Genomic DNA, 143,442 nt, shown 5'->3' on the forward strand with positions numbered 1-143,442 from the left:
GGCTCCTCCGTCCATGGGATTTTCCAGGCAAGAATACCAGAGTGGGTTGCCGTTCCCTTCTCTGGAGAATCTTCCCAACCCCAGGATCGAACCCGCATCTCCTGCGTCCCCTGCATTGCCAGGTGGATTCTTTACCACTGAGTCACCCATATCAAAAAGGCTTCTTACTCTACGGTCCGCCTTTGCACCTGTGTGGAGGCAAAAAAACCCCACCTACACATTTGGGCCCCCAGAGGGCTCTGCAGGGTCACTTCCCAGGTCCAAGCATGTGTTCATCTGCAAAGGGAAAAAGAATGGGGGGTGGGGGGATGGGCACAAAGGTCCATTTTAGAAAATCTTTTATTGCAAATTCCATTCTGTGTATTGACCTGAGAGAAAACATCCTGAGCAGAATACAAATGACAGCAAAATACACATTTAGTTGCTAGTAAAGAGAACGGAATTATTGAAAATAACATGATAATTAAAAATTAGCATTCTAAAAGCCGCTGTCACTCAAGCAAAGTAAAGACATTTAGATGAAGGGTGTGATCCCACAGAAGAGGAGTAAGAAAGTTTCTTCAGGGAAACAGCAGATTGGGCTTGATCAAAGGCCGATGATGTCATGTGTGATTTCTGAGCACCACTGGGGCTCACCAGCAGGCCTCCCTTCACGAAGCAACTTGCGAGGCAGGGGCCTAGCCCCCTACCCTGGGGCACACCCGTGGCTCTACTTGGGGCCAGAGAAGGGAGCAAAGGCCTTGTCCTGGCCCGCCATGCACGCTTCTACCTCCTCCACCGTGCGGGGCACGCAGGTCAGCAGCTCCATGCCAGTGTCAGTCACCACAACGTCCTCCTCGATCCGGACCTGGGCAGATGGACGAACACTCGTTATCTCTGAGCTGCCCTTGCGTGCGTAGTTTGAGCATCAGGCCCCACAGCTCCAGGCTGAGTGGGAAGAGCCCTTTCTGCGGAGTGGGCTGCATGGCCTGGGATGGGGAGCTGGCCTCCAGGCCACTGTGGGCAGCCTCCCCCAGGACATCTGCTGCTCCACCCCGCTACCCCGGCTTGCCCCCTGCCAGGTGGCCCCTGCCAGGCAGTCCCTGGAGCGGGCAGGAGTTTTGTAGGAATCTGTGTCACTTGTGTTGAGGGCCGGTGACAGACCATGAGAAAGGGTGGGCCAGGTGTCTCTCGAGTGAGAAGAGTCGATTGTGCCTCCTGTCCTGGAGGACAAAGACGTGACAGGTGTAGAGGGAAGGGAAGGGGGTGTTCTGGGAGCAATCAGCACTTACCCCACCAAAACCACGGAAGCGCTGCAGGACCTCACGGTTAAAGAAGCAGGCGCGGGCAGGGTCAGCCAGGGCCTCATCCAGGAGGTGGTCGATGAAGTAGATGCCCGGCTCCACGGTGAGCACCATGCGTGGTTCCAGGTGCCGGGCAGTGCGCAGGCGCCGCAGGCCGGGCTCGTCAATCCGGTCCACACCCTGGGGGGATGGTGCAGGGAGAGGGCAGTGAGGGGGTACCCAGGAGGGCGCAGCCCCAGGCCAGGGCCACCACCTCAATGGTAGGCAGACAGAAACAGGCGAGCGTGCAGGGCACCCGCCTGTCTGTGCAGGCATCTATCTACATGCGGGGCTTGGCTCCAGCCCCTTGGGTCCCCCTGGAGTCGCAGGAGGCTCTGTGACCTCGGGGGTCTCCAGCTCACATTCGGACTTACTGGCAGTCCACGGTCCTTCAGATAAAGCCCTCTGTTCTCTGCACGCTCCCCTAGATTTCTCATGTCCCTGCCCCTTGTCACCCCTAGAACTGTGCCCCATGGACACTCGTGCACACACCCAAGGCACGCTGCCCCTGCTGACCCAGGGGGCTGGCTGGGGGTCTGGTTGCCTCACCCAGGCCCTCTCCCCGCCAGGGGAGCAGTTGAAGCCAAACCTGTGAAGCCAAAAAAGCTCTTAGGAGGCTGCAGGGCCTCCCAGGCTGCATCTTTCTTCCAGGCAGCTGGTTTCCAGGCACAGTGGAAACCAGCTCTGAAGCGCTGGGCCTGGCTCCCTACAAGCTGAGAGGCCCAGGTCTTCCATGTGGCTTTCCAGGGGAGGGACAGGTGCTGTCAGCGGGACACCAGCCCTGGCTCGTGTGCACAGATGCACCCACCCCGTGTGCATGGCCTGGGATTGCGGCCTGCGAGGAGCACACGGGGCAGCTCCGCACCACGCCCGTGTGCTGGGCCTCCGCTGGGCCACGGGGGACTGGCTCTCAGCTGTCCCCCAGCACTCACATGGGCGTGGCCGACGGGGCAGGTGGCACCTAGGACACTTGCAGAAATCTCCCTGCTTCCCCAAGTCCTGGAGGCATCCGTTCGGCCCTTGGCCAAGACCTGGGAGCAAGCGGGCAGCAGGCATGCTTTCTGGTCGGCCTCTGGGCTTGCTCTGCCCTGCTCGTGGCTCTATACTGGAAGCCCAGCTGCTGGAGATGGAACTGTCATTTCTGACTGTTTGGGGGCCAAGAACATCAGACTTCAATTAGTGGTTCATGTAAGGTAACCAGAAACGGGCTGGCTCAGCCTCCATCCATGGCTGGGCACAGCAGGGAAGGCTGTGACCGTGATTCCACGAGGCCGGGTACAGCGGGGCCCTGTGTGCACGGCCACCCTGGCCAGGTGTGAGCTAGGCTGGGATGGAGGTGACGAGGGGACACCAAGGTCCTGTGACCCCTGGGCACAGACGCCCGTCTGGTGTGGTACCTGACCCACAGTACTATGCGCCTGGAGCGTCTGGGCAGGAGGGCAGGGGGCGCAGGAGGGCACAGTCTGGGATGACGGTCCCTGTGCTCAGGTGAGAGGTGCGGGGAGTTGGGTAGTAGGGGCCTATCTCCTGCTATCTGAAGCCTGCATCTGCCCCCTGGGCAGCCCCTCCCCTCCCTTCCCTTCATGCTGCCCCCAAAAGCCAACCCTTTCTTTCCAAGGCTGTCAAAGTCAGGGGTCTGGCGGAGGCAGAGAGCTGATGAGGTCTTGCCTCCCTGATCTCCTTGGTGGCTGTGGGGCTGCGCCAAGGGTGGGGGGTTTGCTCAAACTTGTATAGACGGCCTTCTCTCCAGAAGATTTCAGGACCACCGCTCAGACTGGGGGTGAGGGATGAATGGAATGGATCCTGGGGGGCACAGGAGGATGTGCCTGCCCTCACCCACTGACTATGACCCCTGCGGAGCACTCGCTCCCAGGAGTCTGCCCTATAGGCCTCACCAAGGACGGCCAGATCAGGGCTGGGAGAAGGATGGAGGCAGGGCTGAGTAGGGAGAAGACCCCATGAAGGGGAGAGGCCGAGCCCCTCAGGCCTGGGGCCTTCAGCCTTGTTGGGGGTGGGGGGACCATGCCCACGCCGGGTCCGCGCCGGCTTCCGCTTGGGCTCAGGGCTTGACGGGGCCTCCGCTGCACTGGGCTCCAGGCAGAGGAGACCCAGATGTGTCTGTAAGCCTGAAATAAAACAAATGACTTTTATAGGAAAAGCCATATTTTTTCCACAATGTTTATCTGTCAGAAGAATAGACTCCGTGAGCACAAAGGGCCGCTTACTGGAAAAGATGAAAACAGTTTGCTGCCAATTTTCTCTGGTGGAAAAAAAAGCGCTTTGGCGACTAATGAATAACGAACCTCAGTTAACAATGTCTGGAAGGCTCTGCTCTTGGCTCCCTGCGTGCAGTGTGATGGATAGAAATTAGGAAATTAAAACTGATTTTGTTTCTCCAAATTTAACTGTTTACACTTGAGGAAAAAAATAATTGAATAATAATGCTTCTCTTGAGCAATTTCCCCCCCCCAAAAATCGTTCTTAGAGCTTTCAAAATACCCTGCAGCTAAGGGGCCAAGCCATCTTGGCTAACTGGCTGGTGGGCCCCAGGGCGTGCACCGATTGCATAATCCACCCCCCTGTGCTTCGGGCACCCGGCCAGAAGGCAGGGCAGGCTCACCCCCACCCAGTGGCTGGTGGAGGCTGCAGCCACCTGCCCAGCAGAGCCTCCTGAAGCCTCAAGCTTTGTCTGGGTGGTCCTTTCAAGGGTCGGTCAGTAGGAGGGGGAGGGGAAGGCCTGGCCTGGAGATGCCCACACAAGCCTCTCTGTCCCGCTGAGCATGCCTCCTGGCAACGAGGAGGCCATGGGGGCCCTGTTGGCCCAGGCATCTGGGGGGACAGAAGCTGTACCAGGAGAGGGTGGTGTTAGGACTTGCAAGGGGCGCTGGGCTCAGCTTGTCCCAGGATGGACCGGCCACCAGCCTGAGGAGCCTCGTCACACCTGATGAATGAAGCCAGAGGCAGGACATCACTGAGACCCAGCTTTGGGGCTCCCACGGCCCTCTGGGGACCCCGTGCACTGCACACTTTCAGGGCAGGTACTGCCCCCAGCATGTAGCCCTGGGCCCTGTGCAGAGCACACCCACTGCCCGCCAAGTTCTGTGGAGGCGGCCACCAGGGGAGACGCCTTCATGTAAGGACCAGGGCCCTTGGGCATGGGGGGCGGGGGCCAGGGCAATAACCTGGGTCGGGATCAATCCCTGGATGAAGGGGGAGGAGAGGTAGCAGGCCTTGCCAAAACCCCAGTCCTTCTCATCCTGCCTGTCCCCTATGCTGTGGCCATGTCCCAGAGCCCCACCCCACCCCCAGGGAGGGCTAGGCTCAGCTCCAGCTCACAGGCAGGCCGCTTGGGCCGACGCGCCCACACTGACCTCGGGGTAGCCTCCCACGTCGTGCACGTCGAGGCCCAGAAAGTGGCCAAGCCCGTGAGGCATGAACACGGCTCCCAGGTGGACCTGGACCATGGCGTCCACGCTGCCGGTCAGGAGGCCAATGCGGGTCAGCTCCTCCAGGTGGATGCGGTCGGCCAGGCGGTGCATGTCGGGCCACCAGACACCTGGGGCTCAGGAGGAGGCTGCAGTGAGCTGCGGCCTCTGGCAGCCTGGCCAGAGCTTCCCAGGGCAAGGTTGCGGAGGACACAGGAAGCCCTTGCACTGGCTGAGGCCAGGGAGCCTGGAGGCAAGGGGCAAGAGCCATGTGGCCCAGGCGGCCCCCTGGCAGGGCTCTGTTAGTGCAGCTCTGGACTTGAGACCCCTCCTCTCTCTCCACTGTGCCCTCGGGGCCAGCCTCCTCTCACCCACGGTCACCCGCAGGGGCCCAGCTCCTGTTGTGTCTGCTCCTAGGGCCAGGGGAGCCCAGTAAAATCTTTGGCATCAGGAAGAGAAAAGCATGTGTCCCCAAGAGCCGATGTGGGGCCACCTCGGTGAGCCTCAAACGGAGGCTCAGGTGGGGGTGGGGGAGGGGCGTCCTTGCACACCCCCACATGGGGGGCTGAATCCTCCTTGGAGCTGCGGTGGGGAGCGAAGGTCTCTGGGGTGAAGGTGCAGCCGGCACAGCCTCACCGGCAAACCGGCAGGGGTCTGTGGCCCTGTGGCTACCAGCACCAGGTGACCATCTCTGTGGTAGCCCAGATGTCCAAACCCTGGGCTCTAATCCAGCTCATCGAGGCCCCATGTTTCTGGGGCAAAAGTCACCATGGAGAGCGTCCCCAGGCACTGAGTTCTGAGGACTGCAGGCTCTTCGGAGCTGCCTGGCCCTCAGGGAGGCCCTGAGGGGCTGGAGCCTCAGGCCCTCAGGAAGCGGCCTCCAGGAGCCTCGCTGTCACTGGGGCGCGGCCGCCTTGCCCACTGGGCCTCCACGGAGCGAGGGCACCACGTGCTCAGACTGAGCACAAGAACCGAGGCTGGCAATGCTCCCTGCCCTGCCTTATGAGGGCAGAGTTGGGGACAGGCCATGTGCCAGCCAAGGCCAGCGGCCATGGGACAAACAGGGCCAGGAGGACAGAGTGGGACCTGCACCCAGAGAGGGTGGCCAGGGCTAGGCCCTGTGGCCCCTCCATGTGGGGGGTTACCCTGGCTCTCAAGGGGCTGCTCAGCCATGCCCTGATGATCTTGGCTGCAAGAGGGGAGCACTGGGATTCCATACCCCAAGGGGCCTTGCTGGACCCTGCACTGGTGAGGGGTGGGCCACCAGGATCTGAGCCTCTGGGGCTGACAAGGAGCAGATGATGGGCCCAAGGGGTAGAGGGAGATGAGACACAAGCCCTCCTCTTTCAGACACTTGCTGGGCACCAGTCCCCCAGGTGTCCCCCTACCCTGCCAGAGATAGTGGGGTCATGTTTGGGATCTTGAGCTGGCTAGAGGCCCGGGGCTGATCCAACCTCCTGAACCCCCAGGACCCAGGGTCTGAGCTGGTGGTGCTGTACCCTGATCACCAGGCAGTGGCTAGTCCCCAGCACAAGATACAGGGAGGCCAAGGGTGGAGGAAGCCCAGTCTTGTCCAGATACACAGCCCCCTTGGAGTCCAGCCCTGTTCTATCTGCCCCAGCCCATGAAGTGGGTGTGGCATCCTGGGGTCTGGAGTCTGGTTACGACAACCACGTGGCTGGGTCTGCACTCCTGGGGGTGGAGCCAGCGTGGGGAGCTTTTCTCTGATGGTTTGGCATCCTGAAATAGAGACCTGGTTAACCAGGTCCCAGCTAGGCTGCTCACATGCTGTGTGGCCTAGGCAGGCCTTCACCTCCGGGAGCCTCAGACACTTCCTTTGTCAAAGAACGACACTGGCTGCAGAAGCTGGCTGTAGAGGCTCTGGCATCTACTGGGGACTGGCTCACTAAGCTCCCCCAAACTGCCACTGTTCATCCATCACTTGTGGCCAGTCAGACCGTAGGTTCGACACTTTATGATCAGTGCGTCCCTGGGGCAGAAGCCAAGCCTGCCCAGCCTCGGCCACCGCTCTTTTCCTAAGATTGACTCACCCACCTTGCCCTCCTCGGGCCAGGGACCGCTGCTTCAGAAGCACACCAAGGTCCCTGCACAGAGCCGGCTGGCCTGTGACCCTCCTGCTCGAGGTCTCAGTGTACACATCAGCCCCTCCCGGAATGACCTCCCCCATCACAACTGCTCTGCTGTCCCGGCCACTACTGTCTGCACCTTGTTCCGGGCACAAGTACGCTCACTTGCTTCTCGGGTCTCTCCACCAGGAGGGCGGCTGCCTCTCCAGGGCACACCACGGCCTGGCAGAGAGGGTGCTGGTCCAGGGGTGGGCATGCAGCGCGCTCTTTCCTAAGGCCCGCCCCTGCCCACGGTCTCTTGGGGGCCTAAGAGTAAGCCCCCAAGTAATCCTGCAAACTCTCCGATCACTCGGCTTGGCCCCCGGGACCTGGGAAGGGCCGATGCCCCAGGGCAGCTCCATCTCTCGTGGGCAGGGCCTTTTCAGGTCGCCAAGCGAGAGGCCCGGGAAGCAGGCTGACTTCAAACCTGGCTACCTTCCACGGCGAGGGGCTGTGGTCTCGGCCGGGCCCAGGCAGCGGGTGGGAATCAGGTATAAATCAAGCTCCGCGCTGGCAGCTCGGCTCCCCTCTTGTCCTCGCAGCCCCTTATGGGGGCCGGACGTGCAGGCCCCGGCGGTCCCCGCGGCGCCTCTAGTCTTCCTCGCCTGTGCGCCCTTGGGGAAGGCCGTGCACACGGCTCTCTTGGCCGGGAGTGGGAGTTTCTGCCTGTGTGTGGTTAGGGTTGTGACAGTGATTAAACCTCCAGCAACTTGGCCCCAGTGTCTGGCCCGGATGGTGGTTACGACACCCACGGCCAGGGCAGGGGCCCCTGAGATGAGTGGAGGTTACTGTCCTCGGGCTAGGCTGCAGGGGTGGGCATAGGCCAGAGGGTCTCCCTGCCTGCCTAAGGCCCCAACGCCCCAGCTCCTCGACCTCTGCAGCCCGTGGGCACCTCTAAGCCTACGGGTCTGGCCAGGAGCATCGGGGTTCCCCCAAGCCTACTCACACTGGGGATAATGCACAGAGATCGCGCTGCAGAGACCGGGTCATCGGCCCTGCCTGCCCTCCCACCACCAGCAAGCACCAAATCTCATCCTCTCTTCCCAAAACCTCTTCTGACCCCGATGCCTCCATGGGCCCCCACCTCTCCCGGACCCCTGCCTGGCTCCTCCCCACTCCTCACCCCCACTGCCTCCTGTACATGGCCGGGACACTGGGCCATCTCTTTGGAGCACGGGTCAGACCAGGCCAGTTCCGGCCCCAAGGACTGAGCCCCAAGCTCCTTGGCCTGGCTTCCCTCTCCAGGTTCATCCCCACCCACTCCTGAGGTGCCCCTGTGCCTCCCACCTGCCATTCTCTCAGCTGGGACACCTCATCTTCCCAGTCTCACTCCCCTGCCTCCTGTGGGCCTCTGTGTTGAGGCTTTCTCCAGGAAGCCCTCCCTGATTGCCTCTTCCTTTGCTGCCCGAGCTAGGCAGGGGACGGTTTCTGAAACCTGAGAAGGCGGGGCCCACGCCCTGCTCCGAGTCTGACAACCACGTGGCCTGACCGGGAGCCCAGCCTCCCTGTGGCTCTCTTGCAGCCAGTGCGGTGACTTGATGGGCCCAGGATTCGCCTGTGCCCCCAACCCCACTCCTCTGTGCTCTCAGGCCCAGGGCAGCATGGCGGCATCTGCATTTTGCACCGTACCACCTGCCTTTTGGGTCAGAGGGACCTGAGTCCTGGTGCCCAGGTCCCACTATGTACCCCGAGCAGCCTCAAGTCACCGACTGGTCTTTGTGCCCACCTGGCCCCATCGGACCACACCTTCCCCTGATGGGCTGGGAGCCTGCTGGGCCTGCTGCCTGGGCTGGCTTCTGGGAGCCTCAGCAGCATCCATCATGGTCTTGAGGCCTCCTGCCCAGAGCGTGATAGCCCTGGGGGCTCCGAGGCCCGGAGCCGAGCTGGGAAGGCAGCGGAGGGCCCCTTGAGCTACATCCTCACAGCCCATCCAGACAAAGAGCTCACTTCATCTGAAGACAATGGCCCTCGGGGGATGACCACGCGCCAGGCCCTGGGGGTGCAGGAGGGAAGGCTCAGGGCTGGGGTCCCAGGGCAGGCCCCGCGGGCTGCAGGGAAGTGTCTGGCAGGCCACGCTGGCGCGGGGAGGAGGGCTTCCAGCCCACCCCGCCACACAGCCCTGCCTGCTGCCAAGACCTCGGGGGACGGACTCACCCTGCAGGAGGGCAGGGGCAGCACGCGCCTGGGCAGCAGGCGCCACGATGCTGAGTTAAGTATGACCGCCCCATGCGGTCCCTGTGTGGTCCCCCACCCCAAACCCTGGCAGAGAGGCCGGGGGGGCGGGAACTCACCCACTGCCCTTTAGCCAGCAGAGGGGCCTCTCTCAGGCCAGAGGGGGGACACAGGGCCTTTACCAAGCACAGTCCTGGCTGTGCTGGTTTCTGCCCTAGGGCACTCCTGGTCTGCATGGCATGCTGTCCCACCGGCTCTGCCTGCTGGGCCTCTGTGTCCCGCACCATCTCTAAGGCGAGGCCTCAGGGGAGCCCAGACACTGCAGCCCCTGCCCCCACCAGGGAGGGAGGCAAAGCTGGCAAAGGGACCCTGACCAGAGTCTGCAGAACGACCAGCCTTGCCCTGTCCGGCGGCCAGCTCGGGCACTGGCTCTGGTCCCCACCCTGCCCACAGCACCTCCTCCTCTCATGGGGGCCGGGTGTCCCATCAGCAAGCCCACGGGAGCCCATGGAGACAAGTGGCCGGCCCAGGATGGGCGCCTGCCCTGACGAGGAAGCCTTGGAGAGATTTGCTTGCATGGGCCAGAAGCCCGCACGTGGCCTCTGCATCTACCCCCCGACCTCGCCAAGGGGCCAGTGAGGCTGGTGTTTCCCCCAGGTGCCGCCACTGCCTGGCCGGCCCTGCTGCTCTCTCATGCAGCCTCTGGGCGAGCTCAGCCCTCCTTCCCAGGCTGCGTCTGAGTGGGGGCGGGGACACTCCCCTGCCCCTGCCGCCGACCCCAGGCCTGCCTCCCTCAGTCCCGGAGCTGTACCCCGGGACCCCTGTGTGCCCTAAGCACTGGCCCCTGCCTCTCCTCTGGGCATCTCACTGTGACCCTGGCTGTCTCTATTCACTAGTCCCTGGAAGGTGCAGGAAGCAGTCACACAGTCTCTGAGGGTGTTTGTCTTGGCCCAGGAGCCAAGCCCACAAACCAGGGGCATTTCCGCTAGGACTGGGCACGGGGCTGACCTGGCCATGGCCTTTGTGCTACTATGGGGACCTACCCCCGTCTGAGGGCAACTCTGTGAGCACAGGACCCCTGGCCTGCCAGGCCTGCCTGGCACGCGACCCCCAGGGAACAGTGTGTCGCAGTCTTGAAGTATGGGGTAGGGGGCTCGCTGGGGGCTCCGCTTCATCCCTACCGCCCCCCACCCACGGGAACCTCGAGGCCCCAGTGCAGGCCAGGCCTGTGCCCCGCTGAGTGCTGGGGGAGGCCTGCCTCACAGTCCTCAGGGACCATCTTGGCTGAGTCTGGCCTGGCAGGGCCTGAAGGCTTGTAACCGCCCCCAAAGTCACATGGCTAGCCAATCCCATAGGACCCTGGTGCTGGGACCATGCACCAGGCCCTTTTCAGTGCAACATGTGGCCCCGGGGACTTGTCTGTGGACCTGGCCACTTTCTGAGCAGAAGTGGGGTTGCTTTGTTGGTCGACTGAGCCGGCCAGGACACCAGCCGGCCAGGACACATAGATCCTGCCCAGGACCCAGCAGGTTTGCCTGTGGGTGGGTGGGGTCTCCCTGGCCCCATCCCAGCACAGGTATGGGTCTAAGCTGGGCCAGGAGTGTGAAGCCTGGAGCTCTCAGGTAAGCAAAGACTCCCAGGGGAGACACTGTCCTTCCAAATCCCTACCTGCTCAACATCCCGCCAACCTTTCCCTGCAACCACCGCCATGCCTCAGCCTCACTGCCTGCCCCAGTCTCCAGTGTGGAGTTTGGCAGCAGCTTTCCACCCTCTGTACCACAGCCTGGAGCCGGGCTCAGGTCCACACAGGTCCCTCTATGCTCCTGGAGGGATCTGCCATGGGCTGTGGGCGCACCAGGGTCTTGGGGCCGCGCACCTCCATGCGTTCAGCCTTTTGCTGCACGAGAAGCACTTATCACTTAAACAACCGATGTTCAAAGCTGAACAGAACCTTCTACTCCTTCTCTCCCTGGGGTAACACAAGGATATAAGGGGAGGAGAAGATGGTGCCCCTTACTTGGGGTGACAGCTCCACACAGGCAGAGTTTTACAGGTAACAGGTGCCATGTACCAGGGTTTAAAGGTCAGAAAGTATAAAAGGCTCCTGGGGAGCACCCTCCCTCCTCGCCGCGCCCCACCCGTCTGTCTGGCTCCCTTCCTGCCCCTCCCCCCGTGGATTTACAAGCACTTGTGAATCCATGTTCTCACTGCCCTCGCCCTCTTTATCACCTTTTGTGAATTCACCCCCTCCTGCACTGCTCTGTCTTTATGCAACAGTCCGCCCTGGAAATGTCCACATTAACCCCTACCTAGAGAGAACTGCTGCCTTTTAAACAGCGCAAGATGCTGTTTTCTTGTGCAGCTGCTATACCGGGCCAGTCCTGTGGATGCTGTCGCCTGTAAGGAGCTGAGCTTTCAGGCTTCCTTCCTCGGCTCCTTTCTCGGGTGTGTCTGAGTTCCTCATCTTTGGACTCATCTGATCACCAGGCTTTGTTCCCGCCGGACCAGTGAGAGTGCAGGCCCATCACCCCTCCCTGGCTCCCTGGCCTCTGGTGGCCCCAGCACTGGATGGGGGCATCTGGAAAGCCCTGCTCACAGTTTGCCTCCTCTGAAGGCGGCAGCTGCTGATGAACCCTCACAAGCAGCACCTGGCCAGCAGCAACTGGACACGGGGTGGCAGGGGCTCCAGGCTGAGCCGTCAGATTCTGGGCCCTCAAGGGGCCACACTTGGGCCTTTATAGTTTAGGGGCTCAGGATCTTTCCTACTTTTTCCCTTTGTAAATACAGTAAATTTCCTACATACAAATGAGTTCAGTTCTGACGTGTTCGTGAAGTCCAACCAAGTTAGCCCAGGTACCTGACTTTTATAGACCATGCCAGACATGTGAACTAATTTGTGTGACTGGACATGTGCACACACACTGGCATCTTTGAGAGCTTGCAACTTGAAGGTTCATGTGTTGGGGACTGCCTGTAAAAGTTCCATGGAGAAATACAAGTCTGACCGCCACAGTCCCCCTGATTCTGGTATGAACTCGGAGTCCAGCCTTCAAGGCCTGTCAGGCCAGGTCCTCAGATGGCCCCACAGCCTCTGCTCATCACTCCCCACACACCAGAGAGACACTCAGCTCCTGCCCACCCAAGCGCAGCCACAAGTGAGGGTGCTCCACGCGCAACCAGAGGCGAGTGTCCACACTGCCAAGACCTCGCTGGAGCAGCCACTGCTGTGCGACAGGGAAGAGGACATGCTGACACCCCAGCGGCCAGTGTGGGCAGGGAGACGTGCAGGGGGAGGAGGTCGGAGGGGACAGGGGGTGGCCTCGGGCTGAGCTCCCTGAACCCCTCAGCCGTCTCTGCTTGGTGGCCAGCCCCCTTTTCCAGGAGTGATGCTGGGGACCTGCTAGCATCTGGAGCCTTACTGAGCGTGAGCGGTGGGGACAGAGCCGGGCTGCTGCAGAGCGCCGGCCCCGCTTCTCAGAAGTGCCCCGCCCCTGGCCACCGGCATCCCCGTGCCAGGTGGTCCTCCCCCCAGGCCCCGCCCCTGCCCTCACCTGGCTTCATGGCACTCATGACAGCCCGGCAGCTCCGCAGCACCGCCTCATAGATGGCCTTCTGGTCTGGGGTGAACTTGCCGTTGGCGGGGAAGGAGCACGTGATGTCAGAAGCGAAGCAGTAATATTCACCGCCCATGTCGAACACGCTGCCAGGAGAGTGGGGCATAAGGCCGGTGGGACATCGGGGGACACCTGCGCCCCCTCAGCCACGCTTCCCTCCTGCCTGGCACTTAAGGCCGCTGAACCAGACTTCTTGCAACACGGCCTGTGCAGAGAGCAGTGTGGGGCCCTCCTACCCGCTGTCTCCTCACGGTGCGCAAGGAGTAAAGGACCCAGGGGCACCTCGGGAGGCTCCCGCTCCAGAGCAGGAAGGTTGGGGGGAACGTGGTTGCCCACACACCACACCCTCATGGCCCCTGCTGACCAGGCCCCTGGATGCCTGGCTGTGGGACTCCTTGAGGGAGGCGTGGAGGTATCCCCAGGCCCCCACCTGCCACCTGGCCTCCACACAGGCACCCTGACAGCACCACCTCCCCCAGGGGCCATCCTGCACCCAGCATGGGCACAGCTGCAGCCCACAGGGCAATGCTCAGGGGAGCCGGATGGGACCTCAGGACAGATGCCCCTGCCTGACAGAAGGCGTGGGCTGAGCCGCGGCGCCCGGCTCTCACCACCCCAAGGACCCCAGCGAAAACCCAGCCAACGGCTCTGCTCTAGTTCTGAGGTCCCCTTGGTCCAAGGAGCGTGGTCCTCTCCTTGCTGGGTGGTGGTCGGGGGCAGTGTGCTCTGCCAGGGCGTGGCCAGCCAAGTGCCCGACTTGGGGGCTGCCTGGCCTCCAGCTTCCCTGGGTCACAGAGCAGAGACCTGGAGGCACAGAGGCAGGCATGGAGAGTGTGGGAGGAAGGGAGAAGTGGGAGCTGGGAGCCCCTGACAGCAGAGGCAGGGCGGCGCTGGGACAGACAGCAGGCTGCTGAGTCAGGAGGCTGGGCCGCTGGGCTGCCCTCTGGACACCCCGTGACAGGGCCCCGAGTCGCGGGGCTGGGCCGGAGTGCGGGGAGCCAGCTCCCACACCCTCACCGCCTGGCCCTACTGTCAAGGGCAGGTGAGAATCCTGCTTCCCGCACCCTCCACACGGAGATAACATAAAATGAGGGAGGGGTTGCTGGTTCCAAGCTTGGCTCTCACCAGGGCACCCACAGAGAGGAGTGGGGTGCCCAGAACGAGCAGCCTCCCTGTCCTGTCCCCTCACCAGCAGGACAGACAGCGGGCCCAGAGCTGGACCATCATGAGGTCAGGGTCAAGTCATAATGCTGATGGTGACAAGACAGACTGGGGGACAACAGTTCAGCCTCAGGCCCAGGCCCCTGCCGTACCTTCGGAACTAGGGACCAGGAGACGGGAGGGGTGGAGGGGTTGGCGCTGCCGTCTCTGTGCCTGGCTCCGCCCCGTGGGGAGCAGTCTGCAGCCACTGTTGGAAAATTGGAGCCCCAGGGCAGAGCCACACCTGCCGTGCAAAGAGCCTCTCAAACCCCAATTCTGAGCTTCCCTGATAGCTCAGTGGTGAAGAGTCTGCCTGCCAACGCAGGAGACACGGGTACGATCCCTGGTCTGGGAAGATCCCACATGCCTCGGAGCAGCTAAGCCTGTGCGCCGCGACTACCGAGTCTGTGCTCTAGAATCCAGGAGTCGCAACTGCCTAAGTCGGTGTGCCCTAGAGCCCGTGCTCTGAAACAAGAGAAGCCACCGCAATGAGAAGTCCTCGCATAGCAACTAGAGAGTAGACCCCGCTTGTCACAACTCGAGAAAAGCCCACAAAGCAATGAAGACCCAGCGCAGCCAAAAATAAAGAAACAAAATTATTTGTTTGAAACCCTCAAATTTCAGTGGTGAACATGACAGCTCCACCTGCATTCCAGGAGCTGCCTGCGTGCCTGTCTCAGGGGACCTCCACCCCGAGCAACTGGCCCTACAGGTGGAGCCAGGGGCCAGCCATGCGGCCTGACGGCAGCAATAGGGAATCCATAGAAACAGGATTGTTTCTAAAGGAAGATCATGAATGCTCGGGATCTCAAGACGCTCTGCTGAAAGTCGAAGTCCCCAGTCGGGCACTTTTTAATCTCCTGTCTTTTTCCAACAGTGGCAAAAGACCATAAACAGCGTCAACAGTGCAAGAAGCACCGGGTAACAACTCAGGTGATTCTCAGGTGGTGGTGGGGAGAGCCCACCAGAGCGGCAGAGGGACCTCGGATCGGGTCAAGGTCAGAGACTCTGGGGGACCCACCTTGGGGTGGGCCAGTGTGTGTGGGGGGGGGACTTGGGGCTCACTAGAGGGGACCCGCCCAGCCCGGGTGTGGGAGCCAAGGATCCCAGGGCGAGAGGCCCCAGCAGACACACCCAGCATCTGCTCCCCAGGACGCTCTGATGCACCAGGGGGTTGGGGTGACAGCTGTCTGCAGGTTTACTTGTGTCCCGGGGCACATTCCCCCTCCCACCAGCTGGCCAGGAGGGCGGAGCACATCAGAACCCTAAACTGCAGGAAACCGAGGCTCTGAACACTGGCCTGGCAAAGTCTCAAGTCGGGGCCAGCAGCTCAGAGCCCAGAGACGGGCTCTCCTGTCCTCGCTCCTGCACTCAGCCTCAAGCGCCTCAGGGTTGTCCCACTTGTACCATGTGGCTGCCGCCACTGCTGTGGGTTTGCGTCTTCTGCGGCCAGCGTGCAGGCAGGCCTGGGAGTGGAACCGCATGGGGCCGTGGCCCAGCTTCACCCGGGGAGCAGAGCATTCTTACTTGGGGTCCTTGGAGGCAACAAAGAAAAATGGTCTGTGGTTTGTTGATTCAGAAGGACCAGGAATGGCCTGAGCAGATGGGACAGAGCCAGGGGCGAGGGGACCGTTCCTGGGGGCCACCACATCAGAAAGAGACCTGCAGCAGCAACCCCCAGGCAGAAAGTTCTATGGGGCTGTGCAGGACTCAAAGGAAAACAGAAATTAAACTATTTAAAAAGCCAGGAAGCCCGCAAGAGCACACCAAACGCTGGAGTCATCCGGAGCAGTGAAAACAGGCCCCTTCCCCGGGGCAGGCAAGACTCCTGACCAAGTTCTCAAAAACAAAAACGTGGGAGGCGGGGTGAGCTCCTCGGCCAGTCTGGCTTTATTGTTCAGCTTCTAGAAACCTTCGGCTGTATTTTTTTGTTTTAAAATCATCCACTTTCTGGAGAAGGAAGTGTACACCCAGCCGGCCAGCTCCATCCTGCCCAGCGATGATCAGGCAAGGGGTTGACGTCTATTTTTGTGCTCTCAGTTCCCTATCTTTCTCTGCCTCTTTTTTCTTTTTTTTTTTTAAATCTCCCTCAGAGAGTTCCTACATGTATTAGTTATTCAGATTTCAAGTCGTTTTGGAATCCAGGGATGAAAGCCATCGCTTTTATAAATCATCTCCCCCAGCTCCTCTGTGTCCACTCCGTCCGTCCTCTGAACACAGGCTGATGACGGAGAATTCGCTCATACTTTGGCTCAACAGAGAACACGAGGAGCCCTCCTCCCAGCTGCCTGGGGACACCCACCAGGGACCCTACCATCTCTGGCCGAGTGAACGCGTGTGATAATCTAAGCCATCTGGGGAGGTATTACACATCTCCAAGCAATATGCTGGTGGCTCATTCCTCACATGTGTTCATCTGGTTCTATTTCTGGCTTGGAGGAGAGGTTCTGTCTTCCGTTGGCTCCTCCCGGGCAACTTTAGGCCCGGGCTACCTGCCACCATCAGCCCACCCAGGCCCTCCTCAGGTCCCCTCCGTCCCCTCCACCCAACGTCCCACCGCAGGCAGAAGGCCTACGAGATGGTTCAGCCTCTGATATGAGGCCTGGGAAGAGTTTTTGCGGGGAACTCTGTGGTCTTTATGGCAAGGTCACTGTGTACACAGGCTGCAGCTCTGGTTTACTCCCCAGGGCTGCGGCCTCGCTCTCAGCTACCTCTCACCCCAGACAGGCGCGGTACACATGTGCCCACACGTGTGCACTCACTCACAGATCTATTCACCGCAGCGCACCATTTCAGACCCCGACTTGCACCCGCCCGTCGGCGTTCTGGACCAGGCTGGGGGATTTCTGAGCTGCAGGAATCTCCTGCTTCCCCTCCAGACCTCAGCCTGAGACAGAGAGGAAGGTGAACTGGTGACTTTCCCGCTGGTGGTGGCCACACAAGGCCCACAGGCCACCCACCAGCTCCCAGCCAGACCTGCTGTGCAGTGCTGAGCCCTGGGATGAAGGCTTCCACTTGGAGCCCTGGGGCTGACTCCCCAAGCTGACCTCTTCCCACTGCCTTCCGGGCGTCCCTGCTCCTCATCCCAGCCAGGGGACAGCTGCTCCTGTGGGGCCCAGGGAAGTCATCCAGGCAGCCAGCCCCAGGAGCCCCGAGCTGAGTCGGCACGTGCTGCGGGCCTCCCATGTGGATGGAACTGCTGTCACCTTGCTGCAGAGGACGTGGGAAGATGCAGAGCCCCAGTGTGGGCCACGACCCCAGGAAGGACGTGGTCCCCAACCCCAGGAAGGACGCGGCCCCCGGCCCCATGTGTGGGTGCGACCCCGGGGCTTGCTGCAGCCACAGGCAGCAGCCTCCCCACGGCCGGGGCGGCAGTGAGTCGGTGTCATGCGCGCAGCACATGCTTCGTTCCACTTTTCGGTAAGCAGTGTCCCATGGTGTCTGCGAGCACCCCGGCTGACCGGACTGGTGCTTCCACGCTGTGGGTTGTGACGTCAACCATGTGGGATGCGGGGGCAGCGGCGTAAGCAGACAGCATGGGGCGGACCCCATGGCGAGAGTGCTTGCTTACTGCCCAGGCGTATCTGCTTGCGTGGTACTGGGTTACAATGCAAAGGCTGCTTCAACCCAGACGGCAGGTTGAAGGCCACAGCCACTGGTCTGGACAGAGAGCTGACCAGGGCCTGTGCCCTTCTGAGAGTGTTCTCTTGTTCCCAGGACTGGGGCATGTCCCAAAGACCATCAACTCCTCAGGATGGGGCTGGCTGGTGACTGTATAGCCCACCAGGCTCCTCTGTCCATGGGATTCTCCAGGCAAGAATACTGGAGTGGGTTGCCATTTCCTTCTCCAGAGGTGTCCTCTAAGGAGACAGCAAAGTCGGCGGAGTGGTTCCCTGGGCTGGGCTTGGAAGAAACACTTTTTCTCTAAAGCTGACCAAGGCTTCAGGCACCAAGACAAGGGAGGACTTGGGGACCCCTCACTGCGGCCCCTCACTAGCTGGGGAGGAGACCCAGGCATGACTTGTCTGCCCCCAGGAAGCAGCACACAGATGCCAGACAGACATCAGACCGAGGGGTCCCCAGGAACAGGCAAAACTGTTCCCACTCCTGCCAGAAGAGCCCCAGAAGTGCCAAGGGGACTGTTCGGGCCCCAAGTGAGCAGCAGGCACCCCAAAGCCTGTTGTGGGGGGGGGGCGCGGCGGATGTCTGTGATGGAGATGTAGGCTGTAGCCCCAGGCGCGGTGTGATGGAGGGGCAGGTGGTGGGGGGAGTTCCCCAAGCAGTTTAAACTAATGTCTGCTAAGTCGCTTCAGTCGTGTCAGACTCTGTGCAACCCCACAGATAGCAGCCCGCCAGGCTCCCCCGTCCCTGGGATTCTCCAGGCAAGAACACTGGAGTGGGTTTCTCCAATGCAGGAAAGTGAAAAGTGAAAGTGAAGTTGCTCAGTCGTGTCCGACTCTTCGCGACCCCATGGACTGCAGCCCACCAGGCTCCTCCATCCATGGGATTTTCCAGGCAAGGGTACTGGAGTGGGTCGCCAGTGCCTTCTCCAAAACTAATGTCTAGTCCACATCAAACCTGTGGAATGATCAGGGGACTAACTGGAGAGCAGGGCAGACAACCCACTCCAGTGTTCTTGCCTGGAGAATCCCACAGACGGAGGAGCCTGGTGGGCTATACAGTCCATGGGGTCGCAAAGAGTCAGACACGTTTGAAGCGGCTTAGCACGCTGCGTGGCTGCTGAGTGGGGCTGGGACAGGCCTCTCCCCAACTAACCGGGACGGCCACCAGCTCCCAGGCCCCCAAACACAGAACACAGCCAGCAGGGATAAGCCTGGCCGGCTGGCATGTCCTGAAACAACGCTGCCCTCTTCTGGCCAGTGCTGGGAGTCCAGCTTGCCACTCACCAGCCACATCCTGCCTGCAGCTGGGCAACCCAGGCCCGAGCATGCTTGACTGGGGCATCTAGAAGGTTCTGAGGGTGGCCAGCGGGCTCCCTACCCCAGGAACCAACCCCCTTCCATCTGATAAAATGGTGGGAGAGGGAGGCAGTGGCAGGTGAGGACGGGGTGTCCCAGCTGTTTTTCAAATCAGAGCCCAGTGGAGGCAGACCCTGGACCCTCCCCACCTCTGCCACCTGGGGTGTGCCTACTGCGCCCAGGGGGGGGCGGGGAGTCTAGCACAAGATGGGGTCCAAGTGTGGGTACATGGCTTCCTTGGGGACAGTGGCGCTCCCTGGCCCATGGGCAGGGCACTAGCCCTGGGTGCCTCCACCCACCTACCCACCATGGAGACTCTGGGAGGGAAAGCCCAGGCGGGTTCCGGGAGGACGGGGCAGTGCTTGAGGACTCAAGATGACGACGACCTCGGCCACAGACAAGGATGGTGAGCATGGTGAGGACTATGGCCTCACCGCCACAGGCTCGGGGCTGATCTGGCGGGGAGGGGTCCTCCCAAGCTTCCACCTAGGAAGGCTTCTGATGGCTTCAGACATGGCCCCCTGTGTGAGCTTGGGAAGGGTATTCATCAGAAGTGCACCACACTTCTGGGACCATGTTTTAGAAGGTCTGCTTGCTTTTGCCTTAAAACAAAAACAGAAAGCAACTAAAGGCTTAGCAGGGCAGTGACTTGGTGATGGGGTTCATGGTGAGCCCTGAGGGCCACAGCAGGAAAATGGCTCTCAGAGGCGACAGCAAAGCCCCGGGCGGCCCCACAGGAGGCTGTGCGCCTCTGAACCAGCGAAGAGGGAGGCCCGTGGGGACCCGAGGCCACATCAAAGTCCAGTCATTGTCCCCCTAACACCCTCAGATCCACGCAGAGCAAATCTGGCAGCAACCAGCTGAAATAAACGGGGGTGGGCGGGGCTGGTGTGGTGTCAGGAGTGGTCCTCAAAATCCCCTTTTCAGCTCTTGGGTGATGCGTCTGACATGGAGTAAGAACCAGCGCATCTAACATACAGGCCCCAATTTCCCAGCCCAGCTCCCAGGCAGCACCTGGTATTGGAAGGGCAGAGGAGTGGAATGCAGCCCTGGCCAGCTACACGCCCCACACGGCACACGCCTCGAGGACAGTTTAGGGGCTGAAAACACAGAGCAGGCAACCACGTGACCTGAGGGTTGTGTGAATAAACCGGGCCTGTCTTGTGCTCTGCTGGGGCCTCTTGCCTCCAGTCTCTGTCCGGAAGCGCTGCTGGGAGGCGGGCCTTGGGGCACAGGTGCGCTGCTGGCTCTGGGAATTCTGGTGATTAGCAGCAATCCCACCAGGGGCCCCCTGTGCAGGCTCCTTGCTCACCCTTATGATCAGTGAGTCCTCCCGGAGCTGGGTGCTCTCACCCACAAAGACGGATGGAGAAACAGGCTCAGAGGGGTGATCACTCAGCTGAGGAGGAGCAGGGATTTGAACCAGGGACCTTCTGTGCTCATCACCACAAGTCTGGGGCTGGAGGGAGAGGAATGCCCTTCGGCATCCACTCCCCACCTTCTCCAGCAGAGTCTGACTGCCCTGGATCAGCTGCTGGCCCCCAAACAGCCCCATTCCTAAATGTTAAATATTTCTGGGGCATTTTCGCCTGACATCAAGGAACTGAGACCCAGAGCGTACCACATTGATGGGCACCTGGAGAACAGTCACGGCTGAGAGAGACACTCGGGTTCAGGAAAAAGTCTACACCAGGCTCATATTTTGGTTTTGTACCTTGTGATGAAGTGCTGTGACTTTTATGTTGGGATAACAGAGTGATTTATTATTTACCGAACACAGTAGGCGCTCGGCAGATCAATTTCAATAAAACAATGGATTATAAATGCCGCCAGCAATCTGGCAGTAGCAGTAATCAACAAAACATGTTGTTCTAAATGCTGCATAATAAATTGACTATAATAAACTCATAATTATTCTACTGGCTACATTTTAAAGTTAGCACTAGAAAAATAAAATCGCCCATTTGGGCTTGGCATTAACATCCGTGGGATTCTCTGGATCACTCAGGACTCTTGAGCGGCAGGTGACTCGGGTGCCACACGCTGCCCAGGAGGGTCGGGGACACAGCGTCTGGACGCATGGAGGCCTGATGCATGGTGCCCCTAGTCAGCCAGGCCCCAGTGCGCCAGGCACCCCCAGAACACAGCTGGAACAAGCCTCTCATGGGTGAGGACTCTCTCGGGACAGATAGAGAGAGAGGAGAAGCAACCACTTCCTCTGGGCTGTGTGCACTTACAGAGAAGACAGACTCGGAGCCACATGGCCCTGGCGCAGGACCCTCCGCAGGGACAGCTGTGGCTGCTCGTGTGACTGGGGCTCTGCCTGCCTGGGGCCTGGGTTCCCACGTCCTGGCTCGGCCATAACAGGCCGCAGAGTCAAAAGCATTAGGACATGTTCCAGGAGGCGTGAGTCCCTGAAGACATACCAGTTGGTCTCCCTTTGGGGCCACCAGTGACCCAGAGGGCAGGCCCCCTGCCCCTCTGTTTCCTTAGTCTCCAGCTGAGTCAAGGTGGAGGCAGCTGACCCCCTCCCCAAATCCTTCCGGCTTTGCACCTGGACGCTCCTTGTGTCTCAGTGGCTCAGCTACACGTGGTGGGGGGGGGGAGAGGGAGACACCCACTTCATGACAGCAGAGTGAGCGAATCTACATCACGAGCAGCACCTTGCGTCAGGCAGGGTCAGAACCCCGTCCAGGTTGCTGCATGCCCTTGACCCCCACGCCAGGAAGGGCTTTAGACTCTCCGGGGGTGGCGTGAGCAGTGAGCAGGGTTGCAGTGACCTTTGTGACCACGCTGGTGTCCCCCTCTGCCTGCTCCTGTCCCTGTCTGTGGGCTCAGGCCCCTGGGAGCGTGTGTGCACCAGCACTTGTGGTCCTGACGCGTCCCCGCCACTACCCTGAGCAGGGCCAAGCGCTGCATGCTGTCTCCACCGACAGTAAACTGAGAGAGGGAACCCGGGGGCTTTGCTTCCTCGCAGAAGCCTGAGGGGGGCTCCTGCCAACAGGGTCCCGAGCCAGAACATCCCATCCAGCTACTGACCCCGGGCGAGTGGACACCGCAGCCAGTGGCGCTGGGGCACCCTGGGGCAGGGGGCACCCTGGGCTTGGGTGGGTTTCTGAGAACACTGGGCAGTGACATCTCGGAATGGGGTGTTTCTCGGCTCACGTCTCCTGATGGCTGTGGGCAAGGGCCCCCATGAGCAGGTTCCCCAACTCCCCGCCTGAGGGCGGGTCCTGGCCAGCGTGCAGGCATGACTAGAATACCAGTGTGGGGCCAAAGCCTTGCAGGGCGGCACTTGCAAACCGAGGCGGATAAGGTGTTGGTGGGAAGCGGTGGGGAGGGGCTCAGCTGCCTTAGCAGTAAGAGGGAAAGGACCAAAGGACCAGATAGGGCAAAGTGCCACCTGATGCAAAGAACTGCCTCATTGGAAAAGACCCTGAGGCTGGGAAAGATTGAAGGCAGGAAGAGAAGGGGATGATAAGAGGATGAGATGGTTGGATGGCATCACCGACTCAATGGACTTGAGTTTGGGTGAACTCCGGGACTTGGTGATGGACAGGGAGGCCTGGCACGTGGCAGTCCGTGGGGTCGCAGGGAGACACGATTGAGCTACTGAACTGAACTGAGGTCAATGTGCACCAGCTCTCCGGCCTGCACCTGCGGGTTGGTGGCCATAGCGAGATGTCTCAAGGACAAGACAGGAGGTCCCATGGAACTTGTGGCCTCTGGGCGGCTCTCAGCCTCTGGCAGCCTGGACTGGTCCTGCCCGATGTCTGGGTGGTGGAGAGTACAGGCGGGGAATACAAGTGCCCATGAACTGAGGACAGGGACGCTCCAGGTCAGTAGGGTGCCCACAGCCCCTGCCAAGGCCAGAGGGGCCGCCCAGAGTGGAGGGGTGTATGCCCAGGCGGAGCCCTACACACTGGGGGTCTGGAAGCAGAACCACTGGAGGGTTGGAGGCTGTGGGTCCTGCCCACATCTGCTCAGTCAGGAATCCACAAGGAGCGGTGAGCACATGGGTAAGCAGTCCTGAGGGCCAAGCACCCCCTCTAACCCCCTGAGCAAGTGGCCGCTCATGCCAAGGAGTCGTGAGGCAGGTTCAGAGGGCGGGGACTCCCTAGGGGTCTCCCTTGCTCCAAACTGACGTGCCCACCCCCACCAGCACCAAGCCGGAGATGCGAGCATGGCGGGTGCGAGCGTGGCAGGTGCTGGGTCACAGGGCAGGTCCTCCTCTGAGGTGGGGCCTTACCCTCACAGCACTTGGCCCCCACTCCCCTCTCAGGGCCTCCTTGGTCCTGGAGAGGAGACGATATGGAGGACAAAGCTTTGGCAGAGACGTCTAGACCCAGAGCAGGCCCAGGGACCGTGCTGTGGCCAGCCTTCCCCGGCTGGGACCAAGGGGCCCCCATCAGCCACGCCTGGGGTTGGGTCCGTGGGCCCCGCCATTCACACGCCAGCCAGGGAGGGCATCTTGGGGCCGGCCCCACTCACCACATGTCTCCGTCCTGGATGGTCTTGTCGTTGGGGGCCCCGGCGTGTCCGTAGTGCAGCACGGCTGAGTTCTCACCACTGCGGAGCGTCAGGGGCAGGTCAAGAGCCTATTCTCACCCAGCAGGCCCCGGGGGCTGGTGGCCCAACCTCCTGCCCCATGAGCAGTACCATCCACCCTGCAGCAGAGGTCTAGGGCCAGGTTGACCCGGCCCATAGCATGAGATGGGGTGAGGGGCACAGTAGCCCTGGCGTCCTGCAGCCACAAAGCTGGTGGCCGGCCTCTGGGCTCAGGACGGGGCCACCTCAGCTGAGTGCTGCTCAGGTAGGTGCCCTTGGGGCTGAGGATGTGGGCCTGATGTGGGAGCAAGGGCCTGCAGGCCAGGGGAAGGGACCCCAGGGAAGCCGGGTGTCTTGGTGGCTGAAGGGGGAGGGGAGGCCCAGTGGGAAGGGCCGGGACTGTGTCAGGGCTGCTTGGAGATTGGCCGGGCCGGGCCAGGGCCACAGCCAGCGAGCCAGCGGCTCCCCACTCGGCAGCTTCAGAGCGCTTCCCTAATGAGCGATACCTTTAAGAAAAAAGGACTTTTAAGTCTGTCCAAAGAAAAAAAAAACCCCAACCACCTGGGTATAATATTTAAGGCCCCGTTCAGGAGTCTCAGGAATCATAAAAGTAGAAATAATGATTTTTCTCTCTATCCACCAGAGAAGAACATTTCCAAGGACTCAGATGTTCACATGTATTATTCATGTGCCAAGGATGTGCACGCCAGCAGAGCTGCCGGCTCCATCCTGGCTGGGCAGAGGCCTGACCCTCTGACCCAAGGGGAGAACACATGGAGATGAGATGGGGTGAGCCTGGGGGACTGGGGGCCCCACAATCAGGACGTGTCCCTCAAAGACACACAGGCCTGCATGCTCACAGCTATGACCTGCCCCATACACATGATCACTTCTACGTTGGGCCTGCAAACACACCAGTCAAGTGCAGGTCACACACACACACACACACACACACACACACACACACACAGAACCCCCTACCCCCAGCCACATGTCACACATAAACACACCTACAGTAACAGCCCCCATGGCAGAGCCCCAGACCCAACCACAGCTGTGCTGTTCCCACACAGCCACACACAACACACACACACACACACACCCCCACCCACAGAACACCCTACCCTCAGCCACATGTCACACATAAACGCACCTACAGTAACAGCCCCCATGGCAGAGCCCCAGACCCAACCACGGCTGTGCTGTTCCCACACAGCCACACACACAACACACACACACACACACACACACACACACACACACACACACACACCACAGAACACCCTACCCTCAGCCACATGTCACACATAAACGCACCTACAGTAACAGCCCCCATGGCAGAGCCCCAGACCCAACCACGGCTGTGCTGTTCCCACAGAGCCACACACACAACACACACACACACACACACACACACACACACATACACCACAGAACACCCTACCCTCAGCCACATGTCACACATAAACGCACCTACAGTAACAGCCCCCATGGCAGAGCCCCAGACCCAACCACGGCTGTGCTGTTCCCACACAGCCACACACACAACACACACACACACACACACACACACACACACACACACCACAGAACACCCTACCCTCAGCCACATGTCACACATAAACGCACCTACAGTAACAGCCCCCATGGCAGAGCCCCAGACCCAACCACGGCTGTGCTGGTCCCACACAGCCACACACTCACGCACAACCACACACACACGCATGCACACACAGCCACACACACACACAACCACAGCCTCCTGCCCTGATTATAGCTCCCTCCACACACCCTGCACACGGAAGCCATCACAGTCTGAGGTCATGGCCTGGTCCCCACATGCTGAGAGCTGCCAGTGTGGAGGGGGCAAGGAAGGCCGGCCCCAGGAGGAGCTGCCAGCAGGAGATGGGATGGGAGGGCAAGGCAGTGGTGGGCTGGCTTCCCTCTGCACCCCGAACTGCCCAGGGCAGGCAGGAAGCAACCTCCGCTTCCAGAGCCTTAGGAGCGGGGAGTGACTCCCAGGCTTATGAGGTGCCGTGGGCAGGGGAGCAAACAGGTGCATCTAAGCTGGAAGATGGTGGGGTCCCCTCCCCCTCCCCCAACCCCCTCCCTCCATCATCCCCACATGGCCCAGATGGCCGCTTACCTGCCGCAGATGCAGGTGTAGGAGCTATGGCGCATGCCGCCCCGGGAGTAGCAGTAGTGCTCGAAGAGGCTGCAGGTGAAGGAAGATAGGTCAGAGTGGGGTCATCGGAGTACGTGCGCCCCCCCCACCCCCATGCAAATCCTCAGCCCAGGCCTTGCTTGGCCACGCCCACAGGAAGGCCTGAGCTCCCCAGCGTGAGTCAGTGGCTAGCAGCCTGGAGGCCACGGGCCACTGAAGCACAGAGGTCAGCACAGAGAGGGAGCAAGGCTGGGGGAGCCAGCCACTTCCAGTGCCAGCCTTTCAGGCCCATTGGGAGGACAGGTCTGGTCCTGTGGGGAGATGGGCTGGGGTGGGCATGTCCCTATCCCCACCAGGAGGGGCTGGGTGCACAGCCAGGGAGGGATGAGAGCTCTCTGGGTCCCAGTGCAGGAGCTGCCCGGGACCCCAAGCCTGACCCTGGGGAGGGGTGTGGGGGAAGGAGAACAGGGGCTGCTAGGCTCTGGCCTGGTGGCTGGGGCTGGGAGGCAGGTCGGTGTGTAGATGAGCAGGGCTGGGTGGGCTCCAGGGAGGGGAAAAGAGGCAGAGTCTGGGGGCAGGTGCTGACCAGTTGGTCCCCTAGACAAGCTCCCTCCCTGAGCTGGGGAGGCCAGGAGCAAGGTCTGGAGGGAAGATGAGAGCCCAGAGCAGGTTGCTGGCAACTGGGAGCCTGCCTCTAGGCTGAGCCCAGACACATTCGGAGCCAGTGGAGGCCTCTGGGAGCTTGGCTGTCAGCAGAGCCCAGCAAGTACAGGAGTGGAGGGTGAGGGAGGTCAGAGGATGAGCCAGGCTCACCCTGTCCCCCTGGGGCAGATCCTGGGGGTGACTGGTGGACCAGACTCGCCACATCAACAAACATGAGCAGTGTTTGAAACCCTCGGGAGACCGTGCTGCCCAGGGCTCTGCAGAGGCCAGGCCCCTGCCCCTTCCCCCTCACCACACACCCCAGGACCTGAGCGGGTAAGAAAATGTCTGGGCAGGGGCCTCAGTGTGCCAAGGGCCCCGCCTCTGCAGAACCCAGCTGGGGAAGGGGGTGACACTGGGGGGGCTGCCCTCGCCCCCTCCCTGAGGCCTCGCCAGAGCTTGGGCCCAGCCTTCTGGATGGCCCCAGTTGAGAAGCAGGTCCAGGCGGACCCCACCCCACCCACTGACCACCAGTGTGGGGGAGATCGACCACAGGGCTGTGCTCAGAGCCCCAAGGCCGCCTGTGGGCACGCTAAGTGGCAGTTTTGCCCTGCATGTTCTGGGCCTGTTTAAGAGAACGTCTGTATGGAGGAGTCTAATCTTCAGGCACTGTAAACACAAATTATGTGTAATTGTTATGATTGGGTATAAAATAGTTGTTATGCAGGAAGGGTTCTGCTCTATTCAGTCAGCTTTCAGACTTGCTTTACAAATCTCACAGGATAATTGGGTATCTGCAAGTGAAATATTTCCTCAACACAAAAGAATCCAGGAACTGCCAGGGAGGTGAGGAAAGCCGTGTGAGGTACCAGCCGCCCCCGCAGTCATGGTGGGAGCACCCAGGCGGCTGCCGCCAACCTCAGCCTTGGGTTACCGAAGCCACAGGACAGCTGGGCCAAGCCTGGGACCCACGGCGGCTCCACATGGCCTGCCAAGATGCTGGGGCCTCAGACACCGGGACTCCGTGCAGCTGCCCCCCAGAGACTGGGGGATGCTGACCGGCCATGGAGCTGCACGGTTCCCTGAGCCTTGGGGGACAAGGCCCTGCCCAGACAGAAGCAGGTCAGGGGGCAGCAGCTGCTCTCCGGGTGATGGCGACAGACCGGGGCAGGCAGAAGGGCGGCAGATGAACAAACCGAACCTGCTAGAGCAGCCTGGGGGGATGGGGTGGCACTGGCTCCCACCTGCTCCCATTCTCATCAGTGGGCACTGTCCTGCCCTGTAATCTACTCGATAGAAACAGCCTTCATCGCATGCTCGGGCTCCCGCTAAAGTAAAGAAGCCTTTTAGAGTAAATGCACGGCTCACGGAAGTGCCAGACTAAGGATCAGCCGACCAAGTTTTCATCTGCTAACTGCAGCCAGGGTTGCCTCTGCCAGTCACACGATCCCACACCTGCAAGAAGAGCTGCAAACACCAATGCTGGAAATCCAGTCTCCCGCAAAAGGGCTCCAGTCCTTCACACTGGACTTCAGCACCTGATCTAGTTCCAGATGAACTTGTCTGAAGCGACACAAGAACCACCCCAAGCTCTGGGGGCACAACAGATACAATGGGCCCTACTTTTGCTCACACCCCTCAGGGACCCCTCTCCCCAGGACCTCGGCCCTGGGCTGTGGACACACAAAGGTGCCCACATTCTGGGGCACTGTGGCCCAGGGCCCGAGTCTTAACAATTTTCTGATTTTCAAGGGGTGGGGGTGCGAGGATGCTCCAAGCCGGGGCTACAGGCTCGACGTGAGGCTCCTGAATGGCCCGGTCAGAGCTTGGCGGGAACGGGTCTGGAGGACGGATCGCAGCAACAGCAGACCACCTTGGTCCCCAAGGATGGCTCCCAGACCAGGCGGCAATGGGAGAACGCTCCGTAAAGACCCACTCGATCTTTACAGAAAAGATGGCAAACTGTGAGCCGAAGAGGGGCCAGCTGCCGCGGAACCGGAGGGGCCGACTGCTGATGATACACGTCCATGGCTGAATTCAGCTGTGAGCCACCACCGAGCCCCTCCGGAGCCACGATGAGATGAAGGCAGAGTCCGCAGCCAGAAGCCCTCCAACCCGCAACCTGCAGAGCCGAAGACTAAATGTGATAAGCAGAGACATGTCCACAGGACAAGCAGGGAGGTGAGGCCAGAAGAGGAAGCTGCCAGCCTCGCGAGCTTGCAGGGCCAGGGAGGTGAGGCCAGAAGAGGAAGCTGCCAGCCTCGCGAGCTTGCAGGGCCAGGGAGGTGAGGCCAGAAGAGGAAGCTGCCAGCCTCGCGAGCTTGCAGGGCTTGGCATTCGTTGCCACATGGGGACAGCGAGGAGACCTCAGGCCACCAGAGCTCAGGGCCAGGACTGAGCTCTCCCCTGACATAACGCTGGGGGTGGGGCAAGGACGCACCCTCTGCGAAAGGATGGATTTGGAGAAAATTCACCAGCATCACAGGATGCAATGCAGAAGCGTTCCTGGGCTCTGGGGAAAAAACAGTGAAGGTTTCCTCAGAATTCGCAGCATAGGTCTGTCCTCCACGGGGTTCAAGTTCAAAAGTGAAGGACTTGCATGATTTTGGAAACCCTGAAGCCACGAAATCAACAAAAAACTTAGTTCCTGACCAGTGACACCTGGAGCCAAACCGACAAAGCCAAACTGGTTGGCCGTACCTCTACCCAGGCAAGAGAGCACACATGTATGGACATGCGTGTACATGCATGTAAATACATGTACCCACACATATACTCACACACAGGTACATGTACACAATGTACACACTGAAGAGGAACTCGGGATCTGAAAACAGTCCACAGGAGCCGTCAGACACTGCAAGCAGCAGGCTGAGAAGCAGCCCCCCCAAACTTCCAATAAGAGAGCAAACAGCAGGCTAAGACCTCCCCTGGCACCGACGCAGCACCACCAGGGACAGAGGACAAGCCCTGACCAGGCTGGGGCCGCTGCTACGTTCCCACCACGACCCGGCGCAGGCCCGGCCGGCGAGAAAGACCCAGTAGCCTCCTGTAGCCTTCGGTGTTTACGACCATCCTTCGGGGGGAGGAGAGGGTTTCCGACTTTGCTGATGAGGAACACTGCGGGTCAGCGTGGTGGCATGCTGGGGTCCGAGAACCTCTTGAAGGAGTGCTGTGAGCCTGGAGTCCATGCAGGGCTTCTGACCCCGATGCCTCTAAACCTCAGGTCTGTCAGTGATGGGGGTGCTAGGACAGCAGCTGCCCGGGCGGGGCAAGGCCCTCTGCCCCCCAGACACCACTGGTGGGTGACGCTGCACTGGGCCTTCCAGGGCTCTGGACGCATCTGTGCAGGGAGCCCAGATGGAGTGGGAACGGGTCTGCCAGGACACACGGCCCACCAACCCCAGGGACAGCGCCTGAGGCCGGCCAGTGGGAAGCAGGAGCTGGCGCTCTAGAAGAGGCCCCTGGGGTGCGGAGACCTTGGAAGAGGAGAACCCGCCGACTAGAGGCAAGGGCAGTTGCAAAGATGGCTGTGGTCAGGGCAGGAAGCAGGGCCGCATCAGGGAGAGGCCACTCTTTCTCCTCCGGAGAGAGTGGCCTTATCAAGGTACGAGATAATTAGCATTTTAATTGGGTAACTGGGAGTTCTGAATTGCCTATCTTGTATGAGGCGTGACTGAAGACATAACATGACATTCAATTAACAAATATTCCCTTTTATTCTTGACATGCTCGATTAGTTGGAGTTTCTGAGTTCCTTGACATCAATTCCTGGATAATGCACTATATCCTCTCAGCTGTCAAAGCCCTGGCTGCCTCAGACTGCTAATCATCAACATATATATAGAATTGGCATACACATATATGTGATTTTAGAGATTTTCTACACAAAAGAAAAAAAGAATGACAATCGCCCATAATCTTCTTCCTCCAAAATCATCTCTATCACATATTTTTTTTCTATCACATATTTTTTTTCTATCACATATTTTGTTGAACATTTTTTCAGACACTTTTAAACACAGAAACACACATTTTTAAAATAAAAATTAACTTCCACCTGCAGTGGAACAGACCCCAGTTCAATTCCTCGGGCGGGAAGATCTGCTGGAGAAGGGATAGGCTACCCACTCCAGTATTCTTGGGCTTCTTCCCTTGTGGCTTAGCTGGTAAAGAATCTGCCTACAATGCGGGAGACCAGGGTTTGATCCCTGGGTTGTAAAGATCCCCTGGAGAAGGGAAAGGCTACTCACTCCAGTATTCTGGCCTGGAGAATTCCATGGACTGTATAGTCCATGGGGTCGCAAAGAGTCGGACACGACTGAGTGACTTTCACTTTCAAACTTTATTAAAAAAAAGTCACCTTTTGACTGAAGTCTCACACACAGAAAAGGACAATCATAAGGGCTGGGCACAATGGCCAGTCACAAAGTGAGCGTCTCTGTGCCCAGCACCCAGAGGGCCTGCCCCGTCAGTCTTCACACCCATGGGAAGCCTGACTTCCAAGACTGTGGGTTAGCTTCTCCTGTTTCTGAACTTGATGTAAATGGAATCAACAACAAGACCTCTGAGTCTGGCCTCCCCGGCTACTCCACGTCACACGGGTGAACCAACCCCCAGCAATGAGTCACAATGAGTCACGGCCACTTGCTCCTTCTCCTCGAGGGCAGTATTCCACTGGGTGTATGTGCCCCACTCTGTTGTTGGGCATTCCTGTTGTTTCCAGATCATGGCCATCCGTGAATAGTGCTGCTGAGGACATTCTCATGCGGCCTTTTGGGGCACATGCATGCATCCCCGTCAAGCACATAGCCAGGAGTAGAAATGCTGTGTGTTGCTGGATGCTGTGCAGGTCCAGTTTGAGCAGATAAAGCCAGTCTTTCCAGGCAGCTGGATCCGTGTGTTCACTGGTCTTTTCCACTTCATACCCGTGCATGGAGCCCAACCGACCTGAAGAGGATCCCAATGACCCCACTCAGGCCAGAATGAGGGCTGCAGTGTCGTTCCCGCTCAACAGATACACGTCTACGCGACTGTCTCTGTGACAAGAACCTGACACCTCCCCCAGGGCTCGCCCCTGGTGCACCTTCTCTTGCCTGGTCCACGGTGACAGTGGTGGAGCTGGAGCCCCTGCTTCAGCCCTCACCCCCGGAGTGTGTCCCTTTAACAATGTAAATGGGCTCGCAGGACTCCTCTGATCAGACCCCACCTTCCCAGGAGCAATCCACTTCCCTTTCGTTCCTGGGTCTCGGCTCCTGTTCTCAATATGCCTCCTTGCTACTCATGGGACCACCAGCCGAGATCCCACCGCAGGACCACCAGCTGAGCCCTGTCTTTCCTGCCTGGAACATCTGGCCCAGAGGGCTACAGCTTGCTGTCTCTCCTTTAGGCTTCTTCACGTCTCCTCCTCAAGGACACCTGTCCTGAGCTCCCTGGGGAAAGAACACTCCTTCACCAGTATCCATTCCTTCATCCATCTAGGAATCCCTCCATCCCCTCTCACCTCCTGCTAGGCCAGCTTTTGTCTGTTCCGTTCACTGTAGAACCCCCAGAGCCCGGAACAGTGCCTGGAACACAGGAGGTTTTCAGTATAGCTGTTGAAGGACTGAATAAGTGAGTGGCTGTGTGAGCAGGACCACAGCCTATAATTTACTTAACTCACTTCACGCTGTTAGATATCTAGGTTACTTCCACCTCCGTGTTATGATGGATACCGTACCCATATGCCTTTTTACTATCTTCGGGCTAAATTCCTAGAATTCCTGATCATATGCACAGTAGTTTTGATCTTAGGGAATGTTCTGCCAAACGGGCCCCAGAAAGCTCACAAGGATTTCCAGGGTCCTGAGCTGTGTACCATGGGGCCTGTTGGCCACTGGACTGAGAGTCTGGCAGGCAAAACAAACAGGATTTCGCTGTCTCATTAACTGGCAAGTTTGAACATGTTTACATGTTTATTTACTCATATTTATTCCTTCCATTCATTTAGAAAACTGAAAGTTGGGCTTCCCTGGCGGCTGGCTCAGGGGTAAAGAATCCACCTGCCAATGCAGGAGTCATGGGTTTGATTCCTGGTTTGGGAAGATCCCACAGGGCACAGGGCAACTAAGCCCGTGTGCCACAACTACTGAGCCTGTGCTCTAGCGACCAGAAGCTGGAACTGCTGAGCCCACAGGCTACAACTACTGAGGCCCGTGCACCTAGGGCCTGTGCTCACAACAAGAAAAGCCACTGCAATGAGAAGCTCGTGCATCCCAGCTAGAGGGTAGCCCCCACTTGCCGCAACTAGAGAAAAGACCGTGCAGCAACAAAGACCCAGCCACAGCCAATCAATAAATAAATAATTTTAAAATAAAATTATTTTTAAAAATAAAAAAAGAAATCTGAATGTTCACCTTTTCCTTACTGACCTTCAAGGGATTTACATGTGAAGATTTGGACCATCATCTACGTGGCAAGGGGCTGGCCTGTTCTGACCCTCTCCAGCATCTTCTTTGTCAGGGAGAATACGGTGCCTGGGGGCAGGACACGACTGGTTCACAGGATGGTGACAACACACAGGAGGAAGAAACCCTGGATCCCCACACCACATGGCTCAAGTGGGATAGTCCAGATCTATAAATCCAGTAGCCCTCATTGTCAACAAAAGAGCCCAAAATGCAGTACTTGGGTGCAATCTCAAAAATGACAGAATGATCTCTGTTCATTTCCAAGGCAAACCATTCAATATCACAGTAACCCAAGTCTATGCCAAATACCAAAGAAGCTGAAGTTGAAGTTGGTCCTATGATGACCTACAAGACCATCTAGAACTAACACCATAAAAAGATGTCCTTTTCATCAAAGGGGACAGTAACGCCAAAGTAGGAAGTCAAGAGACGCCTGGAGTGACAGGCAACTTTGGCCTTGGAGTACAAAATGAAGCAGGGTAAAGGCTAACAGAGTTTTGCCAAGAGAATGCACTGGTCATAGCAAACACCCTCTTCCAGCAACACAAGAGATGACTCTATTGGACATCACCAGATGGTCAATACCAAAATCAGATTGATTATATTCTTTCCAATCGAAGATGGAGAAGCTCCACAAAAGCAAGATTGGGAGCTGACTGTGGTTCAGATCATGAACTCCTTATTGCAAAATTCAGACTTATATTGAAGAAAGTAAGGAAAACCACTAGACAATTCATGTATGAGCTAAATCAAATCTCTTACAATTATACAGTGGAAACAGCAAATAGGTTCAAGGGATTAGATCTGGTAGAGTGTCTGAAGAACTATGGACGGAGGTTCGTGACATTGTACAGGAGGCAGTGATCAAGACCATCTCGAAGAAAAAGAAATGCAAAAGGCAAAATGGTTGACTGAGGAGGCCTTACAAATACCTGTGCAAAGAAGAGAAGCAAAAGGCAAAGGAGAAAAGGAAAGATATACCGAACTGAATGCAGAGTTCCAAAGAACAGCAAGGAGAGATAAGAAAGCCTTCCTCGGTGATCAATGCAAAAAATATAGGAAAACAATAGAATGGAAAAGATTAGAGATCTTTTCAAGAAAATCAGAGATAACAAGGAAACATTTCATGGAAATATGGGCACAATAAAGGACAGAAACAGTTTGGACCTAACAGAAGCAGAAGATATTAGAGGTGGCAAGAATATGCAGAAGAACTATACAAAACAGACCTTCATGACCTAGAAAACCACAATGGTGTGATCACCCACCTAGAGCCAGACATCCTGGAATGCGAAGTCAGGTGAGCCTTAGGAAGCATCACTATGAACAAAGCTAGTCGAGGTGATGGAATTCCAGCTGAGCTACTTCAAACCCTAAAAGATGATCCTGCTAAAGTGTTGCACTCAATATGCCAGCAAATTTGGAAAACTCAGCAATGGCTACAGGACTAGAAAAGGTCAGTTTTCATTTCAATCCCAAAGAGAGGCAATGCCAAAGAATGCTTAACCTACCCCTCAATGGCATTCATCTCACACCCTAGCAAAGTAATGCTCAAAATTCTCCAAGCTAGGCTTCAACAGTACATGAACCAAGAACTTCCAGATGTTCAAGCTGGATTTAGAAAAGCCAGAGGAACCAGAGATCAAATTGCCAACATCTGTTGGATCATAGAGAAAGCAAGAGAGTTACAGAAAAACATCTGCTTTATTGATTCTGCCAAAGCCTTTGACTGTGTGGATCGCAACAAACTGGAAAATTCCTAAAGAGATGAGAATATCAGAACACCTTACCTGCCTCCTGAGAAACCTATATGTATGCAGGTCAAGAAGCAATAGTTAGAACTGGACATGGAACAATGGAGTGGTTCCAAATTGGGAAAGGAGTACGTCAAGGCTGTATATTGTCACCCTGCTTATTTAACTTCTATGCAGAGTACATAATGTAAAATGCCAGGCTGGATGAAGCATAAGCTGGAATCACGACTGCTGGGAGAAATATCAATAGCCTCAGATATGCAGATGACACCACCCCGATGGCAGAAAATGAAGAGGAACTAAAGAGCCTCTTAATGAAAGTGAAAGAGGAGAGTGAAAGAGCTGGCCTAAAACTCAACATTCAAAAAACAAAGATCATGGTGTCAGGTCCCATCACTTCATAGCAAATAGATGGAGAAACAGTGGAAACAGTGACAGACTTTATTTTGGGGGGCTCCAAAATCACTGCAGACGATGACAGCTGCCATGAAATTAAAAGACGCTTGCTCCTTGGAAGAAAAGCTATGACAAACCTAGATAGCACATTAAAAAGCAGAGACATTACTTTGCCAACAAAGGTTCATCTAGTCAAAGCTACAGTTTTTCCAGTAGTCACATATGGATGTGAGAGTTGGACCATAAAATAAGCTGACTGCTGAAGAATTGATGCTTTTGAACTGTGGTGTTGGAGAAGACTCTTGAGAGTCTCTTGGACTTGCAAGGAGATTAAACCAGTCAATCCTAAAGGAAATCAGTCCTGAATATTCATTGAAAGGACTGATGCTGAAGCTGAAGCTCCAATACTTTGGCAACCTGAGGTGAAGAACTGACTCATTGGCAAAGACCCTGATTCTGGGAAAGGCTGAAGGCAGGAGGAGAAGGGGACGAGTGAGGATGAGATGGTTGGGTGGCATCACTGACTCAATGGACATGAGTTTGAGCAAGTTCTGAGAGTTGGTGATGGACAGAGAAGCCTGGTGTGCTGCAGTGCATGGGGTTGTAAAGAGTTGGACACAACTGAGCGACTGAACTGAACTGAACTTGGGGCTGGCACTCTTGAGCAAGTGAGAGGCCCCAGCTCTGGAAGGCCTTGGAAGAGCCCTATAAACACAGGCACAATCTGCTAACTGTTCTCTGCCTTCCTCAGAGATCAACAGGGTCTGTTCTCATCTGACCCAATCTCACTAGTTTTTCCCCATGTCAGCAAGAATATCTTTCTTGGCCCCAAACCAAAAACTTCCCCTTTAAAAATGCACCAGGCCGCCCTAGGAATCAGGCAGGGAGGCTCAAACTGCACGACCAGAAGAGGTGGAGAGATAGGATCCTTGTTCACCAGGATCTAGAGGCTACTTTCCCTCCAAGAGAGGCCAGCAACCCCTCCTCTGCTCCCCAGAAAGGCGCAAGGCAGGGCCGGCCTTACACAGAGAGGGAGGGAAAGGATTTTCTTTCATCTGGTGTTTCCCAAAGCATGACAAAGGTCCATGAGATGACATTATGGGATGGGGTACACCGATAAACACGTTTTGCCCTAGGTTTTTATTTTAAAGTCACCTTCTACTTATGGCAAATTACACTGATAGGAATACAAAGCATTCTTTTAAAGCATATTTCAAGAAAGAAGTAAGTCAACTATTAAGCAAATAAAACAAGAATGGGGCAGAAGTTTTCTGAGGAAAAGCCTGTTTTTAGTTCTGGGTGGGAGGACGCCATCCAGATGCTCCCCATTCCCAGGTGTCCCCAAAATCTGCCAGTCTTTGGAAAACAGCTAGTGGGATAGACTCCAACAGAACCCAGGCTTTCACCCATGCCCCCACCTGCTCCTGTGCCTCGCTCAGCAGCCTGGACACCAGGTCACTGTGGACCCCGTGGACAAAGGCCAAAGGACAAATGGGCCCTCTGTCCTTAGCACTGGGAGTACTGAGGGGGCTCAGGGAACAAAGCCACCTCCAGCAAACTTGACTGCCGAGGGCCTCAGACAAGCAGATGCCAAGCTCTTATCACAGTGCTCTGCTCCCGATCACGTGCAGGCTAGTGAGAACTTCCTTTCAGCCCAGGATCCTGGCTAGAGCCTTGCTTTCCACGTTCCTTTATTCGACAGCTCCTCATCAGGCTGGATCATTGACGGAGCCTGGTCAGGGCAATGACTGCCTCTCGGCGTGTCCACTCAGGACCACGGTTGCATGACATCTCACATGCCACCTGGAGGCTGCCCTACTCCACTCTGTGGTATCTCTGGGGCACCATTTGCCACAACTGTCCCTATTCCATGAGCTCTCCTCCCATCCCCAGTGGAAAAAACAAAACCTGGAATCTTTCACCAAAAAGGTGTTTCCTAAATACAAACCCTACAGGAGACAAGGGTCCTGGGTTCCACCCAGTGCAGTCGGGATAGCATGCCATAGCAAGTCCTTCTTCCTGAATCCCTCTGGGTTCTGCTTTCTGAATCCCTCTAGGGTGCTACAGAGCCCACTGCCACTTTATTTCCAAACATCAAATTTCTTTTTCAGCCTTACAATCTTAAAATATATCATAAGTGTCATTTCAAATAGAAGTTTCTCTGGAAAGCACCATTTTATGCCAATGCCTTTCTCATGTCAAGTGCTGGCTCCCTCTCCCACTCCCAGGCTCCCAGGAAGCACAGAACCCAGCTTAAAGTCAAAAGAACCAGGAAGGGGGGCCCGGACACTGGCAGGACCCAGGCAGACCCTTGGGAGAAACAGCCCTTCCCAACCTGTGTGTGGCTGTGTTCTGGGGGAGCAGTATATTGACTATATCCCCTTCATGCATCACAGACTTGTCCTGGGGAAGGGGGTGCGTGACTCAATGAAGTTATGAGCCATGCCATGCAGGGCCACCCAAGACAGACAGGTCCCAGAGAGGAGTTCTGACAAATCACGGTCCCCTGGAGGAGGGAACGGTAAACTACTCCAGTATTTTTGCCACGAGACCCCATGAGTCGTGTGAAAAGGCAATAAGATGTGACACTGGAAGATGCATCCCCCAGGTCGGAAGGTGTCAAGTATGCTACTGGGGAAGAGCAGAGGGAAGCTACTAACAGCTTCGAAAAGAATGAAGAAGCAGAAATGATGCTCAGCTGTGGATGTGTCTGGTGCTGAAAGTAAACTCTGATGCTGTAAAGAACAATGCTGCATAGGAATCTGGAATGTTAGGTCCATGAATCAAGGCAAATAAGTTGTGTCAAACAGGAGATGGCAAGACGGAACATGGACACGAACATCCAGAAGATGGAGAAGCTCTATACCATCAGCAAAAATAAGACCTAGAGCTGACTGTGGCTCAGATCGTGAGCTACCTATTGCAAAATTCAGGGTTGAATTGAAGAAAGTAGGGAAAACCACTAGGCTGTTCAGGTATGACCTAGATCAATCCCTTGTGATTATACAGTGGAGGTGACAAATAGATTGGAGAGATTAGATCTGGTAGAGAGTGTGTGAAGAACTATGGATGGAGGTTCATAACACTGTACAAGAGACAGTGACCAAACTATCCCAAAGAGAAAGAAATGCAAGAAGGCAAAGTGATTATCTGAGAAGGCTTTACAAATAGCTGAGGAAAGAACAGAAGCAAAAGACAAGAGGGAAAGGGATAGATATACCCAACTGAATGCAGAGTTCCAGAGAATAACAAGGAGAGATAAGAAAGCTTTCTTAAATGAACAATGCAAAGAAATAGAGAAAAACAGAATGGGGAAGACTAGAGATCTCTTCAAGAAAATTGGAGATTTAAAGGAAACATTCCATGGCAGAATGGGAACAATAAAGGACAGAAATGGTAACGATCTAACAGAAGCAGAAGAGATTAAGAAGCCGTGGCAAGAATACACAGAAGCAAACAGAATGAAACAAAAGTTCATACAGAAAAGGTCTTAATGACCCAAATAACCACAATGTGGGGGGTCACTCACCTAGAGCCAGACATCCTGGAGTGTGAAGTCAAGTGGACCTTAGGAAGCATTACTATGAACAAAGCTAGTGGAGCTGATTGAATTCCAGCTAAGCTATTTCAAATCCTAAAAGATCATGCTGTTAAAATGCTATACTTAGTATGTCCACAAATTTGGAAAACTCTACAGTGGCCACAGGACTGGAAAAGTCCTGCTATCATTCCAATCCCAAAGAAGGGCAATGCCAAAAAATATTCAAACTACTGTACAATCGTGTTCATTTCACATGCTAGTATGGCTATGTTCTAAATATCACAAGGTAAGCTTCAGCAGTATGTGAACCAAGAAGTTTCAGATGTACAAGTTGGGTTTAGAAAAGGCAGAGGAATCAGAGATCAAATTGCCAACATCCGTTGGATCATGGAGAAAGCAAGGGAGTTCCAGAAAAACTTCTGCTTCTACATCACTGACTACTCGAAAGCTTTTGACTGTGTGTATTACAACAAACTGTGGAAAATTCTTAAAGAGACAGGAGTACCAGACCACCTTACCGGTCTCCTGAGAAACTAGAATGCAGGTCAAGATGCAACAGTTAGAACTGAACATGGAACAATGGACTGGTGCAAAACTGGGAAAGGAGTACTTCAAGGCTGTATATTGTCATCCTGATTAACTTATATTCAGAGTACATCATGTGAAATCCTGGGCTGGATGAATCACAAGCTGGAATCAAGATTGCCAGAGAAAACATCAAAACCTCAGATATGCAGATGATACCACTCTAATGGCAGAAAGTGAAAAGGAACTAAAGAGCATTTTGATGAGGGTGAGAGAGGAGACTAAAAAAAAGCTGGCTTGAAACTCGACATTAAAAAAACCCTAAGATCATAGCATCTGGTCCCATCACTTCATGGCAAAAAGAAGGGGAAGAAGTGGAAGCAATTGCAGATTTTATCTTCTTGGGTTCCAAAATCACTGCGGATGGTGACTGGAGCCACGAAATTAATAGACTTCTTCTCCTTGGAAGGAAAGCTACGACAAACCTAGACAGTGGATTAAAAAGCACAGACATCACTTTGTTAGTCCCTCTGGTTTTTCCAGCAGCCATGTACGGATGTGAGAGTTGGACTATAAAGAAAGCTGAGTGCCAAAGAACTGATGCTTTTGAATTGTGGTGTTGGATGGAGAAGACTCTTATGAGTCCCTTGGACAGTAAGGAGATCAAACCAGTCAATCCTAAAGGAAATCAACCCTGAATATTCACTGGAAGGACTGAGGCTGATGCTGAAACTCCAATACTTTGGCCACCTGATACTTTGGACTGATTCACTGAAAAAGACCCTGGTGCTGGGAAAGACTGAGGGCAGGAGGAGAAGGAGGCGACAGAGGATGAGATGGCTAAATAGCATCACCTACTCAATGGACATGAATCTGAGCCAACTCCAGGAGCCAGTGTAGGACAGAGGAGACTGGTGTACTGCAGTCCACGGAGTCGCAAAGAGTTGGACACATCTTAGGAACTGAACAACAAGAGTTGACTATTTGGTGTGAGCTGCCGAGACCCCTCTTCTTGTGACCCTTTCCATCCTCACTCGGGACTCCAAACGTTATTTTAGGCACACTCAGCTGAAGGAACAAAGGAGGATGTTATGCATCACTTTGAAAGTCATCATCTGCTTAAGATGACAAATGGGAGCTGCACTTACGCTCTCCTTGTAAAATGATCAGCCCTGGAAAGAGGAGATGCTGCCTGTGGGGACGCTCGGCAAGCATGGGGTGTGGCTGGCGGGGCAAAGGGGCTGGAGGCTTGGCCCGTGCACGGCAGGGGCCACATACATGCTCCCTCGGAAACTGATCAGTGGGGCCGCGGCCACAGTTCAGCACAGTGAAGACACGGCTGTCTCCCACCACTACAGCGCTCCCCGCTGTTCCCAACTTGCTCTGGGATGTCTGCTCAGGGTCCATGGGGACAGGAGAGGTGACTTAAGAAGTCACTCCTGGGGCAAATAAGCCTGTGCAGCTCGGCAACTGAGCCTGCACTCTAGAGCCTACAGCCACAACTACCTGAAGTCCGAGCACCCCAGGGCCCACGCTCCACCACGAGAAGCCACTGCAGTGAGTCGCCTGCTTGCCACAAGCAGAAAAAGCCTGCTCAGCAACAAAGACCCAGCACAGCCAAAAATAAATAAAATAAAAATATTACACCCATAAAGAACAAACAAAAAAAGAGCTCACTCTTATGCTCTGAACCTTCCTCCTGCTGATGCCATCCCAGAGTTGCAGGGCAGGCTCCTAAAAGCGGTCCTCTAAGCCCCATGAATTAAATATTTTGGTAACTGGAACCTATTTATCAATAGCTAATTAATAAGATCCAAGTCCTGTGATGACAGAGTGATTGAAGTGTTTTCGAAATAATCCATTTTTAATTAAAATGCTGCCCCTCTCTTGGTTTCTGGATAGATTCAAAAGAAAACCTTAACAGATGTCTCGTTTTTAAATATACATTATATAAAGCCAGTAATTAGAAGAATTCATGCTTTTAATTATATCTTAATTATTCTTGCCTATTGATGCAAAGTTAAATGATCTTTTTTCATGGTACTAATGCTGCTAACCAAAGCCGGTAGACGAGTAGCTGGTGTGAAATCCCCTTGCAGGGAGCTGGAGTGCAGCAGAGGTGCTTAAAGGAACTCTTATGCCCTGGTCCTGGCAGACGGCAGTCTAATTCCAGCAAACCGCCTGGTGTGGAAGTGCTCTCTTGGTTCTGGGTCTGAGCGAGGCAGACATGCCAGTTATGTGATAAAGGTCAAGGTTTCCCCTTCTGCTGTGCAGTCACGAGGCAGAAAAGCCCCTTGATGTCACCGCTCCCTTCCCGGCACACCCTGCAAAGCATCTCACCGGAGCAAACTGCACGAGCCACCAGATCAGTCACCAAAATTCAGAAAAACTCACGAGAGCCTGGAGCATGAGGAAGAGGGGGCCACTCTGAGAGGCGTGCTTCCCCGCCGCCCAGCATGCTGACCACCGTAGGGAGCATCACCCTGCCCGGCCTGCCCCGAGCTCTCCTTCCTGGGCTCCACCTCCAGCACTGCCCCCTGCCAGCCCCTCGGCCCCCACCAGGTCCCCTCTCCCCAGCACCACTGCAGCCCCTCCTTGTGGTTCCCTCCAGGCCACCTGGCTGCCCTGCTAGCCTTAACCAGGTTCTCTCAGGGCCCATCTGCCCACTCTGCAGCCTCTCCCCACCTCCCCATCACAAGCCCTTCACAGGTGAGCCCTTTCCTCCTCCTCCCCCCGACCCCCTGCTCCCCATCACGTCCTCATGGCTGGTAGTCTTGCACATGCCTGTGTCGTGGTGCCTGTCCTTTCCCCCTATAAGGCTCAGGGGGAGCTCCCAGAGGCAGGCCCAAGTCACCACGTACCCAAGGCTGGGCACAGTGAAGAGCACGCGGTCAGTCCTCATCTAGGAGAAAGGGTGACAGGTAGCACGGATGGTTGGCCTGCACACGCCTAATGACCAAAACAGAACATGCACACACGTGAGTACACACTCACAGCCTTAAGCCTCGCCTGCCCAAGCGAAGCCCTGGGTGGAGACCTGGCCACATGTTCACCACTCCACTTCTTCTTTCTAGGCACATTTTTCAGATTCCCTGCAGTTAGGCTGGGACCAAGGGCTGACTCTTGTCAACGGCAGTAGGAGGGGAAAGGACACTTTAAGACTTTGAAGTGGATGCACCTTCTCCATGCTTTCTCTCTCCCCTCTCAAAGGGGACAGAGCCGGACAATGCAACTGACCCAGCACTTCTGGAGGAAGGCCACGGGGCCTGATCAGACCTCAGCGTAAGCCAGAAACAAACTGTTCCTGGGCTAAGTCACTGAGATCTGGGGTTTTATTGTTACTGCAGCAAAGGCTATCCTATGCTGACTAGCACACATGGGAGTTTAGAACACGGTAAAGGTGAAATTATGGCATCACTGATTCAATGGACATGAAACTGGGCAAACTCCAGGAGATGGTGAGGGACAGGGAGGCCTGGCGTGCTGCAGTCCACGGGGTCACAAAGAGCTGGAGACGACTTGGCAACGGAACGACAACAGCACCAAAGGTGAAACTGTAAGTCAATAGGAAAAGACATTATTCCAAAGACAGCGGATCAACTAGTCACTTTGTGAGGGCACAACGGCCAGGATCCTCACTTGCTCATCACTCTTAAACACACTTTAAATAAAAAGTTAAAAGTAAAAAATGAAATCACACGGATACATGGATATGTGAAACTACACATACCAGTGTCAAAATATTTCATAACCATACAGAAAATATTGTTAGAAGAAAATCGTGAAATCATAAAGATAGATGAAAACATAGGCAAACAACTGAACTGTGCTGAGGTGGCAGAAATGATTTAACTATGCAAAAGGAAAAAAACTATACAAGAAAAGCTCAATTTGACTATTATATTTAAATTTTCTGTATATCAAACTGGGAAAAATATTTTAACAGGTGGAACAGTAGCACAAAGAGCCCTATTATAAAGTGTTCTTGTAGAAAGTCAACCTACAAATATATCCCAAGGGCAAACTGTGCCAAGGACAGACAAGCCACAAAACCAAATGCCCAGGAAATACCTTTAAGAGAAGTTTAATCTCACCAGTAAACAAAGAAATACAAATAAAGGTGGAATACTTTTATCAGGCTGGTAAGATGATTAATAATAAAAACAATACTAATTAACTTTGAAGCCCAAGAGGGCACACAGGCACTTAAGGATGGATGGTCGCATGTGTGTGTCCAGCTCAGTAGGTGAGAACTTGGTCTCTGAACAGAGGCCACCTGGCTCCTCTAAGACCCATCTGTCTGCTGTGGGATCTTGGGCCAGTTCCTTAAAGCTCTGTGTGCTATAAAGTTCAGAGGATGCCATCCCCACCTTACAGGATTAAATGAGAAAATCCCCAGGAAGCATGTAGCGTGTGCTCACCAGATGCTGACATTAAGGTCACCCAAGCTGTGTGGGAGAGCAGCTTTGAGAAGGCAGTTATGCTTTGCACATCAAAATCCTACCCCGCCCCAACCCCAGAATTTACCCCTGAAGAGATTATCAGTTAAACACCCAAGAGGGGGATAGATAAGGCTGATCATCACAGTGTCATTCACACCGTAAAGTCGGAAAGCACCTGGCTGCCCCGGCGGAGGGCTGGATAAGCGGATTATGACACAGCCTGGCAGGTGCAGCAGGTCCCGGCTCACTGATGGGAGAGATTTCCACCTCTCAGAAGGAGGAGGGAAAACTCTGCCCAGTGTGATCCCAGCAGACCTGAGTCTGTGTATCTGTGCCCCCGGAGAGATCCACAACACATTTACTGAAGCAACAGGGGTGAGTGAACCTTTGCATCACAGGAGCTTTTTCATAGCTTGCCTCTAATGTTTTGTGCTGACTGAATTTCCTGCTGGCACAAGCAATATCTCTTCATCTTTTCATCCGAGAAAGCTGTATTCATTTTGACAATATTTTCTGGAAGAAATGAAAGCTACTTATTAAACACCAGCTCCGCTGCAGCCAGCCTTGCTGCACCAGCCCCAGTGGGCCTCTTGAAAGACCCATGTGCCGGGCTCAGTGGACACGACCCGCAAAGCCACCAACTAGGACGATGCTACGAAGCTGCCACAAGGGGTCGCTAGTGCACACTGCGTGCTGCCCATACTGAGTACCTCGAGAAACCTTCAGTCTGGCTTGAGGGACCCACGGTTCAGAAACAAACTCTGCAGGAACTCTTGGGTATAGGGTGTGAAGAACTCAAGCCACAAGAATGTCTGCTCAGTCTTGCTTCAAAAGCCCACTTATTTATCTTCTCTGGAACAGGATTCTGTCTGCATGAGGAGGCACCCCCACTGCAGTGTGAGCTGGGAACGTCAGGACCCCCTCTGTCTGCCCCCAACGTGCACGTTGCCCTTCCTGGACCGCCTGCCCACCCCCTCGGGAAACACACAGGGCTTGGCTTCCCTCTGGGTGGAGGGAGCTGCTGGGAAACCCCAGCTCTCTCTCTCTCCTGGGAGGAGAAGGAAGCTTCTCTGCCCTGGGGACTGGGCTGTCCCGTGGAGGCAAGCCTGCTACTGTAAACAGACTGCGCAGGTTCAGGTCAAACCCTACCCTGGACGCGTTAGGGATGAAAGTGAAAAAAACAAGTTGAAGTGATAGTTGCTCGGTCGCATCAGACTCTTTGCAATCCTATGGACTGTAGCCTGCCAGCTCCTCTGTCCATGGGATTCTCCAGACAAGAATACTGGAGTGGGTTGGCATGCCCTCCTCCAGGGGCTCTTCCTGATCCAAGGATTGAACCTACGTCTCCTGCACTGCAGGCAGATTCTTTACTGTCCGAGCCACCAGGGAAGACCTGATGTTCACCAAATGCCCCTGGAAGGAGCACTTGAATTCAGCAAGTAGCTCGGAGTCGAACGGATTTCCATTCATAGCTTCTAAATCCCCAATGCAACACACTACTGCACGGCAAAGGTGGGAAGCTGGGGCTCCCTGCACACTGTAGCCTGGAGATGGTCCCCCGACACTGCCTGAGTCAAATGCATGCACGTCTCCCAGAGGCCCCTGGTCCCTCTCTGCTGTACCAGCTGCTGCTGTGGCTGGGAGCATGGCATCAGACCCTTCCGCCGGTCTGCCAGCAGCAGGGCGTGCTGGGGGAGGATACTTTAAGGGAATTGTTTCTGCCTACACCTCCCACCCCAGTTCTGAGACAACTGGTGGTCTCCAGGGATTGGGGAGCTTCACAAACACTTGTATGTGGCTTCCAACCAATTCTACCACTTGAATCTGGTCGTCTCTCCCAGCCTTCCTCGCTCGGGCATAGGACAGGCTTGGTGAGGCCACAAAATGCCAGCCTCCCCAGAAACTTCACCAACTAGAGAAGAGATTTCTCTATGAAATGTCTGCGGTCTGGCTGCTCGTTCTCGCCTCTTCCAGGGTGAGCAGGGGTTTTATCCCTAAGTACGGAGACGGAGTGCTCCCGTCCTGGCTGGGCATTCCCACTCCACACACACACACACACACACACACACACACACACACACACTCACACACATGGGGCACATGGAGGCCCTTCAGACGGTCTTAGAATAATGATGCCCACTTGGTACCTCCAGGGGACTTAACTAATTTATAAGGCAATTTTAATAATAACTATATATTAATTTTACATTCCCTTTTTACCTATTTCAGTGACTACGAACTGATAGGAATTAGGTAATATATTACAATAGGCTTCTGGGGACTTTTTATTAACTAATGTCCCATATTTAAAAACCTTCCTGTCAAACGAGAAACATTAAAAAAAATGCTGTCCCTTTTATAATTGCTTCTAATAGACTCAATATTCAGGTCCTGGCCTTAGTAGACAGACCGGGTTGTGCTTCCCCAAATTACACTTAACTTTTCATTTTCTCCCTGTCACTGGCCAACAGAATCATTCTGGAAGCACACAAATGGTCATCCTACTGTGTCAACCTGTGGCTCCCGAGACGCCTATAAATTTAGAAGGTACGAGGGCCACTCAGGACCAGAGACATGCAGCAGCCATCTTGCCTAGTTACTGCAGCAGCCTGCCTTGTGTAGAGTTGTTTAGTATTTCTTTCTTTTTGGTAACCCTATTTATTGAAATAGAACATACATACAGTAAAATGCCTGCAATGCAGGAGACACAGGTTCAATTCCTGGGTCGGGAAGATCTCCTGGAGAAGGAAATGGTAACCCATTTCAGTATTCATACCTGGGAAATCCCATGGACAGAGGAATTTGGCAGGCTATAGTCCATGGGGTTATAAGAGTTGGACATGACTTAGCGAATAAACCACCACCACAGAAAAAAAAATGCACACACTGTAGGGGTCCAGACAGATGAGACTTTACAAACGTACCCTTTAGATCAAGACGCAGAACGTTTCTAGTCCCCTGGCAGGGAACACGGCTGCCCCCTCTCCTTGGCCCCTGCTCCTCCATCACCTGAGTTTTGCCTCCTGGGGAACCTGAGGGAATGGAATGATTCTCCTTTCTCTCAACATTGCCCCCATGGGAGCTGCCCGACCCTGGTCTTGTGTGCAGAGACCTTTTGGTTCTTACTACGCAATGGTGTTCATCGTGTGAACATACCATAGTCTATCCACCTCCACAGGCAGGCTTTGGGTCTCCCTGGTTTTAGGGAACTCCCAGCCCATACACACAGTATCCTTGCGTGCGGCTCTAGGCGTGTCTGCTGCGAGCCGAGTGGGCCTGCCAGTCACCAGGTAAGGAACGCTCAGCTTCCACGGACGCTGCCAACAGTCCTCCAGTGTCTCTGTTTTTCATGTTTGCTACTTTTTCCCTGGCATAGAAAAAGCTTTCAAGCCCATCACTTTATGAACTAGAGGAATGAACCCAAGGGTGGAGCCTGAGCACCTCACCAGGCCTGGGTCCTGCCTCCCTCGGTCATTTTGGGCAAAGCTGGAAGAAACTGCCTTCTCTGAAAGCCAGACCTGGGCTTCCCAGGTGGCGCTAGTGGTAAAGAAACCACCTGCCAAAGCAGGAGACACAAGAGACCTGGGTTCGATCCCTGGTTCAGGAAGATCCCCTGAGAAGGAAATGGCAACCCACCCCAGTGTTCTCGCCTGGAGAACCCCATGGGCAGAGGAGCCTGGCGGGCTACAGTCCATGGGGTCACAAAAGCTGGACACGACCGAGCGATTTAGGACGCAAAGCCAGACCTACTCATGGGATGATGGCATGACTGGCCTTCCCCCAAGCCCAGAGGCAGGACCACACGTTCCTGAGAAACAGGGCTGCAGGTGGACTCTGAGGCCCCCTCATCTGCAAGTAGAGACCTCTGCAGACATGGACACCTGATCCAGAACAAGGCAGAGGGAGTGAACAGCACACACCCGTCCAACTAGGAGAGAAAGGTGTCCGCTGGGGGCATCCAGAAGTGGCTGGGAAAGGTCACGTCTTTTGAGGGGCCACTCAGTCTTGGGAACAGAGTCAGAAAGGAGCAGGAGGAAGCCCAGTAAGTAACATGCGAGGTCCAGCCCTCCCTGCTCTGAACGATGGACTGAGACAGGGCGGGCGTGGGGGTGGCGTGCAGAGCCTGGACAGGCAAACGTATGAGGACAAGCCGGGCAGAGGAAGCAGAGAGGCACCAGCTTCCCTGGGAAGGAGCCTCAGGACGCAGGCCCACTGCAGCATGAGGGAACAGGGACGACTAGAGCACAGGCCAGAACAGATGCTGAGGGACGACGTGGGACGGTGGAGGTGGTGGAGAGCCCTGGGCGCTGCAGGCGGCCAAGTGCAGGCGGCTGAGGTGACAGCTCCTTATTCACCCTGCATTTCCAGGCAGAGGAGAGGAGAGGCCCAGCCTCCCAGGGCTGCCGGAAAGACGCCAAGCTGGGGGTCCTTTGTTTTCCTTTCCCAATTCAAAGGACCCTGGGCTGGCGTCAGCCAGTGTCTGATCTTGACTCAAAGCCACAGCAGATCCCTGGTGAGCTCCAACACAGAGGCTCAGCTGTGCCAGCGGGTGTCGGGGCAAGGGGAGGTTGGAAAATTAAGGCCCCAGAGGCCAGTTTTAGAAGTTTATGAATAATAAATGCAATTAATGTGATGGAAAACAGAAGCCGAGCGGAGGCCTCAGGGCGGGTGACTCAGCAGGTGGCCTCCCTTGCCACTTCCGGCTGCCCAGTCCCGCACAAAGGACAGGCAGTCAGGAGGCAGGGGCGCCGGGCCCCTCCCTCACCTGGCCTCAGCCCAGGACAAAGAACAACCGGGGTCTGGGTCTGGGTGGGAGACACAGGACCCCAGAACCTTCCCCCTGGTTCAGTGGCAGGCCCGGCCCGCCCTGGTGGTAGCAGGGGTCCTGGCTCCTGAGCGCACCTCTCAGGCCCAGGTCCCCTCAGCCGTGAACCGGAATGAGGACCACACTTAGACTGGATGTCATCACCCCAGTGCTGATCCTGTGACCCTCCACTCTCACTCGCGTCAGCATCCTGGGGTCAGAACGGCCACGGGCTGCGAGGTGAGGGCTGCCCCGGGGGTCCCCACACCACATGCCCACGGTGGCCCCTGCCTGGCCTCCAACGCCAGCCCAGGGAGGTGCTCCCACTAGTCCGAGCTCCCGCCAGCCTGCAGGTGGGTACCCCGCCCCGCCCCGGGCTCTCAGGAGCTCCTCTGCTTTCCCAGGGCCTGGCCCCCCGTACCCTTCAACGAGCATCACTGGAAGGCAGAGTAGGTGTGGAGGAGAGAGGCCAGCCTCCAGGAGCAGTGAAGAGTGGGAAAGGTGGGTGGAGTTGGGGATGGCGAGGAGAAGCCTGAGGTCAAAGTGGCTCAGAGCTCCTCCTGACTTATGGGCTCCCAACTTGGTTTCCGGTTCCTTCTGGTGAGAGGACCAGGAGAGGGGAAGGGAAGGGAGGGGCAGGAGGGCTCAGACTGGAGCCTTCCCAGCGGGCCCCCAGCGCCCCACCTGCAGGCTAGACTTAGCCTTCGCCAGCATCTCCGCTGGCCCAGCCCAGGCTGCTCCTGCCTGACTGAGACCAGCCCAGGCCAGAACACCAGTGCACTTGCACACTGAGGAGACACCTTCCCATGGCGTGGGCCGTGAGCTGAGTGTCCATCGCAGGGCGGGGGCGGTCTCAGTGGCTGCCCCCAATGAGGTCAGCCGAGAGACGGTCCACTCCCCCCGGAAGGCCTCGGGGCCCATTGGTGAGGAATTGCCAGGAAGCTCCTCTTACTATAAATTGTACCTTTATGGGAAAATCAATGATACTGTCTCCTCGATCTTCCACACTTGTTGCTGGTCTAAAGTAATTTCTCCGCAAGGCAACAGGCCAAAACCGGGCCAGTGCTCCCCGGAGCGCCTGCTGCCCCCGCCCCTGCATCCCAGGAGGGCCCGGGATGGGAAGCTGCCAGAAGAGACTCACCACGCCCAGCTCCCATGCTTGTCCACTAGGTCTGTGGACAGTACTGCTGCACACCTACTATATGCCAGCTGTGACACACTGTGACCACAGGATGAGGGAGACCCGGGCCCTCATCCACGGAGAGGTGGACGTTACTTCATTAACTGTGGCAACGGGAAGCTGGACAAAGCACAGCCTAAGGGATGGAACTCACCGGAGGACTTCCTGGAGGAGGGGGCAGAGCAAGCGGGAAATCCAGAGGCAGAGGGAAACAGAACACGTGAGGGGTCAGCAACAAGGCCCAGGAGGCAGCCAGAGCTCAGGGGGCGAAGGGGACAGGGTCTGACTCTCACAACACGTGTGCTGCCTGCCCTTGGCACTCTGAACACCAAAACAGTCTACTTTTTCCTCTTTCAAGGTTTTTTGAAATGATAGCGTGTTTAACTAGCAACATCAATTGGCCAGCCATTCCATGAACAAATGACTCTCTGCTTATCTCTGAGTTCAATCACTTTTATTTGTCCCCAAGTATTTGGCAGGAACCAGTTACATCAATAAAGAAACGTCAATTTTTAACAGCCACATGAGATGCAAAAGCTTCAGATGGATTTTCCTTCAGCAAACAGGGTGCCTGGAGGACTGTTATTAACAGCCATTAGAGACACGCGGGCGGGCCTGGGAGACAGGGCTCTAGATTTAGACTGGATTAAGGAGATACCATAGACCCGGGACTTCTCAGCATCATAAATAATGCTGAAATTTTAGACGGTGGCTGCACTCTCTGTTGTCACAATCGTTTAGGCCACCGTGTGTCTGATGCTGTATAGCAAAATGACAAATATCTTTCTCAACTGCTAAGTGCACAGAGCCCAACGGAATAAATCCAACCAAATTCTCCACTACAGTGGAGTAAGCAGGCAGTGACGGGGGTTGGGGGGGTGGCGGTGGTATCAGCAGTGACTCAGACAGTGATTTCTGGAGGTGTGTGGGCCATGCAGAGAGAGGCCTGCGTTCTTGCTGACTCTCACCACTTCCTGTCATGTCATGTCAGTTTCCAACCCTCGATAACACGTGGGGTCCGATACTCAGCTCTCCCCAACAACCACCACATCATAGCAGAGCCAGTGAAATGGGAAGAAAAAAATAAATAAATACAGAGAATGATGGAGTGCAGTGTCCAACCGTGAAATATAAGGAGAGACATGCGTTAAAGCAACGGCTGATGCTTCTGGACAGCTGGAAATCTCCCTCCACGTCCCACTGTCAGACCCACTGCCAGGAGGCAAGCCCTCAAGGGTGTCGCCAACCAGTGAGACTTTGCGCAACATCCAGGAACTGGGGTGGGTGCTCAGAGGGCAGCTCACCCCCGCCCCCACCACCCCGGGGCACATGGGCTTCTGGTATAGACACCGGTGCACGGTGAACACGGCCATCTGCCCCCAGGTCTGGGAAAGAACGGTCAGAGACAAGGATGCCACACCCCAACTCACGTGCTGGGCCCGTCCCGCGGGAGAAACAACACCTGTCTTAGGATCCTGCCCCAGCTCAGAGCTTCAGCCAGCCCACTGGGCTGCTCCATTCTCTGGCCCCAGGCCAGCATGATTTAGTGGTTGCCAGAAAATGGAGCCTGCGAGGTTCGAGAGAAGAGGCAGGTCAAAGGGTCCCTTTAGTCATTTCCTGCAAGGCCAAGACCTCCCTCCACCAGGACCCACTGTGCCCCCAGCCCTGCTGGATGGGAGCTCTTCCACCGCCCAGCTGGCCAGGCCAAACTGGAGTGGTCCCTGGGAGACGGAGGTGGGCACGCCAGGGTCCTGCTCTCATCAACAGCTGGCCCTGGCAGAGCAGCGACACTGAAGGGAAATGTGCTCCCAGCACTGGCTGCTCTCCCCGGAGCAGAGCTTCCACCGCCCGACCAAAGACACCTCTGGGATTGAGGCGTTTTGCTCCAAGAACGTCAGCTGCTTTCTAACCAAGAGGAGCCTGTGCTCCAGGACAGGCCGGTGACACAGTTCTCCTCCCTGGCAGTGCAAAAGTGGCTGCTCTCTTGGGACTTCCGTGGCAGTCCGGTGGTCAGGACTCTGCTGCCACTGCAGGGGGCATGGGTTCGATTCCTGGTCGGGGAACTAAGATCCTGCATGTCATGTGGCATGGCCAGAAATTTAAAAAGTGCCTGCTCTTGGAGGGGAACTAGAGGGGAGGTTGGAGGGGCTGCTCCAGACAGGTCACAGTCCAGGGAGGGAAAATCATGACCTGGCCGGGGCTCCCATAACCTGCCTCGTCTCATATGCACCCACAGGTCCCAGGGGGCACCGACACCTCCTGCAGGCACCGACACCTCCTGCAACGCCCGGCCCCACCTCCGCCGGCTGGGCACCCAAGACAAGGGCCCCCAGCTGTTGGTGGCCATGACTTCTGTCGGGCCAAGAGCCTCCAATTTCTCTCATGGAGGAGCCAAAGCCTCAGAAAAAGGCTTGCTCCCCTGTGCACAGGGGCGCTAGGCTGGGGGGCAGGACACAGAACAGGCTGGCAAGCCTCCCCAAGCAGCTGGGGCTCTGGCGGGGGTTCGGTGGGGAGACCCAGCAGGGCTCCTGGGCCCAGGCAGTCGTGTTAGCTTCCTGGGGGCTCTTCAAAAACACCGGCCAGTGAGAGGCCTCGGCCACGAGATGCCCACCACAGCTGGCTCGTCAGGGGTCTGCTGGCCACACAGCCTGGCGCCATCCTTGTGAAGGGTGGCCGGTGACCCCAACTGTCAGCGCCTGCAATTAAATCAGATCATAGCCTCTCAGGCACTGCCACCCCTGGACCTTGCTGAATGCCTTTCATATGCTCCCCAGAGAAAATGCCGAACTTCACAAGAAAACGGTTCCAAGAAATGTTTGAATAACTTTATGCTGGCTTCTCCTGAAGCACAGCAATGGTTGAATTATAAAGATTCTAAATGACGTCTAGCGGGACCTGTCACAGGCCGGGTGACCCTGGCTGGAGATGAACTTTTCCCCTTGGTTGCCTCCATCTCCGCAGGGATAGGCGGTCTGGCCTCTCCCAGCCAGACCTCCCCCTCCCATCATTCATTATTTTTTTCTTTTAAGTTTTTATTGTTTAAATACCCATACTAGAGCAAAAGTCCCTGAAAATATCAGATAGATTTTTTTCCCCTTTATTCAGTAAATTAGAAGTAATGGAAATTTCTACACAATAGCTGCTATGAGCCTGATTCTCTTTTCTAATGTTTTTCCTCTCCATCATTTAATAGCAACTCTGTCCTTCCAGATACTCATGTCAAAAACCCTTTAGCCAACCTTGATCTGACAACAAACCCTGCTGGTCTCTACCTTCCAATAAGACAGGGTTCCTCGATAACCTCTGAGCTTTCGGGTTCACCAGGTCCGGCGTAAGGTATGCCCAGAACCTGCCCGCTTCTCCCCTTGAACGTTCTGACCCCGGACTGAGGCCCTGCCACCTCTCACCACTGCAGGGGCCTCCTCTCCAGGCCCCTACTGGTGCCCTCGCCCCACTGCAGTCTCGGCTCAGCACAGCTGCCCAAGGCTACTCTTTGCCATCAGACTCTCCCTGTTCTGCCCAACCCATCGCCTCTCGGCCCTCACCCCCAGCCCTCTCCTCCCTGCCACTCTGCTGTGGCCAGGGGCCCCTCTGGGTCCTACGCAACCTCTCTGCAAGGCTGTGATGCCACCCTACTCAAAACTGCAAATCAATCCTAGAAGGGGCTTCCCTGGTGGTCCAGTGGTTAAGACTCCCCCTTCATTGGAAGGGGGTGCAGGTTTGATCCCTGGTTGGGGAACTAAGATCCCACATGCCTCGGGGTGCCGTCAAAAATAAAAATACAAAAACCAAACACACAAAATCATTCCCAAGACTCCCTCTATCACTCTCTATGGTTTTCCATTTTCCGTAGAATCTGTCACCATCAAATATTCTGTACATTTTACTTATTTGTTTATCTTCCTTCCAGAGCTCCACAGACAGGTTTCCCTTTCTTCTATCTCCCTGCTCCTAGAACACTGCTTGGCACCTGTGGTTCTCCAATAAAGGTCTATAATCCAACCAACTGGCACAGGCAAGCTGAGGCTGAGCCAGTACTTGCTGGCCACTGGGCAGGATGGGCCCAGGGGTGGCCTGCTTGCCAAGGACGGGCAGTATGTGGGGGGGCATCTGTCAACCTGCTCAGCCAAGACAGGTGAGAGGGTCAGAGGGCTTCGCTGCCCTTCCGGTGAAGCCTCTGCGTGGTCACAGCACCTCCCTGCCATGCACAACGCTAAAGGTAGTTTTGAGACACCCCCACTACATCTGGAAATGACTTTGGAAAATCCTGGTGTTGAAAGGACAGTGAACCTGGCTTGGCAGATTCCACCAAACCCAGAGAGGTCAGCTCTGGCTCTCCTGGGCCCCTGGAGATGGCCTCGTCAGCCTGCCGTCTGAACATCCTTCCGATGAGGCTGGCCTTTGTCTGGCCCTGAGACCACCTGTGAACGACTGCCACACGTGCCTTGTTGCGACACCATCAGGCCTCTTATCTGCCAGCCCAGGGGCGCGGACCCGATTCCTTGATAACCTCTGGGCTGTCAGGTTCGCCAGGGCCAGAGACCACATCCACAGGAAGCGAGGCGCCTGGAAGAGTGCGTGGCTGTGGGCGGGGTGGGGGTGGCGTGTGACCTTGCCCTGACAGGCACGACTTCAGCCCCATCCAGCCTGGACACTCCTTGGACCTTGAATCTTCCGAAAGTTAAGTGAGGAGCCTGAGGAGTCCTCCTCCTCCTCATCCTCAGGAGCACTTACTGAGCACCTGCTGTGTACCAGGCCTTGACCCTGACTGAGTGTGAGTGGGTAGGGGGTGTTTTGAATGCCCTGCCATTTCTGAGGCAATCTCTTTCCAATTTAGGGGGCAGAAGCGTCTTCCATACCTGCAGCTGGCTCCAGATCCCACCCCTCCCCCACTCTGGCATTAGGTCATATGTCATCATAATTAATTCATAAAGTGATAGGTATTATCATTTTTAATCTACATATTTAAACAAATAAGAACTCCCACAGAAGAGAAGTGGGCCTTTCCGGTCCCCTGCACTGTGCAGTGATCACTGCCAGGGTGAAAGAAGCAGCCCCCATCCACCAGGCAGAGGTCGCCTCGGCCAAGCAGCAAAGGCTGCGGGCTCTAGAGCCATCGGCTGGGGCTCCAGTCCTGGCTCCTCTGCGTGTCAATGGTAGGGCCTTGGAAAAGTTTCCCTGCCTATCTGTTCCTCGCTTTCCTTGCCTATGAAAGAGGCAACACTCCCTACATGCAGTAGGCTGCTGGAAGGACGAAACGCACTGGCCCCTCCTCATTCAATATGGGAAGTGCAAAAGGGCCCAGGCCTCTGGAAACACCTGCGGGACTGCTGCTGCCGCCACCCTACATATCACATGCCCCCCCCGCCCCCCCAACACACTCACACTCACACCCACCACCACCACACACACACCCCCCACACACACACACTCTCACACACATACCCCCCACACACACCCCACCACCACCACACAAACACGCACACACACCCCACCACCACCACACAAACACGCACACACTCACATCCCACCACACACACACACACTCCATCACCACCACACACGCACACACTCACATCCCACCACACACACACACTCACACACTCACACTCCATTACCACCACACACGCACACACTCACACACATACCGCCACACACACACCCCACCACCACACACACACACACACCCCACCACCACCACACACACACACACACACACCCCCACCACCACGACATAAACACACACACACACCCCACCACCACACACACAACACACACCCCACCACCACACAGACACACTCACATCCCACCACACACACTCACACACACCCCAACACCACCACATACACACACACACACCATCACCACCACACACACACACACAAACCCCCCCACACCCCACCACCACCACACAAACACGTACACACTCACACCCCACCACCACCACACACACATCAACACATACCCCACCACCACACACACTCACATCCCACCACACACACACACACACCCCAACACCACCACATACACACACACACTCACACCCCACCACCACCACACACATATACACTCACCCCACCACACACACACACCCCACCACACACACTCACACACATACCCCCCCACACACCCCACCACCACCACACAAACACACACACACTCACACCCCCCCACCACCACACACACATCAACACACACCCCACCACCACACAGACACACTCACATCCCACCACACACACACATACACACCCCAACACCACCACATACACACACACACCATCACCACCACACACACTCACACACATACCCCCCCACACCCCACCACCACCACACACACACCCCCACACACATCCCACCACCACCACCACACACACACACACATACCCCACCACCACACACACACTCACACTCTCATCCCACCGCCACCACACACACACACATATACCACCACACACACTGTACCACATACACACACACTCACACATATACTCCCCCACACACATCCCACCACCACCACACACACACACATACCCCACACACACACACACACTCACCCCTCACACCATACACACACACACATCCCACCACCACCACATACACACACACTCACACCCTACCACCACCACCACATACACACACCCCACCACCACACACACACACTCACACCCCTCACCACCACCATACACACACACATCCCACCACCACCACATACACACACACACACACTCACACCCTATCACCACCACCACACACACACACCGTACCACATACACACACCCCACCACCACACACATTCACACACATATCCCACCACCACACACACAGACACAGTTATACCCCACCACTACCACACACACACACACCACCATACACACCGTCCCACATACACACCCCCTACCACCACACACACTCACGCACATATCCGACCACCACACACACACTCACACCCCACCACCACACAAACTCACACACATATCCATCACACACACACACTCACACCCCACCACACACACTCACACACATATCAATCACACACACACACTCACACCCCACCACCACACACACTCACACACATATCCATCACACACACTCACACCCCACCACCACACACACTCACACCTATCCGACCATCACACACACACTCACACCTCACCACCACACACACTCACACACATATCCGACCACCACACACACACACACACACTCACACCCCACCACTGCCACACACACACACACCCCCACCATACACACACACCACCATACACACCGTACCACATATACACACCCCACCACCACCACCACACACACCCACACACATCCCAGCACCACCACACACACCCACACACACCCCAGCACCACCATACACACACTCTCAGACACACCCCACCACACACACACAAACCACCACACATACACACACACACACCCGTACACACACACACACACCCATCACCACACCCACACACCCACACACACCCCACCACCACCACACACAAACACACACACTCTCTCACACACCACACTCAAGGCAGACGTGAAATGCAGCCAGGCCCTGAATGAAAGTGGAGTTCCCGGTCCCAACGGAGTCTCTCTCCCATCCAAACTCAGGACGTCATAAAAGCACAGCCTGAAGGCAGAGCCTCTGCATGCCGGGGGCCTAAACTACAATGCCTGGGAGGCAGGAGGCAGGAGATAGAAGAGCAGGCGTCTGGGGGAGTAGCACCTGCAGCTACCTGGACCAGACTCAGCTGTAAGAAGACAGGTGAGGGGCGCCGGGGAGGCGTGACTCGGCCTGCCCAACCTGGCCCGGGACCACCAGGCGGCAAGTCAGGAGCCTGGACTCCACCACTCCTTCCCCCTCACCCTCATGTGCCACTCGTCAGCAAGCCCTCAGCTCCAGCCCCAAATATCCTCCAACCCACCTTCTCCTCCCGCTGCCCCGCCGCCCAGCCTGGCCCCACGGCAGCCCCGTCACTGCTCTGTGGTGGCCGCCTCTGTCTGCTCGCCACCCAAAGCCACAGCCTCAGCAGGCCACATCACCCACTCACAGACACCCCCGCGGGGCGTCTCACTGAGGCCTGGCCCACCGCCGCTCTCTCACGCCCACCGGGCCCTAGTCCCTGCGGCCCTCACCACGCGGTCAGTGCCAGGTCGGCTCCTCAGCCCTTCTTGGCCTCAACACAACCATCGTGCTGGGCCCTCGGCTCCTTGTTCCTTCCTAGATTCCGAATTGTCACCACGTACAATTCTCCTGCTTGTCTGTCTTCTCTGGAATGTCAGCGGTGCACTCTTAGGGGCTAAGCTGTGTGCCCCCTAAATTCCTATGCTGAAGCCCAAACCCCAGTGCCTCAGAACGTGACTGTATGGAGATAGGGCCTTTGGAGGGGTGATTAAACTAAACTAAGGCCATCACGGGGCTCTAATCCAATCTGACTGACAGTCTTAGAGGAGGGGATTAGGGCACAGAGAGACAGCAGGGACATCTGCCCACTGAGGAGAGACCACGTGAGCACACAGGGAGAGGGTGGCCGTCGGCAAGCCAAGGAGAGAGGCCTCAGAAGAAACTAAACCTGCCCACACCTTGATGGTGGTCTCTCGCAGCTTACAAGGCTGTAAGAGCATAGATTTCTGTGGCTGAAGCCCCAGTCTGGGATATTTTGTTATGGCAGTGCCAGCAAACCACCACAGGGAAGGCAGAAGGCTGAGCAGTCCCCAGGAGCTCTCGGAGAGGCTGTAGACACAGAGCACCAGGGCCCGAATTGCCCATGTCCTGAAAGCTGAACCAGAGTCCCATCAGGGCCAGAGCCAAGACCTCAGAGGCCAGAGAGAGGACGTGACAAGCCCAGCCCGCAGGCGAGCTCCACCCACAGTTTTGTCGCCTGCCAGTAGGGGCCTGTGTCTCCACAGCAGAAGAGGGAAGCAGACCCGCCCCCCCACCCAGCCGGCCCCTGGCTGGCATTCTGGCAACCCCCTCCACTCCCACCCCAAGGAAGGGTGGCCACTCTGAACCATCCAGACTGCAGCCTCTCAGCGATTCATTTCTTTCCTCTTCAAAGCATTACGGATTGATTGCCAAGTCTTGCTGTAAATCAAAAGAAAGTCACTACTCATTACCTACTTAGAATTCCCCGAGTTCTTCCTGGGAAACCATTTCTCAGCTGTTTGATCTCTGAGCCACCAGCACTACCTCCAGGCATGGCACCCATCACGGCAGCCACCAGACACTTTCTTCTTCCGGGCTCCTTTCTCCGCACCTAGATGAATTTTCACCTTTCTCCAGTTTCAAGAAGAGCTGCCAAGATAAATGATTCAAAGACTCCAGCTCATGCTGAAAATATATGGACTGCGTAGAGCCTATTCAGAATAACCCCACGCTGGGGGAAAAGGCTCCAACCACACTCTCATCCCACGGGTAATGCTGGCAGGCGGGCCCCTGCACATTCCTTCCTGTGTCTTTTCACCTGCAGGACAGTGACACTTGTCCATCTGCAGCCAGGACTAGCTGCCCATGCCTCGGTCAAGTCCCTCCTACCCCTCAGCAGAATGTCACCCGTGGCCCTAGGGACGTACGCAAGCTGTGGCTAGTGGGAACAAGGAGGTATCCCAGTTTTCAAACTGTGAATGCAGAAGGACCCTCTTTCCCCACTCCTGCAGCTGGTAACTCTTTCCCAAGAGACCCCTACTACGAAAGGGCTGCTCATCACCCAAGGGGGCAGGGCCCAGCCGACAGCAGCCTCCCCCACCCAGGGTACCCATCTCCACAGCCACCAGCCTAGCTCTCAATCAAGCAGTCCAACCCCACTTCTCTTGCTGGGATGAACATCAAGACAAAGTAGAACAGAAGAAGCAAGCCCAGCAGGTCCCGACCCCAAAAGCTACCAGGCGCCTGCCTGTGCAGGAGGCTGGATGGGCTGGAACGTCCACCAAGAAGCCATGGTCACGCCAGGCTGGAGGGACAGGTACAGCACGCCCAGCCCTGGCCGGGACCCCCAGGCCACTGTGCTGCTCCTGGTCAGGATGTGAGAAGAGCCGTACCCCAGGCCTGGACACAGAAGGCAGGAGACTGTCACTCAGCAAGCGAGGGGACCCAAGGAGCAGTCAGGAGTGCAGCCCGGTGCTGTGGGTGGGACACATTCGAGGAGGATGCCGGGGAGGGGGCGGTGGCGGGAAGCACAGATGCAGGATGCTGGAGCAGAGGGGGATGAGGTGTGGCTGCCGCAGAACTGCCCTTTCCAGTAAAACGGTGGAATTAACATAAACGCAGCCCGCTGAGTCTGGGGGCAGTGGTAACCACACCAGGTTCCTGCAGGTGCTGGCTGGGGGACACCAACCTTTTGCCCAGGGCCGTGACCAAGGGCAGAGCCATTGTCTTATTCTCCTTGGAGACGCAAGGGACAGAGGGAACTTGAGTCGTGGCAGTGCAGGGGCCTGAAGGAACCCAGCACGCTCCACAGGGACAACAGGTGAGCCCAGAGCCCTGGCCTGAGGTCGATCACCAACACTGGCCTTGGCCCCCAGCCAGGCAGTGGCAGTCTGGTTCCCAGACATCCTCATGTTCTCCAAGCCTCAAGCACAGCATGCGGAAAGTCCCAGGTCCATGGGAGCTGCAAGAGCCCATCTCCTGACTGTTCACCCAATCCTGCACCCTTTTCCCCTGTTCTGGGGCAGCTGTGGGAGGAGAGGCCATGGCAGGACTTTCCACAACCGGAGAAGCTCAGAGGTGCACCTGCCCACCCTCCAGGCCAGGGACCAAGGGGAGCCCCGGTGCAGGGCACAGAGGCCGGCCTGGCCCAGGGTGGGTGGAGGTGGGGGCACTCCTGCATGGCACCTGATGTTGGAACCTCTAGGTGGGAAAACCTCTCTGTGGTTCCACCATCAATTACCTCTAGGTTTTAAAAGCACACAAGTCAGCTGGCAGATATGGAAACGGGCTTTCAGAGTTCCTGGATTAAACCCTTCATGACATCTACAGAATTCAGAGCTGGCAGGGAAAAACTCCCAGCCCAGAATAATTGCTCCCACAGGGAGCATCTTTCTGCACCAGAATGTAATAGGTCTGGATGAGAATATTCTAAAAACCGGCACCAAACCTTGCAGCAAAATCACAACTGTTTGCTTGTTTGGGGAGCCAAACCGAAATAATGGCTCCTGCAGGGTAATTTCTCACTGGACGCTCCTGAGACCCTGACTGATTGTTCTGATCATCAGACCCAGGCAGGGAAGACTGCCCTCCAAGATGGGCCCCTGGCCCACACATAGCACCCCTCCCCATTCCTATCTATCTGCCATGGGGTTCCTCCTATATGGAAAAGCAGAAAAACTACTCCCAGGTGTGCTTGAGGGCCAGGACCTGCTCAGAGGCCTGGGGGCACCTGCCTGGTAACTTGAAAAGGAGTGAAGTTGACCAGAGATTTATACACAAAATGAGAGCGGCCTTTTTTTTTTTTTCCCCATAGTGTTCCCATTTTTCTTGAAATATATGACCCCTCTGACTATCTTCTCTCTTCCTGTGTTTTTATAGAGACACTGGTATCTGAGAAATCTTTCTCAGCTATGAAAGAACCAGTGGTATGAGAGCCGCGAGGAAAGGCGGGGGCGGGGTCTGCCTTAGCTCTGGGGGAGGCAGCAGGGCTCTGCCCTATCGGGCTGCTGCTCTCTGGGAGCTCCCGCCCCAAAATACTATTAATTTCAACGTCTAGGGAAACCCAGAGAAGTTTCCTGATTTTTAATTGTTGAATTGGAATGACCAAAATGAAACATAATCTCATTGTGTGAGCTTAACTAATTCTGCCTAAACCCTGGGTCCAGCCCAAAGGGCTACCCACTAGTATAAACCTCTGGATTTGGTCTCGGTAGAAAATAGTGGGGGCACCAGAGGTTCTAACCCCTCTCCTATAAGACCTTAACCTGACAGAAGTTTCTGGAAGCCCACAGGGGCTGCAGGCCAATCTCACCAGGGCCCCAGGGGGAGGCAGGCCAGCTCAGAGGGTATGGCCTGAACCAACTCCAGCAGCGGCCAGGGCTGGGGAGATGTCCCCCACTGTCAGAGGGCGGAAGCCCGCTGCACCCATGCTATGCCTCACGCCCTCCTCAGCACCTCTCAGTGGCTCGTCTTGACAGTGGATCCACAGGCAACCCTAACCTTCCTCTCCTTTCCTTCTGGGCCTTAGCCATTTCAACAGTACCCAGCATCTCAGGGTCAATCAGATGGCTCTCAGCTGTGCAGCAGGAGCCAGAGCGAATCTCCCTGTGGGAAACGGGAGGAAATTTAAACCGAGTCCCGAGCCCATGTTTTTATGGGATCCACAAGGACGGCACATCCGAAGAGCAAGAGCCGACAGTCATGGATGGAGAAGGGGCCGTAATAGGGAGGGGCTCTCCAAGACCTCAGGCACAGTGGTCAGGTTATAAAATGGGTGTATTTGGGAGGAGCAAAGCTTCTGGAAGGGGGTGGCAGGAAGTGAACTGGAAGACAAGCCTGCAAACTTTCCACCAATGCAGAAGTGCAAGAGAAAAGATCAGAGCCCCAAGACAATGGCCAGTGACCCAATACCTGTGGAATGAAGGCCCTGAATGAAGGCCCTGAGGAGAAGAATGGTTTCACTGTTCAGATTAGAGAATCAGTTTCTAGACCATTCGGGAGCTCGTAGGGACAACCCCAGGCCTGTCTACACAGCTGCTGGCACCCAATGGGTCACCACGTTAGCGCCTATTACTAAGAAGAAAGGAAACCACAGAAAGACGGGGGCGTGAAACCTGTCCAGGGTGACATGATAAATAATTCCATCAGAGGTCTCAGATAACATGACCTGGGGGGTAAATGCCTGGGCCTGGGTAGTGACCAGCGGGATAACAGACAGGAAATACAGAGCGCGTGACACACTCGCTCGAGAGTGCGTGCGGCCACTGCCTCTGGCCTGTCCTTGCTGGTGGCCCAGCTGTTCCTGCTGCTGACATCACCGGACCTGTCACCCGGATCACGGCTGACAGGCTGTGTCCTCCAGCACCTTGTCTGGTCTGTGTGCAGGTGTGACTGCTTCCTTGCTCGACCCTTCCCTGGCCTAAGTCAGAAGACACCTGACCGGAGTCCTGCCACGTGAGCTGTGCTGCCCTCTGCACACACACGCCGCCTGGCTAGAGAGCGGTCAGCTAACACGAAGCCCACTCACACCCCTTCTCCAGGCGCTGCCTACAGGGCTCCCACCCAGCTGGTGAGGCTGGCGGAACGGTGACTCCTGGAGTCTGGCTGAAGCACAGAATGGCGCCGAGACCGATCCCTGGGAGATACTGCTGCACTCAAGAATCCTGTAAGCTGGACTCCCCTGGTGGCTCAGTGGTAAAGAGTCTGCCTGCCAATGCAGGAAACGTGGGTTCAATCCCTGATCCAGGAAGATCCCATGTGTTGTGGAGCAACTAAGCCCGTGGGCCACTTTTGAGCCGGTGCTCTAGCGCCCGAGAGATGCAACGAGTGAAGCCCGTGCGCTCTGGGGTTCCTGCTCCACAATAAGAGCCACCACAGTGAGAAGCCTGTGTACCACAAGCAGATAAAAGCCCGCACAGCAACGAAGACCCAGCACAGCCAAAAATAAATAAACAGAAAATTAAAAAAAAAAAAAAAAAGAATCCTGCACGTGTCGGGCAAGAAAATTAACAGCTCCCTAGAAAGGAATAGCATATGATCTGTCTACGGTCTTCAGCAACAATGAAGGGAACGTGTTCAAAGAACAGAGATTCAATACCTGGGAAGCCATCCTTCACATAGGAGGCAAGGAAAGGATCCTCTGACGTTCAAGGGTAAACTAAATGCTTTAAAGCAGGGGTCCCCAACCTCCGAGATCTAACGCCTGATGATCTGAGGTGGAGCTGATGTAGTAATAATAGAAATAAAGTGCCCAATACATGTAATGTGCCTGAATCATCCCCAAACCATTCCCCCACCCTGGTCTGTAGAAAAATTCTTTCCCATGAAACTGGTCCCTCGTGGCAGAAAGGTTGGGGACTGCTGCTTTAGAGGAAAGGGGGAACACAGGGCAAAACATGGGTCCACACTGGATTCAGTAACACCATGACAACTAAATAATTATTAACCTAATTAACTTTTTAACAGAGGTAGAGAATGGAGAGAAATACAGGTCATTTTTTCTTAATTTGAAGATAAATTCTACAACAAAAGTGGAATGCATAAAAAAGAACAAAGGAAATTTCACCAACTTTCCAAAGACAAAAAAATTTTTGTTCCCAAAGCCAGAACAGAAACCAGAATGTGCCAAAGGAGACTCTGATGAGAAATCAAACATATTGGTCATCACCACAGATGCCATTGGCTCTCCTAACACTAGAGGGGCTCCATTTGGAACAGGTAAACTGCAACCAACGAACAAAGTTTAAAACAAAGGAGTAAGCAAAGATATATTAGTAAGATATATTAGGCAGATTTCACAAAGAAAACATTTCATAGCAAAACGAGTATCAGTTAAAGTCAGATTTAAGATGAAAAGGATTAATTAGGTCAAAATGGCTCTGAAAAGCCATAAAAAGGTAAAATATCACAATAATGTCATAATCATCAACCTTTATGCATCAAGCTTGGGATGGAAATGAACAAAACAAGAGCTACTAAGGATCACAAAGAGAATCATAAAACCATTTCTCTTAATCTTACATACAAAAAAATAAGCAAGGAGGCAGAGGATTGGAATAAGATAAGAAATCTGATTTAATGTACACCAAAGTAAAAAAAAAGTTTCTAGTATTCCATAAAATACTGACCAAAAAGATGTCTACACAGGCCACAAAGAAAAATCTCAAAATTTACACAGACCACAATCTGTCACTACAACGGTGATAAAACCAGAAACTAATAACAAAAAGTTAATAAACCACATTTACCTAAAAATTAAAAGAAATGCTTTTAGTTCATTTCTGGGGTTAAAACATGAGTCAATCAAAACCTCTTAGGATATGGTCAAGACAGTATTTAAAAATATATTAGCTAAAAGCTACATATTATTAAAGAAGAAAAAACAAAAAACTAAGATTCAACTAAACAAGTTAAAAGACGGACGTTCAAAACCAGGTGAGCAAGTGGGGGGCAGAAAGGAACCAATAATGAAATTAGGAATCCGTGAGTTAGACAAGCAGAACCAATAAATATGTTTAATAGCTGGTTTATGACAATACCAATAAAACTGATAGTTTTAGCAGTGCTAATTAACAGAAAAAGAACAAGAATGAGAAAGGAATACAACGACAGTCACAGAGAATCTGGGGGTGGGGGTGGGGGCCACGCTCTGTGGCAAGCAGGATCTTAGTTCCCCAATCAGGGATTGAACCTGGGCCCTGGCAGTGAATCCACTGTGTCTGAACCACTGGACCACCACAGAATTCCCTAGAAAATGTAGTTTTTAAAGTTAAGAGAATAAAACTGATAACTGGCTTCTAAGAAGTTCAAAATTCTTGATGAAAACAAAAACTTTCCAGGAAAATGTACTGCATTGACTTTAAGAGGGATGAAGTCAGAATAAAACATCCTCTGCGAGAAACTTAAAAAGCTATCAGAGAAATTCTCCCCAAAGAAACACTGGATTCTGACAGCATCAAAAGCCCTTTATACCTTCAAGGAGCAGACAGCCCCGACGCTTTCTAAATTGTTAAGCTGGATCAATTTAGAAAGTGGAGAGCTTCCCAAATCATGATCTCAAAAAAACAACACAGCTAAAGGAAAAATAGAAGTACACCTCAATCCTCTATTTTGGAACCTACACACAATGCTAGTAAAAGAATATCATCAAAACAACCATTATGATGCTCAGTACCTACACTGTTCTATACAGTGTACATGTATCAATCAACTCACCAAATTCTCCCAACCATCCTATGAAGTGCTATTATTATCCTTTCTTTCAGATGAGGAAACCGTGGCACAACTGTGACCCAAACCCAGGACCCCAGTCTGCAGAGACCATGCCCTAATCACCGAAGTACACTGCTTCCCCTTTCAGTCCTGCAGCTTATTGAAACAGGAATCCACCACAAGAAAGTAAGGCGTACCAGGGATCCCAAGCTGGCTCTGCACTGGGAAGTCTGCTCACAAAATTCATCTAAGGGACACCCAGTGCCTGGTCTTGTTATTGATACTGTGCTCCAATAAAAGCAACCAGGGCTTCTCAGAGAAATGGCTGATTTGAGAGCAGAAAATATACAAGATGAGCCTGGAGCATCCTGCAGGGCCAAAAACTAAGGAAGTACTCAAGAAGCAAAATTATGGGGTATATCAGAGGGACAAAGGAGCCTAATGAAAGAACCCCCAGTGACCAAGCTGGAACGATTTAAGCAATAAAATGGTGCAATATTGGTTTATAACCCAAGGTATAAAACACGTTATCTATGAATCCATACAGACAGAAGCAAATAAGCCATTGAATAAACAGGAAACAAGAGACAAATCTCCCCTACAGAAGAATTATGAACAGTGAATGTAGATAACTCCCCACTCAAAGAGACAGAGCATAACGCCCCCTCTCCTTAAGCATGAGCATACTGTGACTTCTTCTGAAGAATACAGTATGGAAAGGGGAAAAACAAGTACGTTTACAGTGGAAACATGTGACAAACACTAGCTCAGTTAGGTGATCAAGGTCAGTATCAGTGATGAGTCAGGTCGCTAGTATGTACTCTCACAATGATGAGATATAAAAGTGGCCCTTTACCTTTGGGGTCCTCCTCCCAATGACACATAGCTCCAGTCTAACCAGGGGAAAAACATCAGAAAAACTAAAACTGAGGGACGTTCTGCAAAATACCTGACCACTCAAAACTTTAGATCACTGAACACAGGGGAAGTTTTAGAAATTGCCACAAGCCAGGGGAGCCTACGGAGAAGGCAATGGCACCCCACTCCAGTACTCTTTGACTGGAGAATCCCATGGACGGAGGAGCCTGGTGGGCTGTAGTCCATAGGGTCGCGAAGAGTCGGACACGACTGAGCGACTTCACTTTCACTTTTCACTTTCATGCATTGGAGAAGGAAATGGCACCCCACTCCAGCGTTCTTGCCTGGAGAATCCCAGGGACAGGGCAGCCTGGTGGGCTGCCGTCTATGGGGTCGCACAGAGTCGGACATGACTGAAGCAGCCCACCAGGCTCCTCCATCCATGGGAGTTCCCAGGCAAAGAGTACTGGAGTGGGTTGCCATTGCCTTTTCCGAGCAGCAGCAGCAGCGGAGCCTAAATGTAATGTGGGATCCTGGAACAGAAGAAAGTTATTAGGTTAAAGCTAAGGAAGGAATTCCCTGGCGGTTCAGTAGTTAGGACTCAGGGCTTCCACTGCAGGGGGCATGGGTTCGATCCTTGTCAGGGAACTAAGATCCCGCATGCTGTACAAGTGCAAATAAATAAAAGAAATAAAAGATATTACGGAAGTTGGAATAAAGTATGGACTTTCAATAATGATAATGTATCAACACGGTCCCTTAGTTGTGACAGTGTATCAAAAGCACATTTGTGATAGGGGATAAAGAGAACTGTCTGTAATATTCCTGTAACTTTTCTGTGATCTAAAACTGTCCTGAAGTTAAAAGTTTATTAACTGCTTAAAACACAGAGACAAAAGGCTGATAAAATTCAACATCCTTTCCTGATAAAATCTCTTAGCAAGCCAGGAAGAAAACACTACTTCCTTACACTGATGATAAATATTTATCGAAAATCAACAGTCAGCACCAGGTTCAATGGCAACATACTAGAGGCAAATCCATAAAGATGCCAACCAGCACTGCTGTTATTTAATGGGTTCTCCAGGGGCAATTCCCCTGGCATGTGAAAAGAAAATGCCTATTTCGTTGGCTTTGCCCCCTAACCCTAATTAGGGTTGCATCAACCAGGGTGCATATTTGCAGAAGCCCTTCCCTCCAGTTCTTTGCTGAGCTTTCTGGCTGAATAGCAAGCAGTCTAGTTTCTGTCCTGAAAGTGAAAGTGTTAGTCACTCACTCATGTCTGACTCTTTTCAACCCCATGGACTGTAGCCTACCAGGGTCCTCTGTCCACAGGATTTCCCGGGCAGGAATACTGAAGTAGATTGCCATTCCAATCTCTAGAGGATTTTCCCGACTCAGGGATCTAACCAGTGTCTCCTGAATTGCAGGGAGATTCTTTACAGTCTGAGCCACTTACCAGACACTTGGTTTATGCCCTACATGTGCCCATTTCTGTTATTTTTCAAGCAAAATGAGCTATCCAGGCTTCAAGCCACAGATCCCCACAGCCTTCCAGCCTCAAGGGCCACCTACACTCCAGACTTTGCAGAGACACCGGACTTTGCAGAGACTCATAGTTCCCTTCTCTGATACTGGGTGGCTCAGGGTGAGGTCAAGTCTGTTCAGAATTCCAGGAATTCTCCACGCAAGACAGCTCTGACTTCTCAGAAAGGGCTCAGCTCGAACACCAAGGCGTGCACGGCTGGTGGGGGGGCAGGACTCATGGACGGCCTTCCTGAGGGGTGCACCGAACCGATGGGGGTTTCCTGACCCCCGTGTGGTGGGCTGTGTGTGGTCCATCTCCAACAGCCGAGGAAGTGCTGGCAGGAAACCCGCACTGCCTCACACAGCACAAGGCAAAGAGCCGGTTTGGCCACACCAGACGTGGGGGTCTCAGCGGGCCAGGCCACAGCCTCATCCCTCACAGTGGTGGGCGAGAGTGAGTGGTGTCTGCTGTGGAGGGTGTGAGATGCTCACTGCCCGGACAGCAGCCAGGCCCACAGAGAGGGCCCATTACACCTGTACTTACCTAGCGGCTCTAGTCTCAGAGGTTGCCTGGACCCAGGCCTGCCCCAGAGGCCCCAGGCAAAAGTCTCGTACCTTCCCAGGGTAATAAACAGAGGGCAGTCTCACAGAGGCCCAAGCTCGTCCAGGCTGAGACCACATGAGGTTGGATCACTCCAGGTGACGTCTCCAGACCCTCCAGGAAAGCAGGAAGCAATCAGGGCCTCTTGCTGATGTGCATCACTGATGAAGCCTGGACCTCCAGCGAGACCCATGGGGTGGCCAAAGACACACGGGGCCATGCCTGCCCTCCACGCCGGGCAGGGAGAGCCCTGGGGAAGACCCAGAGCAGGAGGAGGACCAGGCAGGCCCAAGAGTTTAGGAGATGGGCCCTCAGGGGCCACAAGGTGCACCACAAGGGATGGCAGAGAAAGAAGAGGGCCATAGGCCGAAAGCGGGAGACGCAGCTTCTGCAGGTCTGAGAAGCTGGTCCAGACCGGTGAGAGCGGGGTGGCACTGCAGAGAATTTGGGCGGCGGGGTGGGGGGAGTCAGGGTCAGCTGTGCCGGCAAGGCCTGTGTGCAAGAGAGACCTCTCCACACCTGCCTACGCTCTCTGCGGCCACAATCACCACGGGTTCATAGGGTTGTGAGGCTTCCTGTAAACTCTCCCACCTTCCAATTATCCTCACTGGAGTAACATTTTCTAATCCTCAGGAAAAACAAACAACATAGGCCTTGTTTAACAAGAACACAGCAAGGGTTTTTGTTTTTGTTTTTGCAGCCTATTCCCTGGGGTGGGTAAACTGAAAGCTCAATCGCCAGATCCGGCAACACATGGCTTGGAGGGAATTCATGTGTGAGTGTATGGTGTGGCGTGTGGTATATGTGTGGCATGCGTGTGTGGGGTGGGGTGTTTGGGTGTGGTATGAGCAGTGGGGGGTGTGTGGGTATGACGGGATGTGAATTTGTGAGGGAGGGTGTGTTGCAGTGCAAGTGTGTGGGAGAGTATGTGGTGGTGTGTGTGTGTGTGTGAGGTGTGTGATGTGATGTGAGAGCTGGGGTGTGTGTGTGGTATGAGTGCTGGGTGTGTACACGTATGTGATGGGATGTGAGTGTGTGGAATATATGGTGCGGGGTGTGTGTGTGTGTGTGTGTGTGGTGTGAGTGACGGGGAGTTTGTGGGAGGATGTGTTGCAGAGTATGTGGTGGAGTGCGTGTGTGTGCATGTGTGGGATATGTGGTGTGAGTAGTGGGGAATGTGTGTGTGGTGTAAGTGGTGGGGTGTTTGTGAGACAGGACATGTGATAAGAGAGTGTGTGTGTGTGTGTGTGTGTGTGTGTGAGATATGAGTGGTGCGGTGTGTCTGTGTGACGTGCATGTGCTGGGGTTGCATATGCGGGGGAGCCCCCCTGCACCCCTGGGGAGAAGCCCCTCAGGCCAGGTCCCATCTCCCCACCTCCAGTCCAGGCACAGTGGGCACCCAGAACACACAGAACTGTGACTTCCTCCCTCTGACCAAAGGGCAGGAAGAAGCAAGGCCACTCTGAGCACAGAGCAGCCCGGCCGGGCAGCTGGTCACCAACAAATGGCTGGAAGAAGACAGGAGACTCTTACTGTGGGCTGCCGTCTGCGGCGGAGCACAGGGAAAATCAGGCCCTGCCAGGGGTCTCCAGACAGGGTCGGGGGTCTGCCAAGAAGGACCCCAGCCAGGGGAGGAGGCCAGCACCGTGCTTGTCCCTTGTAGCCCTCACAGACCCCTCTGCCTAGTCAGTGACACCCACAGCCCCCACAGAAGCTGCCGGGAAAGGGCCCGAAATGCCCCCATTCACCGCTTGGAGAGAAAGAGAGCGCAATTTCAATTAAGGTCCCAGACTGTCAAAAACGTCAAGTTATTAATCTCCTCATGGCAAACGTGAACCCAGACCTGCTTACACAGCCAATTGAGCGTGCTCTAAATTAGTGTTTGCAGGTAATTGATTCAGCTGCCAGCCCCACGCCGGCCGCTACAAGCCGGTGACGCCACTAACATTAAATAATATGGGGCGGTAAAGCGCGCTGCCTGACTGGGCCTGCAGTCAGATGCCGTTAGCGCCCGATTTACCCAAACATTAACGTCTCATCGGTTTAACACAATTTACGACACCTCAATTGTGGAAACTGATTTTCATTTCCTCTGGAACCCTGCTCACAGGCACAACGCGGAGGAGGGGGGAGTCTTAATAAATGGCAGCGGGTCGCTTCCATTTTTCTAATGTGCCCTGAAGATTTTATGACAAACCTTTGATGATGAAACAGAACAAGAAGATGAGGCTTAGAACCAGGTCTCCTGGCCAGCAGCCTGTCTGGGTCTGAGCACCACTGTGCCGGGGGTGGTGTGCCCTCCTTCCGGAAAGTCAGTCCTGTCTCCTGCCCCTTCAGTCCTGACATGCCAGAGGCCCTGTGCTTCTTGCCCTGAGTCCCCCCTTCCATGGGGCTGGGGCTTGGCCATGCTCCCAGCAGAACATCCAGAAGATTCTAGGGACACTTCCAACCCAGGGGTCGGTGGCTTGCAGGAAAGTTGCTGCCTTGGACCATCCCAGGCATTAGTCCAGCCTGTGTAATGAGCACCACACCTCCAGGGGAACCTCCACCTGCTTCAGACGAGATCTCACACTCCCACTCAGTCAAGAGAAGAATGCTGAAGTTTACAGCCGGCAGAGAGGACAGGAGAAAAGTAGTTCAGGATGTTTTCTCCTCTTGTGCACCCATCCATCTAACTCACCCACGTGTATTTCCTGACACCGACTGAGGGGAGAACGCTGCAGATTAATGAGATGCTGGGGCCTCTAAGGGGAAGTTCCTAGGCTCCAAGGACACAGGTCACAGAACGGCATCCCGGGCCATGACAGAGACGCACCTGTGGGGAGAGCGAGCCTGAGGCAGAGATGTGTGCCCACCTCACTGCTGAAGACTGAGCGGTGGCACCAGCAGTAGGGGGTGCCCTCCTCAAATCTGGCCAGGGACACCCCAAGATGCGACAGTGTCCCAGGACAGCTCAGTTCAGTCGCTCAGTCGTGTCTGACTCTTTGCGACCCCATGGACTGCAGCACGCCAGGCTTCCCTGTCCATCACCAACTCCCGGAGCTTGTTCAAACTCATGTCCATTGAGTTGGTGATGCCATCCAACTGTCTCATCCTCTGTTGTCCCCTTCTCCTCCACCTTCAATCTTCCCCAGGACAACCACCTTCCCATTGCCTCTAGTTGCGGGGGCAACATCATCTGCTCCCCAGGGTCACCTGTCTTGCCTCTCCCATCCCGCATGCCCTTCAGGAACAGACTCCATCTCTTGTCCCCATCATCTCTGCCTCAGCTTTTCTCCAGGAGGAAAATCGCCCCCACCCTCCACCCCCGGAAGCCCCTGTTCTCAGGGTCCAGGGACCCACAGATCAGATGCCCCCCTGCCCTGCCTGGCTGAGGCGCGAGGGCAGGCACCACTTCCCATCTGTATCCCCCACGGCCAGCTGCAGAGGGGGCACAGCACACAGTAGGGGCACAGCAGCGCACCCACCTGGCACTTGAGCTGGACTAATGCCCCTCATCACCCTCAGGGTGGCTGCTTCTGGCCCAGAGCCTCAGGGTCGTTTCTCAGAGGGCCGCCCCAATCCACAGAGGTGGCGGCAGTGGGGCCAGCCTGGCACAGGTAGGGGGTGGGGGCGGGGTGGCAGAGACCAAGCAGTGCCCCGATCCACAGAGGCGGCGGCAGTGGGGCCAGCCTGGGACGGGTAGGGGGCAGGGCAGGGGCGGGGGGGCGGAGACCAAGCAGTGTATAGACAGATGTAAGCTCTCACCAGAGCTCAGCTTGTCAAGAGGCTCTCCTTCAAACTGCAGCCAAATGCAACATGTAGACGCTGAATCCCACCTCACACAGACCAACTCGAAAAGGACAGCTTGAGACAATGCGACCTAGACACTTGTAATATTAAAGATGACTGTTAACTTACTCAGTGGTTATGCGAAAAGGAAAAAGTACCCTCGTCCACTGAGACACCCGCTGACGTATTTACAGGTGAGATGACTCCAAGTCTGGGGTTTGGTTTTAAACACTCCAGCAAAACAGAACTAAACAAAAGCCCTGACGGGGCCTTGGGTGTTCATTACACCCCTCTGTAGCTCCTGTTGTTCAGTTGCTCAGTCATGTCTGACTCTTTGGGACACCATGGACGGCAGCCCGCTGGGCTTCCCTGTCCTTCACTGTCTCCTGGAGTTTGCTCAAACTCATGTCCACTGAGTCGGTGATGCTATCTAACATCTCATCCTCTGCAGTCCTCTTCTCCTTTTGCCTTCAATCTTTCCCAGCATCAGGGTCTTTTCCAATGAGTCTACTTGGGGAGTATTTGAAATTTCTCATTAAAAGAAAAAAAAAAGACCTCTATTGCCTGGGGTCAGGGAGTTAGGGAGCAGGAGTTATTTCAAGTGGCTGACCCCTGACCCAGGGCCCACACCCATAGGAATCCCAGGGCAGATACCATATTTCAGCAGGAGACCACGGGGAGCCAAGAGTCCTCCTCTGGCAGGAGTGACAGAGCTGGGTCCCTGAAGATTCACCAGTTCTGTGCCCTCTCGTGGGAAGTCACAGCAGCGGGGCCTCTGAGGCCATGTTAACCTCTTATCTCCCAGGATAAGAAGAGAGGAAATACAGAGGACTCCTTTACAGGTTATTAAACTTTGGAAAAAAAGGTGCCTACCCCCAAAGCCCAGGATGAGGATGACCATGAATGTCCACGATGCCCACAGCTGACTCTGTCTGCACCTCACCCTCACCCTGAACTGATGAGGTGGGCTGTCAGAATAGGCTAGGGGTGTGGAGGCAGGCCAACCCCGAGGGCACCTTGGGTAGACTTGGGCCCTGCAAGGGGGTACGGGGAGCAGCACCGAGCTCTTACAAGGCCAGGCAGGAAGGCGCAGCCCAGGATGGATGGTACAGGGTGAAACACTTTTTTGTGCTCACAACATTTCTGACATCACATAAGTGGGTTTTCCACACTAAGCAATTCTCCAGTTCTCAGTGCACCTTCTGACACTGCCTGCCGGAGTTAGTTGCAGACGCCACAGATTAAGGGCTCCATACCACAGAACTGGCCCCTCTGCAGGCACCAAGCCCAAGCCCAGGCCCCTTTTACCAAACTCTGATCAGCCTGAAATCAGGGGTTCCCAAGCCTCGCCTCGGGTTTCACAGTCTGCCAGCATGGCTTGCAGAGCTCGGGAAAGTGCTTTACTTGCTACAACCACTTTATTATGAAAGATAAAACTCAGCAAGGGCTGAATGGGAGAGCAGCACAAGGCCAGGTGTTGGGGGAAGGGCAGAGCTTCCAAACCCTCTCCAGGGGCACCACCCTCCCACCACCTCCCCACGTTCGCCAACCGAGATGCTTTCCGAACCCTGTAGTTTAGGGCTTTTACGGAAGTGCCATTACCTCCTTAGATACACGACTGATTAAATCACAGTCAGAACTCAGTCTCAATCTCTAGTGCCTCTCCTCCCACCCTGAGGGTCCTTCATTAATATAAGGGGCTTCCCTGAGGGCTCAGTTGGTAAAGAATCTGCCTGCAATGCAGGAGATCCTGGTTCGATTCCTGGGTCAGGAAGATCCGCTGGAGAAGGGATAGACTACCTAATCTAGTATTCTTGGGCTTCCCTTGTGGCTCAGCTGGTAAAGAATCTGCCTGCAATGCAGGAGGCCTGGGTTTAATCCTTGGGTTGGGAAGATCCCCTGAAGAAGGGAAAGGCTACCCACTCCAGTGCCTGGAGAATTCCATGGACTGTGTAGTCCAGGGGGTCAGAGTCGGACATGACTGAGCAACTTTCACACTCACTCACTCATTAGTATAAACTCAGGTGTGGTGGAAAGGGGCTTATTGTAAATAACCATATGCTCCTCTCTATGAGGGGATTTCAAAGGTTGTACAGCTCTGTGCCAGGAACTGGTGGTAGAGACAAAGCACGCATTTCTTATCATGTCACTTGCGGAAAAGTGGCAGCCTCATCAGTGTCCTCTCTGCACGGGATGGGGCTCCCAGGTGGTGTGGCCACTAGTGGAAGACTTGGGGATGGAGGCTTCCTGCCCCAGGAGCAGGGTGGGAGGGCAGCCACTGGGGCAGCTTGGGGCTGACTCCAGGGCTTCTTCATGCCCTGGGGAGCAGCCTGCTGACCTCTGGGTCCCGGAGTGGGGCTGAGGAACTGGCCGGGCCACACCCAGGATAGAGGGGCAGCCCCCACCCCACCTCAAGGCCCCCGGGTGGCAACGGGCTCAGCCTAATTGGATTCACAGGATGACGGAGCTCTCCAGAACGCTTTATGAGCCACTTAACCATCCCTTGACCCAGTCGTCCAAGCACAGCAGACATAATGGCAGTGTTTACACATAAAAATGGCAAGCTGTTTTACTAGCGGCTTTCAGAGTCACAATAGCAGCTATTTGGTAAAGTTTCCCACAAATGGCAGAAAGTCCAAGAGTGGAATGCTGGGGCACTAAACCACCCTGAACAGTAATCAAAGACCATTACCATCAAACACTCTGCCAAGAGGCAGGGAGGTGGCCCCAGTCAGGAGAGAAATCCTCTCTGCCCACGACGTTGAGTCTGCCCCTAATCCCCGCTCAATCTGTGTGCCGGCCGTGGCGCCTCATCTGTCACTCGCTCGGGGAACATCAATTACTGCTTTTTACATTTTAATCTTTACCCAGAGAAACACAGCAGCTTACCTTTCCATCTCATATTCTTTCATTCCCACTTTTACAGCCTTCATTACCTGGAGGACGGATATTAAGCAAAGACATTTGTATTAAGGAGATAAGTAACACTGCCTTATAAATAATGTAATAGCACTTTTTCCAAAGAATCACTTCTTTAAAAAAAAGAAAGATACGTGCACACAGTGGTACAGAAATGTGACAAATTAGAACTCTTTTTTTAAAGCTCCAAAGTCATACAGTTTATTTAAACCACTCCAGAGCACTTCTATTCAGCAGTCAATAAACACCTCGGCAGGCGAGTGAAGATTTAACCAAGAAGTGTTGGGTGAATACTTAATGCTCAGAAGGCCATGGCAACTATCCTAGAAGGTTTCCCTCCTTATAAAACACAGACAATATGAACTGGAACAACAGATTCTGTTGCTCCAAAGGATCCCTATCCGTCTCCTGACACAAGGCTACAAAGGTCAGTGAGTAGGCACTGGGCTAGCCCACTCAACCAGACTCATTTTGGGAAATAAACTTCCTTCGGGGAAAGTGGAAAGGTTTGGGAAAAAACCATGTGAGAGGGTTTTCAGAAAATGTATGATGGTAATAAATGTGCTTGATTCGTGGGTAAGGACCACAGATTACTTTTTTTAACGGGTTTTATTTATTTATTTAAACTTTTGGCCACACCCTGTGGCATGTGGGATCTTAGTTCCTCGACCAGGGAGCGAACCCACCCCCCTGCATTGGAAGGTGGTGTCTTAACCACTGGACCACCAGGAAGTCCCAAGGACCACAGATTCTTTCAAAGGAGCTGGGACGGCCAGGATGCCAGGAGGGAGAGTCCTATTCTCTCAGAAGGGGGTACTTCTTGTCGGGAAATTCTCTGAGAGTGGGAGTTTTAATGTGAGAAACGGCCAGAGCCTCTGTCCTGCATGTCCTGTCCCTACTGGGGAACAGTAAGAAGCCAGCACTGTGCATCCGGCCTGCAGAGGCACTTCCTGCCTGCTGGTGTGGCCTGGGGACCAGTGCCACCCCAAGACCATCCATCTCAACACTCCCCTCTTGGCCCACACCGAGCAAGGCTGCTTCCCTGGCCCTCCCGAATGGCAGGTCCAACGAGCCAGCGCCCAGCTTACCTCCCGGTGGGCCTCACTGGAGATTTTATTGGTGTAGCGCAAAACCTCCAGCTCCATGTCCGTCTTGAAGACTCGGCTGCAGAGTGGAGAGAAACAAAGGAGCAAGTCAGCGACGTCCAGTGGGAGCTGGCCGACCCCTCCAGGAGACCCTGCACCGCCTGAAGAGGAGCCTGGGGCTGCAGATGGGCTGCCTGGGCATGGAGGTGGGCAGAGGATGGGCCACCAAGCCTCAGGGATAATAAACTTGCCCTCCAGACCCAATGCCAGCCTCAGGAGTGCGGGCTGTTTCCAGTGATGAGATTGGGAAGCCACTGTGGGTGGCCAGAGACAGCTTGCCTCATCTGGACTCAGCTTCCTCATCCATTAAATGGGAATACAGCTGCTGCTACTGCTAAGTTGCTTCAGTCGTGTCCAACTCTGTGCGACCCCATAGACAGGGGCCCACTGTCTCCGGGATTCTCCAGGCAAGAACACTGGAGTGGGTTGCCATTTCCTTCTCCAAATCGGAATACAGCTACTGTATTGTAAATGGGAATATGTGTGCAGGTAACACTGCACGCATGCACGCTAAGTTCAGTCGTGTTTGACTCTTTGCGATCCTATGGGCCGTAGCCCGCCAGACTCCTCTGTCACAGCATTCTCCAGGCAAAAATATCAGAGTGGGTTGAAGGGCTCTTCTCCAGCATGGCAAGGCTGCTGGACCTGAATCTTAAGTGTGGTGACTCCTAGGACTCTGCCCAGATGGCCGAAGAGTTCTCCCATTTCCTCCTCACCTAGCCCGCAGGTCAGGCAGCCTTGGAAACACGTGACTCAGGCCCCTAGCGTGAGACAGGGTCATGGTGGGAACAGGGACAGGGTGGGCAACGCAACAAAGACAGCCTGCTATGCCCTCAAGGCTCAACTGTGCCTTCTGCCAGCTGCACTCCAGGGGGGTCCTCCCAATAAACTCACGTTAGTTGCCCAAATTTGGTTCGGTTTCTGGTCTCTGCAACCAATCCCAAGCCTAAGTCAGACTCCTGTAGAGAAGCTAAATAAATATTCATCTTCTATTTCTACTCATTTGAAATAAGCAACTGTAGGTCATGAGCGTTTAAACAGCAGCCCGGTCCAGCCCTTACGTGCGTGGAGTCCTTGGTGCATCCCTGATGGCGAAGTCTGCTCCCTTTATGAAAGGTGACCTGGCTTCACCAAAGGGCCCACAGAGCCACCTCTCTTCTCACAATGGGAACATGCTCAAGCCCCCTCAAGATCAGCATGGTAGGGGACTTCCCTGGTGGCCCAGGGGTTAAGAATCTGCTTTCCAATGCATAGCACATAGGTTCCATCCTTGGTGGGGGAACTAAGATCCCACGTGCCACAGAGCAGCTAAGCCTGTGCACTGCAACAAGAGAGTCCGTGTGCCACAACGAGAGAGTTCGTGTGCTGCAATGGAAGATCCCCCGTGCCACAACTGAGACCCAACACGGCCAAAAACGAGATCAGCACAGAATACTGTCATGGTGATAGATTAACGCCTGCCCCTCCGTCCAGAGTGCACCTGGTCTAACCACTGTCCTCCTCTGAAGCCTGGTGGCTCTGAGCTAGTCTCAGCTAAGGTGGCCGAGGATGGCATGGAGCACCCATCTCTACCAGATGCAATCCCCAACACACACTGTCTCCATGGTGCCCAGCTGGACAGCCACCAGTCATTTGTCACCAGGAAGGAAGGCAGGCATTGCACAGCACAAGGACACCCTCCTAAGCCTATAAAACCTTCTGGGGGAACGGGGGAAAGATCAACCACCCACCCACTGAGACTCTGTCCAAACAAACACACCTTCTTTATTGGGGACCAGACCCGGAAGTCTCAGCCTGATCTTTATCATTATAAAGGTGCTCTGGCTCCACCTCCAGGTGCTGTGAGCAGTGCCACCTGGGGGAACCAAAAGCTGGCTCCTGTGCCCCGGAGGGTGGGGTCCAAATCCACTCGCAGGATAACCTAGCGGCCCCTGGTGCTTTGATCCTGCCCTACTTAGCACCAGCCCTAAGATCTGTGAGGGTGAGCGGACCTCTCTATTCTCTGATGCAGTAATGACCAGAGTGACAACACCCGTGGGGACCAGGCCCAGGCTGCCCAGCCTCTGACCCTCCACCTCTCTCTTCAGCCTGGTCCACTGCTCTAGCCACACTCTTGCTGCTGCTTAAACCCCTAGGCTCTGTGCCCTTCCATCAGCACGAGCTTGGCCAAAGCCCCAAGAGGCACCAGCCCTAGCCCCGGCCTGTGTGTGTAGGACAGGAGGAGTGAACGGAAACCACTCGGCCGGGCGGACAGATGGCGCCACTGCCACTGGCCTCCAATGCGCTAGCTCTGCCAGGATTCAGAGCAGAGCGTGCAGGCTACTCTCGACTTCCTCCACCATGGACACCTCCCAGGGCTCCTTCTCACATGAATGAACTCACCTCCTACTTCCCGGAGAACGCAGAAGCCGGTAGGCAGGTGTGTTCTCACCTCTTCTCCAAACTCCCAAGCCATCCCCCCAACACACGCCCCAACCCGGTAAAAGGGAAGGCGTGCCCTCTTACCAGTGAGGCTCAGCCCTGCAAGATGCAAACCTGGGCTCAGCACCCGCCGCTCTTCCTGGAAGCTCCATGGCTGCTCACCTCCTCCTCTGGCCAAGCCTTCTCCCCACCGCCTGGCCCCGTTTCCAGAAAGGAAACCCGGACAGTCCTTGCCCCAGGAGAAGAAGTTTCATGAGCCTCTTCCCTGGCTTGTCCCCTTCAGGCCCCCACCACTCTCCCAGCTCTCCAACCACCAATGTGTGGGATGATGGCCTTCTCACAAGCCCAGAGGCATCAGTGACCTCCTGAAAGCAAGAGGCACCATGACGCCTGCCTCCACTGGCCCATCCTCAGCCGCCTCACCTCCTCCATCTCTCTTGGGTCCTCCCCTCCCTACCGCCCCCCTCACCCCGCCGCCCCCGAGCTTTGCAGCACAACCTGCTCCCAAACCCCTGGCTTGGGTATAGGCCTCTCAGTTGCACACTACCTGCAGGACTCCCAAGGCACTCCCAGCTCAGCGGGGGAGAGACTCCTACCCTTCCTTGAACTTCCACCTCCAGCCACAGCTCCCCATCCCCAATGCCTAACACACGGACCTGGGCGACCTCTCTCTCATCCGTTCATCACTCCCACATCCAGCTGATGACCAAGGGCTATGATCCCACCTCCGCAATCTCTCGTGCCTCCCCTTTCTCTTTGCCCCACCCCACTCTCTCCAGCCTGGACCACCTCTCCTGGCTCTTCTGGCCTCCAGCCCTGTCTGCTTCCTGGACCACAGCTGTGGATGTTCAGACAGTGCAAATATGACCAGGCATTCCTGGGCTTAAAACCTTTAGTAGTCCCCAGATGTCCAGACGCAGTTAAAGCAAGGACCCATACTCAAGATTTTGTAATAACCTATAAGGGAATATATGTGTGTGTGGAAAATAACTGGATCACTGTGCTGCATGCCTGAAACTAACACGACACTGTAAGTCAACTATCGTCGTTCAGTCGCTCAGTCGTGTCCGACTCTTTGCAACCCTATGAACTGCTATCACGCCAGGATTCCCTGTCCTTCACCATCTCCCAGAGCTTGCTCCAACTCATGTCCGTTGAGTCAGTGATGCCATCCAACCACCTCATCCTCTGTAGTCCCCTTCTCCTCCTGCCTTTAATCCTTCCTAGCATCAGGGTCTACTTCAGTTAAAAAACAACAACAACAAAACCTGTCTGGTGACCCTGAGGCTCTCCAGTGCCCACCTGACCTATCTCCATCACCTAACTACAGCCTCCTTCCCCGTCCCCCACCAGGGACCCCTCTGCCTGGAACTGCTTTTTGCCCTTTCATTCTCTGGCTTTCATTTGTAATGCCCCTTTCTCAGGGTTGGTTCCATCCAGTCCCTTACCAGGAAAAATCCCCTCCCTCTATCCCCTGTGCAGTAAGCGATCATGCTTGTAATTTCTTTTTCATTTAAGTCTCTCTTTAAAAGCCCACAGTCCCAGAGAGCAGGGTCCCAGAGCCAGAACAGTGACTGGCTCAGAGCAGACAGACAGGACCTGGGCATTAAAACCAAAGCTGGAAAACACCTTACTTCCAACCAGGAGAGAGAATGGCTCATCTGAAAAAGAAAAAGAGGCCTCCCCCATCTCGCCCACCCTGGGTTGTTCCCCAGGTCAGCGTGGGATGTCACCCAGCCTGGCAGGTTCGGGGCGGGACAGGGAGAAACAGCCTCCCCAGGCCTCAGCAGCCTAACCCCACCCCACCACTGCCTGCCCCCTGCCACACAGGTAGGAAGAGGCAGCCCCAGTGATTGCGCCCCAGGAGCCCACCTCACAGGCTCTTACACTTGCTTCGGCAGCATATATACCTCCCAGGCTCTCCACTCCCCTCCTCTCTGCAGCCTGACCCTCAGTCTTGAAATAAGCAGGGAAGAGACTCCACCAGCCAAGGAGAGAGGGCGCTGGGAGCCCAAAACCACGCTCCCTCCCAACAGAAGTGATAAGCATGTCGAGCCATCTGAGGCCCAGGGTCCTGTTTCCTTTTCCAATTTCACTTTGGGGAAGATGACAAACTCGGCCTCTAGTTGATTTACTCAGGATTTATATTTTCAGTCGTGTTAAAAAAAAAAAACAAAACATCAAACAGAACCAGAGTGAGCTGTCCCGAGAATGCAGTTCTCCAGTGAAGCCGGCCTGGTTGAGCCCAGGCCTGGCCCTGTTGAACCCAAGTTTTAAGGGCCCTGAAAGTAGACAGCTGCGTGTGCTGGCTAACCCGACTGCCCATGGGTGCTCTAGGGCTGATGTCTCGCCTGGTGCTGGGGGTCTCAGCCTGGCCCTGTTAACTGCACAACACAAGCACGAGAAACTGTCTTTAGGATCATGGCAGGAAGCAGTAAGGCTTTCCCGTGTTCTGCACAGTTTCTCCTCATCTGCAAGAAGACTTGCTGCCCTGAGACTGAGAAAGCTATTTCCTTTACTGCCGCGTACAAAAAGGCAAGAAAGGGGATTCTGCAGTGGTTTGGCCTCTGTAGATCCAACAGCCTTGGAGTGACGGAAGGACACTGAGTGTCATACTGAGTCCCAGCTTTGCCCAGCCTGAGGATGTATGGGGTGGGGCTTAGAAACATCACCTGCGAGGTGTCCGTCCCCAGGAGAGGATGGAGGTCACCTCCTCCATGAAGCATCAGAGGACCAACAATGCTCAGGATAGGATGGCACTGATGCCCCTTCAGATGTCTGGGCAGAAGGCAGTTCAGGCTCTTCTAGCAGCAAGAGGAGGTGCTTAATGCGTGCAGGAGGTGAGGACACTCAGGCAGAGCCCCCTGCTCGTGGCCAGGCCTGTGAGTACCACCACATCAGGAGGCCGATCAAGGAGAAAGGTAGCCCCACATGAGAGGAGGGGAGAGGAGGGGAGAGGAGGGGAGAGGAGGGGAGAGGAGGGGAGAGGAGGGGAGAGGAGGGGAGAGGAGGGGAGAGGAGGGGAGAGGAGGGGAGAGGAGGGGGTGAAGGCCCAGAATCCCTGGCTACAGGCCTGAATCGACAATAACTGGATCAGGCTGAGTTTCATTTGTGCAGTCTTTTTTTTTTTTTCTTTCCCTTAAATATTCACAGGTCACAAAAATGCCTCTGGGCATTAAACCCAGGATTAAGACATCAATTAAGCAAGGTCTGAATGCTCCACTGATTAAAACAGTAGCAAGACAGGATGAAGGATTTCCAAAATCAGTCTCTAAGCATCGAAGTGCCACAGCGTTGAACAAAAACCCATTTGAAAGGGACAGGAATTCCGTCTCTCCCAGAGATGGATGTGCAGAGGCAAGTTCTGCGGGAGCTGTGGGCAGGAGTTCAATACCCTGGGACCCCCACGGCCATTCCTTCCCTATGCCGCGACCCAGGGATGCAAAGGGTAAAAGCCGGGAACAACAGGAGGGAGGGAAAGGGAAAGAGCTGGTTGGAATTACATATTCTCAGGAGGCTCGATCAATACATCCTCTCAGAGAAACCAGAGCCACGAAGAAAGAAGACGGTGGCTGAGCTCAGCTGTGAGTTGAGAGTGCCTGAGAGCTGACCGGGGCCAGGCAGCCATGGGCCCCGTGTGGGGAGGGCTGGGACCAGGCCCTGACACCCCCACACCCTGTGTCCAGCCTTCTGGCCCACAGTAAGCCAGGCTCTCCCTCTAATCTCAGGTTCCCACTTTCCACTCCGCGTTCTGGCTGATTTAGGGCTAAATACCTATTCACTGGGAGGCAAAGACAGCAATCCTACCGGAATACTATTCATATACACACCAGAGAATCTAGGTCATCATCCACGTACCCTTCCTAATTTGGGACACGTTCCCCAGGATGCAGAATCCTGGTGCACGTCGGCCCCAAACCGTCCACACCTCACTGTCTCCTAGGCACAGACAGGCAGGGCAGTAGACACAGAAGAGTCGCCCCACTGCCTGATGAATACGCACCGGCCACCTCTGCTGGGTGTCCAACACTGGCACGGGACTCAAGTTAGCGTGGCACCACTTAAAACCCGAGAAGGTGCGTGGCAGAGGCCGACATGCTTGCCCTTTTGTGACGCTTCCAGAGGTGCTGAACTGAAACCCACAGCACCAAGCTATTAGACAGCACAGAGGCATCTCCTTTTATTTCCTCACCCACCTTCAGATCAATTTAATCACCCGCTGAACAGGAAAGCAGAACCACAGCCTAAACTACAGAAGTGAGATGCCTGCTCTTATTAAGTTTCAACTTTTGACCTCCATGTTCCCACTGCAAAACCCAGCGCAAGGAAAGAAATGATCAGTTATGATCTCGTGTTTGTGGGGAAAGAAGAGTATGATTATACAGGAATTTATAAGAAATCAAAAATGTACTGCTCGAGTGAATGGAAAACAATAAAAGCAGTCACAGCAAGGAAGTGAATGACACCCAAGCATAAATGGGAAGGGAAGCTTCTCCTGTGCTAGGTAAGAGGCCTCCGAATCAGACTGGCTCTGGGAAGGATCCCAGATCCCCAGGCCAGCTGCCACCTGGGAGCTGGGGTGCGCGTGGGTGGCAGGGTGTGGTTCTTCCACCCCACCACACCCTAGCCTCACATGAGATCTATTCCAGGGGCTCCGAGCAGGTTAGGTGGGCAAGAATGAACCAACTGATAGCAGCTGACACTCAGGCACCCGCACAGCACAAGATGCTCCTCAGAGCCACAAGGGGCGGTATCTGAGCCTGGAGCCACTGGGCTGGGCTCAGCTCCGGGCTTTTTCTTGGGCAAATCACTTCCCTGTGCCTCAGTCTGCCCACCTGCAGCATGGGGATGATCAGAGTCCTACCTTATAACATAAATAAAATGTCTCTTCAAGTGAGGTGATGGGTGTCGAGTGCTTAGCACAGCACCTGGCACATAGGAAGCCTCAAAAGGTGCCAGCTGGTGGTCCAGGGGTTAGGAATTCACCTTCCAATGCATCGGACGTGGACTCAATCCCTGGTCGGAGAACTAAGATCCCACATGTGCGTGTTCCGTTGCTCAGTCGTGTCTGGCTCTGTGCAACCCTATGGACTGGAGCCCACCAGGCTCCTCTGTCCATGGGGTTTCCCAGGCAAGAATGCTGGAGTGGGTTGCCACTTCCTCCTCCAGGGGATCCTCCCAAATCAGAGGCTGAACCTGCATCTCCTGCATTGGCAGACAGATTCCTTATCACTGTGCCATCTGGGAAGCCATAATTCCCACTCATTGGGAGGCAACTAACCCTAGGTGCCACACACTACAGAGCCTGTGGGCTGCCATGAGGACCCAGCGCAGCCAAAGAAGAAAGCGACCGCCATTGCTATTAGGATGTGGTGTCACTTGACTTTTGCCCTCAGACTTTGAGCCATTCACCAAGGGAGACCACGTCTACTTTGCAGTGGAGGAAACTGAGGTGTGGTGTGTTATGCACTGAACACTGTGCTCCCCTCAAGTTTCTAGGTTGAAACCTATCTCCAATGTGATGGTCTTTGCAGGTAGCATCTTTGTGGGGTGCTTTAGGTCATGAGGGTGGAACCCTCACAAATGGGGATTAGCACCCTTATGAAAGACACCCTAGAGGACTCCTTTACCCCTTCTGCCATCTGGGGACACAACAGGAAGACGCCGTCTATGAGCCAGACAGTGGGTCCGGGCCTTGGCCTTGAACCTCCGTCTTCAGAGTTGCTTATAAGCCACTTGGTCTGTGGTAGTTGTCAGGCAGCAGGCATCTTCACGTCCATGCTGTGAGTTAGGCATTATATCCCCATTTTACAGATGAAGAAGCTGAGGCTCACAAAAGTAACTTCCCGGGCGGCGAGGGGGCATATAGGGGTGGGCTGGGGATAGAATTTAGATATGCCTGACTGGACACTTTTCTCATCAACCCAGGTAACTTCTCTCCGTGGGGCCAAGAGAAAGAGGGTGGTAAAAGCAGCCAGGACAAAGAGCCCAAAGACACACCAGTGAGCCATAATTTAACACCACAGAAGGCCAGCCTCTCCTGTAAATGAGGGGCCTGCCAGCCATCCCACCCCGAGTCCTTCCGTCAGTGACCAGAGAGGAGGGCGAGGGTGGTGACTCCCACAGAGCCCGCCAAGAATGACCACAGTCACTACAGAGGCCAGAACCCACGCTGCTAAACACACCCCTGAGGCCGTAAGCATGGTGTGACATTTCTAAAATAGCTCCATGGCCATCAAATGCCAAGTAAGTCCTCTCTGCTAAAGGGTTTAATAAGATCGGGAAGTAGTTTATCAGTGCAGGATCTACCTCAGAGCACTGGAAATGTCACTAGAATTAAAGTGCGCTTGTTCCAAAATTACGAACTAATGACTTGTCCCTTGGGAGATGCGAGGTGCACAACCCAGCCCTGGCCTCCAAAGCATCCAGAGTGTCAGCAGCTGTGAGGGATGTCACGGGGAGGAGTGGACACGGTTCCTGGGCATCCAGGATTTATTCTTCTGCCAGCTGCGGGTTACAGAAGGGCCGGGCATGTTACTTCATAAAAACAAGAAGAGATAGGGACTTCTCTGGTGGCCCACTGGCTAAGACTCTGCACTCCCAGTGCAGCCGGCCTGGGGTCCATTCCCCGTCAGGGAACTTGGTCCCACGGGCTGCAACTCAGAGTTCGCATGCTGCAACCGACAGCTCCTGCACGACGAAACTAAAGATTCCACATGCCGTAAGGGAGATCCCGCCTGCCGCAACTAAGACCCGGCGCTGCCAAATAAATACATAAATATTTTTAAAATAAATAAAAAGAAAAAAAAAAACAAGAAGAGGTGGCTGTGAACTGGCAGGACACAGGCCCTCATGCTCCAAGTGTGCGGCCGGGCCGGGCCGGGCACTGGGCCAGGGCTGCCAACAGAGCTGCTGGCCCGCCCGCCCCCAGCTCTCCCAAGGGTTGGTACCGATGCCAGTTGACAGCCCTCAGATCTTCGCCTCTGGCTCAGCTCTCTCCCACCGGCACCTGCCTCAAACTCAACACACCACAAACAAGTCCCTCAACTGCCACAGCACTGGCCCCCTCTCAGTGACACAACACCCAGAGCCAATCAGGACAAAAACCCAGAGTCACCTTCAACTGTGCCCTTCACTCGGGCATCAAGGCCAGTTCCTCTCAGGAGCGTTCTGTTTGCCTGCCCTTTACTCTCAACTCTGCCCCCTATCTGCCACCCCACCCCCCCAGCCACCTGGACCCTGCAGCAGCCTCCTAACTGGCAGCCTGCTCCCACTCCTGCCCCATGACTTAAAAAAATGCAAACCTGATCCCACCACTTTCCTGGTTCTACTGTCTCAAGACAAAGTCTGGGCGGACAGCATGGGCCATCCGGCCCCTGCCCGTCTGTCTGACCAACTTCAGGGGCCACTTCCACAGTGTGTGTCCCTAGGCTGGCCACACGGAGCCACCAAGCTTTCTTATCTCCAGCCTTTCAACAAGTGGCCCCTTGGCCTGGATCACGCTCTCCCTCCCCCCGGCTCTACACTGCCCCCAACCTCAGGAGCCGACCCGTGCTCACCCTTAGGCCACAGTGTGCCAAGCCCCAAGACTAGATGAGCACGGTCTCCCAGACAGACGGTGAACCTGACGAACGGCCTTAGGGTCAGACGGGAGGCACCCACACACCTCGCAGTCAGGGGATGATGTGACAAAGGCCCTGCCTCTCCTCTCTCCTACCTTCACAGTAAGTGCAGCCATATGACAAATAAAACAGGTTTTAGTGCTATGCAAGAGCAACTCGACAGCTTAGGAAAACTGGCAACAATCAGAGCTGAAGGGGCTCTTCTGGGACCCAACTGGAGGCACCTCGCCCTGCTGTGACCCCACAGAAAGAACACGGCAGGTAGGGGCTACCAGTACCAGCCAGGGAATAAAGCAGGCAACATAAGACCCATAGAAAGGAGGCCAACGAGTCAAGACATACATGTGACATGAGGAAAGCATGTTTACCTTTTGGGTAATGGAATTATGTGTGATGTCTATTTTTATCCCTCTCACTACTGACTTCAACTGAGCTATGTAAGTTTGGCTCCTTTATGGTAGAATTAATACAATTGACATTCAATGACTTGTGCCCTTCTGGAAAAACAGACCAACTGACAAAAAGAACAAAGCAGAAGAAGCTGAGAGAAGAGTTTCTAGGGACCAGCTTTTCTGAGGGGCTCCCTGAGACAGGGTGCGTGGGAACAGCGGGGTCTCTCCCTTTCCTGGGCTGAGCACAACAAACAACCACAAGCCATACTCACCACTCCACGATCTCTGGATGAAGAATGGTATTGTTGACATTGAACCTACAGAGAGAAAACAAGTCCATTAGTTCAATGGTCTACTCATCTCCCAGCAAGAAATACTTCATTCAAGACATATCAAGAGGGCATCCCGGGTGGCTCAGTGGTAAAGAATCCACCCGCCAATGCAGGAGACACAGGTTTGATCCCTGATCCAGGAAGATCCCACATCCTCCAGAGCAGCTAAGCCTGTGTGTCACGACTATTAAACCTATGCTCTAGAGCCCGGGAGCCACAACTAGTGAGCCTAAGTGTCCTAGAGTGCATGCTCTGCAGTAAGAGAAGCCACCGTAATGAGGAGTCCGTGCACCACAACGAGAAAGTAGCTCCCGCTAGCCACAGCTGGAGAAAAGCCTGTGCAGCGACAAAGACGCACCACAGCCAAAAATAAGTAAATAAGTGAGTAGAAGACACACCAAGAGAAGATCTGGTCAAGAGAACTTTAACTTCATGACTCTCTGGACAACAGCAGGACTGCTGCTCACTTCCTGCAGCAGTCGTGGCAGCTCAGGCCATGCTCTCCAGGTGCAGTCGGCTGGAGAACAAGCTGCCTGGCTGCAAAACACCATCTTCCACCCTCACAGACAGGTAGCATAGCCGCTTCCATCACGTGTACCAACATATATATAACAGAAGTCCCAGAAGAAAAGGAGAGTGATAGTGAAGCAGAATATTTGAAAATATCATGGCCAAAAACTTTCCCAATTTAATGAAAAACACCAGTGTTAATTTCCATAATGCTTAATGAATTCCAAGTAGGATAAACTCAAAGAGATCCAAACCGAGACACATAATCAAATTGTCAAAAGAAAATCTTAAAAGCAGTAAGAGAAAATAAATGTATCACATACAAAGGATCTTCAATAATATTAATGGCTGATTTCTTATCAGAAACTATGGAGGCCAGAAGACAAAATACAAGATGACAGAGAGAGAGAAAAAAAAAAATCTGTCAATCAAGATTCCATATCCAGCAAAGCTATGCTTCAGAAACGAGAGAAATTAAAACAGTTCCAGATTAATGAAAACTGAGAGAATTCATCACTAGAAGATCTAGCCTATAAGAAATATCAAAAGGGATCTTTCAGACTTTAGTGAAAGGAGTTACTAGAGAGTGACTAGGATCCAGATGAGAAGAAAAAAGGCAGGGGTAAAGTTAATTACATAGGTAAGTATAGAAACAGTGTAAATGCATTATTTGTTTGTAAGTCCTAGTTTTCTCCTATCTGATTTAAAAGACAATTGCATAAAGCGATAATTATGAACCTGTGTAGATCACCACAAGATGTATAAAGATGCAATCTGTATGCAATAACAGCACAAAGGAAGAGAGCATAGTTTCTGTGTACTATTGAAACCAGCTGCTATTAATGCAAAGTATATTATTATACGTTTAAGAGGTCATTTGTAATCCTCTGGGTAACCACTGAGAAAATAACTAAAATATACAGCAAGCAAAATAAAAAAGGACTCAAAACTGAATACTGCAAAAACCTCAAACACAAAGAATGAGAGTAATGGAAAACCTGAGAAATAAAAACAATATATGACACACAAAACTAAAAACAAAACGGCATAAAAAAGGTCTTCCTTGTCAGTAACTTAGATGTAAACGGATTAAAATTTCTAATTAGAAGACAAGGATTGACAGAATAGATGCAAAAAATAACTATATGCTCTAAAGGCATACGTTAGACTCAAAGACACAAGATGAAAGTGAAAGGATAGGAAAAGATGTATTATGCAAACCGAAACCAATACATGCATAGACTGGAATATTTTTCAGCCATAAAAATGAGCCAAGTACTGATTCATGCTACAATATGGATGAATTCTGAAAACACAGTAAGTGAATGAAGCCAGATATAGAAGGCCATGTACTGCAGGATTCCATTTATATCAAATGCTAAAGTAGGCAAATCTACAAAGACAGAAAGTAGATTAGTGGTGGGCAAGGGAATGATTGCTAATGGATATAGGGTTTCTTTATGGACGACGAAAATATTTTAAAGTTGACTGTGATGATGATTGCACAAATCTATATACATACAAGAAGCATTTAATTCTATAGTTCAAGTGAGTCAATCGGAAGGTATATGAATTATATCCTGACAAAGCTGTTTTTAAAAACGTACTGAATATATACACAATTAACTTTCTTACATACAAATTTTATTCTAATAAAACTGATTTATAAAACTTGTCAGAACAGAAATGGAAACAGACAAATCAACAAGCATGGTTTGAGATTTTCACATACCTCTTCTGAGAACAGAATAAGCAAACAGAGAAATCAGTAAAGGTGCAGAGGATATGAAGAATACAATTAATCAACTCAACTTCATTGACATACACGGAACATTACAGCCTACGTGCTGTCAACTATGCTCTCTTTAAGTGCACATGAAACATTTATCATAATGAACACATGTAGAAAGTTTCAACAAATTGCAAAGGGCTGAGACACAGAGAACATTCACTGATTACAACAGAATTAAACTAGAAATCAGTAACAGAAAGAAAAATATAAAATCGAAAATCGAGAATTAAGCAATAAACTTCCAAATATCTACTCTTCAAAGAAGAGATAGTAATAAAATTAGAAAATAAAAACATGAAATATCGTAACTGGTGAGCTGTGGCTAAAGCAGTGCTTAGAGGAAAATTTAAAGCTCTAAATGTAGATAGTAGAAAAGAACAATTGAAAACCAGTGATCCAAGCGTCTATCCCAGAAATGCCTTCTTTCTCAAGAAGCTAGAGAAAGAACAAACAAAATGTAAAGCGATCAGAAAGTTTTCAAAGCGAAAATCAATGAAATAGAAAGCAAACACGTAATTGAGAAAAACCAAGTTGTTCTTTGATAAAATGAACATAACTGGAAAGGGAACCCGAGAAACAAAACGATCAAGTTGGGGCAAATCCCTGACACTGGTGTCACATATGACTCAGAGCTCAAGCTGTCAGTGAGACAGCTGGGGAAGTGCAATGTAGCCCAGCACAATGTATGGGCCTCAGCAGAGAAGCCTTGGCAGGCCTCCGACCCTCGGGATTCCGAGTCCTGCTCCATCTCAAGCTAGGAGGTTGCACACAGGGCATACAGGGTTGTGACCAATCAGGAATTCTCCGGGGCTCAATGGTGTTTGAAAGCACCTATCTAATGCCTTGGTTGTGTAGCTAGTACCCCACTCCTGGCTGAAGAAGGGAAAGGGGAGAGGAGCGAGAAGGAGGCACTAGCAGGCTGAGAGGTTTCCAGGGTATGAAACCTTTCAGGATCCCTACCTAGAAAAATAAGACTACTTTCTGGGAAGCCAAGCAAAATGTTGCAGAATCAAGCCCTACTTGTGAAATATCAAAGCAACCACAGACAGCCAATGCGGCGCAGAGTGAAGAACAGAGAAGCACATGACATAAATAAAGACGGCAATGGAGACTCCGTCTCCCATTCTGCCAAATGTCACTTCGATGCGGGGAAAAGCCAGGGCCTATCTCTTCAAAAGCCAAACATGCCAATAAAACCTCACATGACAAAACATACATACACATACACACGTGCTCACACACACATACGAACAGCAAGGTGACCCAGCACAAAGACCCAGATGCAAACACACAGACACACACAGGCAGGCTTTTGCTTAGCAAAGAGGCACACGCAGACACACAGACAGATGTATACTCACAGACACGGGCAAATACACACAGACACACAAAGGCATACACTTAGACTAACAAAGGTCCAAATATACACACATACTGAAATACACAGATTCCCACACAGGCACACTCAGACACAAAAACACTCAGAGAAACACACTCAGGCACACACATAAGAGTCCAAAAGACATTCACTAAAGTATCAATTTTTAACTCAGGGTCATGAAATTGGAACGCTCCTTGCTTTTGCCTCTGTGCTAGTTAGACCTTTCTACAAAGAATATGTAATTATTATGTTAAAAAAAAAATGTCCACCAGAGTCCATGAGGGTGAGGAGTATCCTAGAAGCAGAGGATACCTCCCTGGTGGGCTCCACCTGTGGGCTAGATGATGCAAAGTGAGCAGTAGGGGCCCAGCCGGCCCTGCCCCAGCCCCCAGACTCCTCCCTACAGTTTCCAGCTTGAGCTTGGAGAGCAGGCCCCGAACAGGCCTCCCACTCCACCAACTCTGGGGGCTGGGGCGGGCTCTTGCCTCTTCAGGAGACTCATGGAAATTCCACAAGCCATAATCAGAACCTCAATCTGAACTGTTGCCTTGATACATAAGTTAACAGGAACCAGAAAGCCACTGGTCCCCACATCGCAGACTGGCATTTATTGTTACTGTCAAGTTTTAATAATGTCCTTCTACTTCTTGGGTTTAAAAATTCACATCTCTGAACATTAATATTCCTGCATTAATGACCCCCGAATTCAGCAATTTCATATTTAACTACTTATTTAAATGGAATTAATTTGTAACCGATTGTCTTCAAGTACGCAAGGCAATTTAAGTAAATGCCAAAAGATAAGAAATATGCTTATCCACAATGACCAGCTGATATAAAATATCGACCATATTTCTCTGTCAGACAATGGCATGAAACAAAGCGCTCTGTACGCATGGCCCCCGCCTGGGGCTCCCGGGCAGCCTGCCTGCCTCAGAAGCAATGGTCTCCAGCCAAGAAGGTGGCCCCCCCCACAGATAACCTCGTTCCCTTAACAGCTGGGGTCTGTTTCTCAGGAAAATCAAGTCTGCTCTCTCAGATTGCTAACAGACTTACCATGTCTGCCTTGGCGCCCAGGGTGCAGGAACCCTCTACAGCAGGCCACAGTGGTATGTGCGGCCCACGGGAAGAAGCCGTGTTTACTGCAGGGCTGTCCTCTCCACAGACCAGCCTTGGCTCTGCCCTCACCAGCACCTGGCAATGAACGCTGGACCCTATCCTGTGTCCAGAACCCCCGCGGGCCTGCTTCTCCTATACCTTCGTGGGAGCTATGGCCTGGGCCGGAGTCCAGCTCAGCAGGAGGCCTGCCCCCACCCTGCTCCCTTCAGCCCAGCAGAGCACACCCTCCTCCCCAGGAAGGACAGAGCCCCACCTTGCTTTAGCCTCTGCATTAAGAGTTCTCTACATGAGCATGTCACAATTATGTAAAAAAAAAAAACAAAACAAAAAAAACAAAGCCCACCAGAGCCCATGAGGGTGGGGAGTGTCCCAGAAGCAGAGGGTACCTCCCTGATAAGTCCAGGGGCCCCAGGCCATGGGGAGACCCCAGCACACGTCTACCACCCCCAACCCGCCTCTGCCTCCCTGCTCCTGGTCCTCTGCCGATGCCACCACTGTGATGCCTGGCACAAACCCTGCTGTGGGCCACAGGTGGCCTGGCCCTGACCTGGGAAGGCTGAGGGAGGCCTAAAGGCTCCCAGGATCAAACCCACAGTCCCCCACCCCCACCCCCACAAGGTGACAGGCCCGAGGCAGGCAACCCTGAGGAGCCACACCTGGAGACAAGGTCATAGGCCGACCACTCGGCTAGACCAGGGCCAGGAGGCTCGGGCAAGGGTGGACAGGTGAGGCTTCCGCCGCAAGCTCCCTCCTACCCCAAGTCAAGGGGTCAAGGTGGCAGCGGGTGGCCCATTAGGACAAATCGAGAGGCCAGATCCTGAACTTCTGCCAGAGGTCAAATAAGGATCTAAGGTGGGAGGGTTTACAGAGAAGTTCAAAATGGTTAAAAACAACATTCCAGGAATGAGCCACTTCATTAGGGCGGTGAGAAGTGACCGAGGATAGAAGCAGCTTAATACTGGAAACTAGGACGACAGCAAGATTCATCTTGCTTAGGAAACAGGCTATTATTATGCCCGAAAACAGCTGGAGAGGCTCGCAGCAGGCAGGTGAACTCGGTCACTGAGCTTTGGAGGACAAGGGCCCCTCCAGCCCGGCAACAGGGTCCGAGAGGTGGAGGAACTACAGTGCTGGCAGTGGGCTGGACTGCACCCAGACCCCAGGAAGATGAACATGACTTTTCCACAGGGAAGGCACTGGCAGGGGACCCGAGGTCGGTGACCACGGCGTGTGGGGTGAGGGCACCCAAACGGAGCAACCCCCTGAGGGCAGAGCTACATGAAGGGTGCCACACTGGGGTGTGGGGCCCAGAGGGAGGTGTGAGGGGACAGGACAAGGGTGAGCACTGCAGGTGGGCCTGGGGACCCCAAGGCAGGGAGGGCTCTCACCTGCAGCCAAGTCAGAAAACTCTACTGCCACGTGGGCATGGGCATGAATCCCCTCAGCGTGGGGGTGGCACTCAGCCCAGCAGTGAGGGGCCTGGGGAGTAGCCCATAGTCAGCCTGTCTGGACTGGACCATGGGTTGGAGAGGGCCCACCTAGTGCCTGAGAGCATGTGCAAAGATAAGGCAGGTCCTGGCTCTCCAAAGAGAGTCCCACAGTGAGGTGGCCAAGCACAGGCTCCTCTGGGCTCTTGGCAGGGACTGTGGGGAATCCGGGGGCAGGAGGGAACAGAGGCTGAGTCTACTCCATGGAGGGAGGGGTTGGTCCACAGCAGGAATCCTCCCAGGGGGAGTGGGGAGGGGGCCTCAGCTTTCACTGCTCATTGACAGTGACGATGTTGCTAGGGTCCCCTGCCTCTCCCCCTAGAAAACTTTAGGGAGTAGCCAGGAGCCACTCCAGCCTTACCACCTGTGCCCAGGGTGCTAAGGAGGCAATCTCCACAGCAGAGACCTCGGCTCAGGGGCTGGGCAAGCAAAGAGCCCACAGCCGAGAAGCCCGACAGCTCACTGACATCAGGGAATCCTGTCATCAGAGATCGTGAAGTCCACTGGCCCACTACACAGCTAGGGAAACTGAGGCTTGTAGAGGCAATGGGGCATGATGGGGTTTGCTCATGGGTAACTGTTTACTAAGCACTGGCGCCATGCCAGGCTCTGGATGAGTGGGGTCTCATTTCATCACGTGGCAAGCCCTCCCTCCTCCCAGCTTGGGGCCCTCCCCACGAGGGAGTGACCCACGCTGAGGCCAGAGGGGCCAGCCCGCGGGACCAGAGATATTCCATGGTGCTGGCAGAGGCAGGTGAACAGGGCATGGGAGCTCTGGCATCGGGCGGCGCTGGGGGAGCAGGGGAGGCTTGGGACGGGAAGCAGCTGGCTGCGCCCGCACTACCCTCTCAAGGGCCTGGGGAAGAGACGGCGGCTCCGCGGCCAGCATCTCAATGAGCTGGGCTAATCACCGCTGGTGTGGGAGGAAGGCCGCTCTGGGGAACTCCCAAGAGGATGCGGAGATTCATGCAATGAAAAGCAGCAAACCTGATACCCGCTCCCCCGACCCCGCCGCTCTTATCATTGGGGGAAGTGATACATATTTATGAGCTCATAATCCCTGCTAATCACCTGACATCACACATACGCACAAACTCCCATGGCTCGGGCTCATACATAGTTATAAGGCGCTTCCTCTGCCACCGCCGCGGTCCACCAAAGGACGACAGGGGACGCCCTGGTGCAGAGCACGGGAGGTGCAGGAGGGGCTGGGGCCCGAGGAACAGGCCAGCGAGCCGGCCACACTCGGCAGCCCCAAGGGGTAGGTGCTTTCCTCAAGGGCTCGCTTGCTGCAGCCTAGGGCCCCGCAGATACCCCCGTGCCAGGGCCAGTCAGCAGCCAGCCCAGAGACACAAGGGTGGCTGGCCGGCCACATTCTTTGGGGGGCCAGGGTGTGAGGGTGGTAAGGCGGGCTCTCTGTGCCCAACATCTGCCCTCCTGTGTGTAGAGGCCTAAAGGGGGGAACAGGGCTCCAGGGCCCCGCCTGGGGCTACACTGTGAGTGAGGGCAGGAAAGGCAGGGGCCCCTGCCTGGGACTGGGGCAGTAGGGGGCACAGAAGAAACCTGTGAGCCAGACTGGGGGAGGTTCATCAGCCAGGAGCGAGTGGAGGGGGCTGATAAGAATGAAGAGAAGACTACAGGTCAGAGCAGGTCCCTGGGGGAAAACAGCCGCCCACTGCGTGTGCTTGGCCCCGAGTGTGCCCGGCCCCCTGAGTGTGCACGGCCCCGAGTGTGCTCCGCCCCGAGTGTGCACGGCCCCCTGAGTGTGCACAGCCCCCTGAGTGTGCCCGGAGGCCAGGGCTCCCTAAGCACTCGGTCGCTGGTGCTTTGATGATGGAGCTCCATGGGGAAGTAGCGTCGGTCCTTAAAGTCAAACTTGAACTGAATGTAAGAAAACTTTTTTCTAAGCATTTCCTCAAAAGTACCAAATTGAGCCCCTTTCTATAAATATCCTTCTGGTTTTTGTTTTTTCTTTTTAACATTTTGGCCATGCTCTGCGGCATCTGGGATCTAGCTCCCTGATCAGGGATAGAACCCATGCCCTCTGCGTTGGAAGCAGGGAGTCTTAACCAGTGGACCGCCAAGGGAAGTCCCCTGCTTGTGTGTTTTGTGTCTAGTTTATATAAACAGACTGGGTCAGGCCTGCGGGGAAAGATGTGAGCTGATGGAGTAGGAAGACGGTTCCTGGAGCCCCAGGACTCACTTGCTGATGCCCTCGAAGGAGGCCTCCCTGCAGATGCTGCCGCTGTCGGTGTTGACGCCGCGCTGGGGAGAGAGACGGAGAGTGAGGGCAAAGGCCTGCCACACGGGGCCTTGCGGGACTGGGTAAGGACCGGGAGCCCCCACCCTGGCCCAGCCAACCCATCCCTTCCTGAAAGGCCAGGCCCCAGCAGAAGGGCAACCCTCCTTTCTTTGCTGTAGCTTGAAAAGCAGAGGAAACCAAGGTCTCCTCAGTCCAAGCACTTTGCTGACCCCGGCTCGGGCTGCCTGGGACCACCTCTGGCCACAAGCCCCCGCCCCCAAGCCTGGCCCATCTCCCTTGCACACGTGTGTGTGCACAAACACTCCTCACAGTGTCCCGAGAACACTGTCAAATCTGACCCTGCCAGAGATGCCGGTGTGACCCGACTCGGGAGGGATGGGACTTTCCCGGTGACGCTGGGACCCTGCTACATTCCTCTCCTTTCCCTAATTGTAAGGAGACTCCAAGTAGAACTCAGACGGGGAAGGAGAGAAAACAAAAGACTCAGAGGAAAATGTGCTGTCCCCAGAGAGGCCAGGCCTTTTAAATCCCCCTTTAATTCTTCCTCAAGACCTTCAGGTGGATGTCTGATTGCGTCCCTCCAAATAAAACACACTGGACCCCCTGTGACCACAATCTTAACTTCTCTTCTCAGCCATCAAAACAGCAGCGTGGAAAAAAGAGACCATGCCAAGTGCTAACAAAAATAACCTAGAAAAAACTGTTCCTGTAAAAATCAATTAACAAAGGAGAGAAGGGTCACTTTCTGTACACTCTTCATATTGGAAGCTCCCCAAGGCTGAAGAAGCGCATGAAAGCAGGCTTCTTCTCGGAGCCGTTTCACAGCCCCAGCATTCCCACCCCGCTGGGGGGCACTGTGCGCTCCTGCCAGCTGCAGGCTGCCGCAGGTCCTCTATCATTCGGCCCCCCGGGGCCAAAATCTGATGCCACACAGCCCAGCACCTTCATGGGCTGATGCGAAGGGTGTGTTTTTCCAAATTCTGTCAACAATGAGGGAGACACAGGGTGGAAGCAAATTGATAAACAAACCCCGAGAGCTCAACCTGACCCAACTACATCCTCTAGTTGGGTTTTAACTCTTGGAGCACGCACGGCGCCTCGTCCACAGTGGCCTCAGGACAGGACGCGGCCCAAGGCAACTGGAGAACTGAGGGTGTGATCCTGGACTCGACTGGTAACCCAGACCGAGGTGTCGCTACTGATCACCAGTGATTGCTGTTCTCGGGTTTCCATCCCACCCCAGGGCCCTGACCTCTGCAGAGTCAAGCAGCTCCCCAGAGCCCCTCTCCATACACAGACACTGCCTGGTCCTTCAACACCAGCCACTTACCAAAGTGAGGAGCACAGAGGGGCTCCGGGATGTCAGAACACTGGCGATCTGAAAGGTCAGAAAGAAAACACCCACTTTAGTGCCACCGCATGAAGCCTAATGGAGGTGCCGTACCGGGGTTATTAAGGGCTGACAACTCACACTGATCAAGCACATCCTTCAAACGGGAACCTTACAGAGAATAAGGACTTCAGAAAGCCACGGAGCTATCAGGGGGCAGAGAAGGGTTCAAGCTTAAACCTGGCATGCTTCCCCATGTGCTGCCCAGCTTCTGGGACCCACGTGGACCCCAACTCCAAACAGCCAGACCCACCTACCCGCCAAGGGCAGCACCCCTGTTCATTTGCCTGGTTCCTTGCAAAAGACCCATTCCAGCCAGCTCTTAGGCACCGGACCCACCCGGCTCTGGTCCCCTGGGTGGACACCCGCCTCCCAGCCCCCATTCATCTCCTTGACCACATGGACTCAGCCACTCCCGACCCCACATCCTTGCACTCCATCCCTTCCATGGCCCACTCAGGCCCTTGATTGCTGGCTGCTTCCTAACCAACCCCCTTGAACCACCCCACCCCCATCCCTGCCACGTAGGTTCATCCCCATGCCTGTGCCTGAGCTCTCACCACTGCCTGGCACACTTTCCCCCATCTTAGCTGCTTCCGCAATTTGTACTCAAAACTTAGGTCCCCGCCCCCCTCCCAGGCAGATCGGTTCACTCCCTCCTCTACTGCCCCTAACAGCCCTCATTCCCCTGGCAACATGCCCATCACACTGCATCGGCTACGACATCCAAGGTGCCTGCCACTCTAGCGGGACCACCTGCTTCCTCTCCTGGCTCCACCCCTCAGTCCACTCTGCATCTTGGCCACGGCAGCTCCCACTGTATTTGAGCCCCCTCCCCACGCTCCCACCCTAAACTCTGACACTCTGACACAGGGTGAGAGTGAGAGGGATTTGCTTGTTGTTTCAACTGCTTTATGGAGCCATCACTGACATATTCTACGCTGCACATTATTTGAAGCTCATGTTTTGATAAGCTTTGACATATGTAATATATATGCTTTTTAATACTGAGAGGCTCCCAGAGAAAATCTGGAAGATACTGAAAACTATAAAAAAACATAAAATACACCTACAAAACCATCCCCTGAGACTTTTTTACCTCTGCACATAAAAAGAGATCTGTAATGACGTCTGGATCATACGAAGTTACACGCTTCGCTTATTTCCTGTCATTAAATATTCTTCAAACGTGCCATTTTTACCAGTCACTACCGAGGCGGATGGTAAACGTCCAGGGAGACCTCGATTATGGCCTGCGTCAGTCACTGCAGACTCATCTCATGTAACCTCCCATGAAGCTAGTGCTGCAAATTCAGGGTTCACTAGTGGAAAAGCTTAAGGGGTACTTCCTGGTGACCCCAGAACCTGCCTTGAAATGCAGGGGATGTGGGCTCAATCCCTGGTCAGGAAACTAAGATCCCACCCACATGCTGCAGAGCAACAAAGCCCATGAGCCATAACTACTGGGCCTGCGCACTCCAGAGCCCTCGCGCCACAGCCAGAGGGTCCGTGCACCGCAGAGAAGACTCTGCATGACATGGTGAGGATCCTGTGTGCTGCAACCAAGATCAGATGCAGCCAAATAAAGAAACGCTGCGCGCACACATGCTCAGTTGCTCAGTTGATTCCGACTCTCTGACCCCAGGGACTGTAGCCTGCCAGGCTCCTCTGGGATTTCCCAGGCAAGGATACTTGAGTTGGTTGCCATTTCCTTCTGCAGGGGATCTTCCTGACCCCGGGATCAAACCCACATCTCCTTCCACATCTCTTGCATGGACACGTGGATGCTTTACCACTGAGCCTCCTGGGAAGCCCCAAAATAAACAGTAAAATACAATAAAAAACTTAAGACTTCATCTGCCCAGGTCCACCAGTTAAAAGACAGCAGAGCGCAGAGCTGCGCCGTGTCCTAGTCTCTTAACAGAGCTGGCATAGTTTATTTACTCATTCCTCTGTGGGCACTTACATTATTTCTAATGATTATTATAAATCATGACGATGGACATCCTGGTATAGAGTCTTTATTTCTTTAAAATAAATTACCTTAAAAATAAGGCTTTCTTAAAAAAAAAAAAAAACTGATTTAGGGAAACTGCTGCCTGACAAGCCCCACGCTTTGTCAAGATTTTGATGAGTCCCGGATGTGTACCAACAACCCTCCCACCAACGCTCCATCTCCCCAGACCCTCCTCGTTTGCTCAGTAACTGCTCTGAGAATGACTGAAGCCCGGCCCTGGAGCTGCACGCCCCACAGCACGCTGAGTCACTGACACTCCCCAGGCCCTCCTTGAGGAGGGGGCGGCTCATTAGAAGGAACCGGAGCCGTGCTTGTCAGCCCTGCATGTGTTGTTACGGCGGCTGAAGGGTCTACATTCATCAGCGTGGAGCGGGTCTGTCAATTGCTGCGGCAGAGCCAGAGCGCAAGCAGGCACTTGGGGATTGTAGGCGCTATTGTCCTTGGGAGAGGGGAGGAGGATGACAAATGTGCTGGCTGCTGGTTTTCTTCTCAGCTACGACTCAGGATATGCCGGTGGGGGGGCGGAGGGGGTAATGGAGGAGAAGGAGCAGACGGATGGAGGAGGTCTGACGTGGAGAGCCAGGCGTCTGATGGTCCTGGCAGGACAGCGTCTTTTATTGATCACGACCTCTTGAGTGGGCTCTGCTTACTTCTGCGGCTGCGAAACCTCCCCAAGCTGGGCAGTTGCATCCGCCCTTCCCCGTGGAGACCCATTACCGCTACACCCTCATCAGCACACCCTGATTCCACGCCTCTGAAATTAAGGTGGCGGGAGGCAGCTATGCGTTACCAGCGGGAAATGCCACTCCACATACAGGATGACACAGCTCCGGCCACACGGGGCCTCGTTTCCATGGAGCAGCGGTCACTGGGGACCCACCAGCTCTCACAAACCAGTGCTGTTAAACACCCCTGCCTTGCTTCATGCCACAGCACCTGTTTCCCAGGTAGCCTGGCCTCTCCGGCAGGTTGAGGTGGACAGCAAACACAGAACGCTTCAGAGCCCTGTGGACAAGGATCCTTCCCTGGGGACAGCCAGAGGCTTCCCTCTTGCACCCTCGCACCCAAGGCTTCCACCAGGCCTGCTGGCCACTCTTCAAGGGTGACGATCCAGAAAAGGGGGCCGCATGATCCTGGACCAGTGCTGTCAAAACAAGCTCCTCCTGCTCCGGGAAGCTGGGTTCACTGTGCAAAAAGCAAAGCTTTTTTTAAAAAAACCTTTTTCATGGCAGTCTGAAACAGGGCTGCACAATGGTTTTTCAATGCAGCAATGCCTTTAAAATTTTCAAACTGTTCCCAAAATTTAAATGTGGGGAATGACCACAAACAACGCGGATGTGCATCAACTCATGAACAACTGGGCATCTGGTAACCTGGGGCCAGCGGTCCCACAGAGCGATCGGGGGCACACCACTCCCTGATGCCTTTACCCACTGAGGTGGAGAGACGGGGGCTACAGCCGCTGGGCTGCCACCAGGGTCTCTTATATCCACGTCAGTGACCTTGGCAACACCCGTCTGGTGCCACAAAAGAGGACACAAGACTTGCCCCCTGCCAGGCCAGCTCCCATCACCAGGGACACAGCCTCTGCACTGCACCTTGACGGCAATGCCTACCACTTCTCAAGGTTTTCCTGAGCCCCACCCTCTCAGGGGAGCCACCGTTCACTCGACCTTCTCAATAATTAAACTCAGGATCACTGATAGGAGGAGGGGAACTAGGCAGCCAGGCTTGCTACATCAGCCACCTGCATGTGGTATCGAGTGACAGGCCACGGCCTGGGGTGGGGGCTTCCTGCCTTCTTGCAGAGGAGACAAGTGTCAGCTGCTTCCTGTCTGTGATTTGTGCAGACAGCCAAGGCTGTCTGAGGGCTAGATCGAGCCGAGCTTCATAGAACCGGCCCAACACAAAGGGCTTCCTGTCACTGTCCGTGACAGAGCAGCCCCGGGCACCTCGAGTGCCTCCCAGCTCAGGCGTCTGTACTTTGGTTGGGCTCCAACTCAAGCCACAGAAAATCCAAGGCACTTGGGAGTCTTGACAGCTCTACAGGCGTGTCCAGCAGCGCCCGCTCACTTCTGACAGGGCACAGGCGGGGGTGGAGGGTGCGCCTCTGGGGTCCACAGGCTCTGAGGTCACATCCAAGTCTGGTACTCCACACTGGTGGGGCTGCGGATGAGGCCCTTCACTGCTTGGAGCCTTGGCCTCCTCCTCTAATCAGGGTGAGACTCTGGCCCCCAGAGCACAGGGTGGAGTGAGGAGGGAATCTGTGAGCTACTGAGGTTCCTAGAACCCACAGTTGTTGCCGCAGAGTGAAGCACCTGTCCCCCAAGTCCACAGGAGCCCTCGTTTCCAGTAAGATCCACAGCAGTAACAGGCACGACAAAGCCGATGACACAGACGATGGGGGGCCCTGCAGAAAGCTCCCTGCTCTCAACTCCACTGACGCCTTCACTGAAGATTCTGCTCCCTAAACACAGACTCAGAATGAGCTGGTCTATGGGGCTGTAATCCTAGACCATCATTACAGGCTTCCCTGTCCTGACACTTGAGACCTCTTCTGTTTTATCTCATCAAGAGGCCAGTTCTCCTTCTCCCCAGAAATCACAGTGTAAGTGGGACTGAGTTCACCCTCTTCCTGCCACTGCCCACCTCCTGGTCATAGAAGCAAAACCATCAGATTGTGGCTGGGAGGCTCTAAGTCTAAGTCGGTGGGCTGAGCCCCAGGGCCCGACCCAGGCTGCCCACCTCCAGGTTTCACACCCAGGAGACCCAGAAGGTCAAGGTCCCAAAGGGCAATAATGTTACAATGCAGTTTACAAAGGCAGGAGGGACACACCCACCAAAGGAGAGGATCTAAGCATGGGCACCTCCCCCTGCTCTAACAGCAGTGGAAGCTGGGGCAACCCCTTCCGATTGCCTGGACTGGGGACAGATTCAGAGCCCCGGGAAGACAGCTGCATCCCTATCCTGGCCACACACTCCTGGCCAAGCACACTGGGAAGAAGGTTAAAGCTGGGGGGAGTTCCCTGGTGGCCTAATGGTGAGGATTCCATGCTTTCACTGCCGTGACCCGGGTTCCATCCTTAGTTTGGGAACTAAGATCCCGCAAACTGTGTGACACAGCCAATAATTAAAAGTATAGCCAGGGGACCTCCAAGTCCACCCCGCCCCACAGGCCTCTCGCAGCCTGGGGCTTTTCTGACAGTAGCATCTGCAGCTGATGAGGGCCTGCGAGAGGGCCTCCTGATACGTGAAGGCCCAGCCGAGCCTGGTCAGACCTTCGAAGAGAAAGCCTCCCCCGAGCAGATCAGCAGCCACCTCCCAGGTACCAGACACTTCTGGCACTGCTAAGGGAGCTGGTGGCTGGACCATGCTGTCCCGAGATGTCAAGCCAGGCTGCGGCAGGGGGAGGGGTCGGCCACTACTGACCTCGTCTGTGTACTGGACGTCATCCACGGCGTACTTCTCCTTGAAGTGCTCCTTGGAGTGGATCCTCAAAAGAAGCACAAGGAAGGCCAGGGTCAGGGTTTGGCCTTGGCTGGGCCCCGGCTGCCTTCCCACCCCCAAGTCTAGGGCCCATTCCTACCCTATCCAGCACTTGGCACCAAGCCAGTCTGCCCAACACAGACTCGGGGAGCGGGGGCAAAGGACACTGGGCCACAGAGAGACCGCTGAACCCCGCCTGCCTCCCGTCACCCCTCCCAGCCAACCTCTGCTCTTCTTTTGAGTCTGTGACCCTCGCTGCTTGCAGCAAGTAGCTGCGGAAGGCCCTCCCTCCACCCGCCAGGAAGAGTCCACGGGGCAGCCGGCCAGCACACCCTACTCTTTGGGGAGTGAAATAAGCTGCCTCCCAGGCCCCCACGGAGCCTCTTTAAAAGAAAGTTTAAAAATTAAAAATTAACATTTTAAAGAAGTCAATAACAGTATTACTCACTGTGATGAGAAACACTCAAGCTTACTCATCGTCCCTAAAAAATCATCTGGTGAGAAGACAAAGACCTAGAGTGGAGGTAGCTGAGTCGCCCCTGCCCACCTCATGGTCACGTGTGTGGTCATGGCTGTGCTGGGCAGGGCTGGCGGGTCCAGCAAGCACCACCCCCACCCCCCAGCCTCTTGGTGGGAAAATGAATCAATGTCACTGCTGGTGACACAGCTCACATCAAGAGCATTAGCCACCCAGGAGAAGGGTGTCCAACCCAAGTCTAGTCTCACACACACACACTGTCCTGTGCCATCCCATGCCTGGGCACGGCACCAGCTTTGGGGGTTCACCCTTCTCCTGCCTGCAATGTGTGGTACTCTAGTCACCAAGTGTCAGCTCCAAAGGAGGCCTCAGAGGAAGCAGCAGATGGCTTTTAGAGTGTGTTTCCTGGGCTCTCAAGGATGAGCAGACAGGCAGGGGGAGGTGCCAAGGACAGTGTGCCTGGGAGGATAAGGCACGGGGGATAAGGGAGAGAGGGCACTTGGAGACGACCGCCTCTGAGAGCAAGCCCCACATACCTCCAAGGTACCAGCATCACTACCCAGAAAACAGACTTCCAGCCCCTCTCTGAGTGAGAATTTTCCTTCCATTCAAACAGGCATCCCAGACCAGACTGTGGCCAGGAAACACAGAGCATGATCCAGGGACAGACAGGTGGCCTTGGGGATTAGCTGAAGGGCACTCACAGCCCCAGGGGGCCTGCTGGGCTGGGGAGACAGTGGTCCCTGGCAATGGGCAGCTCCATGTTCCAGAACCCTCTTTGCTTCACCTCCCTTCTGGCTTCTCTGACATGGGCACTGGGTGTCAAGCTCCCATCATTAATTAAACTTGCACGATCCAATTGCATCAGCTTCTGTGGTTGAGACAGGACTCAAAGGTAAATGGCCAAAGTCTGGTGCCTCCGTTAGCACCGACCATAGCAGCTACATGGGGCAGGAACTGATGACAAGCACCCCGCATGGACACTGAAGGCCCTGGTTCCAAGGCTTACTGCCAAGAGCTTGCTGACCCTCTGCTACCAAGGGGTGACACTCTCAGCACAGCTGATCCTGCAGCCACACACAGAAGCACAGGCCAGAAGGGCAAAGAGTAGGACCTTGGTGTCATCACCATGTTCCTGCTTAACGGCTGTGACTCCAGCCCCAGCTAAGGACAGACACTCAACATCCTCGGTGGGTCCCCAGTTCACCCATGGGCTCCCATCACTCCATCTGCTCCAGCTGTGACAGGCATCAAAAGCAAACTCTCAAAAGAGTCAGGAAGAGATAAGGGCCTGCTTCCGAGGCTGGCCTCGATGATCCGACAGAGGGGCGTCTCAGCCATCAGCCTGTACACCAACCTTCTCATCTCACCTCCTGTCGGGGACCCTAACCCTCCCAGGTCTTCCAGGCCATCTTGCCAAGGGACACCTCAGGAACCATGCTCCTGCTGGCCCTGCCCGGGTGCAGGGCTGGGGTTGGGGGTGGGGTGGGGTGGCTCTTGGCTATCGGGATTCAGCAGAAACCCCGGGGACTTGAGACCTGGGAACATCTCCATGTATTCAGCCTGAGGTCAAGGTCTTAACAGGGAGGAACCGGTGGAGCAGGGCAGAGGAGGGAGTGAAGGAGAGAGAAGCACAGGCAGCTGCGACCCCATGGGCGGCCCAGGGCTGTGTGCTTGCCTGTCCAGCCCTCACCTACCAGCGATGAGCCACTCCACTTGCCACGGGAGCCAAAGCCCCGAGGGGCCAGCCAGCCCACAGGAGAGCCAGATGCTGCTACTCCGATGCCCAGGAGGAAGCGAGCCTGGAAGTCAGCCCCACCAAACGCCCTTGGCCCACCTCAACAAGCCCAGAGTGCACGTGGGCCTCAAGGGCCCTGAGTCACCCAACTAGCCACAGGCCTGGCTTTCAGCAGGAATAACCAACTGCATCTTCTCTGGCACTTAGCATGCCATTTCTTCCTAAAGGACAGGGATAGTTATGTTTGAATAGTACTTATTTTTCATGTTTTGGGGCCAATTCTAGTAAAAATCATTTAAATGGCACCGTAAGAGATAAGTGTGCAGGCCACCATGTCAAGCCAGCCACCAGAGGGATTCACAGGAGGATTGACACGTCCACACGAGACCTGTGGGAGACGCCACTGGGCAACTCCATGCCCACTGAGCGCTGGGCTGGCCGCGGCCACACAGAGAGGTGCTTGCTGCCCTGACTGCAGTCTGGAGCCCAGCAGGGCAGCTCTGGCCAGATCCCGTCATACGGGAGATCCAAATGGCAGCAAGTGGATGTGAGGACTGGGCCAGCAAGGAAGCCAACCCCACCCCAGAAACTCTCCCTTCAAAAGGTAGGGGCAACCTGAATCTCCCACAACATTGTTAATCAGCTATACCTCAATGCAAAATATTTTTGGTATTAAAAATTAATAATAAAAAAATTAAAATTAAAAAAAATTTACAGAAAAGGAAGGGGAAGCTCTGGCAGGAGAGAGGAGGCAGGGCCCCCCTCAAAGGGGTTCACATCTTCAGGAAGGACCCAGTATCTGCAGTCCCAGCCCATGCAGGCCTTCTCTTCTCCACTGGCAGCTGGGCCCAGCAGGCTACAGGGGAGGCCTCTCCTAGAACTCAGGGTCTGGGCGGGCATGGTGAGTGCCAACACCCTGTGCGGGGCCTCCCCTGAGAAGGCAAGTTTCAACTAACGCCCATGGGGCAGACACAGTGGAACCCTCTAGAAAATATAACTTCCAAGCACAGGTCTAGCTGGCAAGCTGACCACCTGCATGTGGCTAATGAACCAGTAACAGGGCCGAATTACAGCCGTCAGCATCCACATCCAGGGGCTGGAGCCTGCCTGCAGCTGTTCTCCTCCTGCTCACGGCCCAGCACCCCGCACCAGCTCCAGAATGAAGGGGGCTACCATGTCGGGGTTCTGTTAGCTTGAGAGAGAAGAGCAGGCCTCTCCAGAGTGCGGGTCACTGATCCTGGGGGCAGGGCGGCACTTCTCAGAGAGGCTGGTGTCGGGAGCAGTGGTGATGGAGAGGAGCCCGGCTGAGTGTCCCAGCAAAAGCCCTCGCCAGGCCTCAGGCTGCCTGGGGTCAGGTTCCTCACGAACCGCCTGGGGTCAGAGCCAAAGGAACTCCCTTGGTCGTCCTCCTCTAGGAGGCCTGCACCCGTCATCACTACCCTGAAGACAGGGGAGCCAGGACCAGGCCACCAGACAGGCTGAGGCAGCCATCATCCTGTGACCCAGCTGTGTGTATGGGGTGGGGGGCAGGGGCTGTGAAAACACCCCACACACCCCACATACGCACCACACCACAACCACACAACACACACACACTGCACCACACATACTATGCCGCACCCCACTCCCACACCATCCACCCTACACACACATACACACACACCACCCCACACACATACTACACCACATATACCCCCTATACGCCCTGCACAGACCCACACACATCACACACACCACACACGCTGCAGACACATCACACACACCACAGACGCTACAGACACATCACACACACCACAGACGCTGCAGACACATCACATACGCCAGAGCACACAGCATACACACGTCAATTCCCACACCAGGAAGTGCAACGTGCAGAGCCTCAGCCCCAGACACAGCTCCCTCCTCCCTACAAAGCCCAGGCCAGCCACACTCTCTCACGTTCAAGCCGGAGGTCTCAGCCAGGGGTGGGAGCAGAACACAGCCAGGCTGCCGAGGTCCTAGAAGGGGTCCCCCAATCGGGACCAGAGTCGCTCACCCTTCATCCGTGCTGAAGCTTCCCCAGGGTGCCAATTTCCCACCTGCTCAGAGGACCCCAGACACCCCGGGGGCCAAAACTGCCATCAGCTGAGCCGGATTCTGACAGAAATGACAGGAAACACTCTCACATCAAAAAAAAACCACCAGACTTGTACAAGCAAAAATGCCAAATAAAAACAAAATAGAAGCTACCACATTTCCATCCCCACAACAGCCCGGGGTGAGGAACAGCCTGAGCCCCCAGCTCCCGCGGGCCCCTCACGTCTTGAAGCCTTGATGACAGGACAGGCTGTTTATACAGGAAGCAGCAAATGTGAAGATGGGGGTGCTGTTTCCCTGGGCGACTTCGGATTGCAGTATCTGCCAGCAGGATTTTTAAAAGCCATCATAGAAAGACTCAGAAGGAAGCTGAGGAGCTGAAGGTCAAACGTTCAGGCTGGTGAGTTTTGATTTCAAAGGCCACATAATCCTGCCAGCCTCGCTCCTGCCCTATTGATCAGGAGTGTCTGATCAGCTCTGCACATCAGATCCAGTTGCTCCCCACTCCAGCCCCAGACAGCCCACCCCTTCCACTGCCCTGTCCCCGACTTGTCGCCTTCTCTCCCAAAGGCTTGGGACACACAGACTAGTAGAAGGGCACACCAGAGCAGGGGGAGGGAAAGGCTGGATGGGGTAGGCACAGAGGGGAGCCAGGTCTGCCAGAGACAAGGGGCTAGCTCTCTGCTGCGGAGCCAGAATGCCCCTGGAGACCGGCCTGCTCCGTCTGGCCTGCCCAGACCACCTGGAGCCTTTCCGACACGGAGACGCACCCTGCAGACCCATCTGTATCCTCCACAATCCGCACCGCACAGTCAGTTGCCCTGGCAAAGCAGGGAGAGATTAGAGAAGAACTTCTCAACTGCAGCTCTGAAACGCGGCCATGGTCCAAGCGCAGATCATGCCTGTATTACCGGAGACTATACTCTAGAACAGGCAGCCGCTGATGGCTGCGCCCTGACCAGTCAGGTCCGGAGTTTTACACCCTCATGCTGGGACGCCCTGGTGGTCCAGTGGTTAAGACTTGGCGCTTCCACTTCAGGGGACAAGGGTTAGATCCCTAGTCGGGGAACTAGATCCCACATGTCATGCCAAGCAGCCGAAACAAAATCCCCCAAATGCCATTTGGCTGTGGGGAGGCAGGGTGAGACCTGCTCAGCTGTTTGGAGGATCCCCAGGGCAGGAGCCACGCCCTAGAGGATGTCCACCCTACCCTGTGGACAGGCACTCCCTGACTTCTGGCAAGAGTCAGCCCTGTGTAAGCAGCATCAGTGGTCAGAAGTGGGGACACCCTCAGAGCCCCGCCACGCTTCCTGATGGAAACTCACCACAGTCCACACCGACGTCTCATGGGGCTGCGTCTCTGATGCTATAGGCGTCTCAGCACACCTGGGGCCAGGAGGCAGGGCCACAGGGAGGCTGAGAGGGCGGGCAGGCCAAGGCCACGGGGGCCGCCCAGGCACAGGGGCCCCAGACATGCTACTGGCAGGAAGGGCTGAGGCTACAGCTCTGTGATCGCCTCAGGATGCAGGGAGGGCTCTGGGAGAATCTTCTCACCCAGACCAGATCTAAACTCTCACCAGGAAACTCCTACAGTCCCCAGGGCTTTGTGACAAGCCACCCTGACCCGTAGGGGAGTAAAAAACCAGGTATCACACCCACAGACCCTGAAGGTCAGGGCTCAGGACAGAGTCCCAAGAGGGCCAAGGCTCCAGCGGGTGGTGCTGGCTGGCGGCCGGGCTCGCGGCCCTCCACACAGGTGAGTCTGGGTTCCTCACCACGTGGCAGCTGGGCTCGAGGAGCAGGAGCCTGGTGGAAACTACAGCATAATTTACAGTCTAGCCTCAGAAGTCACAGGCTTCCCTGGTGGCTCAGATGGTGAAGAATCCGCCTGCCATGCAGAAGACTTGGGTTCCACTCCTGGGTTGGGTAGATCCCCTGGAGAAGGGAATGGCCACCCAGTCTAGTACTCTCGCCTGGGAAACCCCGTGGACAGAGGAGTCTGGAGGGCTACAGTCCATGGGGTCACAAAAAGTCAGATACAACTCAGTGACTAACACTCACTTCACTCAGAAGTCACACAGTGACCCAGCCACGTTTATGCACTGAGGCTGTGACCCAGGTCCTGACCGAGTCAGGCAGGAGGGAAACGAGTCCACCTCTCCATAGGGAATGGCCATAAATACTGTGGACATTACAAGCTGCCTGTCCCCAGCATCCTCACTGCCTCGCTCCAGTGTCACAGCGCAGTGACCATCCCACCGTGTAACCACCGCACAGTGGCTAACTGACTAAAGCCCTGGCGATGCCTCGTGAGTGGCCTCACAGCTGTTCCACAGATAAGGCAACAGTGGTCAGACCCGCTTCCCGGAGAAGCCCACTGAGGCCGGGGGGCCCTCTGCACAGATGCCTCGTCATTCAAACCAGCCACAGACCTGCCAGCCTACTTGACAATGAGTGTTGGGACCAGGAGGCAGCGAAGGCTGCAACTTGTACATTAGCCCAGAATAAGCACTCTCCTGGCAGAAATGACACGCTAGAAGGTGGAGAGCATCTAGCGGAATCCTCTGATCGCCTCAAGCATGCCCAGTTAAGTACGGCCTCCGCCTCAGCACCTCGGAGCCGGCGGGAATGGCTCCTGGGAGCAGTGGATGTGGCCAAGGGTCCTGGCGCTGGCAGACACCCCAGATGATGAGTGTGGCAGCCTCTTAGTCTCACCCAGGCCTCTGGCCCCAAGAGCATGACCCTGCCTCCCAGCTAAGCCACCAGAGGCAGGGCCTACACCCTCGGCCCCTCATGGCTTAGCCCAGAGGCCGGCACATGGGAGGCATGCTGTGACAGCACGTGATCCGTAACAGGCCTCAGAGAAGGACCCCAGGCTGTCCTCCCTGACCAGAGCCAACCCCAGCACGCCAGCGTGGGGCCACCTCCCATGGACGCTACACAAGGGCGATGGTCCCCCCTACCCAGAGCCAAGGCCTCAGGCATTTCAGCACAGCCAGGAATCCGGAATCTCAGTATTAACAAACAGCACCTCCAAACAAACGTGAAAACGGTCTGCGGCTCCGGCTCTGACACTCCTTCCCATCCAAGGGCACAGGGCTCTGGCCCAGAGCAGGCTGTTAATATGCTTGCCCGCTAACCCTTGCCCCTTGCTAACCCTCCCCCATTGCCACTCATAGCAGGCCCTGCCCCGACCCCCAGCCAGCCAGCCAGTGGTCAGCAGGCACGGTCACAGCCCCAGATTGCTCCTTACTTTCCCATCCAGGTGGCATGGCTGGGAGGAAGCCTGGGCACAAACAGAGTCGACGTCCCGGTGTCCACGTTGATCACGCCGTAGCAGCCTGGTTCAGTGACACCAAACGCCCAGTGAAAGAAGGACTCCTGTGGTGGGAACAAGGACCCAGGTCACCCAGTCGGCAGGACAGAAACTTAAAGCACAAGGAGAGAGGTGGAGGGTCTGACTGAGTGCCTTCCTTCCCATACCCCAGAGAGCTGGCTTGGGCTCACCGGCTCTTAAAATCTGACCTCAGTCTCACACCGCCCTGCACCTCAGCACTGTGCCCCCCTCCAACCAACTGCCGTCTTCTCCTTCCTCCTGGCTGGCTGCTCGGACCCCGCTTCATGCCCATGTCCCAGCCCTACCCGCCACCCCCACCTCCCCTGCCACATCCCTCAGGTCCCAGACAGGACAGGCTAAGACACGGGTGCCCACGAGCATCACAGATCTGGCAACACCCTGCCCGCATCCCAGTCCCTCCCCACCTCTCTGCCACCCCCACTGCCTGCAGGCAGGCAAGGTGCCACCTTGACTGAAGACGCCCAGGCCGGGCATCTGCTCAGAAGCGGATTCCTCCATTTAAGACTTCTTCCTTCCTTCTCCCGCCCCCGGGGCAGCTGATGACTCCAGTGTTTAGCATTAAACACGGAGCTAAAATATCGTTGTAAAGGTATGAAGTGGAGGAGGCGCTCTTCTAAAATTAATCTTGCATAAAACATCAGTAAGGGAGCCAACAGCTGAATTTAGGAGATTGGTTTTTAAACCGCAGACTATGGAAACCTCAAGAAGCATCAGGACAAGGCAGAGAAAACTTATTTAGACCTCCACATCTCCAGCAACCCGGGGACGACAGGAACGAAGAAGCAGAGGGAAGCCCTCCAGTAGGAGACACTTCCCATGGAAGATGCTGTGTGCGCCATAGCTCCCAGCAGTGGATCTAGGCCTGTGCCCTGCAGGGTGGACACTGTCTAGCTGCGGAGGCCACGCCTTGCTGCCCACTCTCCATGCTCAGCTCCCTTCCCATTCCCCTGCTTGCTCCCTGACCTGGATGCTCGACAGCCATGTCCTCTAGGCCTTGCCTGGCCCCAGGGAGTTCCCAGTGCGTCAGACCCCTGCTCTGGGAGACTTGGAGTCAGCAGATGGGTTCTAATTAATCCCAGCTCCCCCTCTGGCATTTCCCTCTGAGTCTGTTTCCTCATCTGTAAAGTTGGGCCAGCCTAGGGCCCCCTGGGTGAGCCTCTGATGACTGTCCTGTTCCTGTCCCCGGGAATTGAGTGATGCCAGAGACCATCACGTCCAGGCTGGCTTTCTACAGCTTGGCCCCCACAGCCATCCCCCAGGGCTCTAGAACCTTGCGGAGCCCCTGGATCGCTTCCCAGGGGAGGAAACCAAACCCCAAGGCGTCAGCACTGGCGAAGCTGGGATGAATGCCGGGGCGCTGGACTCCTGCTAAGACCCTGCTCCCACGCCTCCTCCTCCCAGGACCTCTGCAGCGCCAGTCCATTCTTGCTGTGGGAAAATCTGGTGGCAGGAACTCAGCCCTCCCCATCAGCACCTCTCCTGGCCCAGGGAAGGCTGCCCAGCCCCACCTCTGGGGTCCAATCCTGTGGATACCATTCCCCCACCTAGAACACCCAACCCCAGCTCCACCTGTCAGAATGCATGCTGACCTTCAGGATCCACACCCGATACTGCCTCCTCCAGGAAGCCTTGCCTGTTTTTGTTCCCCAGGAACATCATCCCCCTGTACTCTGATCTGAAAGAGCTGAGGCTGATTGGTGACAGCTCTGCCCTCTGGAGTGGGGGCCCCCTTGGGAACCTCAGCCTTGGCCTGCCTTCAGAGAACCTCCTCCGAGTCCCTCAGGAGAGCAGAGTTGCCCAGACCCACCGGGCCTGATGCTGGAGGAGGGCAGACGGCCCACAGGAAGCCCAGTGCATGCCCAGAGAGGCGGGAAGCTGCCGGCAGGGCTCACCTGACGGAAGAGCACCCCGGTGTCGGTGCAGTAGCGCTGCGTCTCCTCGCCGCCCTGCAGCACCACCGCGGAGCCCGCCTGCACCGCCGGGTTCTTCCGGAGCCGCTCACACAGGCGCTGCCTGTTCAGCGCGAAGAGTGCCAGCGGCACCTTCAGAGTTTCATTCCCCAGCCAAAATGAGGGTCTGCAAAGACACGAGCAGGCTTCTGTTAGCACCGCCAGGCACGTGCCCTATGCACAGTTTGGGGCGGCCGCAGGGCCCAGCCTGGCACCGGACCCCCATTAGTACGTGGCAGGCTGATCCAAGCTCGACCTGCGTGTGACTGGGAAACAGCTCCTCGCCGGGCTGCCAGTGGACCACAGGGGCTGTCAACCACACCCTCCCCTCCTGGCCCTGAGCGCCAGACAAGTGGGATGAGGGGCAGCTGGGTCTGTTTAACCAGTAGACAGATGAGCCCACAGAAGGCAACGCTATAACGGTGCCCAGACACATCCCCTACCCTCCAGTTCCTGCCCTCAAGGAGCTTACCATCCATGTGAGATTTGGCCCAGATGACACTAGAGCCCTGCCCACGTGTCTGCAGGCCGCATCTTCTCTGTAGGTCACAGACCCGGCAGCCCGGGCTGTTTCTCACCTGAGCTGGGACACTCTCCTGTCCTCAACACACACACACACACACACACACACACACACACACACACACACGGCACTCAGCACAGAACACACACACACACACGTGAGGCACTCAGCACCAGGCACTGAGCCGAACGAGGCCTGTATGTGCCAAATGACTGAGGGAGAACCATGACCAGATGGACCTGGAAGTTGCGGCCTTTGGGCTGAGGTGTCCCCTTCACCTGGGTGTAACCTGCGCTACCCCTCATGTTTCTCCCCACCCTCCCAATCCCCCTGAGTTGCTCCAGCATCAATTTTCCCCTCTGGGGACCATTCTCAGCATTCAGATGCACAGGAACCTCACCCATCTTTAAAATACGTAAAAACACGCCCCTTGACCCCCACACCCACCAGCATCTACTTCTCTCTCTGTGCAACAAAATCCTCTGAAGAGTCATTCCCCATGTCTGGCCACCCCAGCGCACTTAGAGCCCAGTGCAGACTTCCTCCCAGCCACAAGGTGCTGAGGTGGGCCACACAGGCATCATACTCTTCCCTAAACCCCAAGAACACTCCCACCTGGGACCTTCTGTTCCCTGTAAGGAACACCCTCTCCCAGTGCTGACCAGGTTCATGTTCTCACTTCATCCAGGCCTCTGCTGAAATACCCGCTCTTCCCCGAAGCTTTTCCAACAACCCCACCCAAACCTATCCACTGCTCTCTTCCCACCTCTCCAGAGCACGCATCACTGTCTAAGAGTATATGTTTACTTGCTGGTTGTCTCCCCGGGCAAGATGTAAGCTCCATGAGGGTGGGGACCGCCTCCTTCCAGGCCCCTACAACAGTGCTGCATGCATGCTGAGTCACCTCAGTCGTGTCCGACTCTTTGCGACCCCGTGGACTATAGCCCACCGGGCTCCTCTGTCCATGGGATTCTCCAAGCAAGAATACTGGAGAAGGGTTGCCATGCCCTCCTCCAGGGGATCTTCCACACCCAGGGATCGAGCCCAGGTCTGTTACATCTCCTGCATTGGCAGGTGGGTTTTTTTTTATCACTGGCATCACCTGGGAAGCCCAAAACAGCACTGCGTGAATGACTAAATGGAGGAAGGGCAGTCCCAGCGAGTGGGCTGGCGGCCACCAAGGTCGGGGCCCGGGGGCAGGAGTTAGGCAGGGGCATGTGACCTGTGTGGAGGGAGGCCCTGCAGGCTCTCTGGCCAGCGGAGGTCCAGGAGGGCAGGGACAGCCCAGAGAGAGGGGGCGCTGCCTGGGGCTGCAATGAGAGACGGTGCTCACGGGCGAGGTCCGCCTCCGCCTGCTAGAAAGGAAACCCCACGAGCTCAGAGAGCTGGGTCTGCCCTGGTCCGAGCCACCCCATATCACGCTCTGTGCTGGGCATGTGGCAAGTGCTTAATAAAGATTTGCTGAGTGAGCACCTGTCACAGCGTGGGGCCACCCACACAGCTGTGCGAAGTTGCCACATCAGCCCCAGAGGGGAAGGGAGCCCCACCCTTAGACCAGCCTGGCCAGGAAGGGTAGAGAGGTCCTGCCCACCCCAACATGCTGACGGGACTAGAGCCTCCCTGGGCACGGCCCTTCCTGACCCTCCCAGGAGGGTGGACACAAGGGGCCAGGGCTTCCTCCCAGCCAGACCACTTGCCTGCCATGCTCAGCACCAGGATGAAAGGAAGGGGTGACCGCTCACAAACAGGCCAGCATCCCAGCTGGCCGTGCCATCAGGAACTGAAAGTGCAGCCGCCAGCACCCCTGTAGAGTCCCCTGTGCTCCCCCATTTTTTTCCCTCACTCAGCAAAGCCCATGGGGTGGGCTCAGGAAAGAGCCTCGTCTCTCTGGACTCCCCACAGCACAGAAGGGGCAGCACCGCTGCAGAGGCCCCGGCCAAAGCTGCCTAGACCTGTGCACACTCAACAGCACCAGTGCCTAAAAATGCCCAGTCTCGGCCCCCAGCCTGCACAGCCCACCCCCTGCCCACCTCCCTCCTTAAACACACCAGGTACCAGTTCCCGGGGTGGCTCAGTGGTAAAGAATCCGCCTGTGATACAGAAGACGTGAGCTCGATCCCTGGGTTGGGAAGCTCCCCTGGAGAAGGAAATGGCAACCCACTCCAGTATTCTTGCCTGGAAAATCCCAAGGAAGGAACAGCCTGGTGGGCTACAGTCCATGGGGTCGCTAAAGAGTCGGACATGACTTAGCAACGAAACAACAACAAAGCCAGCTGACACTGCATCCCTGGATCCCTGGAACCTGGAAGGCTCTCAGAAGAGCTAGGCGTCATCTGATCTGGGCTTCCTTGGTGGCTCAAACGGTAAAGAATCCACCCACAATGTGGGAGACCTGGGTTCGATCCCTGGGTTGGGAAGATCCCCCTGGAGAATGGAACGGCTACCCACTCCAGTATTCTGGCCTGGAGAATTCCATGGACGGAGAAGCCTGTAAGGCTTGTCTGTGGGGTCGAAAAGAGTCGGACGCAACTGAGCGACTTTCACTTCATCTTATCCAGAACTTTCTGAGAGACCTAAACTCCTCAGGGCACCTGGACAGGAGTTTTCTGGCCCAAGGGCCGGGCAGTCCAGGTCAAGACAGGAAACTTGACAAGCTACCCTCCCTGGGAGCATGAGCTGCTGCTGCAAAGGAAATCGACAGTACTACCTAATCCTGCATGGGCTCAGCCAGAACAGAGAAAGGCAGCCTGGTCAGAGGCCCCAGGCAGGCCAACGGCTGCAGTCATTTATTACTGCAGGGCACCCCAGAATCCAGGGGTATAGAGACATGCCCTTTGATTTCTCATGGCATAAACCAACCCTCAGAGAGAACACTGGGCCCAGAGCCATCACAGGTGGCTTCTCCCTGCAAGTTCAGCAAAAGCAGCCTAATAAAATATCCCCACCTGGTTTCTGCTGGAGCTTTTGCTAACTGGCATCTGGAATTTAAAAGGCAAAAGCCAGGTCATCTCCAAGTCCAAGTGTAAATAAGGCACACTTTACTGCAGGCAGCCAAGGGCACGGGCAATGCCCAGGGGAGATAGGAGGGGCTAGCAGATAAAGACTCCAGGGTATCAAAGAGACCCACAGAACAAGCTTTAGCCCTCATGGGCCAGCCCTGTCAACAGCCAGTGACCTGCCCCCATGGAAGGTGTGACACTGATGCCCAGGAAAACCTCTCCTGTCCCCCAATTCAGTACCAAGCCACCTCTCCTTTCCCTCAATGGCTACCTGCTGGGTTCTCACCCAAGGGATTAATGCACAGAGTTTACCGACTCCACCTACTTGAATGGGAAAAAAAAAAAGTTATATATTTTCTCTAACCTCTCTTTCAAATTAACACTTTCTTCAGTTATTAACATAAGCAAAAAAAAAAAAAAACAACAGTATCAGCAGTGCATGAATCTATCAACAGAAATCAGAAGTATTTTCATGTCACCTTATTGACGTCACCACATCTCAAGAGTACCACTTTTACTCATCACTACTTCAACATTAAGGTTAGACCTGCTGCTTTTACTATTTAATGTGTTAATAAAGAAGCATATATTACTATACCACAAATTTGTTTCCTAACATCTTAGTAACTGTGTTCCTATATAATTGGTTCTCCTTGTGAAGTGAAGTGAAGTCGCTCAGTCGTGCCCGACTTTTTGCGACCCCATGGACAGTAGCCTGCACCAAGCTCCTCCGTCCATGGGATTTTCAAGGCAACAGTACTGGAGTGGGTTGCCATTTCCTTCTCCAGGGAATCTTCCCCACCCAGGGATCGAACCCTGGTCTCTCACATTGCAGACGCTTTACCGTCTGAGCCACCAGGGAAGTCCTCCTCTGTGATTTATTTCATCATGTTGTTGTTGTTCCGTCGCTCAGTCGTGTCCGACTCTTTGCAACCCCATGGACTACAGCATGCCAGGCTCCTATGACGATAGGATCTCCCAGGCAAGAATACTGGAGTAGACTGCCATTTCCTTCTCCAGGGGACCTTCCCGACCCAGGGATTGAACCTGCATCTTCTGCACTGGCAGGCGGATTCTTCACTGAGCCACCTGGGAATCATGCTGGGAGGGATAAAAAGGTCTCATGGACGCCCATGGGGTCCATAGCATGGATGAGGACAACATCCTTGCCCTGTGATATGACACCACTTCTGAATGGGGCCATGCTGCTAAGCTCCCAGCAAGAGAGGCCAGCCAAAGACCAGCCTAATTCCTCAGCCACAGCCTCCGGCTCAGGCCAGACACTGAACCCTCTGGCTGACTGACAGCAAGGCCAGCCATCTCACCCTGGCTGAAGGGGCCTCCCAGCAGCTGGCTGGCATCTCCCACCCCGCCTACCCTTCTCCTGAGGAGGGTCAGCAGGACTAAGCACACCCAGGGACCTGTGTGGAGGCAAACCAGGCCTGAGAAAGGGCCTGGGAGGGCAAAGGGGCACTCATTGGCCAGTCTGCCTCCCACGGACCCACCCCTCACCCCAGCCCCCAAGGTCAGCCCATTATCTCTTCTCCAAGAGCACAAGGTTGATATCAGGGTGGAGACAGGCTCTGATTCAGAATCTAACTCCTCCAGATACTTGCTCTCCAGAAATGCTGACTCCGGTGTGACCTATGAACCCACAGGGACACATCCAGGACAGCTTACCTGCTGCTCCTCGCTGGGCAAAAGCCTTCTGGGCAGCAGCCCCTCCACCCCAAGTGTCACTCACAGAGTTAAAGATATTCCTTCATCCTGTTCAGAGTTCTGTCCCCACTCCCACCCACGGCTCCCTTCCTCAATTTCTGAGGGCTCCATGGAACACAGGATGGCATCCTGGACCAATATAGAGAAATCGTTAGGTACCATCTCACCCAGAACCAATCACAAGGTGGCCACAGGGCCCTAGAGACACACACTGAAGTAGTCCCTGGGCTTAAGGATGCCAACAGAGGCATGAAGGGGGAGCAACCCCTCACCTGACCACTATGTGCAGGCATGCAGATGCAGAAAAGCATCCTGCCAGCAGGGAAAAACTGGGATTCTCTGAAGTTCTGAGAAGGAAGCTTTGACTGGAGGTCCAAATCGGGGAGGCGGTGGGGGGAAGGAGGTCAGGAAAGGCTTCTTGGAGGTACCTCCTGAGCTGAGCCTGCAAGTATGAGAACAAAATGTGAGAGGATGAGGGCGGTCCAGGGCCAGCCAGTGAGTGGACAGAGGGAGGAGGAGAAAGGAAAAAGCCATGAGGGGTACCGATACAGCAGCTCTGGCTACAGCAGAGCAGTTTCACCTCTGTCCATGCAAAGCTTGACTCAAGGAGAAGACACCTTCCACCACGTGTCATGGGATTGGGGGGGGGGGGGCGGGGTGTGGAGGTGACTTCACAGCAGACCCTCTGGGGGCTGTGGAACCCTGTCTCAATCTTGAAGTCCTCGCCCAGGCTGGTAGGACAAACATGATCAACCCTGAAACACTCCTCAGAGTAGCAGTTCAAGTTTCCAGCTGAACCTGAGATGCTAACTTAAGGCTTCCACTGCTCCCCAAATCACATGGAGCACAAACAAGCACCTCAGCCTCCTGGCCTCCCCAGGCCCAGGATCTGGAAGGATTCTTGTTTAGTCGCTAAGTCGTGCCCAATTCTTTGAGACCCCACAGACTGTAGCCCACCAGGCTCCATGGGATTTCCCAGGCAAGAATACTGGAGTGGGTTGCTATTTCCTTCTCCAGGAGACCTTCCCAATGCAGGGAGCAAATCCACATCTCCTGCACCGGCAGGTGGATTCTTTACTACTGAGCCACCAGGGAAGCTCCATGTTCAGGGAGGACTCTATAGGCAACCAAATTCAACTCCTGGGGAGCCTGTGGCTATGACTTGGTGGTGCGGTGCCTCATTATGCCTGATGCTCTGATATGCCCTGAGTATGTCTGGGGACCTTGAAGAACTATAATGACAGCAGTAAAGCCATTCTTCAAGGTCCCCAGACATACTGGGACACAGCTTTGCTGGAAACGCACTCAAAGCCTCTTCCACCTAAGGAAGTTGCTGGGTTCCAAGTGTCCAGCAGGGCAACCAATACCAGCCTCGGGTGGTTCTTGCCAAGGAGGGCCTCTCAAGCTCTGGAAGCTACCTCTCAGGTCTCCCTTTCAATTACACACCTCTCCAAGCCCTCTGTCACTCAGTTTTTACTGCACATGGCCCAGAGAATCAGCTTTGCTATAAAGGCCTTCCCTCCAGGATTCAGCCAGCTCTAGGCTCACGCCCATCCAATCACCAGCCTGGCTCATTGTACCTTTGGTAGCAGAGCAGACCTCAAACCAGCATGGAGCCCTGAACCCAAATGTAGCAACTAGAGCTCCCTGTGACCACACGGTGGCCCAGATACAGTGGTATTAGAACCACATCTGGGTGGCCTGCAGCTACTGCTCTCTCTGCTCTTTGAGACAGGGTCACAGGCTGGGTTCAAGGATCTGACCCTGGATTCCGTGACGTTCACGTGAGACTTAGCAAGCAGTTATCTGCCTGAAGGTTACTCAAGGACTAGCAAAAATGCCATCCGGGGAGTGAAGCCCACCCACACGCTCCCCTGAGCTCAGAACCCATGCCAGTCCAAGGCACTCATCAAGACTAGAGGCAGGCAGATGGATGACATATACACAGGGGGCCTGTGAATGCCTAAGGGTAGGCCCAGTACACTTCCTGGAATACAGCAGGAGCCTATTACATGTTTGATTTGTATGTCCTAAGCTCTCCCAACCTCGAGGGCCAACTAAGGGGGCCATTTTCTGTTGCCATTCTCCCCACCTTCCAAAGACAGACACCCATTTAGCCCACCATTCTGATCTCAGTTCTGGCCTAGCCTCTAAGGCAATGCCTTTGCTCTCTCTACCACACCCCCTTCCAGCCCCAGCATCTCCAGGCCCAGGTCTTACCCTGAACTCACACATAGCTCAGAAGATAGTTATCTAAAAGGCAGATCTGAGCAGATTAAAACCCTTGGAATGTTCCAGTCCCTTAGGACAAAGTCTAGAAAAGCCAGCTGAGACACCGTGCCTTCCAGTACAGGGACACATTCCATTGTCCCCTGTTCCCAGAACACTCTCAACCTTTGGAATGTTCCTTCATCTGGGACACTCCTCAATGCTTCAGTGGGCCCATCTGTCCACACTTCCTTCCACTAGGGCCACTCACCATTCTTCTATTGGGCAGAATTTATGAGGCATGTGTGCAAGGCAAATGAGGCCCAGTGGTGAAGGAGACAAAGGCCCTGACCTCACTCTAAATGGAGAGAAGATAAGAACAGGTTCGTTGGTTTTTTTGGGTTTTCTTTAAGGTACTATATTATTTACCAAGTGGTGCTAAGAGTGGGAAAGGTGCTTAAGAGAAGGCTTCTCTGAGGAGGTCCCATCTGAGCCCTGAGGGAAGAATGGAATTGCTAGTGGAATAGCTAGGGGAGAGGATTCCAAGGCCATCTCAAATGCTGCCTCTTCCCCGGATCCCCAGGTCCCCAGCACCCTGGCAACGCCGCCTTTCCGTCGGAGTTCCGTGACTGAACGCGAGCGTGGATCCGAGACCCAACTCGGCCGCACAGTGGGGACGCCACACACGCGGGTGGGGCCTGAGCGCCACGGCGGCCCTGAGGGCAATGGGCAGCGGCCAGGGAGGGGACTCGCAGCCAGACGCCCAGCCCTCGGAGGACCGACCCGTGCAAAGAAGCGCGCTGCCCACGGCCACACTGCACGCCCGGCGGGGACGCGGCTTGGCAGCGCGGGGCTCTCAGCCGCTGTCCAATCGGCAGGCCCAAGGCCCCCCGCTCCGCGCCGCCGGCCAAGGGCCAGGGACAGCGGCAGCACTCACCCGGTGGCCGCCGCCATGCTTCCCCAGCTCCAGCGTCACGTGAAGTGGGGCGTCAGCTGAGCCCGACCAGGTGCCCCGCCGGGGGAGGCGGGACTGGATGGGCGGGGCCAGGGCGGGGCTGAATGGGCGGAGCCGGGAGCCCCTGTCCAGTCCCCTCCGGCGAAGCGCTCCCCACGACCCGGAGGGGCGGAGCCCTGGAGGAGGTGGAGAATCTGTCTGGTCGCCCGCCTCTTGCTGCCGGCGACGGGTGCGGCTGGGGTGCGGAGAGAGGCCTTTTCAGAACAGAAGCGAATATACCCAAGGCAGTGAATACCTTGATTCTGCCGTTGACCCGACGTCCCAGCCTGCCCAGGGGGAAAGACACCTTGAGAGAGGAGCCTCTGACCCAGTCTAGTAACAGGCAGAGGTGACGGTGGTTGGCTTAAGAAGGGAAATGGCTTGAGCAAAGGCCAGGGCAATTGAAGTAACCTAGAAGTTCAGTGTCCAGGAGAGAGGGGAGGTGCAGCCTCAGAGGTGAGCAAGGGTCGGATCTTGCACTGCCTTGAAAACGGGGCTAAGGAATTAGATCTGTGGGGACCTTTCTAAGCTCACTCAGCTGCAGGGTGGAGACGAACCTGAAGGCAGGGCGGCCAGTGAGCAGGGCTAGGGAGAAGTGACCACAGGGAGGGCGCAGTTCAGGATGGAGAATCTACCAGAGGGTCACCCCCCTCCCTTCTGCCCTGCTGTGCACTCTTGTTGGGTGCAGAGTCCTCCAGAGAGTTGAGAAGTGGGGCAGGAAGGGGGATGGTAAGTAGATATTCCAAGTGTTGACTAAAAAAGATGTACAGTTGAGAGTTACGAGTTAAGTTTTATTTGCGACAAAACGAGGACTGCAGCCCGGGAGGCAGCGTCTCAGATAGCTCTGAGACTGCTCCAAAGCAGAGAAGATGCAAGGATTGAGATCATAAAATCTGTTTCTAAGACCTGGGTTCGATCCCTGGGTTGGGAAGATCCCCTGGAGAAGGAAATGGCAACCCACTCCGGTATCCTTGCCTGGAAAATCTCATGGACAGAGGAACCTGGTGGATTGCAGTCCATGGGGTCACAAAGAGTCGGGCACGACTGAGCGACTAACACACAACACACACAAAAACATCCAGCTATCTAAAGACTTATCCCACCAGATTCCCTGGAACAAGGAGTGCCTCACTCAAACCTGAACTCCCTCAGGGGTTGTTGAAGGTCAGCAGCTGTGGCAGCACGGGGTTCAGTCTCCATAGAGGAAAATGGCAAATGCCTTTGTCATTCGGTTGTTGGCAACGCTCTTGTTAAGTGCCAATTTGTAGTTGACACAAGGCAGATCCCTATGCTGCTGGTACCTTAGAATAATAGTAACACTGACAGGTATGGAGCACTTACTGTGCCCCAGTGCTTTGCAAATGTCAGTTCACTGAATATTCACAATAGCCATGTGGGGTGGGCTTTGTCCTTAATGCCACTTTACAGATGAGGAAACTGAGGCCCAGAGAGATAAATAACTCACCCAAGTTCACACAGGGGCTGAGCTCATGCAGTAGTGACTTGGGAGTGACTCACAGAGAAGGCAATGACACCCCACTCCAGTCCTCTTGCCTGGAAAATCCCACGGATGAAGGGGCCTGGTTGGCTGCAGTCCATGAGGTCGCTAGGAGTTGGGCAAGACTGAGCGACTTCACTTTCACTTTTCACTTTCATGCATTGGAGAAGGAAATGGCAACCCACTCCAGTGTTCTTGCCTGGAGAATCCCAGGGATGGGGGAGCCTGGTGGGCTGCCGTCTATGGGGTCACACAGAGTCAGACACGACTGAAGCGACTTAGCAGCAGTAGCAGCAGCACAGCCGCTCAGTAAAGGAAGGGGCCCAGGACTGGTGGGAAGGGGTACCCCTTGAGTCCTGGGCCACATGAGGCCGTGCAGATGTGGGTGGACAGGAGAAGGGGCCCAGCACATGCCCACAGCCCCTACCTATCTCACAGCTGGAAGTAGCTTCTGTTTGAAGACCTGGCATTTGGGGTGCCTCTTATTTCTTTGTCAGGATGAGGGTGTGGGTCACTGTGGCTGAGCTAAGGAACCACCAGGGACTGTGAGACAGAGAAACAGCTGCTGTTTGCCCCCACAAAGCTGGGAAGAGAGCAGCCGCTTAAACAGGCAGGGAGGGCAAGTCAAAGCATAAGTAGGGTGGGTGACTTGAAGCGTGCCTGCTTCAAGTCCCAGCGCCACCCCTGGTTTCCTCATCCGTCAGGTGGGAGCTAATGGTTCTTGCCTCATGGGGCTGCTGTTGAACTTCACAAGCAAACTTCCAGGCACCTTCAGCTGTGGCACAACTGAAATGGCCAAAGTCATAAGGAGGACAGCGGCTCCTCCAGACAGCCCTCCCCACCTCCCTGACCCAGATAAAGCCAAGGAGACTTGATGGAAGGAGGGGACCCCCATCCTTCCTCCCGCTTCCCACTTCCTCCGGGCAGGACCCCAGAGAGGATCTATCTGCTCTCTTGCCAGTTTCCAGGGAGTTGAGCAGAGGTACAAGCCCCACGCCCCACTGCCCAGCCCAGTGCCCTGAGAATTTGGACTCCCCCACCCTCTTTTCCATTAAGCAGTTTTCTACCTTCAGCTAGAGAAACTTGATTCTCTAATACGAGACAGTTTTTAAAAACAACAAAGAGTGAGCAGAATGAGCTTCTCATGCTCTTTTGTGGAAGGAAAACCTGCCCCGGAGCTAATCACCACCCCTCCACCTTTTCTTTTAACAGAAAATATGTCAGAATTAAGCCAGCTGCCAGTTCTGAATGTTTATTAATATGAAAAAGAAGTAATTATCCTAAACAGTCACAAAATAATAGGGGGAGGGCACCTACCGACCGAGTGGAGTGCCCTTGTTTGCCTGCAGTGCTGGAGAGGGAGGGCTGCCCCTAATTCCTGCCCACCCAGATCTGTCTGGATAGTGGGCTTGCCCTGCCAGTGAGCCTGGCACAGAGGGCTGCTCGCCACTGCTCACCCCTCCCCATCAGAGGCTCTGGCAGGGCTGTCCCCACTCCCACCCCGTCCTTATCAGGGCTCTGGCAGGGGCTCCAAGAGAAGCAGCCCTGGGAACGGGAGAAGATTGCATAGTTACTCACGCAGGGCCGACCCTGAACGCTGCTGGGAGCCAGGAGGCAATTGGGGAAAGATTGATTTTAGAGGGTTGAAGCGAGAGTGTGTAAATCAGCGAGGGAGAGCTCCAGCCAGCACTCTCAGGCCTCACGCAGCGTCCCCTCTGAGGTCACAGACCCTTGGCTGAAATAGTCGCCCCTCGTCGTGGCCTACAAGTGGCTGAGAAGTTTTTGCTCTCAGCTGGTCTGGTGGCCAGGGCATTGTGACTCTCGAGAAGTCCCCCCCCCCCCCGGCCAGAGCCCACAAAGGAACTTGGTCCCAGGAAACCTTCTCCCTGGAGCTCCCAGGGCCCCCTTTGTCCCTGTGAGAGCATGTCCTACCAGGCTCCCCTGCTCTGCCCACCCTGCTTGACCCAGGCACCATGCTCCTGCAGCTCCATGGACAGTACTGACAGCTGGCTGCCTGGAGATGGTGGCCCGGAGGTGGCCACCAGCCAGACTCTGACTCGGGGCCTCACAGGGGCATCCCTGGAAGAGCCAGGACCTGGGCACCTTCCATCTTCTACTACATACTGAGGACACTGGTCTGCCAGAAGGCTCTGTGTCGCCACACTGGATGCTGGCTCTGCCCCCACTATCAAGCTGTCCCACACACAAATCCTGGGGGTCTGGGAGCAGAGGAGGAAGAGGGGCCCCCCAGCATCATTCCCAAGGAGCTCACCGTCTGGGAGGGCTTAGAGCAGGGGTATGTGATGAGTGGGGGGTTACTGAGGGCTTCTGAGCAGAAGAGCAGTGGGGTCCAAGTCCATGTCTGGGGTGGGAGGAGCTGGCAAGAGGCTCTGTGCCAGCTGTATGGGGGCACCAGCCTCAGAGGGTGACACCCCACACGGGGTGGCATGTGAGGTTTCTGTGACTCTTTGCTTTTTCTGACAATGGAAGATGGGGCTCAGGAAATCAGCAGTAAACAGACTGAACAGAAAGAAGAGAGGGGTGTGAAAAGGGAAGGCGGGGATGGTATAGTCTAATCCAACCTCTTCCTGAGTAGGGGAGGAAGGCGTGTGATGGAAATGAAATGCCCAGGAGGCCACCTCTCCATCACGGTTCTGGCAGATCCCAGCCCTCAGCCTTTGCAACATCATCAGCAGCAGCAGCCATAGCTCTCTGACTCCTGGGGCCAGCCTGGCCAGCTGCCTCTTCCAGGCCACGCCACAACTGTCACCACCACCCCTCAGCCCCCAGAGGAGCCCCCACACCACCTCACACTCCTCTTGGCCTCACTGGCCCCGCCCGGTCCACCTGGGTATCCATCTTCCTGCAGAAAAGAGGCAGGCAGGAGCCCCAGGGGCCTTCCCTAGGAAGCCCCGTCACCGGCTCAGATGAAGTGGTCCCTTCTGAGTGCTCTGCCAGGGTCTACGAGGCAATTCAAGATGAGAAATGGAACGGTGCCTTCGGAAAGGCAAATCATTCCAACAGCACCTTAAAAACAGCGGAGGAAACAAGCTGTGTGTGTGTGTGTGTGTGTGTGTGTGTGTGTGTGTGTGTGAAAATGGGGGATATATTGTTTTTCACTGTTTGGAAGACTGTTTTCTCATCTTGAAATCACAAGCTGTTTTCTTCCAGAGAGACTTATAAATACATCCAATTATCAACATTCGATATAGGAAATAAACTTCTGAAATGGTTTTCTTTCGCGCACGAGGAACGGGCTGGCCAGGTTGTGCAGGTGATAATTACTTTTATTTCTTAGGAGTCGCATCGGTGCCTAGTGGCTGGTCTCTCCACCTTTTATTGCTTTCACCTTTATTGCATTTGCCATGTTGCGCGAGGCTATTCATTGGTGTAACTTTATTTACCACATTTCAAAATCTTGATAAAATGAACAAAATTCAGAAGTAGGAGTGTTGCGTCCCAGCGCAGGGAAATTGGTTTCTGTGGCTTGTGGCCTGGAGAGAAATCTCCTGGGGGGATGGGTTCTCCCTCTACCCAGCTGCAAGCTACTGAACCCTCTCTGATGTTCACAACTGCCTGTCTCATGGGTTACTGTCAGGGAGTTGCTTTCAGCCCTTCATGAAATCACCCACAGACCAGGTCCCCAGCGGCCACCCAGCCTGGCCGTGCCACCTGCAAGACTGGAGGGACGTGTGACTGCTCACTGTCCTGACCTCACCCCTGTCTACCCTTCCTCCTCAGTGCCTTGTCTACCCCCGTCCCTCCCACCTTTCCCTTCTGGCAGCCCCTTCCCACCCCCCTCCTGTGACTGCCAAGTCTCCCAGGCTGGCCGGCTGCCTACCTCTTCCCAGTCTCTTCCCCTTTTAAGCTCCATGCTCATCAGGGTTCTTGGTAGGCAAGAGTCCCTGAGTCTGGCCAACCTCAAGTAGAGGAGGATGTGTCAGGGGGCTGTCAGGAAACAATATGGAGGAGAGGCAGATTCAGGAAACAGAAGGGGACCAGGCAGGCTGGTGGCTAAGTGCACAAGCCACGCCATACCACACACTGCTGCCCCAAATTGTTGCCACTACCCCTGTCCTTGGACATCACCCTGGACTGTCACAGCATTCTGGCTTCACTCTCTGCACAACCAAAGCTCTTGGAAGGCAACGTGGCCACTGATCGAGCCCGAGACTCACGCCCACACTCTAGCCATCTCGCTCCTCTGGATTTCTGCGATGGGGAGGGAAGGGTTGAGTGCCTGGCATCTCACTGAGTCCCATTCTCCAAGCAGGTGATGGTTAAGATGCTAGGAGATGTACATAAGTCCCTGCCACACACAGTACTGCAGATCCCAATGGGCCGGCAACTGCCCCCGAATAGTATCTTGAAAAGTTCAACTTGGACAGACTAGTCCTGATGTTGCAGTTTAAAAGTCTAGAAGGCAGCAATTTTCATTTCAACACAGCAGTGAGTTTCTTGTTTCATGGGGTTTTGTTTTTTTTTTTTTTTCAGTTTACATGAGAGGATACATCATTTTTTCATTTCTTCAACTCTAAAGGCCTTAGCTGGTCCTGCCTCTGTAACATTGCCAAGCAAATATCCCCAAGCATGAACAGCCCGTTAGAAATCGTGCAGTGAAGAAAGAAAAGAAGTACATGTGGACTTCAAAATCAGAAGCCTAGGTCCCCGACTTCCCCATTTTGAGACAAAAGGTGCTTTTGTTTAACGAGGCAGTTCCAAGGGGCAGAGGAAGACATGAGCTCTGGGGCCCTTGGGGGACTATTTGCTGTGCCGTGCATGACTTAGTCCCTAGGTCATGTCCGACTCTTTGTGACCCCATAGACTGTAGCCCGACAGGCTCCTCTGTCCACGGGGATTCTCCAGGCAAGAATACTGGAGTGGGTCGCCGTGCCCTCCTTCAGAGAATCTTCCCAACCTAGGGATCGAACCCAGGTCTCCTGCATTTTAGGCAGATTCTTTACCATCTGAGCCACTAGGGAAGCCCATGAATACTGGTGTGGGTAGCGTATCCCTTCTCCAGGGGATCTTCCCAACCCAGGAACCAAACCGGGGTCTCCTGCATTGCAGGCAGATTCTTTACCAGCTGAGCTACCAGGGAAGCCCGGGGAACAGTTTAGCACTATACAAATGTGGCGGGGGTCACTTATGATGTTTATTATGGTGCTTATTATCCAAGAGCATGTATATAGAGATTGGGAGTGTGGATGCAGACGTCTAGGTTCCATTCCTGGCTTTCTTAAACTTGACTCACTGTGTGGCACTGGGCAAGTTACCCAACCTCTCTGAGCCTCAACTTCCTCCTCAATAAACTGTGGGTGATGGGTCTTAGCTCAGACGATTGTTGAAGAGATTAGTTGGGTGATGCTGTGAGACACTCAGCACAGTCCCCAACTCAGAATGGCTGTCGTCCTTATTTCAGTGGTCATGTGAGAAGTAGGGGCAACAGGAAAGCACCGGGACCCTGATCCTTAAGGCATGAAGGTGGGCGAGATGCCCTATGAGGTCACTGTCAGCAACAGACACAAGAGCAACTTTGACACAAATGGCTGAGTCCATATCCGCAAGCCAAGATGGTAAGCGCTTACCCTCTTCCAGAGGACTGGCTGGGTCCTGGGGCTGCCTAGCCATGGTGAGCCAGTCCAGCTCCCTGTACATAAGCTGGCAGTCCAGCCAAACACAGAGATGCTTAAGAGATGCAGGGAAATAGATGAGCAAGGGAGGCTGCAGAGAGGGCCTCCCTGGCTGGACCTAGGGTTTTTGGTCCTGCCTGTAAAGCCAGCAGGGCTCTGTCTGTAGGCATGGATTCGCATGTAGGGAAGAGGGGCTGCAAGGAGGTTTGTCAGAGGGGTTAGGAACACACAGTAGATTGCAAAATCAGTCTCAAATTCTCCTTGCTGTGTCCTCGTCCTTGCTTAGTGATGCTTAGCGATGCTTAGCCCCTCCCATCCTGAAGCAGAGTCTATTTCACCAGCCCTTGAATCTGGAGTGGCCACGTGACTTACTTTGGATAATAAGACATCCGCAAAAGCCGGGGCCTCAGAGGGGGCTCACCCACTGGAGCCGAATCCTCTTGCTGCTCTTGGGAGCCCCGCCACTGGGTGACAATGCCCTGGTCAGCCTGCCAGAATGTAAGATGCCCATTGGATAGCCTGCTGACCAGCAGACTCACAGGCGAGGCTGGCTTGGATTATCAACTCCCGGCCAACCTGAGAACTGACTGTAGACTCATGAATGAGTCCAACGGAAACCTGCTGAGCCGGCCCCTGAATCCAGAATCTAACTGGTTGTTTGGAGCCTTTTTACTGGGTGGTTTGTTATGCTGGGTTATCACACAGGGCAGAGGGAGGGGAGCCTGGGACTCCCACCCCAGAGGGAGGCTGGGGACAGCTGATGGAGGGGCTGTTTCCACACAGAGCTCTGGAAAGTGCAGGGTTTCAGCAGTACCCACTGTGGGGCCCTGGGGAGAAAGTGTGACCATCACCTCAGCCCTACCTGGAGCATAGTCTGGCTGCAGGGACCTTGGCACCCAGAGGTGATCACCGCACCACGTGGTTGCACCCCCACATGGCTCTGTTGCCTCACGAGGCAGGCTGGGCAGTGGTGGTGCAGACATGAGGACGCCGGTGGGGCTTCCTGGGCAACCAACTTAAAGCACAGGAAGTGGGAGGTCTCTGAGTTTCTGTAAGACTCTCTCTGGGGACTCCCCAGGAATGCCTAAAAGAGACTTTTAAGGGGGCTGGAGGAGTCCTGTCATAGGGATGGTACTGGAACCAATTAAATCCAAATGATTAAGTTGATGGAGCTTCTTGTAAGCCAAAAACCAGTGAGCCCGGCCTGGGAACTTGGCCAGCACTGTCATACCCCAAAGCAAGGCTAGTGTGGGGCGCATATAGCCTGGGGTTGTAGCTGAGTAGTCTGGAGGGGTAGCTAAGAGGTGACAGTCAGCAGGGAGTTGACCCCTAGGTTAGCCTTGCTCACGTGTGCGTGCAAAGTTGCTTCAGTCATGGCTGACTCTTTGGAACCCTATGGACTGTACCCTGAAGCCCACCAGGCTCCTCTGTCCGTGGGATTCTCCAGGCAAGAGTATGAAGTGTGTTGCTGTGCCCTTCTCCAGGGGCTCTTCCTAACCCAGGGATCGAACCCATGTCTCTATGTCTCTTGCATTGGCAGGTGGATTCCTTACCACTAGTGCACCTGGGAAGCCCCAAGGCTACCCTTGCTCAGACAGACCCAAACCTTTAGGGAGGCCGAGCGCAGGACATGAGGTGAGCTCTGCTCTTTGCAAAGCAAAGCACCTTCTCGCGTGGATGAAAACCAGCCTCCTGCTGCAGAGACTCCTGCCTGTGTCCAAGGCTCAGACGGTCCAAGCTGAACACCTGCCCCACTTCCAAGTGCTGGCCATTCTATCCGGAGTATCAGTTGAAAAGATTAACAGAAGGACTTCCCCGGTGGTCTAGTGGCTAAGACTCTGCACTTTCAAAGCAAGGGCCCTGGGTTCAATACCTGGTCAGAAAACTAGATCCCACATGCCGCAACTAAGATCTCAAGTACCTCAACTTAGACCTGGCACAGCCAAATAAACAAGTAAAATTTTAAAAAAAAGAGACTAACGGATACCCAAGATGTTGCTTCCACTGTGTTCACAGTCTCATGGTGCATGCTGCTGCTGCTGCTAAGTCGCTTCAGTCATGTCCGACTCTGTGTGACCCCATAGACGGCAGCCCACCAGGCTCCCCCGTCCCTGGGATTCTCCAGGCAAGAACACTGGAGTGGGTTGCCATTTCCTTCTCCAATGCATGAAAGTGAAAAGTGAAAGTGAAGTCACTTAGTCATGTCTGACTCTTAGCATCCCCATGGACTGCAGCCTATCAGGCTCCTCTGTCCATGGAATTTTCCAGGCAAGAGTACTGGAGTGGGGTGCCATTGCCTTCTCCGCAGACGGTGCATAGCCAATGCCAAATTCACCGGCAGCTTCAAGAGCCGGCAGGGGTCTCACTCGCTTCCTCATCCTGCCTGGATGTTCTGTTCAAACTGTCTTTGGGAAAATTACAATTTTATTTCCAGAGCTTGGAGATCAATATTTAGGGCTTGAGGGAGAATTTACTGAAAATCATCTCACAGTGGAAATGCTGGAGGCAGGAGCTTCTGCGCATGCGGCCCCTCCCAGACCACGAATCCACCCAGAGGGCCAGCTGCCCGCCCAGCCTGGGGCCTCTGCCAGCTTCCAGGGAGACTGGGCGGTGACCAGGGCAGCAGGGCTGGTCACGGGTAGGCAGCCAGGCCTTCTTTAAGGGGGCCTGAGAGGAGAAATGACCTAGCATCTACCCAGGACACCACCTCTGCTTGGAGGAGAAAGTGAACGTGTTAATTGCTCAGTCATGTCCGACTCTGTGACTTCATGGACTGTAGCCCACAAGGCTCCTCTGTCCATGGAATTCTCCAGGCAAGAATACTGGAGTGGGTATTTCCTTCTCCAGGGAATCTTCCCGACCCAGGGTTTGAATCCAGGTCTCCTGCATTGCAGGTGAATTCTTTACCATCTGAGCCATCAGGGAGGCCCAAACTGGGCTGAGGAGAGCTCCCAGAATCTTTGCAGATGCTGCTTGAACCCATAGGTGGAACTGGCTGTAGGGAGAACCAGTTTTAGTTTTGGGTCTGGTACCAACAGCAGACTCTGACCCTTCTATCACCAAGGGCACTAGCCGTGTGAAGACTACGACAACCTCCTTCTAAAGGGGTCCAAGTCCCCTGGGGAAGGCCCGCCCAGCACAGGACAGGCTCCAAGCTCTCTCAGTGTGGTTATTGAGGGCAGTGAAGAGTGGGGCAGACGTGCAGCCCACCCCTCAGAGACCTGGACTTGGTGGGCTGAGGTGTGGCCCAGGCAGGTGGACTTTTAATCAGCTCTCCAATCACTGGTGGCTTGTGGCCAACTTGGGGCTTATTGTGTGGATGGCGACCCAAGGTGGCTCAGCCTCTCTTGTACCCTCAGATCACATGCACTCCTATGCCGGGCCTGTTCACGTGCCTCTTCAGGTATGAGGCACGGGCACTGGGCATTGGTCTTGAGCTCATCACCTCCATCATCCACACATTTATTTCCTCCCTTCCCCTCGGTGAGGGCCCTTTCACGCCCCATTTTCCCGTGAGGCCCCTCCTCGTGCCCTGCCCATGGCCCAATGAGAAAAGCACGCTGAACTAGCCAAGGGACCTTTGGTGCCCATGGATCCCCTGTTCCTATTGCCTAAAGAACCTGTAACCCATCAAGCGTCCTGAGGCTGTGGGAAAATAAATTGGCACACCCACTTCGGCGCTGTGTGCTGTGCTTAGTCAGTCAGTCGTGCTGATTCCTTAAGACCCCGTGGACTGTAGCCTGCCAGACTCCTCTATCCATGGGGATTCTCCAGGTAAAAATACTGGAGTCGGTTGCCATGCCCTCCTCCAGGGGATCTTCCCAACCCAGGGGTCGAACCCAGGTCTCCCGCATTGCAGGCAGATTCTTTACCAGCTGAGCTACCAGGGAAGCCCCTTGCAAATAGCTATAACTTGCCCCTCTCCCAAATTTAAAACAAAGCCTTCTGGGCTTCCCTGTTGGCTCAGTGGTAAAGAATCTCCCTGCATTCAGGAGACGCAAGTTAGATCCTTAATCCAGGAAGACCCCACGTGCCATGGAGCATAACTACTGAGCCTGTGCTCCAGAGCCTGGGAACTGCAACTGCTGAAGCCCTCATACCCTAGAGCCTGTGCTCCGCGGCTAGAGAAGAGGAGACCATGAACTGTAGCCAAGAGCAGCCCCCCCTCTCTGCGACAAGGGAAAAGCGCACGCAGCAACAAAGATTCCGCACAGTCAAAAATAAACAAACAACATTTTAAAAATAAATAAAACAAAGTCTTTTGACCTATAGTCACAATTCTCATTATCTACCCTACAGAAATTCTGCCTCATAAAAGGGAGAAGCCATAAGCCAGCAAGCTCACTGAAGGATTATTTGTGATAGCGAAAAACTAGAAGCCGGCTGGCACGTTCATCCACACGTGAACCCTCTTCCGCTCTCACGTTTGAGACGCATTAAGAGGAATGTCCTAGATCTACAGGTATCGACTTGGAAAAATCTCTGCAGCCTTTTGTTGAGTGAAAAGTTGAAGAGCAGTGCACCTTGTGTTATATCATTATGTTTACAAGCCTGTAAAACAATAGACAGTTCTATGAATTCACTGCGGACATGCGTTTATGTTGTAAAAGTGGTTAAGAAGTCTGGAACAAGATAAACCGGTGCTGTCTTCAGGGATGGCAGAAGGGGCTGTGAGGCAACTTGGAGCGGCTGTGCCTCTCTCCAATGGCCGAATGTTTTTTTTTTAAGGAGAATATATTCAGGCATTGGTGTCGTTAGAAAGTAGTAGGGACCTCCCTGGAGGTCCAGTGGTTAAGACTTTGCCTTTCAATCCAGGGGGTCCAGGTTTTGATCCCTGGTTGGGGAGCTTGGATCCCACATACTTCGCAGCCAGAAAACCAAAACATAAAACAGAAGCAATATTGTCACAAATTCAATAAAAGCTTTCAAAAAAAGGGTGCACATTAAATAAAATAAAATCCCTTTAAAAAAGAAAATCTCTATCTTAGTTGTACTCGGTGGAGCTCCTTTGAAAACTGGGGAGCTTGTTTTTAGGTGGGGCCACGGGTTCTGCTGGGGCTGCCCCCAACACCCTCTGCAGCTCCTAGCCTGGTCCAACCCCACCTCCCAGTTCCTGGGGCCCCAGTCGCACAGCCAGACTCTGGGAGGGGAGGCGGGTGGTTGGTTTGTGTTTTGCAGGAAGAGGTCTGGTTATTAATATTATTGACGAGGATCACAGACAGCACTCCAGAGCAGTGCCAGAGGACAGCTGGAAAGTTGGGGCCACTGGACAGGGGGACGACTCTGGCTCACGGGAGCCCAGACACTATATGACGAACCTCACGTCTCCACCTGCCGACGCCCCAACTCCCGTCCTTACCTCCACAGCTCTGCCTCTCTCCACTCCTGAACCCCGTTTCCCAACTTGCCAGCCCTAGAGCCCTGAGCCCTGACCCCCACTTCCACATACCCACCACGGCCTGATCCACAGTGCCCCCAACACCTGCTCCCCAGGCCCTCCTCCCCTCCCCTGACCCATCTCCCCACCCCGCTGACCTACTGGCTCTTCCCAGAGCAGCAATCCCCCTGTTGTCCTTCCTGTGCCCCAGGTGAGAAAGGGGAGCCAGTCCATCCTGATGGGGTGACTGCCAGGGAGAAAAATGTGGTGTTTCAGGCTTTAACTAATGAGGAAAGGACTGTTTCCCCTCTCCCTCCCCAGGATTTGCAAGACAGTGCTCAGCGCCCTCCCCCTTTCTGATTTCTGTCTCCTGTGTGGTTTCCATGGATTCAGAGATTGCTCCCAGCACCTGAGCCCACAGTGAGAGGAAGGGAAGTGAGGGAAGTGGCCCAGTCCGTGGAGGGTGGGGGTTTGGAGCTGCTCCACAGGTCCCCCTGCCGGCCCCCCTCTTCTTCCCAGAGAACTCAGAGGTTGGAGGGGCACCGGGTTTCCAGAGGGCTTTCTGGGGGCTCCCTGGGGACCTGACACATTTCATCCTCCTGGGTGGCCCCAGGGTGAAACATGCTCTACCCTGATCCATCTCAAAGCCAGCTCACCCTCAGCCAGCAAATGCCAGCAGTGACCACAGCAAGAGGGGAAACCATTCAAACTGCTAGTAAAGGTCACGCTGTTGGTGAGAAGAGCAGGATAGTTTGGGGAAGGGGCCAAGGACACTGCTGTTCAGTCTCTGTTCTGTTGGACCCAGGGGCCCAGGCAGGAGTTCAGTTGGGTCCTGTGTGTCCAGGACTTCAGTGCTGCTGCTGAATCCAGGCCACTGGAGAGAGGACGAGAAAGGTCCACACTGGGGAGCCACTGACCATCACACACCAGGGAGTGGCCATCCTGCCCAGTTTAGCCCCTTCCGGAATAGGCAGAGCATTCTCCACCCCTCCCCGACACTGCCAGGGCCCCTGGGCACTGTCCCTGGGGCTGCCCTGTTCCCCCACAGCCTTTCGAGGGCTGCTGGGTGTGCAGGCCCCAAGCACAGCCTGGCCACTGTCCTGGCCACTGTTCTGCAGCTCAGGTAGAAAAGGTTCACAGAGGCTGCAGGAGAGCTGCCGTCAGAGCCAGAGCAGGCAGCTGGGCAGGCTGGGAAGGGAGTAGTCTCCAAGGCGGCCCGCCATGGGTTCCTCTCCAGCCCAGGTCCCAGGAGGCTCTGAGAGCAGCCTCACACCCTCCCAGGGACATCCTTTCAGCATACACTTGCTTAAGTCCAGTCTTGTTGTTTATATCCTGGAGTTCTGCCCAACACAAAGTTTGCCAGTGGGTGGGTGGTCTTCAGTGGGCAGGTAGATTCTTGGGGACCCTCTGTGATCTTAGGGACTGCTACTACATGAGGCCCGGTGGTCCTCTTTTCTGGCTTCCCTGGAATCTCCCAGACAGTCTTTAAAAGCTGCTAGTGCCTGCAGTTCACTACACAACAGGTGAATCAGAATTTCCAGGAATGGAGGCAGAACAGTTGGGATTTTTGAAAATCTCGGTTGGTTCTCCTGGCAGCCAGGATCAAGGAAACTTCAAGACAGTCTTCCCCAGCACTGTTGGCAGGGACAGTGGGGTCCCACGAGAGGGAAGGCAAGGGTGGTCCCCAAGCAGGATCTTCTGTCTCCCGACCAGCTTCATACCAGTTCTCCACTGACTCCCCACCCATCCACTCTGCTCCTGTCTCCTGAGGGCTGCCCATGGACCCTGCTCTCTCACCCTCTCTGTCCCTCCACCAGTCACGGCAAATTCTGACTCCATCTTCACATTCAGCTTGGATGACTTAGGAAGCTGTTCATCTGAAACCTTAAAATGGAGTGCCCACTTCTGACCCAGCAACTCCATTCCTGGGTGTTCGTCCAGCAGAAACATGAGCATCTGTCAACTGGCAGACCTAGGCAAGACTGCTCATAGCTGCCCTGTCCAGAAAAGCCCCAAACTGGGACTACCCAAACACTCATCAGCGGTGTCTTGGATAAACAGAGTGACACTCTCTTGCAGTGGAATCTATGCCACGGGGAGGACGAATCTCAGAAACATGATGGTGAGCGAGATCAGCCTGACAGAAGAGCATGTGCTGTGTGATTCTTTGGCTGCTTTTCCATGACAACGGCAGAACTGAGTCACTGCAACAGAGCGCGCAGGGACTGCAAGCCTAAAATATTGATTCTTTGGCCCTTTTCAGAAAAAGTTTGCCAACTCGTGGTCTGCAAGGTAGGGGGAATGGAAAAGAACAGGGATAGAAGCCAGAATTTTCAGTAGACACACTCTTTTATATCACTTTGGGTTTTGCACTTTTTTTTTTTTTGAGGCCAAAATGGAGTCACTTATGCTAAGCCCCAACATCAACAAACTAAGACAATGCCTAACCTAGTTGCAGTTTCAGCCTCTCCTAGGAAGGTGACCTCTGACCAGTCAATCTGGAATTACTTGGCCAGCACTCCTGAGATTGGGGTCCCCTCCCCAACAGGAAGGTGACCTTGCTTACAAATAACTCGCTTTTTGCTAGAATAACTTCCCTACCTGCCTCCTTCTGCCTATAAAAGTCTTCCATTTTGTGCAGCTCCTCAGAGCTCCTTTTCATCTGCTGGACGGGAAGCTGCCTGGTCCATGTTTCATTGAATTAAGCCAGTTAGATCTCTAAACTTACTTGGTAGAATTTTTCTTTTCTCAGAGAACTTAGGGAGGAATGTGTTACCTGTTCATAAGAAAATAAAAACAAAATCAGCAAAAAAGAAAAAAGTTAAAACGAACACTGGAAAAACTCATTAAATTGTTGGAAGTCAAAATCATGGTAACCTGTGGCCAGTAGTGCCTGGAGAGACTTCTGAGGCTACAGAGGTTTTGGACTCATCTGGGTAGCTCCATGGGCATATTCATTTTGTGAAATTGCACAGAGCTGCACATTTAGGAAGTGTTCATTTTTCAGTCTGTACGTGACACTTGATTGAAAGTTTGCTATAATTAATCAGGCTGCCCTGAAAGAGGACATGAAGATGAGGGGGAAAATTGCATTCCCTCTTCCTAAGGCAGGAACGGAGAAGAAACCTGACCTCTGAAATTCTTGTTTTAAAGCCAGCTGAGCATTTACGTCCTGCTGGAAATCTCTTCCTGTGAGCCCCCAAAACTGCATTCTCCCCTGACACCTGGGCTGCCTGGAGCTCCAAGTAGAGGGCAAGCCTCAGCCTGGGGACCAGGAGAAGGAGACAGGAGGAGAGTCAGCCCAACCCGGTCCAGCCCAGGCTCTTTATCCCTCCAGATCCACTGGGCATCTTTAAGCCTCATCCTACCTGGCTTCTTGGCATCTTAGGGACCTGGGGATGACTCCCTCCTTCCTGAAACTCTCTTGCTTTGTCTCCCAGCTGCCCACATTCACCTGATTTCCTTCTGCCTCTCTTTTGTCCTTCTCCAACTGCCGAGACTCAAGCCATTCCTCAAAAATGAAACCCCCCAAGATGCTATTGCAGGTCCTCCATCTCTAAATGCTGCCCACATGCTGGCAACTACTGCAGCTTCATCTCAGGTCAGACTCCCTTTGGCTCTATTTCTGGATCTCCCAGCAGCACCATTCAGGTATGCAGGACAAATATCCTCACACAGTCACTCCTTGATGGCCCCTCTGCCCATCGTGATTCTCTGTCTTAGTAGCCATGCAGTTAGCTGTCCACAAAGAAATCTGGTGTCACTTTGATCCTGAGCGACCTCAGCCTGCAGCAGCTTGAAGTGGGGCTTCGGTTCCCGGCCAGAGATTGAGGTCAGGTCTCAGCGGTGAGAGCACCACCGAACACCAATGGTCAGGAACAAGACTCTGGCCCTGCAGCTTTGCAGAAAAAGAATTCCCACAAAGACGGAAAGTAGTGAAACAAGTAAGGTATTTATTAGAAGGAAAAAAGAGCACAATACATGTAGACAGACACATGGGCAGACTCAGAAGGAGAGTCCCTGAACTCCACGCTTGTGGAAGTTTGAATCCCTTTTATGGGGCATTCCTTCCAGGTCTCCTGTGGCCAATCATTTTGATCTGCCTGGTTCAAGGTCCATATTTGTTATATCTCGGGATCCTCCCATGTGTGCGTACACATCTCTTAGCCAAGATGGCTTCTACCAAAGAGGGCTATGGGTAGAGCGTCTCTTAGCATCACTCCTCTTTGACTTCCAAGGAGCCTTTCTGCACATGTATAGTCAGGGAGGTCTCCTGACTTCGAGAGTGAGAAATAGTGATCTGCTATCTGGGCAGGGCACAGTCTCCTCTCTCAGTTGTCCTGCTATTGATATTTTAGAGTTTCAATCCACAGGGAATGATCTCCAATCGCTTTACTCTGGGCAGAGGTCGGGGGAGGGGCATCTACCTCCTGCCTCAACCTCACCTTCATAGGCACATCCCATGTCACCAAATGCTGCCAGTTCTCCTCCAAGTACCACTGGAATCCCTCCCCGCTCCCACGCCCACTGCCCTGGACCAGGCTTCCTCTTCTCTCCCTAGGTCATTGCCAGAACCTTCAACGAGACTCTCCCAGCTTCTGCCCAGGGATCCTCTAAATAAAAGAGATCTGATCTCATCCCTCTCAGCTGCTCACAGCTGTTCAGGGGGGCACATTCCCCTTAGGATAAATCAGTCAAGTCTCAAGCAGGGCTACATCTTAGCATCACCTAGAGAGGGTTTAACGATGCTCTATTTGGTTCCAACATGGGGACCCCAGATGTTGGTACTACTCCACCTGCCCACCGTGGTCAGCCCAGGTCCCATATTTCAAGGTCCCCTCTCACCTCTCCTAATTCCACATTCCTGATTCACTGGCTCCTCTGCTTCCAAGGCTCACGCATCAGATATATTGCTCCCCAGCCATTTTTCCAGCTGGCTCTGCCTTCACCATCTTCAGGTCCAGTCTGGACTTTCCTTCCTTCCCTGACAGCTCTGCCCCCTGTCTGCTCAGATGTCCTTCCTTCTAACTCACCCCACTCTCTCCAGAGGCCTATTGACTTGTCTTCCCTCCATGCTGAGAGGATGGGGCTCGCACCTGCCTCTATCTCCTTGACAAAGACTCTCTCTTTGACCAAACTCAGCCTACTCTGAGCCCTCGTCCACCTTGGTCTGTAAGGAATGTGACCTCTTAGCACAATTTCATGCACTTCCCACACCAATGGGAGAGGATGAGAAAAAACCAGCTCAAGGCTGTATCCCTGGAACAGCCCAGCCCCTCCTCAAGTTCCTGCCTGGGAAAGCTCAAGACTGCCAAATAAATTTACTGCCTGTTCCAGTTGATGGTGAAGATGGGACCATGTCTCCTGGTCTCTGGGGGAGGATAGGAGCCGACTTCCATAAGCTCCAATGAGCAAACCCAGGGGCCTCATCACTCTGACTAGCTCCCGCCTGTTTTTTGCAGTTTTTTGCTTCCCTGACTCTTTCCCCGCCCCTGCCAGTTCTCCTTTCCTACTCCCTCATGTGAGCGTACCTTCATGCTCAGTTGCTTTTGTAGTGTCCGACTCTTAGCTATGGACAGTAGCCCACAGCCTCCTTGGTCCATGAGATTCTCCGGACAGGAATACTGGAGTGGGTTGCCATGCCCTCCTCCAGGGAATCTTCCTGGCACAGGGATCTAACCCTCGTCTCTTACATCTCTCACGTTGGTTGCCGGGTTCTTTGCCACTAGTGCCACCTGGGAAGCCCTCCCTACCCCTTCATCCTCCCTCTAAAATGCCCCGTGGCCTCTGCATGGAAGACTCAAGCTCAGCTTTACACTGGACTCCCTTTCTCCTACTGCAGTGCTTCCTGAGGATCTGGCTTTCCTGCCTTTATCTACTGTCTGGCTTTGCATTTCTTGGACAACCTCTAGAACTCACGCTTGAGTGGAAGGCAGGCAGGATGTGAGTGAGCTCATCCCCACCTCTACCAGAATGAAGCTCCTGCCCTTGACCAAGCTCACCCAGGAGTAGCTGGGCTGGCTGAGACCCTGCCCTCAGCTGGACTCCCCAGATGTATTGACTTCCTAGGTCTGCTGTGTCATATTACCTTCCTAGGTCTTATTACCACACACTGGGTAGCTTGCTGCTGCTGCTGCTGCTAAGTCGCTCCAGTCGTGTCCGACTCTGTGCGACCCCATAGACGGCAGCCCACCGGGCTCCACCGTCCCCGGGATTCTCCAGGCAAGAACACTGGAGTGGGTTGCCATTTCCTTCTCCAATGCATGAAAATGAAAAGTGAAAGTGAAGTCGCTCAGTCGTGCCCGACTCTTAGCAACCCCATGGACTGCAGCCTACCAGGCACCTCCATTCATGGGATTTTCCAGGCAAGAGTACTGGAGTGGATTGCCATTGCCTTCTCCGACTGGGTAGCTTAGAACAACAGAAATTTATTCTTTCATGGTTTGGAAGCCAGAAGTTTGAAATTGAGCCGTCTGCAGGGCTGGTTCCTTCCATAGTCTCTGAGAGGGCACGGTTCCCTGCCTCTCTCCTAGCTGGAAGGCCTTGGTGTCCCTTGGTTTTCCGTGGTTTTCTCCCTCAGGCTCTCTGTCTTCTCTTTTTCTGTCCTCCTAAGCATATTCATCATTGGGTTTATGATCTCATCTTGAGATCCTTAACAAGATCCACAAAGATCTATATTCCAAATCAGGTCGCATTCCAAGATTCCAGGTGGACATATCTCTGGGGGAACCACCACTCAACCCACTACCTCTGGGCTCAGCAGGCACCCACCCTCTTCCCTGGCACTCATGCTGGCATCTCCAGGGTGACAAGACAGATTACAGGGAAGAGGGCCATCCAGTGAAGTCTCAGGAGTGTGGAAATAACCTGAGAGTCCCCTCCCAATTCTAGCCGACACACCCTCCTTGTCTTTGTCAACTCTTCCCAAAGATAAGCACTTGGCTTAGGGTCGGGGGGCCTGGATTCAAGGCCTGGCTCTGCCCCCTCGACTTGTGTGATCTCTGGCTAGCAAGTCCCTTCTCTAGGCAGAGACAATGCTCCAGCCCCTCCTGTAGCCTGGGTTCTGGGACTATAGGATCTCCTGTTCACATCTCAGAGAACCTGGCATCCTGCGCAGACCCCAGCCTAGGAAGGTATTGAATGAGCGGCCTTGTGTGCTTGGGCGTGGCACATGCCTGAATTGGGCATGCAGCAGGCTTTGTGAAGCCCCTGAGCTTCCTAAATCATAGTGCCCCCATGGTGGCTGTGTGTAAATAGTTTCTCCCAGCATCAGTTGAGTTCCCTGCAGACAGTGAAGGCTGACACATGGTGACCAGGTGCAGAGCAGGATGCAGTCAGCGAGGCACCATGAGGAGTTCAGTTTCTCTGGTAACAAGGGTGGGACTGTGAGCCCTCATAGCAGGGCCTCCTGAAAAGCCACACATGGGAGATGCTGTCCATATCAGTACCTCAGGGGCTTTGCCTTCAAAGGAGCCTGTAGGCAGCAGGGACCCAGGAGGAAACAGAAGATTCATCCCTGACATTTGCTTTGACCCCAGACCGATCCTAAAGTGTGCAGAGAGAATGAGAGAGCACACACCTGTCCACCGCATCCCTACATGAGATAGGCAGCCTTTCCTTATGGAGGTGACATCCCCCCGATACCCCACCAGTGGCTCTTGCTGGAGGACTCAGGATATGGTGCACAGCTAGGACCAGAGGTCTGTGGCCATACACATGCAGTGGCTAAGGCAGGGGGGCAAGGAGAGGACCAGTATTTCTCAGTTCCATCTCACTTCAGTTTCCTGATATATTGATGAAATAGGTACCATTATTATCCCCATTTTATAGATGAAGAAATTGAGGCTCAGAGAAGCTAAGCAACTTGCCCAGATCACACAGTTCTTAAGCAAATAGAAAGTGAAAGTGTTAGTAACTCATTCATGTCCAACTCTTTGAGACACCATGGACTGGTTGGTGCCCGCCCTCCAGGCTCCTCTGTCCAAGGGATTTTCCAAGCAAGAATACTGGACTGGGTTGCCATGCCGTCCTTCAGAGAATCTTCCCGACCCAGGGATCCAACCCAAATCTCCAGCATTGGAGGTAGATAGGGCAGGACTCAAACCCAGTGGGTCTGACCTCAGAGTCACTCTACCACCCTACCCTCACCTCTGAGGCCAGGCCTGGGGCCCAGAGTGAGCCAAGAATGGAATAATGGGTACACCACACTGGCCCATCAACCACACCAAAGTCTCTACCATCATATTCTCCAAATAATGGAGTCACAGAAATGGAAAAGGTCAGTTTTCATTCCAATCCCAAAGAAAGACAATGCCAAAGAATGCTCAAACTACTGCACAATTGCACTCATCTCACACGCTAGTAAAGTAATGCTCAAAATTCTCCAAGCCAGGCTTCAGCAATATGTGAACTGTGAACTTCCAGAGGTTCAAGCTGGTTTTAGAAAAAGCAGAGGAATCAGAGATCAAATTGTCAACATCCGCTGGATCATGGGAAAAGCAAGAGAGTTCCAGAAAAACATCTACTTCTGCTTTATTGACTATGCCAAAGCCTTTGACTGTGTGGATCACAATAAACTGTGGAAAATTCTGAAAGAGATGGGAATACCAGACCACCTGACCTGCCTCTTGAGAAACCTATATGCAGGTCAGGAAGCAACAGTTAGAACTGGATGTGGAACAACAGACTGGTTCCAAATAGGAAAAGGAGTACGTCAAGGCTGTATATTGTCACCCTGCTTATTTAACTTCTATGCAGAGTACATCATGAGAAACGCTGGGCTGGAAGAAGCACAAGCTGAATCAAGATTGCTGGGAGAAATATCAATAACCTCAGATATGCAGATGACACCACCCTTATGGCAGAAAGTGAAGAAGAAGAGCATCTTGATGAAAGTGAAAGAGGAGAGTGAAAAAGTTGGCTTAAAGCTCAACACTCAGAAAACAAAGATCATGGCCTCCGGTCCCATCACTTCATGGCAACTAGATGGGGAAACAGTGGAAACAGTGACTGACTTTATTTTTTGGGGCTCCAAAATCACTGCAGATGGTGATTGAAGCCATGAAATTAAAAGACGCTTACTCCTTGGAAGAAAAGTTATGACTAATCTAGACAGCATATTGAAAAGCAGAGACATTACTTTGCCAACAAAGGTCTGTCTAGTCAAGGCTATGGTTTTTCCTGTGGTCATGTATGGATGTGAGAGTTGGACTATAAAGAAAGCTGAGCCCCAAAGAATTGATGCTTTTGAACTGTGGTGTTGGAGAAGACTCTTGAGAGTCCCTTGGACTGCAAGGATATCCAACCAGTCCATCCTAAAGGAGATCGGTCCTGGGTGTTCATTGGAAGGACTGATGTTGAAGCTGAAACTCCAGTACTTTGGCCACCTCATGTGAAGAACTGATTCATTTGAAAAGACCCTGATGCTGGGAAAGATTGAAGGCAGGAGGAGAAGGGATGACAGAGGATGAGATGGTTGGATGGCATCACCGACTCAATGGATATGGGTTTGGGTGGACTCCAGGAGTTGGTGATGGACAGGGAAGCCTGGCGTGCTGCGATTCATGGGGTCACAAAGAGTCAAACACAACTGAGCGACTGAACTGAACTGAACTGAACTACAGCTGTGTTAGGACTGTGGGCTTAAAAGGGATATTTTTCTGGGTTCCAAATGTTTGTTAGTACGCTTATATTATCTTTATAGGATAATCATCATTCAGAAGAGCTGGCACAGAGGACAAGCCAACCAATCACAGATTCTCTAGGCCCTGAAAAGTTACACACCAGCTCTGTTTCTCTGCCTTCAAACAGAACTGTTTTTAAACTACATCTCATTTCATTCCCTTAGTTTCTTGCATTTCCATAAGCCTGCTCTTCATGGACACTATCTGCTCTGTTGTTCACAAATGTCTCAAAGATTCAACTGACAAGCTCTGGTTAGATTCATAGCTTGGATAAACACTCTCTAGATCCACTTGTAAGCTTCTGAAGAGCTCTGCCACGTCTGTCGGCTCTCGTGTTCTTCCCACAGTGCCCAGTACAGTACTGGACATTTACTAAGCACTCAAGTGTTGTTGCATGAAAAAAGGAACTGACTGACTTGCACAACTGGGAAGTCCAAGGTGCCTTTCTTCAGGTATAGCAGGATCTAGAGGTTCTAGCAGTCTCATCAGGTGTCTACCCTCCCTCTTTTGGCTCTGCTTCCTTATGTTATCAGTTTGATTCTCAGGCATGCTGACTCCCTTCAGCAGCCAACATAGCCACAGGTGTTTTAAAAATCACTTCCATATCCCAGCTTCTGACCACAGAGAAAGCCTCATCCCATGAAGTCTTGGGGAAGACTCTGGTTGGCTGACTTGGGTCACATGCCCATCACTGAGCCAATCAGAGTGGCCTAGGGAATGAGGTATTCTCATTGGTCAGGTCTAGGTCCATCCCCTCAAGCCAGGGCTAGGAATCAGACTCACCCCACTCCAAAGCCCATCAAGGACAGGCTCTGTCATCAGAAGAGGATGCAGAAGGAACCATGCTGAGCAAACTTCTAGAAACCGATGCTGCCCTAGTCCCTAGAATGTCCCGACCCAGACTCTAGATTTTGCCCCCTCTAACCTATACTTGCCCATCCTGATGAATGGGATACTCACCAACTACTCTGTTCTTAGAGCCAGGAAGTTACAGATTATTATTTTTCTAAGTTCTTTTCTCTCCCTTCTCCATGTACCAA

General features: G+C 54.4%; 1 protein-coding gene across 1 annotated transcript; it reads right to left on the reverse strand.

Moving 5' to 3' along the window:
- Positions 1-321: 321 nt before the first annotated feature.
- On the reverse strand, positions 322-120,189 carry PEPD (peptidase D). Its single transcript, XM_052656736.1, has 15 exons — positions 120,155-120,189; positions 111,712-111,895; positions 109,715-109,842; positions 102,113-102,176; positions 96,607-96,654; positions 95,217-95,278; positions 86,665-86,709; positions 75,901-75,976; positions 74,783-74,829; positions 25,533-25,601; positions 23,330-23,407; positions 12,597-12,745; positions 4,694-4,878; positions 1,272-1,463; positions 322-847 (listed from the first exon to the last, which is right to left on the reverse strand). Exons 1-15 carry the CDS (start codon positions 120,169-120,171, stop codon positions 710-712), a joined length of 1,482 nt encoding a protein of 493 aa, XP_052512696.1. The 5' UTR covers positions 120,172-120,189; the 3' UTR covers positions 322-709.
- Between the last annotated feature and the right edge of the window lie 23,253 nt (positions 120,190-143,442).

Source organism: Budorcas taxicolor, chromosome 18 (genome assembly GCF_023091745.1).
Source record: "Budorcas taxicolor isolate Tak-1 chromosome 18, Takin1.1, whole genome shotgun sequence".
NCBI lineage: Eukaryota > Metazoa > Chordata > Mammalia > Artiodactyla > Bovidae > Budorcas > Budorcas taxicolor.

What these genes read in the sequence shown, in the direction of transcription:
- PEPD (XM_052656736.1), bottom strand. An exon ending in CATGAGTGCCATGAAGCCAG is followed by an intron (nt 4,879 to 12,596) that starts GTGAGGGCAGGG and finishes CCTGAGCCCCAG; the next exon opens with GTGTCTGGTGGCCCGACATG. An exon ending in GCTTCCGTGGTTTTGGTGGG is followed by an intron (nt 848 to 1,271) that starts GTAAGTGCTGAT and finishes CCATCTGCCCAG; the next exon opens with GTCCGGATCGAGGAGGACGT.